Raw genomic sequence first — 141,721 nt, 5'->3', positions numbered from 1 at the left:
CTTAAGGACATCTTTATTTGGGTTAGGTAGGAAAATATAGATTCAGAGCACTAAGTGCTTGAAAAGCAAAAAAAAGTGGTTTTGGGCCATATTGCCCAAAGACAAGGGTATTCTACTGCATTTTTCCATATTTCAACTGGATCTTTCTTAGCATCAAAGAATGACTTTAAAATGTCCTCTACTAAGAGCTCAATTAATTCCACCTGTAGTTCTTTAGGTGACTTGGTGATATCAACTAGGTGAGGTTGAAATGCTAATGTGAGGGTGATGGCATGATTCTCAAAGTTAGTGAACCTTTCATTTTATTCTCAATAAATAGGTCTATAACAGTTTCCTATTCTTGAAATGATTTGCATATATCATCCCGCTCATCAATGACCTTTCTTAATGGGGTTAAATGTTCATCTGAAATTTCCTTTTGAAGAAGAAGTGTTTTGAAAAAAGATATATTTTTTTCAAAATCCTTGGATTTTTTTTTTTTTTTGCCACATATCACATGTAGACTTAGTTTTACCTTTCAAAGAAATTTTCAAGTCATTTTGATTTGACATGATATCATACAGAAATGTAACATTTCTACGGAAATCTTCTTTCAATAATTCACATTGCTGATTTTGTTCTTCATAAAATTTAACAAAATGCAAATCAAAACAACTCTGAGATACCACATTATGTCTATTAGATTGGCTACTATGACAAAACAGGAAGATGATTAATGTTGGAGAAGCTGTGGGAGAATTGGGACACTAATTCATTGTTGGTGGAGTTATGAGCTCATCCAACCATTCTGAAGAGCATGGAACTATGCCCAAAGGGCTACACAAATGGGCATACTCTGTGACCCAGCAATATTGCTTCTAGGGCTATATCCCAAAGAGATAAAAAAAAATAGGAAAAGGTCCTATGTGTACAAAAATACTTATAGCACCTCTTTTTGTGGTGGCTAAGAACTGGGATTTGAGGGAATGCCCATCAATTGGGGAATGGCTGAACAAGTTTTGGTATATGAATATAATGGAATACTATTGTACTTTAAGAAATGATGAACAGAAAGACTTCAGAGAGGCCTGGAAGGACTTATATGAACTGATATTGAGTGAATGAGCAGAACCAGGAGAACATTATACACAGTAGCAACCACAGTGTGCAAGGACTGTTTCTGATAGACTAAGCCCTTCACAGTAATGCAAGGACCTAAAACATCCCCAAAGTACTCTTGAGGCAAAAAGCCATCCACATCCAGAGAAAGAACTATGGAATTGGAATGCAAAATGAAGCAGATTATTTTCTCTTGTGGTATGTTTTGCTTCGTTTTTTCTCATTGTTTTTCCCATTCATTATAATTCTTCTTTGCAACATGATGAATGTGAAAATGTGTTTAAAAGAATGTATGTGTAGAACCCATGTAAGACTGCAAGCCATCTTGAGGAGAAAGTGGAGAGAGAGGGGGAGAAAATTTAAGACATGGAATGACTGTTGAAAACTGAAAACAAATAAATTAATTAAATTTAAAAAAAGAATTGTGGAATTGATTTTGTGAGATGGGAAACACTGGCACAGGATACTTCAGCATGGTGTGTTCACAACAGAAGAAGGGCCTGTGCTCCATGAGCAAAGTAGAATTGAAACAGCTCAAAGGAAATGCAGGATGTACGTAATTCGAGTATCCACCCCAAATGTTCACATGGACTATTTGTGGTTGACCTGTGGTAGAGTATTCTGAGCTTGTATTGGTCTGATCCTCCACAGTCAGACACACTGAAACTTGACTGTGTCATAGTAATGTCATTTTGGTCCTCTTTGAGAATGAGGGATAACAACCAATCCTACTCTCCCATTGATTAACCTTTCTATTTATTAGTCAGTACCAGGTAGTTTTGATAATTATTGTCTTCTATTAGAGTTTAAGATCTGGCACTGCTAAGTCTCTTTCCTTTATATTTTTAAAAATAATTCCTTTTATATTCCTGCCCTTTTGTTCTTTCCAGTAAATTTCATAATAATTTTTTCTAGCTAAGCAAAATAATTTTTTGATAATTTAATTGGGCTGCAATTAGTACAGGTAAATTGTCATTTTTATTATATTGGCCCTCTCTGCCCCTGAACAGTTAATATTTTTCCACTTATTTCAACCTGATTTTATTTCTTCAAAAAGTTTGTAATTGTGTTCACATAGTGCCTGGGTTTGTTTGGTAGGTAGACTCCCAAATGTTTTACACTGACTACAGTTACTTTAAATCTACCTTTTGATAAATACAAAGACTCCAGCTTCTGGAAGAAGAACTCACTATTTGACAAAAACTGCTAGGAAAACTGCAAAGTACTGTGGCAGAAACTAGGCATAGACCAATATCTTACACTGTGTACCAAGGTAACGTCATAATGGATACATGATTTAGACATAAAGGCTGATACTATAAACAAATTAGGAGAGAAAGGAATAGTCAGCCTATCAGATATATGGAGAAAGGAAGCATTTATGATCCAACAAGAGATAGAGAACACTCTGAAATGCAAAGTGGTTAATTTTGATGACAGTAAATTAAAAGGGTTTTGCACAAACAAAGCCAATGCAACCAATGGAAGCAGAAAGTTGGGAAATGATTTTTACAGCCATTGTCTCTGATAAAGGCCTCATTTCCAAAACATATAGAGAAGTGAATGCAATTTATGTGAATACAAGTCATTCCCAAACTGATAAGTGGTCAAAGGATATGAACAGGCAATTTTCAGATGAAGAAATTAAGACTATATGTGGTCATGTGAAAAAATACTTAAAATGTTAAGATATATAAACCAAAACAATTAACACAGAAAAAGAGGATATGATCCTCACCCAGAAACAGCATGTTCTGGACATTCTCCAGCATGACCTCTTTTACAGTTCTTTCTGGGAATAGTCCAAGATGTATCCACCATTCCTCTTCAGAGAAATCCACAACTACATCCTTGAATGTCACCATTTCCTAAACCATCAAAAGTCACTTGATTTAGAGCTGAAAGAGACTCCAGAATTCCTCTAGTGCAACCCTCATCAACTTAGAAGAAACTGAAGGACAGAAAAGAGATTTGCGTACAGCTCAAATAACCTTTATGAGTGACAGAGCCAACACTAGAAACCTGTCCTTAAGAGCCCAATGGAATATTGCGAAAAGCTTTTTACATTTGAAGGGAGAATCATATTGGAATAATAAAAGCTGGAAAAATGTCTTACTATACAATGCTTCTCCCAGCTGAATTAGGGAGAAGGTATGCATTCTATGGAATCTCTGGGGGAGAAAGACAGAAGGTGATGTAACATTTCTCCCCACCATAAGCATTTAAGTGATATATTCATAAAATTCTATGAAACTCCAATCAATATTAGTTCATTATGATTTCATATGGGGTAATGATTGTTAGAAATTATTTTACTATAGTCAATTATTTGTTCATATTTTGTATAAGTTTCATGATATATAGATTCTAATAGGAAAGCCCTAAAACAGGTCTCAAGCTTTAATATAATGGATAGTGTTTGTTTACCAATTAGGGAGCTTCCTTTCACAGGGGAAAGACCACAGGACTGCTGATATGGACATTTTTCATCCTGCTTTGCCCAAATGCCATGACTCAAACAAATGTGTGTTTCAACATGATATGGAAAGTCCCTCAGTCTTCCCCCCAAAATGTCTTTTGAAGCCCACACCACCTGCTCATGCCAAGCTTCAGAAGCAGCTCTTCTCTCTTAGACCACCTAGTCAGTGGAAGTATTTCCTGACTGACCCAATCCGTGACTCTGCTGATATATTGTTTTGCTTATCTTAGTCTATGTATCATAGGCCACCCTCTGTATCATGTGCCAACCAATAGAATTATACTGTATTTGGTATTGCTGTCTAAATGTTACCCTATGAAAATAGGGTCTTGGAAGAAGGGTACATCTTAGATTGTGAGGAAGACCTGAGGTCCACTTCACTAGAGGGAACCATGGACCCTTTGATAAAGTGCCATTAGCTCAGAGTTTTGCCTTAGTCTCTTTTGTTGTAGGCTGGAAAATGTTATCACCACAGTATTCTGGGAAAGAAAACATCAACATTGTTCACTGAGGAGAGAACCAATTATCCAGTAAATTTTCTAAAGTCCTGAAATAAAATCAGAAGTAGATAAAAACATGAAAAGAATTCTAAAATGATGCTATTCACAATCTGGCCTCAACTGAGTAGTATGAGACTGTTTCCAGCCAAGTGAAGAAGAGTTCTCTGTTCTTACCCTGAGGGGTTGAGATGACCCTGGGTATGATGTCTCTTGGTCAGAAACCTCTGCTGTCATTACTTTCAATTGTTAATTTGTTCTGAGTTAGATGTTTATTTGGACATCTATTTTTACGGATTCCTATTATATGCCAATCAGTATTAATCAATTTGATATGATTCCAGAGGTGTGGCAATGACAAATTTGGTATATTAGACCCCAGAGATGTGAACTGCAGATTGTGAGTTCACTTGCTTAATCATAGGAAACTAACTGCAGGACCTCCACCCCAGTTTTTACTTGTTATAGTGACCAAGGCCAGTGTGGCAGAGGCAATTCATTCACCTGAAAAGTCCCCCAGCTATTTTTGTTGCCTCTCTGTCCCTTCTTATCCCTCTATTGCCCAACTTGGGGAGGTGACCAGGAGCACTTGGCCAGTGAGTGATCCTGGTGGCTGCCCTGTGGCCTGTCTTCCTACCAGCCCATGGATATACTCCTCAATCAAGACTTCCTGAGAGGTCAAGAGAGGTCTGTCAAGGTCTGCTCATTGGCTCATTTGTCCACCAATGGGATTCTGTATTTTGTACAGACCCTCCTGGAGGGTCAAGGGCAAGGTCTATCCATCAATATAAGATTCTGCTTTATTATCTGGGTATCAACTACTATAAAACTGAGGCTCTGGAGGGAGGAGACCATCTCAGATGCTGAGGGAGATCTAAAGTTTACTTCACTAGAAAGGCCATGGAGACTTTAATAAAGTGTCATTTACATAGATCTCTGTCTCAGTTTCTTTTAGGTTGAGCAATTTTGAATATCCACTCATTTTAATATTAGAGAAATGAGTACCTATGTGAGTAAAGGAGGGTCATTCATTGACCTAATGCACAACAAATACATACACTGACAGGTTATTTATGAAATGTAAATGATTTAAATGTGCTCCTAGAACTCTAGTAGATTGGGATCAGGAATCAAGAGAGTGAGTCAAGAGGCAGACTGATAGATAAGATAGAAGAGAGTAGCTACTTCTGCAAATCCTTTGATGCTTGGGAAGGAGCATCTGCTTTTCATACCTATTACATGGAGAACGAATATTTGACCAAAGTACTTACCATGTGATGATCTTCCATTTCTAGCAGAAAGATTTGATTCACTTTTTCCGAAGTTGTATTATTTTGGAACAATGTCCGTTCTTGTCCGTAAAAGTCTCTTTTCACTTCCTTGTCATTTTGATTCTCATTAAAAACATCTGATTTATGTTTTATTTATAATCTATATTTCCCTTTTAGCTTCCTTTATTTCTCTTACTGAACTCCTGAGTAATTAAAGAATTCGTTAGTCTTTTCCTAATTCCCAAGAATTTTAAAAAAAATATGTGCTTTACACAGAGTTCACTTAGTCATTATTTATTGCACTACCTTTATCCTTAGTGTGAACAACCAACTATATGCAGGCCATTCTTTTATGGATCTGTAATTGTAGTTCCCCCTTCCACATCACAGGGTCCAGGGGAGTGGCACCTGCTTCATCTGGAAAATCTCAGTAAAACTTTTTGGCCTTTCTTTGATACTAGAGAAGAAGTCTGAATTTGTTCACTTTCCTTTAGGGGATGTTTACAGTATTTGATTGTAAAATCTGGATTAAGTATTTGGTGATGGCTACTTGTCATGGGCTGACCTTTGTGTATTATTTATAGTTTCCACAAAACACCCTCCAAATTCCCATTTAAATTCTTATGCCAACCTGTTATATATTGAAACTGTGATGGAGAAAGTCATGATGTGCAACGAATTGCTGCGATCTATTGCATCCCTATCTTGTTCTTAACAGATGCTTTTCCACATCTCTTTCCTTCCCCATCTTCCACATTCTCTCTTCTCCATCATGGAGGGAGCTCAGGTACTTCCAACCCTCCACATAAGGAGAAGGTCAGCTCACACATCACCTTTGCACCTGGCTGTGCTACTTTGGAACTTTTCACAGACTCTGCCACCCTCTTCCAGTATCTGGTGTCTTTTGCCCAAAATCTCTTTCTTTTGTGTGTTCTCTTCCCCTTCAAAGTGTAAACTCCATGGGGAGTCTTTTTTATTCAGTCTTCAGGCCTTAAAAAGGTGCATGGCACATAGAACATGCTTAATAAATGATTATTGACTAATGACTTCCCAAACATTCTCATCTGAGAATCTTGTATTTTATTTTGCTTTAGAAGTCTATCAGGAATTCGAGATCACTTACTTTTCAATCTTACACCTTCCTTTCTACAATCTACCCTTTCATCTGATGACTCTGATCTCCTTGTTACGCCAGGAAGGAGACTCTCCATCTCTAGGTTCAGCACATTTTCTCTGGCTCTCCAGAATGGCTGGAATTCTCTGCCTCCTCATTTAGGCCTCTTGACTTCCCACAAGGCTTAATTAAATCCACACTTGCCATAGTATAGAAAGTCTTTCTTTATTCTAATGCCTGTGTCCTTTTAATTACATCCCATGTACCAGGCTATACCTTCTGTGTATGTATCTGTATACTTACTGTCATCCCCATCCTCCTTGGAGCTGAGATAACTGTCTCCCAGAAATCCAATGCTGGACATGCAGGTCCCAGTTAAGTCTGAGCCAAGAGACAGGAGCCATAGGTCTGAGAACAAGAAGTCGTCTTCCTTGGTGCCATCATGTTATGATTCCTGCTTCACTCAACCCTCTAGTGGTGACTCTTGATTGAGGAGATTGTTTACCCTGCCCAACCCTTATTCCCTGACTGCTGCTTCCTGGTTATATGTATGCCACCCCCTTAGAGACACTGGCTGTAAAGATTGTTTCCCAGCTTACTGCTTTCGATGAAAGGCATATCTTTAGCAAATGGAATTTAGAGCTAGAGTTAGAAATGACTGTTACAAAGGTGATTATCATAGCTACTGGCAGCAGTCCAAAGAAAACAGTAACTTTGATTAGGCAGGTAATTAGTCAACATTTGCTAAGTCCTCACTTAACTCTAGGAAACCCACCTGTGGCACTCAGATACTCCAAATCTGATCAATGAGTCTTTGATATAGCAGGTGGATAATGGTTTCCCAAAGTGAATTCTTGAGAAAACATGACTGACTTCATTTGGTGGTTACAACAACATCCAGGATGTTCCCCCTTCAGTACCTCCCTTCTCTCAATCTCTTTGAGAAAACTCATAGGACTCACTTCCTGACCTGTTATTCTGTCCAAGGTAGGAAGGGCTTAGCAAATGTTGATTAATTACCTGCCTAATCAAAGTTACTGTTTTCTTTGGACTGCTGTCAGTAGCTATGATAATCACCTTTGTAACAGTCATTTCTAACTCTAGCTCTAAATTCCATTTGCTAAAGATACGCCTTTCATTGAAAGCAGTAAGCTGGGAAACAATCTTTACAGCCAGTGTCTCTAAAAAAGGCCTCATTTCTTAAATATATAGAGAAGGGAGTAAAATTTCCAATACAAGTCATTCCTTTATTATTAATGATAAAAGGATATGAGCAGGCACTTTTCAGGTGAAGAGATCAAAGGCATCTATAGGCACATGAAGAAGTGCTCTAAATCACTTCTTACTAGAGAAATTAAAATTAAAACATCTCTGTGAAACCAGTTCACACCTATCAGATTGGCTGATATAACAAAAAAGGAAAATGATAAATGTTGGGGATGTGGGAAAATTGGGATTCTTCTACATTTGTTAGTGGAGTTGTGAACAGATCCAACCATTCTGGAAAGCAATTTGGGGATATTCCCAAAAAGGCTATAAAACTTTTCAAACCCTTTGATCCAGCAATGCCACTACTAGGTCTGTGTCCCAAAGAGATCATAAAAAAGGGAAAATGACCCACAAGTGCAAAAATCTTTATAGCAGCTTTCTTCATGGTGGCACAATACTGCCAACAGAAATGTCCATCAGTTGAGGAATGGCTTATTGTGGAATAAGAAATGATGACCAGTCCGTTTTCATCAAAACCTGGAAAGATCAGTATGAACTGATGCAAAGAGAAATGAGACAACCAGGAAAACACAGTTCGCAGTATCAGCCACATTGTGTGATTAGTTATGAACGACTCAGCTCTTCTCAGCAATGCAAGGATCCAAGACAAGAGCAAAGGACCCAAGAAGGAAAATCCTATATCCATATCCAGATAAAGAACTAACTGGTAGACTCTAAATGAAGATCCAAGCTTATTTGTTTCACTTACTTTATGCTTTTTAGGGTTTTCTCCCCCCCTTATGATCTTTCTTCTTTCAAAAGTGTGATTAATATGGACATTTATTTTCCATGATACCATGTATATAATGTATAGATGGCAGGAAGGTAGGGAGAAAAATTAGGAATTCAAAAACTTACAAAATTGAATGTTGAACATTCTTGACATGTAATTGTCAATTAATATTAAAAATCATAATAAAAAATTTAAAAAGGAACCTATTCCTATCTCTGTGGCCTAACCTGATCTTACCTAAAACTTCTTTTTAAGCCTGTCTACAAGACCTCACAGCTCTTAACCCAAAGGCTGGGTCATGTAGTTCAGGAACACAAAAGGTCTCCGTGTCCTGTGGAACTGTGAGACACACATGTCCATCACCCACTTCTTGAGTGTGTCACACTCTTGAGTGGATAAATGAACCCCAGTTCACTGTCTGTCTATGACCTGTACTCCCTTATTCCTTGTTTCAAATCAGCAAAATCCAGTAGAAGAGCTTGGGTTTCACTCAGAGAGCAAAGCAAACCATGCCTGTTATGCCAGAGCATGCAAAGCCTTATAGTAAATTAAGTTCAGAATTGGCCAAAATGTCTTACTCCTGAATGACCAATCCTGGTATTAGGCCTTTCATAAATGAGGAGGGTACAAGCTGGTATGGAGTGGGAAGGAAAGCTGGTTTGCAATGTCTAGTTTTTTTCTTATGATCATCAATAACTGACATTTCTTCCCTTGAAAATTTGACTTTTCATAGCTTTGGACCATGTCTATGGCATTCTTTCTTTGTATGCTTCTATAGACCCCAGCATCTGTTCTTTATAGAGGTTGCATATGAGGCCTTTGTGAAGTAACTCTGCTGCCAAAGTGTTTCCCAGGTAATTGCTTCCTTTTAAATTTTAGATGCATTTGTGGGGTTTTTATGGGGTGGAAATTGCCCCCCTAATTTTTTGTGATCTTTTCTAGCCCTTTTGTGGAGATCAGCTTTTCCATTGCACATTCAGGTATATTCCTCAAGCTTCCAGTAATTTCTTTTTATAAAGTATTAATTTCTTTTTTTATAAGCCATGTATTCATCAAAAGTTAATCTTGGTCTACAGTAGGATTCATATCTATTTTCTGCCAGACTACTTCGCACTGTTTACTACAGTTTGTAGTGCTTAGTAAGTATTGGCAGCATAATAGAAGTCTTTGGATTAATTGAAGACAAGGTTATCCTGTTTTATATATTACATACCTGCTCTCTTCTTTTTTTCATGATCTTTATTTCTAAGTAGCCCAGTACAGTTGCAGATTTGGTCCTACTAGAGCTCCTTCCTGTAATATAGGAAGAGGCTGTGGGAAAGAGATGTAAATATACTTTTGATGAAAAGATATTTAGAGTTGGAAGGGACCATCCATCAAAGCCCCTGACTCCAACCTCTCATTTTAGAGATGAGCAAAGTGAGGCACAGAGAGGTTTTTCTTTGCCCAGATTTATAGAGCTGGGGAGCATCTGAGTCAGGATTGGAATTCAATTTTTGCAGATTCTATACCCTATGTCCTAACCATTAGAAGTAATGACTTACTTTACTCTGTTATGAATATCAATGTGAATTTTTCTTTTAAAAAATGTGACTAAACAGTCCATATGTTTTAGCCAACTGACCTGAGTGTGTGTTTGTCCTTCGTTGCCAAAGATCATACCATCAGGGAAATAACGACATGACATGCACTTGACTTTGTTTTTTTGAGTGAGGGAGGGCTGTGCAGGTCACCAGCCTCACTTCTCCTCCAGAGCCATCTGAATCCAGTGACCAGATATTCATCAGGATGACTGGAGATGACTCAGGATGAGGCAACTGGGGTTAAGTGACTTGCCCAAGGTCACACAGTTAGTGAGTGTCAAGTATCTGAGGTGAGATTTGAATGCAGGTGCTCCTAACTCCTGCGCTGGTGCTCTATCCACTGCACCACCTAGTTGCCAAACCCAACTAACTTAAATATGAGATCAATGATCCAAGAAATAACCAAAAAATAGCCAGTATTTCCACATTGATTTAATCTTTGCAAAGCATTTTACAAATATTGTTCAACTTAATCCTCACCTCAACCCTGGGAGGTACATGTCCTCATTATCCCCATTCTACAGATGGGCACTTCAGGCAGGATTAGGTTACATGACTTGCTCAGGAACATACAGCTATTAAGTGCAAGAGACTGAACTGGAATTCAGGCCTTGTATTTCCAAGTGCAACACTTCATCCACTGTGTCATAAAGCTGCTTAAAAAGTCATAAAGGTCCAACAGTAACCAAAACATTAAAGCAAGGAGTTTTTGTGACTGTAATCAACAGGAAACAAAGTAAGCATGATCTCTCTAAAGTATAGTCACATGTGAGCTCTTGGGAAAGCTCTTCCATTGCCTTTTTCCACCTTCATTCCATTAAGAAGAAGGAAGTCTACTGATCACCCTCCTCCAAAGAAAAGCACAGCCCCCATGAGCACATTTGTAAGGTATCTCTCCACAATGAAGCCTGAGAGAAAGTAAGAGATGATCTCTAGCTGAGAGCCTTCACACATGAGATTTGCTCCTCAGAATGACTTCTCTAATCCTGAAGGATCTCTGACCTCCATCTGAATGTCTTTCCTTCTTCATGACAATGATTATATTTGTGTCTCATATGAATTCTGAAATAGGAAATAAAAGGTGAGTATGCTAAGAGTAGTAAATAAAAGTTCTGCCATATTAATGCCACTCATGAGGTTTATCTTCAAGTGTGGCTTCTCTGGTGTTTAGCAAAATTGGGCTCAGTGTGAATCATTCTATATTGATTATATTCATAAAGTTTCTCTTCATTGTGGTAGTTTTGATGTCCACATTGATTACATCCATAGACTTTCCCTCCAGTGTGGATTTTCTGATGTGCTACAAGATTGTCCCTCTGTGTGAAAGCCTTTCCACATAGATTACATCCATAAGACTTCTCTCCAGTGTGGATTCTCTGATGGGCAGCAAGGTAAGAACTTTGTATGAAAGTCTTTCCACAATGATTACATTCAAAAAGTTTCTCCCCCTTGTGCATTTTCTTATGTAAAGCAAGACTGGAGCTGTCTCTGAAAGTCTTTCCACCCTGATTACATTCATAAGGCTTCTCTCTAGTTTGGATTCTCTGATGTTCAGCAAGATTGTAGGTGAATATAAATGACTTTCCACATTGGCTACATCCATGAGGCTTCTCTCCAATGTGAATTCTCTGATGTGTAGCAAGATTGGAGCTCTATGTGAAATCTTTCTACACTGATTACATTCATATGGCTTCTCTCCAGTATGAATTTTCTGATGTGCAGCAAGACTTTGCCTCCTTGTGAAAGCCTTTTCACACTGATTACATTCAAAAGATTTCTCTGATGGACAATAAAGAATGATCTGTAGTAGAAAACCTTTTCATATTCATCACATTTATAAAACTTCTTCCTAGTGAGACTCTTTTGAGATCTATCAAGATCTGAATTCCAACCAAAGGCCTGAGCAGATGCATAGCTTTTCACTCCAGGGTGAAATCTAGGTTGGTAAGGCATGAGGTTGTTTCAGAGTTATTATATTCACCAAGCTCCTTTGTAATGGGAATTTGCTGATGAGTGATGAACTTAAAGTTCCAACTCAAGGCCTTTCCACCTTTATTACTTACAGAAAGCATTTCTCCAGTATCACTTTTCTGATGTCTAATGATGCCTGAATTCCAGCTCAAGGCCATTTCCCATTGATTACCTGGATACGTTGGCATTTCTGGAGGCTTCTCATGGGACTGAAAAAGCTCTCCCTCTCCAGTAAAACACTTGCTATATTCACTGTACTGAAGACAGTCATTCCCTGAGGCCATTTTCATAGAGTGATTTAGGATAGAAGGTTGTCTGAATCTCTTTTCATTTACATCAAATTCATAATCTCTCTTTGGAGTCTTGTCTACCTTCATACAGTCACGGATTTTTCTGAACTTGAAATCCCAGGGACCATCTTTCACGAATCTTTCCAGGTCATATTTTTTAAGAAAAATACCCAGCTTTCTAGTAATCTGATTTACTTCAAACCAGATCTCCACATCTGAAAATAAAGAAAACCCATATAATCAAACATGTATACTGAAAAAGATATATGCACATAAATAAATGCAATGGCAATGGTTCCTTAAGGTTTATGCAGCTCATGGAGTTCTCAGGACCAACCTAATAAAATTTCATAGATGTACTCTTTTTTTTTACTTAATAGCATTTAATTTTTTCCAATGACATGTAAAAATAATTTTCAACATTTATTTTTATAAGATGTTGAGCCCAAATTCCCCCTGCCACTCTTCCCACCCCATCCACAAGGGAGCAAGCAATTTGATATAGGTTATAGCTATACAATCATATTCAAAATAATTCCATATTAGTCATGTTGTGAAAGAATCAGAACAAAAGCAAAAAACCATGAGAAAGAAAAAAATGAAAATAGCACACTTCCATTTGCATTGAGACTCCATACTTTTTTCTCTAGATTTGGTTATTTTCCATTATGAGACTTTTGAAACGTTCTATAGAAGGTGATTATCACACAATGTTATTGTTACTGTATGTAATGTTCTACTTCTGTTCATTTCACTCAGCATCAGTTCATGTAAGTCTTTCCAGGTTTTTCTGAAATCTGCCTGTTCATCATTTCTTATGGAACAATAACATTCCATTACATTCATATACCGAAATTTCTTCAGCCATTCCACAATTGATGAGCATCTCCTCAATTTCTAATTCTTGGTCACCACAGAAAGAGTTGCTATATTTTTATACATATGGATTCTTTCCCGATTTTTATAATCTTTTTGGCATGCAGACCTAGAAGTGGTATTGCTAGGTGAAAGGGTATGCACAGTTTTATAGCCCTTTGGGCATAGCTCCAAATTGTTGTCCAGAATGATTGGATCAATTCACAACTCTAACAACAGTGCATTAATATTCCAATTTTCTCACATTTTCTGCAACATTTATCACTTGTCTTTTCTGTCATAATAGTCAATCTGATAGGTGGGATGTAGTATCTCAGAGCTGTTTTAGTTTACATTTCTCTAATTGATAGTGATTTAGAGCCTTTTTTCATATGAGTATAGATAGCTTTAATTTCTTCATTTGAAAATTGCCCATTTATATCCTTTGACCATTTATCAGTTGTGGAATGACTTCTATTCTTGTAAATCTGGCAGATTTACACTCCATATATTTAAGAAATGAGGTCTTAATCAAAAACCATGCTGTCAAATCATTTTCCAGCTTTCTGATTTCCTTCTAATCTTGGCTGCATTGGTTTTATTTGTGCAAAAACTTTCAGATTAATGTGATCAAAGCTATCCATTTTGCATTTCAAAATGTTCTCTATCTCTTGTTTCATCGTATATTCTTCTCTTCTTCATAGATCTGACAGGGAAATTATTCCTTGTTCTCTTTATTTACTTATGCCTAAACCATGTACTCATTTCTACCTTATCTTGATATAGGGTGTGAGATGTTGATCTATGCCTAATTCCTGTCATACTAATTTCCAGTTTTACCAGCAATTTTTGTCATACAGTGAGTTCTTGTACCAGAAGCTGGAATCTTTGGATTTATCAAATAGAAGATTACTCCAGTCCTTTACTACTGTGTTTTGTGTATCTAATCGATTCCACTGATCCACCATTGTTTCTTAGACAGTACCAAATAGTTTTGATGATTGTTGCTTTATTATACAGTTTAGGATCTGGTACAGTTAGACCAGCTTCTTTTGCATTTTTTTCCATTAATTTCATTAAAGTTCTTAATCTTTTGTTCTTCCAGATGAATTTTATTTTTTCTAGCTTTGTAAAATGTTTTTTTGGTACTTTGATTGGTATGGCATTGAATAACTAAATTAATTTAAGTAGAATTGTTATTTGTATTATAGTGACATAGCCCAGCCACAAGCAACTGATATTTTCCCTAATTGTTTAGATTTGTGTGAAAAATATTTTGTAATTTTGTTCATATATTTCCAGGGTTTGCCTTTGCAGGTAGACTTCATAATATTTTCTATTATCTATAATTATTTCAGACGAAGTTTATCTGTCTCTTGCTATTAGGTTTTCTTGGCAATATATGGAAATGCTGATGATTTATGTGGGCTTATTTTATATTCAGCAACTTTGCTAAAGTTGTTCATTGTTTCAAGTATGTTTTTATTTGATTTTCTAGTATTGTCTAAGTATTCTATCATATTGTCTGCAAAGAATGATTGTTTTGATTCTTCATTTTCTATTATATTCTAATTCCTTCATTTTCTTTTCCTTATCTTATTGCTAAAGCTAACATTTCTAGTAAAATATTGAATAATAATGGTAATAATAGACATCCCTGTTTCACTTCTGAACTTACTGGGAAATGCTTCTAGCTTATTCTCATGACATATGATGCTAGTTGATGGTTTTAGATCATGGAAGTACTCTAGCAGCAAATGCAGTCATTAAATAAACTGTCATTGTAAGAAGAGACAGACCATGAGAGTGACAAAGGAGATGTGCAACACAAAGTGCAGGACCCATCAGAGACTTATTCACTCCAAGTTAAATGTTCATATTAAACAAAAACAGTGGCCCCAAGGCAAGACAACAGGTTGGAGTGACTCTCCATGGGAGAACAGTGTGTGGCTAACTTGGAGGGAAAGCTGAGCTCACACAGAGTTTGTAACATTTGAGCATAAAAGAATTGGTCAGCTTTCAGAGATTTGCTCTACAGCACCACATTTATTAATCTGGGCCAGAACATTTGTCTGTTTCCAAATTGGTTTGATGAAAGTGAAGGGGAAATTCAGAAGGTGCTAAATACAAAATGAACTCTACAGGATTTAGAGATAGGTCACTTCAACCATTTCTAAGAAGCCAGTGTTGAATTCCACCAAAAGTTAAGTGTAAGCAAAGAGATTCAGGATTTGGGGCTCAATAAGAAAGCAAGGTGAAACTGAGTTTCCTGCTGATCTATAATGCTGATGGAGCCACATTGATTAGTGCTAAGGACATGATCCTGCCAAGATGGGTGGAACACCTCCATAGCATTCTTCCTGTGGTCATCAACCATTTACCTCACATTGTACTCAATCTTTTTCAAGCCATTTCCAATTGATGAGCATTCCTGCAGTTAACAATTCTTTGTTACAGAAGAGAGCTGTTATAAATATTTTAAAACATATAAGTTCTTTCCCTTTTTCCTTTATCATCTTGGGAAACTGACCTAATGGTAGGATTGATGGGTGAAAGGGTACATGCAGTTTTATACCTCTTTGAGCCTAATTCCAGATTGTTCTTGAAAATGGTTGGATCAACTCACAGTTCCACCAATAGTGAATTAGTGTCCCAAAAATGATATCTGAAGGTTGTTTTAATTTACACTTCTTATTAATAGTGATTTGGAGCATTTTTTCATACAACTACAAATTATTTGGACTTCTTCATTTGAAAATTTCCTGTTCCTATCCTTTGACCATTTATCAACTTGTGAATGACTTGTATTCTTAAAATTTTGATGAACTTATTTACACATTTGAGATATGAGATTTTTATCTGTGAAACTATCTTTAAGAATTCACAAATCACAATTTTCAGCTTTCCTTCTGATCTTGACTACATTTTTTTTGTACAAAACCTTTTCAACTTCATATGTTTGAAATTACTCATTTCCCACCTCACCCTGCTCTCTTGTTTATTCATAAATCTTTTACCTATCATTAAATGTCATAGGTAATATGTTCCATGTTCTTTGTAGGATTCCTTTTACCTAGGAACTCCTTGGGTAGAGGGTCTTGACCAGCAAGACCCTCTGTTCTCAGAAGCAATGAATGAGGCAGGAGGCAGGATGTAAGGCAACTCCGTTTATTCAACTGAGGGTCAGGGTATTTAAAGGCTGTAACGACAATCATGTGAAAGCTGAGCTCATCCCATTACTTCACCATCTAATGACATTACTTCACCATCCCAAGACTTACCCACGTCTTTGTACCTGAAGCAAGTAACGAAGCTCATCTTGCTCCTGAAGCTAGTTCCTGAGTTCCCAGACCCAGTTGCAACTTTTCTGCAAAGAACATCAGTATCTGCAGGAACATCAGGTTCCAGGGTCATGGACAGCTTTTGCCAGGGTTTGTGTAAGCACAAGTCCCACAGGAACAGGCTTTGCCTCAGCTATGGCCTTGATCACGGGACTCGCACTCCCCTTAGCCCTCTACAATTCTTTTAATTTCTTATAAATTATTGGTCATGTATCCATTTTGACTTTATTTTAGTAAATGATGTAAGATATTGGTATATGCTGATCTTCTGTGACTGCCTTGTAGGTTTCCCCACAATTTTGCTCCCAAATAATGTATTTTTATTACAATAACTTATTTTTACATTTTTCAAAAACAATTATTAGATTAATAATTTGCTACAATGTATTATATGGTTACTCTGTTCAATTGATCTACCTTTCTATCTCTTAGTCAATATAAAATAGATTTTTTTAATGATCAGTTTATTGTGTTTCAAATTTTATTTTTATTGTAATCAATGGAATAAAACAAACATTTCCATAACTATGATTTTTTAAAAAGATGATTTCACATGAAAACACAAATTAATTATGTAACCTACATATTCCTTTTAAATATATAATAGAGATATTAGGTAAATTTCTTTATCTTTTCCTTTTTTTTCCTTCCCTATTCCCCTGCCCAAGAGATGCCTATCAGTAGATACATGTATGTTGCTCTTAAAACAATATATTACTGTCAACAACATTCTCTTGGTTCTTCTCATTTCACTCCTCATTAATTCAACCAAGTTTTCTCATTTGAGTTCCATTGCAATCATATACCACAGAATGGTCAGCCATTCTGTAATTAATGGCCATCTCTGCAATTTTCAGTTCTTTGCCACGGGAATGAGGAGAGATGATGTCTGTTCAGCATAACTGGGCTTGGGGTCCACAGCAAAGGGTCCTTCAATCTTTCTCCTTATCTGTCTAGCCCTCACAAACTGTCCCTGAGGTAAAAGCTCTTGAGGCAGAGGCCACTGAACAACCCAGCTGCTCCCAAGGCTTGCTGTTTCTTGGTTCAGCAGAGTCTGATTGGAAGCCTTTGCACATCAGTTGGACCAAGGAAATCAGGTCCTTGCCATAATTCTGTGAAGTTGTCATTGCAGGACAATCCAACAGTAACCAAAACATTAAAGCAAGGTGTTTTTGTGACTGTAAACAACAGGAAACAAAGTAAGCATGATTTCTCTAAAGTATAGTCAAGTATGAGCACTTCCATTGCCTTTTTTCCACCTTCATTCCGTTAGGAAGAAGGATGTCTATTGATGACCCTCCTCCAAAGAAAAGCACAGCCCTTGCGAGCACATTTGTAAGGTTTCTCTCCACAATGAAGCCTGAGAGAAAGTAAGAGATGATCTCTAGCTGAGAGCCTTCACACATGAGATTTGCTCCTCAGAATGACTTCTCTAATCCTGAAGGATCTCTGACCTCCATCTGAATGTCTTTCTTTCTTCATGACAATGATCATATTTGTATCTCATATGAATTCTGAAATAGGAAGTAAAAGATGACTGTTGCCTGAAGGCATCACCAACTTGATTATATTCATAAAGTTTTTCTCAACTGTGGAAACCTTCCAGTTAAATATGCTAAGTAGTAAATAAAAGCTCTGCCATATTAATGCCACTCATGAGGTTTATCTTCAAGTGTGGCTTCTCTGGTGTTTAGCAAAATTGGGCTCAGTGTGAATCATTCTATATTGATTATATTCATAAGGTTTCTCTTCATTGTGGTACTTTTGATGTCCAGCAATAATGGACCTCTGTCTGAAAGCCTTTCAACATTGACTACGTTCCTACAGTTTCTCTCCAGTGTCAATTCTCTGATGTAAAGCAAGACTGGAGCTGTCTCTGAAAGGCTTTCCACATTGATTGAATCCATAGGCCTTCTCTCCAGTGTGGATTTTCTGATGTGAAACAAGACTGTCCCTCTGTGTGAAAGCCTTTCCACATAAATTACATCCATAAGGCTTCTCTCCAGTGTGTATTCTCTGATGGGCAGCAAGATTAGAACTTTGTGTGAAAGTCTTTTCACAATGATTACATTCAAAAGGTTTCTCCCCATTGTTCATTTTCTTATGTAAAGCAAGACTGGAGCTGTCTCTGAAAGTCTTTCCACCTTGATTACATTCATAAGGCTTCTCTCTAGTCTGAATTCTCTGATGGGCAACAAGATTGTAACTTTGTGGGAAAGTCTTTCCACATTGACTACATTCAGAAGGTTTCTCTCCAGTGGGAATTCAATAATGTTTAGTAAGCATAGAGCTGAATTTAACTGTTTCGACATTGATTAAATTTATAAGATTTCTCTCCAATGTGAATTCTCTGATGTGCAGCAAGTTTGCAGCTCTGTGTGAAAGTCTTTCCACATTGATTACATTCATATGGCTACTGTCCAGTGTGGATTCCCTGATGATAAGCCTTTCCACACTAAATACATTCAAAAGGATTTTCTCCAGTGTGAATCCTCTGATGTTTACTAAGACTGGAATTTTGTGTGAAAGCCTTTCCACACTGATTACATCCATAAGGATTCTTTCCAGTGCAGATTCTCTGATGTGCAAGATGGGAGGTCTCTGTGACAGTCTTTCCACAATGATTTCATTTATAAGGTTTCAGTCCAGTGTGGGTTTTCTGATGTGTAGAAAGATTGCATCTTTGTTTGAAAGTCTTTCCACATTGATTACATTCAAAACGTTTCTCTCCAGTGTGGGTTTTCTGATGTGCAGCAAGATTGCATCTTTGTTTGAAAGTCTTTCCACACTGATTACATTCAAAAGGTTTCTCTCCAGTGTGAATTTTCTGATGTGCAGCAAGACGGGTGCTCTGTGTGAAAGCTTTTTTACAGTGATAACATTCAAAAGGTTTCTCTCCACTGTGGATTCTCTGATGTGTGGAAAGATGCCCTCCCTGTGTGAAAGCCATTCCACATTGATAACATACATAAGGTTTCTCTCCAGTGTGGATTCTCTGATGTGCAATAAGCAGGGAGTTCTTTGTGAAAGCCTTTCCACATTGTTTGCATTGATAAGGATTCTCTCCACTGTGGATTCTCTGATGTGCAATAAGCAAGTAGTTTTGTGTGAAAGCATTTCCACATTGATTACATACATAAGGTTTCTCTCCAGTGTGAATTCTCCGATGTGTAGCAAGACTGGAGCTCTGTGTGAAAGTTTTTCCACATTGATTACATCTGTAAGGTTTTTCTCCAGTGTGGATTCTCTTATGTACATCAAGACTGAAACTCTGTCTGAAAGCCTTTCCACATTGATTACATTCATAAGGTTTCTCTCCAGTGTGTATTCTCTCATGGCTAATAAGGAGTGATTTGTAGCAGAAAGTCTTCTCACATTCATGACATTTATAAACCTTCTCTTCAGTATGAATCTTCTGAGATCTATCAAAATCTGAGTTCCAACCAAAGGCCTTCCCAAACTGAGGACAGGCATAGCTTTTCATTACAGAGTGAAACCCGGGCTGGCAAGGAAGAAATGAGTGATGGGCTGAGGTTGTTTCACATTCATTATATTCATCAGGTTCCTTTATCAAGGGAATTTGCTGATAAGTAATGAACTTAGAGTTCTGACTCAAGGCCTTCCCACCTTTCTTACTTACAGAAAGCATTTCTCCACTCTCACTCTTCTGATGTCTCATGAGGTCTGAACTCCTGCTCAAGGCCATTTCCAGTTGATTATCTGGATACATTGGCATTTCAGGAGCCTTCTCAAGGGACGGAAAAAGCTCTACCTCTTCAGTAAAGCATGTACTATATTCACTATCCTGAAGACAGTCTTTCCCTGAGGTCATTTCCTTACAGCAACTTAGGAGAGAAGACTGTTTGAATCTCCTTACAATTTCATCAAATTCATATTCACTCTTTGGATGTTTAACTACCTCGATATTAGAGTCATGGATTTCTCTGAGATTGAAGTCAAAAGGAGCATCATTCATGAATCTTTGCAGGCCACATTCTTCTACAAATATTCTCAGCTTTCTAGGCATTTGATTTACTTCAAACTTCGTCTCTAAAACTGAAGCAAATGGACAAACACACACATATAAATACACAAAAGATATACACAAATAAATATATGCAACTGTTACTGAAGACTTTGTGGCTTATGAACCTCTCAACACCATACCAAATGTAATAAAACCTTCTGGATGTACTCTTGGAGCAGCGATTGGCATTAAACAGACTGTATCATTGTAAGGGGAAGAGACAGACAAGCTGTGTGAGTGATAAAGGACACATGCACCTCAGAGCAGGTTGGACCCATCAGAGACTAAACATGCAGGGTCTTGTTGGTGATTTTTAGGATGCTAATGATTTTTTGTGAATTTACATTATGTCCTGCTACTTTGCTAAAATTATTTATTGTTCCAACTAACTTTTTCGCTGAATCATTAGGATTTTCCATGGGGATCATTCTATTGTTTGAAAAAAGAAATATGTTTATTACCTCCTTCCTTAGTCTGATTCCTTCTATTTCTTTCCTTCTCATATAACTATTCTAGGATTTCCAATACAATATTGAACAATATTGGTGACGATGGCCATCCTAGTTCAACATTGGATCATACTGGGGAGGTGTCTAGCTAATCCCCATTACAAGTAACGCTAGTTGACAGTTTCGCTGCATTTGCTACTTTTATATTTAGGTAAGTGCTTTTTATCAATTTAAGATAAAATTGATTTTGACTATACTTCAAGTGTTTCTAATAGAAATGAGTTTCTATTTTATCAAAAGTTTATTCTTCAATTATTGACATATTCAAGATTTTTGTTATTGATATAATAAATCATGTGAATAATTTTCCCTAGGTGAAATCATCCCTGGTTAAGCCATTCCTGTTATAATTCTTGATTGGTCCCAATGTAGAATTTTTATAATGTATTGTTGTAATTGCCTGGCTCATATTTTATTTAGGATTTTGGCATCCATAGACATTAAACAAATAAGTTTATAATTTTTTTCTTTTTTATTCTTCTTGATTTGAATATCAATGCCATATTTGTTTCATAAAAGGAATTTGGTAGTTCCCTTTCTTTGCCTATTTTTCCAAATCATTTATTTAATATTGGAATTAGCTGACCTTTAACTGTTAAGTAAAATTCCCTTGCAAATCTATCTCATCTGGATGTCTTATTCTTAGGAAGTTCATTTGTTGTAAGTTCAATTTCCTTCTCTAAAATAAGATTTAGATATTCCATTTTTTCTGTTAATCCCATAAGAATTAGGTTCCAGCACTACCACCCTTCTACTCCCATCTGCTTCTTCTGTCTTAACATCTTCCTTTCAGGACTTCTTTGTATGTAATAACTGCTCCATTTTACCTCTACCCACCCAATTTTATTTTTTAGAATCAATTCATCATACTCAACTCAGGTCAAGCTTTTCTTTTGAAATTCCCAAGTAATGACAACATTCTTAAGGGTACTAATAACCTTTTCAAAAACAAAAAGTAAATAGTTGGATTTTATTGAATCTCTGATTAGGGCTTTAATGTTCCCATATATTTCTCCTCGATCTTCTATGCCCAATTTTCCATCAAATTCTCCTCTTTTTCTCATAAATACTTGAATGTCTTTCAGTTCATTCAATGTCCTTTTTGTCATTCAGGATTATACTAAGCTTTGCTGAGTGAGTTATTTTGGTCACAAATGCAGCACCCTTCCCTATAAAACATAACGTCCCAAGACCTATGTCTTTTAATGTGGAAGCTGTTAGGTCTTGTGTTACCTTGATTGTAGCTCCACAGTATTCACATGTTTAAATATTTTTTTTTACTTGTACTATTTTCTCCTTAACCTGACTATAATGGTCTTGGAATGTTTTATCTTGGGATCTCTTTCAGGGGATGAATGATGAATGTTTTTCTATTTCTATTTTACCACTTGTTTTAGAACTTTAGGGAAATTTTCCTTACCGTATTGAAATATTGTACCTAGACTGGCTTTTTGGGATGATACCTTTCAGGTAGAGCAATGATTCTTATATTTTGTCTCTTTCGTATCGTTTGTTTTCTAGTAAGATGTTTCCCATTCTCTTCTATATTTTCATTCTTTTGGTTTTCAGTATTTCTTGATGGTTTCTAATGTCATTAATGTTCTCTTAACCAATTCTTGTTTTAAATTAGTTACTTTCTCTCCTTTTTCTTTTAAATTTTCTTTCTTCTGGCTTTGATTGTTTTTTCTAATTTCTTGATTTCCAGGACTGTGCTCATGCCCCCTCCCCCCCAATTTTGCCCCAATTCCTCCTTTGATTTTTGAACTCCTCTCTAAGTTCTTCTAGGAACTCTGATGATTTGAAATTTCTCTTCGAAGTAGAAATGAGTTTTTTAAAATTTTACTTTCTTCCTCTGAGAATGAACCTAAATCTTTATCTCTAGCTGCCTAACTGATGATAAATTATTGAACTTGAAAAGGCTACAAGCCAAGATGAAAATGGATGGAGAATTGGTGAACACAGATGACTGTACATTCAGTGAAGCTTCTGAGGCTGAGATGCAGCAGAATAGGAATCCATTCTCACCCACTTTTGCTAATTTTGGCCTGATAATTAACACCAAAAAGAGGAAATGGTCCTTACCCAGGGACAGCAGGTTCTGTACATTCTCCAGCATGACCTCCTTGTACAGCTTTTTCTGTGAAAGGTTCAAGAGGCCCCACTCCTCCTTAGTGAAGTCCACAACCACATCCTTGAATGTCATCACCAACTCCTAAAAAGACTTGAGAGTTCTAGTCCAAACCTCATCAGTTTAGAAGAGGAAACAGAAGTACAGAAGCAATTTGCATAAAACTTATTTAACCTTTGTGAATATCAAACCCAACACTTGAAACCCATCATTGTGAATCACATTGGAATAATAAAAGCTGGGGACAATGTCTTACTACACAATACTTCTCCTGGTGGAATTAGGGAGAAAGTATGTATGTATGCTCTCAGTGAGGTATAAAAGTCTGTGGAGGAGAAAGAGAGAAGGGAACATCTGAAATGCCTCCCTATGAGAAGTATCCTAAGTGACATATTAAGAAAATTCTATAACGAATTTGTGCTTGTAGCTTAATTGTACATATTTGTGTGCTCATTGTCTCTGCCATTAGACTGTGAGCTCCTTCAGAGTAGACACCTCTATTGGCCTCTTTTTGCATGACCCCTACTGAGCACAGTGTCTGGCACATGGTAAGCACTTGATAAATCTTGAGTGAATGACTGCTTATATTCCCTCCTCAGAACCTCTTCAGGTGATCTTACAATGCATTCTTGACTCATTCTCTAAGAACAAGGTTGGCAAAGGCCAACTATGTGGAGTGCCACTTGATCCCACCCCATCCTATCCTCCCCACCACTTAGCACACTCATTCATTTTCCACATTCAGGTCCCTCACATTGTTAACCTTTCTCTGCCAGATGATCCCTTTCCTAGTCATTTCAAACATACCCATCTCCCCCATCTTTAAGGAAACCTTCTCTAAACCCTCACACCACCTTCTGAACAATCAATCTGTCTCATCTCCTTTTCTCAAACAAACTCCTTGTAACATCTGGCTGAACTTTCTACTTTCCTCTCTCACTCACTCCTTAGTTGTTATTCAGTTGTTTCAGTTGTGTCTGACTCTTGTAAACCTCATTTGAGGTGTTCTGAGCAAAGATATGGGAGTCGTTGGCTATTCCTGCTCAAGCTCATTTAGAGATGATAAACTGAGGCAAACAGAGTTAAGTGACTTACATGACTCAGGATCACACACCTAGTAAATGTCTGAGGCCAGATTTGAACTCATGAAGACAAGTGTTCCTGATTCCAAGCTGCCCTCTGCTCACTCCTTAACCCTTTACACAACTTAACTTGCATCCTTCCTTTCCTAAACATGCTCTCTCCACACTTAGAAGTGATGCTTTAATTGACAAATCTGAAAAACCTGTTCTGTAAAATTTGGATTCAGTCAAAAGATTACACTTAAATATCCAGAAGGCCCATGACCAGCCTCCAAACCTTTTCTACTCTTCTTACACCTTGGTCCTCTTCTCTACTCTGACCCAGTGCCATTGGCCTCCTGGCTGATCCTTGACCAAGACCTTCCATCCCCTGGCCCGTGCCTTCCTAATGGCTGTCTCTCATGCTTGGAATGTCTTCTCTCCTCACTTGGGCCTCCTGGCTTCCATCACATCTCAGCTAAAATCTCACCTTCCCAAAACAAGCTTTTTCTGGTTCCTGAAACTGGTAGACACTTCCTTCTTGGGAAATCTCCCATCCCTACCATAGAGAGCTTGTTTGGACACAGATAATGAGCTGTCCTCTCTCCATTAAAATGGGAGTTCCTTGAAGGCAGGAACTGTCTTTTGGTGTTTTATGTCCCCTACCTTTATAGCCTCAGTAGGTTAGCACAATGCTTGGCAAAGAGGAGCCACTTTCTAAATGCTTATTGACTTGACCTAAGAAATGGGAAATGGGAGGAATTCAGAGACCTGGGAAGATTTGTGTGACCTGAGGCAGGAGGACAATTTCTGCTCTGCTGACAGCAGTGCAAAGGACAACCTCCAATTAACAGGATAAAGCTTCCTTGGCTGTCTTGTATTCCAGGATTTCTGGTGCTGGTCAGGTCTGTGGATGGACTGCACTCACCTGGGATGACATTCTCTGTCCGTCAGGGGCCATTATTTCTGGTTCTAGGCTCTCTCCTAGGAAAAGGCTTTGGTCATCTGCAGGTTCACCTGAGGAGGGAGAAAAATCTTAACAAGGGGAAGTCTTCCTAGGGTGGATGATGATCAGCCAGGAATTTCAGAGGGTGAGCTCCCAGAATGCTCTGCCCTCAGGGGAGAGAGTCTACCTCAGGAGTAGGGCAGCAGAGAGGGTGAATCTCAGAACTGAGCTTGGTCTGAGCAGGAAGTAGACTTGCCACCCTGTCTAACTCCTTCCCTTTGACCTCATACCTCACCCCCATCCTCATGCAGAGACCCAGGAGGGAGAAGGGGCTTGGCATCCCAGAGGAGATGAGATCAGGCAGAGCCTCAATGACTCTAGACCCAGAGCTCTGCCTTCATTGGATACTGTGGGTGAAATATGTATGTCAGGTCACTATGACCCAGTTGCAAAATGGGATGGCAGTGTAGGACCTTTGGGATGTGACAGAGAACCTGGACAAGTAGAAGAGCAACACCTGGAGCCAGAACTTTGAAGGCAGCCTGCTTTGGCAAGCCTGCAGGACAGTCACCTGGAGGTCAGAGAGGGAAGAGGAGGTCCAATGGAAAAGGAAGTCATCAGAAGTGGAATGCATGGAGTTGTCCTCATTCAGACCTACCTGGAACCCGCATGTGCAGAGCTGGCTCCCAGAAATATTTCTCTACTCCAAAAGAAGGCAGAGCTCCTGGTGCTTCTGCTTCCAGTCAACCTGCTCTAGGTAGGTCCTCCTAATCCCAAGAGACCAGCTCTGCCCTAAACTTAAACTTCTAAATTGACCTCTTTTTTTACTCTGCCCTCCTCCCAGGTTCCCACACTTTACTACTGGGCTCTTATTCTACCAGGCCACCACCCACCAAATGCCTTCAATGAGGATAAAGGAGGCATTAAGGTCAGCTTCTATACTGATGGTAAATTCTTCAACTTGAAAAAGTACAGGCCAAGAATAAAGTGCAGGGAGTGTTGGTGCATGATTTTCTGTTTGCAGATGATTGTGCACTCAATGAAGTCTCTGAAGCTGAGATGCAACAAACTCTACTCTGGGCTCCTTGTGCTAATTTTGGCTAACAATTAACGTCAATAAAACACAGGTGCTCCATCAGCCACCATCACACCATCCATACATGGATCCACTGGATCCAGCAAATACAGAAGTTTTGAATCCTGTGGATAAGTTCACTTACTTTGGTAGTGTAATTTCCAGGGATGTACATATTGAGATTGAGATTGAGGTACCTACCCATTGCCAGAGTTAGTTCTGTGTTTGGGGGGTTCCAAAGGAAAGTGTGGGAGAGAAGAGGTATTAGCCTGCCTACCAAACTGGATGTCTACAGAGCTACTGTGCTGACCTCATTGTTGTATGCCTGTGAAACATGGAGAATCTGAGCCCCATGCCAGGAAACTGAATCACCACCATGTGAACTGTCTTAGGAAGTTTCTGAAGATCACCTGGCAGATTAACATAGCAGACACTAATGTCCTTTCTCAAACTAAACTGCCAATCATTGGAACTGTGTTTCAGAGAGTGCAACTCTGATAGGCTGGCCACGTTGTGTGAATGCCATAGCTGGACACACAGAAACCTGCCTCCAGCACAGTGCTATCATTTTCATCCTGTTCAAGAATGAAGGACAACAAGCAACCAACCATGTCTGAGAGCTCCCCTCCCCCCATGGCTGGACCACCTCTCCCTCCCTTCCTTTACCCTGCTCTGAGATTCTGGCTCTTCACAGCACAATCTCCTGGTCTTCCAGCTCTCCCCCTGCTACACTCTTTTATTACCCACAAAGACATCCCCAGTCTACATCCCTCCAGGTTCTCCTAGCCATTCCCTTTCCCTGATTTCCCTCCCCCCTCAGGTACCCCTTTCTTCTCTAGAGTCTGAGCCCAGACCTGCCCACTCCCACCCAACTCTCCTCCAAACTAAAAATTTACCTCCTGGATCCATCTCCATTCTACACTTTCCCTACCCCAATCTTAACACTGAGGAGATATTTCCCTCTGTCTAGATTTTATTTCCTTGTTCTTATTTTCTATGAGATGTTCTCTCACTGGAAGACAGCTGGATCCTAATGAGGAGCTGAGGCCAGGACATCAGGACACCTGCCTGGTCCCAGGGCATAAGTTACAGCTCATGTTATAAACTTTATCTACCCACTTATATTATCTTCACATCTCTCTGTACATCTCGGGGTTTGGCTGTTACCTGATTAAGCAAATGAAGTCCATCCATTGGGAGGTCCCACAATTTTTCTGTTCAGCCCTCAAAATCCAAGTTCTAATGGGAAAAGAAGACAAGCAGGAAGCAGGAAATGTTGGTCTTTGAGCACCAGGATGGCAGGAAATTAGGAAGGAGGCCAGAAAAGGACTGATGTGGAATTGCTGTGGGGGGAGCTCAATATTCCAGCAGAAACAGAATTCTCAAAGATCCTTTTGGCATTTTTTTATACAAAAGAAAGACAGTCCCCACCATTCGGGACCTTATCTGGCAAAAGTGAGTTGTGGGCAGGGAAGGGTTCAATCACTGAAAGTATTACTGGGTTGAGGAGCTGGGCATTAGGGCATAGATTGACACAAATCAACTGGGTCCTGGAGTAGAGTACATATTGATCTGGCTGGGTGTTAGCTGAATTGGAAAGGAGAAGGAAAGTTTGGGGTTTAAGCCAAAACAGAGGTTCTCAAACTTATTTGTCCTACTGGCTCCTTTAGAAAAAATTACTCATTGCTCCTCCCCCCAAGCTACTTTCTTTAACCCTTTAATGATTTCTTGAAATTTGCATCATCTAAAAATTTTTGAAAAAAAGGTTACATCTTAAATTTAATATAAATTTGTGGGTTTTTCCTGCATTGAAATTAGGGTGCAGCAATATTGCAAGATATGGTACAGTAAACAAATCATTATATGCACATATTCCTGCCTTGCAAGCAGGGCTTACTGATAATGTGCTCCACTCCCACAAATCTCCCAATATTCTTAAATGAAGTGTCAATCCCTAGTTATTCCATTAGAGGGTAAACTTCAAGGGCACGGACTGTTTCTATTTCTCTCTCTCCCGGAATTAATTGGCAGAGACTGGAACTTTAAATGAGATGTGGAATGAGGAACAGATCAATGGGGCTATTGCCCAGACAAAAAAGCAAAAACTTGGGGCTGGAGGGGACAGGGGAGACTTGGGCAGGACAGGTTCTGGGGAGAACCATTAGCATTTCATGGTCCCTGAAGATCTCCAACCAAGATCAGAAGGCAAAAGGGAGGCATCATTTGAATTTGACCAAGGAAAACAGAAACCTGAGGAGATCTGCACTTTATAGACCTGGAAGAACTAGAGGGTTAATTTTGGGGGGAGGCAAAGGAATATTTGGGCAGGGTGGAGTCTCAAGAGCCAGGTAGAGGCCCAAGTCCCTCCAGGTCAATCCAATCCAGAAATGGGGAGAAGAGAAACTGATAGGGTAGAGGGTACAGGAAGGAAGGTCCCGAAAAATGAGGGAGGGGAAAGGGGAATTGGAGAATCTAGAAGTGGGGAGGGGAGAAAGAAGCAATAACAAAGGCTAATCCAAGTGAATAAGGAAGGGTCAGAAGTGGGAGAAGGGGTGGTAGCCCAACCCCCACACTCCCATTCCCTTTGCAGTCTGGGCTCAGCCATCAAAGACTTGGATTTGCAGGAAAGGGTTTCCATAGGCCTGCACCTGTAGTTAGGTGGGCTAATAGGGACAGATCTGGGCTCTGGTCCTAGAATCTATAGCACTTACTGCAAACCCTGGCATGGATTAATGAGGAGCTGAAGAAATGACCATTCATTGGGAGAGAAAAGAGAAATGGAGAACCAAGTTCCAGGTCCACAGTCATTTAAGAGGTAGCCAAAAATTCCCTGACTCTGAGGATCCCAGTCCCTGCCCACTGGGCACTTTGAAGTAAAGCTGAGCTGTGGCTGAAAGGGGTCACAGCACCAAGGATCCTAGATTCTGATAATATTTAATATAAATTTTGGACTTTAATAAGGGCCAGAGCTTGAATTAAGAAGACCAAATGAGGCTGACTTAGTAACTTCCTTAGGAGACCCTTTCTCCTGGCATTTTAGTGATAAGAAAAAAACCCAGATGTCTTGGGTTGTAATTTCAGTTGAAATTTTGTTTACCCTTTCCTGTGTCAGCTATTTCAAGTACCTGCTTAGGACAGGAAGCCTGCCACTAGTGGTGGGATTTCCTTTCTTGTGCTATGTCACTGACACATATGTTTACACAGCCTGGAATTGCAAGGCCCAACAGACACTACTTTTTTAATTGTCTTGTCTTACTAAATTTATGATTTGTACAACTAAGAGAGTTTCTTTCTCATGGCAGAATGTATGTAAGACAGAAGATTTCTGTACCAGCCAGCCAGATTTGATCCTGGCTCTGTAGTGCTATGTAACCATTATCTTTGTGGGGATCAGTTTAATTAATTAAATCATAAAATGTATGCAGTTAGCCTGTACCTTTTCTTTAACCAAGTTTTAAGGTCAACAATTCTTAGATGAAGAAGGATCCTAGGAGGTAATTCACTTCCATGCTCCCCTCAGTCAATAAGGCTGAGCAGGTCAAACAATCAATAAGCATCAATTAAGCACCTATTAGGTGGTACACTGGACAGAGTGCCTGGTCAGGAGTCACACTTAAGTTCATATTCCAACCTCAGACTAGCTGTGTGGCCCTGGGGAAGTCACTTAACCCTATTTGCCTCAATTTCCTCACCTGTAAAAGAAACTGGAGGAAATGGCAAATCACTAAAGTATTTTTACTAAGAAGACCCCAAAATGAGTCCCAAAGAGTCACACATTACTGAAAACCCTAAAACTGCAACTAAAAAGCATCTTGTATGTGCCAAGCACTGTGCTAAGGCCAACGAGTTTCCTTGGAGGAATTTTCAAACATAGCCCAGGGCTATGGAGGAGGGAAGGAGGGTATTTTATGTTTGTTCATGGAAAGATGAGATGAAAGAATGACTAGGAGGCCAGAGCCTGTTTGTGAGAGAAGGGCAGACACAGAGGTGTGGAGAATAAAAAGACCCACGGGAATCTAATTAGCCTGGGAAGATTGCAGCAGGATTCATTCAGGTCCCCAAAGTGTGTTTGCAGGATTCTCCCAATTAAGCCTGGGCCCAGGTGCTGTCCAAGGTAAGAAAGGAGCAGGGAACCATGATACTGAGCAGGGACAGAGAAGGTTTCACAGGCTGGAATCCACTTTTCAAGTGGCCAGCTCAGAAAAGACCATGGGCTACAGCCAGGAGGGGCCTCAGAGCTCCAGGTCCTCTTCTTGCCTGAAGGAACAAGACTCAGATCTGTCAATGACTGGCCCAGGGTCACAGGGGCATTAAGGAACAGCCTGGGCCAATAGAGAATTCCAAAATCATTTTCTGATATCCTTCCAACTCTAAATATCCCTGAGGTTTTTTTTTTTTCCTGAGCTGATCTCCAGATCGCAGGAATGAATCTATATGTGAAACCTCAAAGGGGCTTAGTTTGAGGTCACCAAGTCCAGCCCCCTCATTTTACAAAGAGAACACTGAGGTTCAGTGAGTTACCAGTCAAGGCTAAGTGGGTAGTGACCTAGGCCTGGAGTCAGTTTCACCCTAGTTAAGAATCCTCCCTCCGACACATCCTAGCTAAGACTCTGGGAAAGTCACTGCACCTCTCAAACTCAATTTTCTCATCCAGGAAATGGGAATAATAGCCCCTACCAGGCAGAGTTGTGAGGATCAAATGAGATCACATGTGTAAAGTACAGTATGACTACTAGGGTCTGGTATTGGGACCTGGGGGAGCTGGATTCAAACCCAGGACCTGATTCCAAATGCAGCATTCTTTTCCCTCTGCCACACAGGCTCTCATCATGGGGGCAGGCCATTGGAGAATTCTCTCTGGAGGTAAGGAAAGGGATTATTGAGGGAGCAGGATAGGAGACTAAAAGAATTCTGAAAAAGGCTTCCCTTCCTGGTCCCGAGGTGGTCTATCTTCCAAAGGAGGTGGGGGGGGCGAGAACAGATACCTGCGGGAGACGGGGTTTGGGGAAGGCAGGGACCTGGCCCCCAGACTTACTTTCTCTGGTCCTTTGATGTCTTCTAAGTCTGCCTGCAGAGTTGAATGAAGACAGAGTGACTGCTCCCGGGAATCTGTTCTCCATCCTTCCACCTCGACACAAAATTTTCTCTCTCCTCCCTCCACCCCTTTGCCTTCCCAGCCAGGCTAGGTTAAACTTGGCTCCTCCTTGCCCCCGCCTCCTCCCAGCCCAGGTGTGGGGGAGGTGAGGGGAGGGTCACACATTCTAGGCTCCCTTCATCTGGCCTGGGTTAATGGGGTTTTCTGGGGTTAGGGCTCCCACCCCCTTCCTTGGAGCTGAGGGATCTGATCCGAGACCCGCCCCTGCCCCAGACTGAATCAGATTTAGGACTCCACAGAGACTTTTAGGTATTCTTCTATGTCTGAGGGGAGGGGACAAAGACCTTTATCCTGCCTCAAGTTTCTCCCCATTCTGGTCCAGCCCCAGTCATTTTCCTAAAGTGCTGGTCTGTCCATGCCACTTCCCTCCCCCACTCAATCAACTCCAGTGGCTCCCTATTGCTTCCAGGAACAAATAGAAAATGCTCTGCTTGGCATGCAAAGCCTGGTATAGCTTGGCCCTCTCCCACCTTCCCTGTCTTCTTAACACTTTTCTCCCCCACATTCCTTCTCCATACAGTGACACTGGTCTCCTTGAGGTTTCACTCACAAGACCCTAGAGCTCTCAGGTCAAAGTCTTTTCTCTGGCTATCCCAGAAAGCCTGGGACACTCTCTGTCCTCTACTCTGACTACCAACCTCCCTGGCTTCCTTTAAGTCCCAGCTAAAATGCCCGCTTCTACACAAAGCCTTCTCCAACCCCTAGTCATTGCAGTGTTAGTCATTTCCTATTTATCCACTAAATATTTCAACAATGTAAGCATTTTCCTGTAGTTTATTCATGGGATTGTGAGCTGCCTGGGGGCAGGGACTATTTTTTGCCTCTTTTTGTACTCCTAGTGCTTAGTGCTGTGCCTATCGTATGGGACAGAGACCACTGACTCAAATGAAAATCAGAGACCTCTCAAGGTAGAAGCAAAGCAGCAAGATTTTATTAGGATCTCCAAAGAAAGGGCATCTCCTCTCTGATAAGTAATCAGGAGAGTGAGGCACTTGTAGAAGGCAAGAACAAGGTTATATAGTCCTATAGTGGAAATCCCCCTCCCTCCCTCCTGGCTGTACTCCCATTGGCTGGGAGGCGGGCTCACAATCTAAAGACAGCAATTTACCTTAAAACTACCTATGTAAAGCTAACACAACACAACCTTATTTGGCGTGCAGTATGCTGAGGGGGCACTCCAATGGGGGGGGGGGGTTAAGTTTCAAGTTTCTTCAAGGTCACATAATTTCTGGGAGATGGAAACTTAGGCCTAACTACCTACTAGAAGCCTATTGTCAAGTACTGAGAAGTCTTCACTGACTCTTTTTCACTGGATCCCTTCTCTTTGTTTTATCCTTCTGAAGACTTCTCACACCACTGTGGGTATATATCCTCTGCTATTTTATCTTTACCATCTACTCCATCAGGACTGGGCCTTTCTTGATCTATTGGCACCCTGCCCTGCTTCTTAAGTACCATTAGTCATACCGATCCTCAGTTTTCTCTTCTAATCTGATCATTTTGGACAGGGGATCCTGGGCCACTCTAGTCATTAACGTATCATACAAGGGAGGCAGACAGGGAGTAGGATGACTCCACTGATTGTTATTAGCAGGAAACAAAGTATTTGCTTCCACCAACTCCCTTTCTTTCCCGCCATGTCCACACCTAAATCCAATCAATAAACACCTGCTCACATTCTTTCCCCTTTGAGTTCTTTCCTTCATCTGTCCCCCTTTATATAAACATGGGAAGGGAGCAAAGTTGATTAATGCATTGGCAAATTACAAGGGGGCAGTCCCCTTGTTATAAGTACAGATACAGAGATTCAAAATACAAAGGTAGATCAATGAATTATCCATTCAGAGGTCCCATCCCATATAGCAGTCTGGGGAGGAATATCATCTTATGCAGTTTTCTGGTCTGGATGCTCCTTTGGGCCATCTTCAGCACAGCATCTCTGCATCTTCTTCCCTTTATCTTCTTGTAGAAATCCAGATGTCCACTCTCCTACAAAATTGATCTTAATACCATTTTAGATGATGATTCGTAAGCTTTATACACTTATCACTCCTACAAAATCAAAATTGGAACTTTGGCCAATTGTCATGTTTAAGAAATTTATGTTAGAACCCAGTTTTTACATTTTACATTCTCCCATCAGGAAGGTGAGATTTCACTAATGAGTCAATACTAGGCTCCAGTACTTACATAAACACAATAAATAATCATTTTTCACACAGTACATATCACATCATAAAACAATTACAGCTTCTGGTCATGTGATGCATTTACAATATAGATCACAAACCATTTTTCTTTTGACATTAACCAACTGAGACAAAAATAATAACTATGCATGCTAACCTCACAAGCCTCACTAACCTGATGGTCTCCATACTATTACTAAGAATTAAAGGACCCTAACATTGTTGTTGGTCTAAAGTCCTAAGCCCAATAGCTTAATTTTGGACTCAACCTCAGATGTTCCCCTACCAGCAATCTATAATTTAATAGATCTGGTATTGGGCTTACAAACCTTTTGACTATAGGAAATTGCCACTCAGAGTAGGGACATTGCAGGGAAACCATATCTCCCCAACTTCATGTCAGTTCCAGGCAGGAGCAGATTGTCAACTGGCATTCAGACAGGCTTAAAGTCTTGCAGGTGTTAGTGGGGAAATTGGGTCAGGAGAATCCTACCTCAGCCCAGGCTGAACAGCCATTCTCCCAACCTTCCCATGAGATCTTCTTTTTGCAGTTCTTACCAGCATCTCACAGGCTTACTGGCATCATGGATCAGTGGCTCAGACCTCCTTTCTTGCTATCCATACCTGGAGTTAGACTTGGAAGAACAGTCAGTTAATAGTCCCATAAAATCTTAAAATAGCAAGCTCCAATGATCAGTTTCAGACATGACTAATTTCACATTGGCCAAGGAACATCTTTTGAAGTAAGTCTCAAGTAGCTTACATGCCTTTCTATACATGTTCTAGTTCCTGATTAAATAACAATCATAAGTTATTGCTCTAATAGATTTATATCTGTTTCCCAAACTACTCTGTCACTTTCTAACCCTGCTCAATCTAAAAGAATGAGTTACACATATGATAAGTTTAACCACTAACTTCAACTTATGTTCATGAAATAAATTCCAATCAAAACAAACGTTTAACTTTTCCATCAATGCCAAATACTACCAGAGGTTACCTGCCTCTAAGAAACTTAGACTGAAATTCTTTTCCCCAAACTAAAGATGTCTCTGATTTAGTCTCAGTAATTAATTCAGTCAATTGTTTTAATGCCAATGGCTTTTATATCATTTTGTAACATGTAAAGACCTCATTGAAGTTGGGACCTTTGTCCATTACTCCCAAAGAGTTTTAGTCTCATTTGTTTAAAAGAGCCCTGGAAAACTTCACCTTGTCCCATATGAACTATCAACCCAATTCTCTAGGTTACTGGCCACTCCCATCAGGACCATGCCTGGAATTCCTAGACCACCTGGGGCTATCCCAGACTCCTTCCTCAGTCCCTTTGTAGATAAGATACAATTCCAGTTAACTTTTATACTTTGGTTTCATCTCCACCTTACAGCCAGACTTAGAAATAGCCAAATGGGAAACTTTAAAAGAAGTGTTCCTTTTCAAAGGAACACAGTGGAGGGAAACTGAGTCAGAAGACCCCATCCCAGGCTGAGGACACAATTGTCCCCTGAGGCTTGTACATTAGATAGTAGGTTTCACTAATCAAAAATTTTACCAGGACTCACATCTTAAATTTTAAATTTGTCCTAAGAACCAATCACTAGAGATTATTTATCACCTAAACAAATTCCTGGTTTAGGAACTTCATATACAATTTACACTTTACATAGAGATTATACCTTTAACAAAGTGAAGGGTCACACCACTTGGGTGATTGTTTTAGACTCTTCAGATCTTAAGGGCCTCTGGGTAGGGCTGGGGCCACTCCTTTCCTTCATAATAGGAAATAGTTAACATATCTCCTCTGAGTATCTGCAGTTCAGACAGAAACTTAAGAAGTCCTTCTGTAATGACTGGACTTTCAAAGGAAAGGGGGTTGGGGCCCGGAGGCTTTCTTAAAATTTACCACAGAGCTATCTGGAGCCATAAAATTCTTGGTCTCCCTTATCTTATCCCTTATCTTCCAACCCCCAATAAAACCTGAAGTTATTATAACAAATTAGCTTACAAATATAAATTTGGAAGGTAGACCTTTCACAAATCATACAAAAGATTTTATAAAGCATTTCTTAATACAACAAATATTTTCCTTTCTTAAAAACAGTTTACAATTTATCACAACCCTGTTGACCCTAATTGGCAAAAGTTACAAGATCTAAAACCAAGGCCTTTTCACATTTGGCTGTAAGCTTCCTTTTATATACTTTTGTAAATATGCTTGATTCATAGCAAAAACCAATTTTAGTTAAAACTTCCTTCTTAACAGCAGGAATAAACTTTTACTATACTTAATATATCCTTAGATGGAACAAGCTTGAAAATCACATCCATATATAAAAAAAAATATATGTATTTCTTTTCCCCCGAGGATTCTCATTTTCTCAATAGAAATTCTACAACATAGAAACTCTTACACAGAATTCATAACAGGTTTTTTTAACCAACTCACCATTAATTTAACCATGCAATTTCTTATATAACATCACTTAGATTTACTTAAAAATTTACAACTATTTAGGTCTACTTAAAACTTTAAATAAGCCATTACCCATTCAGCTGAATGCATCTCCACATCACGTGCCACCATGTTGGCACACTATCACCTATCAGATAGAGTCAGCTCAAATTTGATTGAGCTATTAATCATATTAAATCAAGTTAAGTGATTTTTCTTTCTCTCTTCTTAAAATACTTTCTTACACCCTCACTACTTACTGAAACCATCTGAAACTGACCCATCCAGAACTATTCAAACTTTCTTATCTGCCTTTCATATTTGCAATCAAAACCCTTATTCATCCTTCCAAGTCTCTCAGTCCCATTACTCAGATTATCCAGTTCCTCCCCATCTTAACTATAACTGTCTGCAATAGATTCTCATTCTAGCTTCAACAAAGCAACAGTTAACTCTACCATTACATAGCAAACATCAGCATTTTCATTGCTTATTTATAACCAAATATAAGTTTCAAATTATCAAATTCCTATCACAACCTTTTTAAAACTCCTATCTATCTATCTATCTATCTATCTATCTATCTATCTATCTATCTATCATCTATCTCTCTCTCTATCTATGTAAAATGATCTCCAAATTTAAAAATTGTGTAGCAATTGCATTAATGTTGTATCTAACATATACCCATACTTATACCCTTTACAATCATAAATGCCAAATAACAATATCTTTTTCTGCTTAATCCTGATAGGAAGAGCATTTTCAGATGCTGCTTGTTATTCCTTCAAGACAGATTTTAACTTGAAATCATGTCAAACCTGGATTTGTAATCACTAATGATAAACATTTTAGCCCTCATCTTTTATTTTTTTTGCTCTACTTCCTCAAAGAGTTGAAAAGCCATCTTTCAGTGCTCCTCCCCTAATCACATGGTCTAGGCATGCACTTGGATACTGATTTCTCATCCATATCCTTCTGCCTTTGGAATTTCAGCCTCTAGAAAGAGTTGAAATTCCACCTGCTCTCCTTAGGTTAGCACAAAATTCAGGCAGGTACCTGAGGAACCTCCATACTCACCCTCCTTGTCTTCATCCTTCAGAATCTGGAGAAAGTTGATGCCTCCAAGAGAAATCACTGAAATTCCAAAGTGAACTTGCAATTTTTTTTTTATCAGTTATTTGTTGTTTATTCAGTATTTAGGGTTAGTATGACACTTGAGGAATTGGTTGTGTTGTTGTACACATGCAGATCTTTTTATATAATATGGAAATTTACAGCTATTGAGATATATATATATATATATATATATATATATATATATATATATATATATATATATATATATATATATAGGCAGACAAAATCAGGTCCTCTGGAAAGGTGATACATGGGGGCCATGCTGTAGTGCCCTAATGGAGGGGAGGCACAAAGGTAATCAATACATCAATAAAGAATTACTACTGTATGGTGTTTTGTATCCAGGAGTGTTGTCTTCTGGACCTAAGGGAACTTGTAGCACCTACGTACAAAGCAGGTAGTTTATATACCTGTGGGCCACTGGCTCTGCTTGACACCAACCACTGAGACTATACAGGTCATATTCAGCATCATATGCAAACTACAACAGGGTTCTATTCCCCATTTCTAACTTTAGGAAGAAACTAGAGTGTGTTCACAGGTTTCACACTTCTGGTGTTTAGTCACTAATCAGAGGAAGGATTTGGTCTATCTGAGAAGCAGATCATACATAACCCCTCAACCCCTGTCCTGTTCTCTTTATGGCAGCACATTCAAAGGCTTTAAAATTGCAGCTCCTTCTGGATTCCCCAAAGAGTATCTGCACTCTTCTTTAAACGGCTCTCCTCCTCCGGATTCAGGTTGACCTTCACCACATCTGAAATGCCATTCTGCCTCAAGACACATGGGACACTAAGGAAGACGTCCTCTTTAATGCCATATAGGCCCTTAATCATGGTGGAAATTGGATGCACTCTTCTAAGATTCTTCATAATGCTTTCTGCCAGATCTGCCACAGACAAACCAATGGCCCAGGAAGTGTAGCCCTTCAGTTTGATTACCTCATAAGCACTTTCAAGCACTTTTTTTATTCTGCTGGGCCCACATGTACCCAGAGTTTTTAGGTGCCCAGCCATCTTACAAAGCTAACTGTCTGAAGGAGAAGCATTAAGAAGGACCACAGCTGGTTCTCCAAGAGTTTACGTTTGGATTCATTTTCATATCAGGTAATGCCATAAGCAAATTAGAACATGGAAAATCTTACCTATTGTATCTGTGCATAAGAAGAGAATTTATGACCAACTAAGAAATAGTGGAACATGGATAGTAAAATGGATCATTTTGATTATACAAAATTGCAAAAACAAAACAAATGAAGCCAAGTTTAGAAAAAAAAAGCAGGAAAATAGGGGAAAATTTTACAACTTTCTTTGATAAAGTACTCGGTTCTAAAAGATGTAGGGAACTGTGTCAAAGTTAAAAATATATGAGTCATTCTTCAATTGATAAGTGGTCAAAAGGTGTGAACAGGTGGCCTTCAGAAGAATGTATAGCCATCTGTAGAAATATCAAAAAAGTTTTCAATCACTACTGATTGGAGAAATGCAAATGAAATAAGTCTGACCTACATCATAAACCTACTAAAATGGGTAAAATGAAAGAAAGGAAAATGAGAAATGTTGGAGAGAATGTAGAAAAACTGGGATATTAATGCATTGTTGGTGGAGAACTGGCTGTGAATTAGTATACCATTCTGGAGAACAATTTGGAGTTATACTCAAAGGGCAATAAAATTATACACAGCCTTTGACTCAGCAACACTACCACTCGACTAGTATTCCAAAGAGATCAAAGAAAAAGGAAATATGTACAATATTTATTTTCTTGTTTTTATATATTATATTATATAAGTATAATAAGTATGTTATTATATTTGTATTATATGTACAATATTTATTTATAGCTGCTCTATTTTTGGTGGCAATGAATTAGAAGTTGAGGGGATGCCCATCAAGTGGGGAATAACTGAGCAAGTCATGGTACATGACAGTAATGAAATACTATTGTTCTAAAAGATATGAAGAGTAGGATGGTTTCAGGAAAACCTTGAAAGACTTATCTGAACTGATGAAAACTAATGTGAGTAGAACCAGGAGAACCACTATACACACCAAGAGCAACATTGTACGATGATCAAATGAATGAATTGATTCTAATCAATACAGGTCACACTCTTCCACAAAATTTCCCAACTTTCTAGTTATTTCATTTACTTTAAAATTGGTCTCTGCATTTGAGGAAAACAATGAACATATATATGCAAAAATATATGCACTCATAAGTATATGCAATAGCAATGGTTTTTCAAGACTTCTGTAACTTAAGACCTCCTCATCACCAACGCAAATGCAACAAAACTTTAAGGATGTATTGTTGCAGCAAACATTGACATTGAACAGACTGTGCTATTGTAAGGGAAAGAGACAGACAGGGTATGAGAGTGACAAAGGACGTATATACCACAGAGTGCTGGACCAATCAGAGACTTAGTCACTCTAAGCTAAATATTCACATTCAGCAAAACAGCAGCCACAAGGCAAGATGGTTACCAAACTTCATGTCAACAGATTAGAATGACTCTCCATGGGAGAACATTTTGTGGCTAACTTGGAGGGAAAGCTGAGCCCACACATGATTTGTAATATTTGAGCAGAAAAGGAGTGGGCAGCTTTCAGAAACTTGTACAGCATTGACTCATCTGGGCCAGAACAATTGTCTTATTCTAAATCGGTTTGATAAACATGATGGGGAAATTCAGAAGGTAAAAAAAAAAAAATGAGAACTCTACAGGCCCACCAATAGCTTACTTTATCCATCTCTAAGAAGGCAGCACTTAATTCCATTGAAAATGAAAGCAAAGCTTAGAGACATTCAAGATCCTTGGCTCAGTAAAAAGACAGATGGAATTCAGTTTTATGCCACAGTAACAATCCAAAGTGTTTTTATGATGCCCTGAAGGCTATTTATGGGCCAAAGACCTATGGTTCATCTCAAGTACTTAGTGTTGATGGAGCCACATTGATTAATGATAAGAACATGATCTTGGAGAGTTGGGCTGAACACTTCCAAAGCATTCTCAAGAGACCATCCTCAATCACTGCTGAAGATACGAACCATTTACCTTGGATTGTACTCAATCCCTGTCTAATCATTTCCCATTGATGGACATCCCTGCAATTTCCAGTTCTTTGTCACAAAAAATGAAGCTGTTATAAATATCTTAAAACGTATCATTTCTTCCCCGCCCCCCCCCCCCCCATCACCTTTGGAAATACACCTGGTAGTTTTATTGCTGGGTCAAAGGGTATAGGAAGTTTTAATAACTCTATGGGCATAAATTCAGATTGCTCTCCAAAATCCTTGGATAAATTCAGAATCCCAGCAACAATAATTAGGGTCCCATTTTTTTCCACATTCCCTTCAACAGTTGTCATCTTACCCTAAGTCATTTCAGGCAATTGACTAGGTGTAATATGATATCTCTGGCTTTACTCAGCCACCTTGGCTCTGTCCCATAAAATGATATTTAAAGATTGTTTTAAACCTTTTTTTTTCACTCAGAATTATACTCATCTTTGTTGGGTAAATTATTTTAGGTCACAATCCCAGCTCCCTTACTCTATGGAATATAATGTTCCAAGATGAATGCTCTTTTAATGTAGAAGCTGCTAGGTCTTTTGTTATCTTGATTGTAGTTACACAATATCTAAATGTTTTTTTTCTTGTCACTTCTAATATTTTCTCCTTAACCTGGGAGCTTTGAAATTTGTCTACAATATACCTGTAAGTATCTCTTAGGATTTCTTCTATGGGGTGAACAGTGGATTTTTTTTCTATCTCTACTTTACTCTTTTGTTCTCGAGGAATTTTCTTAAGAAGAATTTTCCATAAGTTTTTGAAATATTGTACTTAGCCTCTTTTTTTGGATCACAACTTTCAGGTTCCAGTAATCTTTGTATTGTTTCTCCCTAATCTGTTCTCCACGTCCTTTGTATTTCTAAGGAGATGTTTCACATTTGCTTCTATTTTTTCATTCTTTGGTTTTTAGTATTTCTTGATCTCTTAGAATGTCTTCAGTTTTCTCTTGTCCACTTCTCACTGTTAAGAAGTTATTTTCTTCCTTAAGTGTTTGTATCTCTTTGTCTAATTGGCTGAATTTCTTTTCATAATTTTCTTGATTTTCTCGAATTGCTCTTATTTTTTCTCCCTAATTTTTCTTCAGTCTATCTGTTTGATTTTTGAAGTCCTTTTAAACTCCTTCAAGAACTCTTTTTGGGTTTGTGATCATTTGACATTTCTCTTTAAGGTGGGAGTAGCTTTTTAAGCTTCACTTTCTTTCTCTGAGAATGAAGCCATACCATCTCTATTCTTGTAGTAGTTATCTATGATCAGGAACTTCCTTCTTTACTAATTCATTTTTATTTTATTTTAAATCACTTATTATGCTCAGATTCTTGGCCTGAGGTGTGGGGGATGATGCTATAGGCATCAGATCCTTCTTACTGTCTAGGGGACAACCTTGGGCATTCCTTTCTTCCCCTGACTCAAGGACAGGGTCACCAGCCACACTCACAACAAATGTTCCTACTTCCCATGTTCTGCAGCCACAAGCCTCAGCTGACTCCTCTGCTCAGAAAATGAAACCAAGGACTCTACTATCCTGTAAATACCTAAAGCCCCTTTACTACAGCATTCACCATATGTGGGCTTGCTTCTTCTTGACCATAGCCATGGAATGGGACCCTGTCTGGTCAGCACTCTTGGGTCTGGTGTCCAGCTACAGCCAAGGGTCCTTCAATGCTTCCCCTCAGTTGTCTGATCCCACCCTACCCACACTGCCACTGAGGTGAAACTTCCTGAACCTGAGGCAAACCCAGCTGTTTCCAGGGCTTGTTGTTTGTTGTTTCAGCAGAATCTGCCAAGAGGTGTTTGTGTGCTTCAACTGGGCCCAACCTCCACCCAGGGGGGTCAGGTCCTTCCTATGGTCCTGTCAAATTATCTTAGGAGGATAACTTCTGGACTTCCAACCACTTCTACTGCTTAAAATTCACTTTTAGGAATTTTTTTTTTCTTGTTCTATGGAGATGTTTTGCAGAGTCTTCCCAGAATCCCCTCTCATTCTTTTTAGCATAATGTCTTCAGTGACTGTCAGACACCAAAATCCAAGATTAACATGGCAGCAAGGTCAGCAGGTAGCTGTCAGGTAGACTGATGGCAAATTAGCTTGAAAAGGTGGAGAGCTGGTGTACACTGATGATGATGCAGTCAGTGAAGCTTCTGAGGTTAAGGTGCACCAGAATATGGATCCATTTTCTGCCACTTGTGCTGAATTTGGTCTGATAATTAACCCCAAGAAGAGAGGAAATGGCCCTGACCAGGGACAGCAGGTTCTGGACATTCTCCAGCATGAGCTCCTTGTGCAGCTCTTTCTGAGAGTGGTCTAAAGAGCCCCAGTCTTCCTTAGTGAAGTCCATGACCACATTCTTAAATGTCAACCACTCCTAAATCATAAAAAATTACATGATTTAAAGCTGAAAGAGAGACTTCAGGATTCATCCAGTAAAACTCTCATCAACTAAGAGGAGGAAACTGAAGCCCAGTGAAGGGATTTGCCTACCACTCACATAACCCTTATGAGTGTCAGAGTCAACAGTTGAAATCAGTCATTAAAATCTCAATGGAATATTGAGAATAGTTTTTTTCTATTTGAAATGAGAATCACATTGGAATAATAAAAGCTAGAAAAATGTCTTACATCCCAAAGAGATCATAGAAATGGGAAAGTGTCCCCCATGCACAAAAATATTTATAGCAGTTCTCTTTGTGGTGGCTAAGAACTGGAAAACAAGGGGATCCTCATCAACTGGGGAATGGCTGAGCAAATTGTGGTACATGAATGCAATGGAATACTGTTATACTATAAGAAATGATGGACAGGAAGACATCACAGAGGCCTGTGAAGATTTATATGAACTGATGGTGAGTGAAAGGAGCAGAACCAAGAGAATGTTGTACACAGCAACAACTGCAGTGTGTGAGGAATTTTTCTGGTAGACTTAGTTCTTCATTGCAATGCAAGGACTTAAAAAATTCTCAATGGACTCTTGAGGCAAAATGCCTTCCACATCCAGAGAAAGAATGTTGGGATTGGATCGCTGAATGAAGCAGACCATTTTCTCTTGTGTTATGTTTTGTTTGTTTTGTTTTATGATTTCTCCTATTCACTTTAATTATTCTATGCACCATACCTAAGGTGAAAATGTATTTAACAGGAATGTACATGTAAAACCTATATAAGAGTGTAAGCCGTCTCAGGGAGGGAGTGGGGAGGGAAGGGGGAAGGAGGGGGAAAGGGGAGAAAAATCTAAGATGTATGGAAGTGATTGTAGATGGCTGAAAACAAATACAATAATTTAATAATAATAAAAAACAGAAAAATGTCTTACTATACAATGCTTCTCCCAAAGGAATTAGGGAGAAAGTATATAGGTTCTACAGAATCTATGGAACAAAAAAGAGAGAGGATGATGTGAAATTCCTCCCCACCAGAAGGGTCATAAATGATAGGTTAAGAAAATTCTATGAAGAATTTGTGAATCTGATAGTTACTGTGTATTCTGGGGGGAAAAAACCTTAACAGTGATCACTGAGGAAAAAACAAAGAAATTACCTAGTAAATTTTCTTAAAGTCTGCAATAAAGTCTTAACTAGAAGAAAGCATAAAAGAATTCTAAAGAGACATTACTCACAATCTGGCCACAACTGAGTGGTGAGGAAGTTAATTCATTGAGGACTCCCTACTCTATTCCAATCAGTATCAATCAATTTGATACAATTATAAGTTCTGTATATTTGGTCTCAGAACTGAGAGAAACAGATCATTTGTGTAATCATGGGAAGCTGGATGGAGCACCTCTACCCTTGTTTTTACTTGTCATGGTGACCAAATTCAGCATGGTGGAGTTGACTCAACTACATGGAAACCCAGCCCCTCTCCCCTGCCCAAATTATTTTTGTACCTCTGGACCAAGATGAGAAGGTGCTCATCTTGTGACATCTTATGACCACATAGTCAGTGGAAATATTTCTTGCTTTGCCCAACTTGTGACCCTGCTGATACGTTGTTCTGCTTTCTTTAGCCTACATGTCATGTCAACCAATAGAATTATTCTGTATCTAGTATAGCTACTCTTGAATGTTTATACATCAAATTCTATAAAAATAGGGGCTATGAAAGACGGGGGCATCTCAGACCATGAGGAAGATCTGAGGTCCACTTCATTAAAGGGGACCATGGACCTTTAATAAAGAGCAATTGGCTCAGAACTCTGTCTTGGTTTGTTTTATTGTAGGTTAGATAATTTTTATCACCACAATGATATCAGATTGTTTCCAGTCAAGTGAAGAAGAGTTCTTTGTTCTTACACTGAAGGCTTTAGGTATGATATATCAGTCAAAATATCTTATGTCTATGCTTTGTGATTGATTATAGCTGTCCATGGAATATTTTCATTCATTTTAATATTTAGTTGTAGAAAAATAAGAGTAACTATGTGGGAAAAGGAAGATTCCTTCCTTTATTAAAGATATAATATTTTATCAGCTGGGGTTGGAGATTTAGCTGATGCATAGCTCGTTGATAGTTTATTTCTGAAAACGAAATTATTTGAACATACTGGTAGAACTCTAGAACACTGGGGGTCAGGAATGAAAAGAAGAAGTCGAGGCAGACTGATGGATAACATATAAGAGATCTTTAAATACTTGGGAGGGGTCAACTATTTTTTCAACCTGCTACAACCAGAACACACATTTAGGCAATGTACTGGGTATTTCATGCTCTTCCATTTCATTTTCTTCCATTTCTAGCTGAATGATATAACTTACTTTTTCAGAAGTTCTATTATTTTGGAGAAATTCTCTCTCTTGCAGTAGAAAATCTTGCACTATTTTGTCATTTTGACTTTTTTGGAAGATCTGATTTATGTTCCATTTGTAATTTATATCTCACTTTTAGCTTTCTTTATTTTTATTATTGAAATTGCAAGCAATTGAAGATTCTACTAGGTTTTTCCTAACTTTTTAGAATCTCAAGAATTTACAAAGTTTTCCTTTTCAATGGGTGTTCCAAGTCATGACACTTAATTTCATTGTTTTCTTTCAAAATGTGAAAAAAAATCCCCATATGGGAAACCCATCCTATTATTGATGAATAATTCATCTCTTAAATCCTTAACTTGTTATCAGAATCACTTCCACTTCTCTTTCCTTCTCCCTTCTCCACATTCTCTCTTCCCCACCATTGGTTGAGGTCATGTACTTTCAAACCTCCCCATAAGGAGAGCAGCTCCCACATCTGCACATTTTCACCTGGCTGCCCTACTTTGACCTTCTCACTGACTGTGCCTCCACATCCCAGGGTCTGGTGTCTTTAGCCCCAAATCCCTTCTGTTTGAATCCCCAGGTCTTAACACAGTCTTTGCCAGCTCCTCTTCATTCTGTTGCCTTCCTTTTTTTCTTTATATCCTATTGACATGCCTATAGCTTTTCTATGCATATCTGTGTACTTGTTGTCTCCTTCCTAGAATGTGAGCTCCCTGAGGACAGACACTGCTATATGCCTCTTTTTGCATGATTCCCACTAAGTCCAGTGTCCAACACATAGGTGGCACTTAATAAACATGTATTGAATACCTACTTGTATTCTCTCCTCAGAACTTTTTCATGTGATCTTAGAATGGCTTCTTTCCTTCATTCTCTAAGAAAATTGGAGCCTTTGTCTTTGCAAAGGCCAACCATGTACCTGGCCATTTGATCCTACCTCACCCAGTCTTCCCCAACAGTTTGCATACTAAATCATTCCATCCTGCCCAATTTCCTCACATTTTTAAGCTTTCTCAATCAGCTGGTCCTTTCCTGACTCCAAACACACCCTTCTCCCCAATCCTTAAGGAAACCTTCATTAACCCCTCACAATTCCTTGAGCTACTTTTCTATCTCATCTTCTTTTCTCAGCCAAACTCCTTGAAAAATCTGCCTCAGAGAAATGAACATTAATAGCTAATTAATAATATCACCATCCAGGGTTTTTTATCTTTTTACTTCCTCATTTAGTGACTAGTCCCTGTATATATCTGAAGAATAGGGATGATGAGGAGATTGGCCTAACCCTCCAGGAACATTCTTTTCAATCCTGGGCAGGAGTCCACCCAAATTAGTTCTGATTAAAGAGTAAAGAAAATCTAATCTAGGTGAATTCTGGCCCTAAAAAACCTTAGGCTGCTGCCCTTAACTCTGCCACCACTCTCCAGCTCCCCCTTGTGCAACTTAACTGGTCTGAGGGAGATAGATTCTTTGGTCCAGAAAGCTGGACCAAAGATCAAACCACATTCTCAGCAGGAAGAGCCAAAGACTTTTGGGCCACCTCCTCATTAATCCCACAACCCTCTCACCCACTGTTCAAAAATCAGGACTGACCTCTACCTGTCAGGGGACAGTTTTCAAAATTTAAGCATTTGCTGGCCTCCATGGTGTCCCATACTGGGAAAGAACACTGACCTTTGATTTAATGATTTGCATGCTGAATTAATAAGTTGATTATTAATTACCCAGAAACTCTGTCTCTAGGACTTTTCATTCCTCACTGTCTGAACATTCAACTTTACTCTCTCACTCTTTAGTTGGCATTCAGTTATTTCAGTAGTATTTGGCTCTTCCCATAAAAAAAACCCATTTGGAGTTTTCTTGGCAAAGACACAGTAGTGGTTTGCCAATTGCTTCTCCAGCCATTGAACAGGTGAGGAAATGGAGGCCAACAAGGTTAAATGACTTGCTGAGGAACACACAGGTGTTAAAGTCTCAGGCCAGATTTGAACTCATGAAGTCTTCCTGATTCCAAACCCAGTGTTCTCTCCACTGGGCTACCTTCCTGCCCCTACTTACTGGTTAATCCCTTACAAATTAGCTTTCCTTCTTACTGTACTGAAAATGCTCTGTCCAAATTTACTGAATTCTTTAATTGCCAAATCTGGTGGTCTTTCCTCAGTCCTCATCCTAAATGACCTCTCTGTTTCATTCAACACTATTGATGACCCATCTTCTACAAGAAACTTTTCTTGGTCCACTTTGTCCCTTTGATTTCCTAAAATTTACCTTATGTATAGTTTGTATATAGGAAGCAAGGAAACAGCTGCTTTCTAAATGCCTACCATGTTCCAGGCACAAGAGCTTTAAAAATATTACCTCATTTGGTCCTAACAATAATTGTTATGTAGACCCTACTGCTGCCATCTTACTGTTGGTGGGTTGGTTAGTTGTCATCCTTCATTCTCAAAGAGGACCAAAATGACATCACTATGATAGGGTGAAGTTTCAGTGTGTCCAACTGTGGCCGATCAGACTATGAGCTGGGAATGCTCTGCCACAGGTCTTTGCAGATGTTTTTGTATATTTTGTACACTTTTTTTGTTTTGACCGCAGGTTGAGATTCCCCACCTGCCGTGGTGATCAGTTTACCCTCTTCAACCAAGTGTTGGGTAAGCAGACAATGTTTAGGGCACCTTTTTTGGCCCCCTTCCTCACACCAGGAGGTGAACTGTGCGATCCTTAAACGGCTGCTCAGATGCCCAGGGGGCTGCAGAGTCCCATGGCTGCTTCCAGTGTGAAATGACCCTTTGGGCTGGGCCACCTGTGTGCAGAGTTGTGACTACAGCTCCCAGTGTATCCATACTTGTTGCACAGGACTTTGAGGTATAATAGTAAAATAGCATGGGTGACTTGTGTGTAAATTGGATTTAAGTAAGACAGAGTTGTATTAAGTCATGAGCTTCACTCTCTCTTCCAGAGTCATCATAGTCCAGGGGCAGGACAGAGTCAACATGCGTGGTGATGGCTCAGCATAAAGTGGATGACTTTGGTGTCTTTGGTGTTTAACCAAGCTCTACTTGTTCCACATCTCCTGTTGCAGCTGCCTTCATGGTCGTTGGAACAAATTGTTCTCATCCACCCATTCTACCAGAGCAAATCTTCACATGCTTGGGGTTGACACCCCTCTAACTCACCAATGGGATTGAGACCCCTTGGTTATCCTAAACTTGGTTTGGCCCATCTGCCAAAACTGTTTACTGGGGTGTGGCCCCTGTGCATGCTGAAGCTTCTTGGAGCCACAGGTGAGAGTTGGGTGGAACAGGTGGACACCAAAGGTGGAAAGAGCCCTGAAAAGGACTCAGCAGCTATCACACCAAAGGTACTGCTCCTCCATGAACACACAAACAGAGACTACCTCTCTAGGGACTCTCTGCATCCAGACCTGGAACTCTATCCACTGTACCTCCTAGCTTCTGACTATGTATACATGTATGTATATATGTATGGATGTGTGGATGTTTTGTAGTTATTATGTATGCATCTATGTGTGTGTTTGTAATTATTTCCAAGTTGTGTCCTATTTTCTTTTTCCACTCTTGGAATCCCAAGAGCCTATGAGTTGCTTGGACCATACTAGATGCTTAAGAAAAGCTCATTGATTTGTTGACTTGAATAAACCCACTGGAAAATGATCTCTTTGAAGGAAGGGCCTGTCTCACTTTGCTTTGTACCCTCAGCACTTAGCATGGTGCCTGACACGTAATCAGTGCTTGTTGAATCACCATGAATGAGTTGCCAGATCATAGGGATTGGAGTCATTCTCTTACTTTCTGCATTCCAAGATCTGAATTATCAATTATATTAAAGAAAAGAGTACCATTTTCAATCAAGACTGGGATCTGTTGAGACTCAGGTGGCTCAAATGTATAACTTCCATACATGATATTCCAGGTAGAATTTTATAATTTCCTTCATTGCTTTCTTTAGGCAACTTCTTTCCACAACTGATAAGATTTTATGGTCTTGTCCAAAAGAAAGCCCCAAGGTCCCTACCTGAGTCCCCAAGAACTTCCCAGATAAGGAGAATTTACAGGCTCCTTTGTACTTTTCCTGAAGAGAAAGTTATTATTATTAATTTTAAACCAAAATATACATAATTGCATTCATGACAATTTTGAAACAATACAACCGCGTATTCTAACAGCTTAATTCATCATTTCACAGCATCTAGATCAAAAGAGCAGGTAATTTCCAAAGGGCACAATTGGATCAGCCTGTAGGAAATTATTTTTCAACTTACCAAACTATCACAATAAAAGAAACATTAAAATCATAATATAAACAATATAAAATTATTTCTTAATAAAATCAATTTAGTTGAATGAATTTCGGAATTATTTTACATGGAAAATCATTTTATCTATTTCTTGATTTTAAAGTCTAGACTGATTGCATTCAGATACCAAAATACAGTCATTTTGATCCAATGACGCTCTTAATTCTTACCTTTATAATTCCTAAACATATAACCTCAATGCCAAATTTCAAGAGTATTTGTCATTAAGGTATGATTCACCTATAGAGAGTCAAACATCAAAATTATCCTAATAGGAAAAAACATGTGACTTCAAATAATACCACATTATAATTGAGTTTAAGATAAATTCAGTTCCATCAAAACTGCATTTACAGTTAGAAATGGTATTATCATACAGATAATATTATTATTTATATTATGTTATTATAATATAATATATTATGTAATATTAATTATATAATTTATATTATATTAATTATAATTATTTATACAATGATTAGTTATATAATATTACTATATTGTATAATATATAATTATAATAATATAATATAATAATATTATTATCTGTATTATCATACAGCCATTTGCTGCCAGGACCTCAAAATACAGACCCCACTACTTTGGGTTAGTCTACTGCTAAAAGTTTTTTGTGGTAGTCTTTCTATTCAGAAGGAGAAGGGTCTGAGTCTCACAGTAGGATGAAAGAGGGAAAGTGGGAGGGGAGATGAACAAAGGAGGGAGGAGGAGCTTTCAGGACAAGCAGTCTTTTGCATTTTGGCCCAGGTTGAATTTGAACCTAGGGGTGGAAGTTGGTGGACTAGGAGAAAGTCAAGGCAGAAGAAGGTTTATTCCCAGGGCCATGACATTATAGCTGATGGAGACCAGGAAGAGGAGCAGAGAGGAAGGCAGGGGTCTGAGTTTCTGGCACTGAGTGTTGAAGGGAGGAAGAGGATGATTCTGGGGCCTGAGGACCCAGGCAGAGAGGATCTCTTGGATCACCACCCCACAAAGGACTTGATCCACTGAGGCCCATGGGGCCTCTTCGGCTTTGCACATGGCCTACCTTTCCAGGCAAGCTCTGCCTTGAACTCCTCCTCCTGCTAGTCTCCCTTGTTAGAGGAACCAATGCTTTGAGTTGAGATCACTGTCTCCTAGAAATCCAGGGCTGGGCTTGCAGGTGCTAGTTAGGTCTGAGTGAGGAGGTCAGATGGCCTACCATCTAACTGGCTTTCGAAGAACAAGAAGTGGTCGTTGATGGCACCTTCAGAGGCCCTGCTGTCCTTATTGGGAAGACCTCTCAATTGGCTCAATCCTTATTTTCCTACTGCTACTCTATGGCCATCTTTAAGTCACCCCTCCCAATCTCTTGCCTCCTTTAACTCTGGGAAGCACAATCACACTCATATCCCCCAACTCAGACCACTGAGGCTTTCAAAGAGCAAGTGGGTTATGGTATTCAAAAGAGAATTTTTGAGAAAACATAATTAACTCCATTTGATGCTACACTAGGTGTTCTTAGGTGAATGTCTTCAGTGTCCCCTTCAATACGTTCCTGTAATGGCAAGTAAAATAGAATCTTTTGCTCTTTTTGTTTTACTAAAAGTGACTCTGAATAATGTGATTAAAGAGGATCTTCCCCATCCATTGATCTGCTTGGGAAGATTTGTAGGAAGGCCCACACCTTTTGTTAACGAGGCACTGGTTCTCAAGGGATGTGATGCCCTCTAGCTGCAAAAAGTGTATAAAGACTCTAAGGTATGGTTTTACTTTGAGGCTTAGTTTTTGGAACAAGGTTTGTGTTCCAGATGAGACTATAAGAAGCCATTAAGCAGCGCCCCTGGCCTTGAAAATCCAGATATCTGTGCTTCCCTCTCTGGTAACTATGATCAGGTAGTTGGACCTGTCTGTTGAATTGTGATGTATCTATTGCTTACTGTTAGACAGTTTGGAAGCACTGTCTGCTGGTTTAGATTTCTCTGCATTTTCTCTGAAGTTCAGGGTGCTAACTTTTCCCCTTGAACTAACTAAATGATACATGTACTTGATTAAAGTGATTGTTGACCCGTTGAAAGTTGCCTTTCCTTTCATAAATGCAGATCTAAGAACCTGTGATGGCAGGCCCCCCTGTGTATTTTAGGGTACTTACTGTTACACTTCCCCCCATCCCTTTGAGAAAACTCAGACTGTGCAGTTATTTTGTCTAAGAAGGCACAAAGGACTTAGTAAGTGTTAATTAACTACCTGCCTAGTCAAGTAGCTACTATTTTCTTTGGACTAGTGTAAGTAGCTATGCTAAAGACCTCTGTACCAGACCTTTCTAATTCTTAAATTCTCATTTTTTTCCTTTTATTAAAAACATACCATTCCCTATCTCTGTCACTAACTTGATTGTACCCCAAATTTCTTAGTAAGTTTGCCTACAAGACTTCGGGGATCCTACCCAAAGGATGGGACATGTACCTCAGGAAGAGAGACTGTTGAGGTTTGGGATTCTGGACCCCGAAATATGACATGCCAGGTCCTGCTCCAATGAATTCGACACAAACCTTCTTAAAGCCAAAGAAAACAAAATTTATTAAAGATTCGCCTTATTGAGTTGACTCTTAAAGAGCCTAAGCATTTGTAATGCTTGTATTAATAAGCAGGCTAGATACAATCTCAGCTAGACAGTCAGAGCTGGATTAAATCTGAGCACCTTCATGGAGGCGAGATGGAACTTAAATACAGAAAAACACTGTAGGAGGGATCTGGGGGTGGTCTGGTAGTCTAGGGCGATGGGAGGAGGAATTTAGGGAGGGTCTTGAGGAGAAGTCCAAGGAGGACCTCTATGGAACTGGGGTGATTGATCAAGAGTTGGAAACAGCTGGAGGCAATCAGGAGATATCAGACAATGGAGGGCTTGGGTGGTAAGCAGGTGGGGCAATCCAGAGGTTACAGACAATGGAAGGCTAGCTTTGGCCAAGGGCAACAGATTTGAGTATGAAAGGCCAGGTTAAATGGGGAGATTCAAGGGGAGTTCAGGGACGTTCTCAGAATCTGAACTCCATCAAGACTATCTCTGTGTCATCTGTGGAATTGTGAGACACACCTGTCAATCATGAACTTGGGGACTGGGTCACACTCTTGAGTGAATAAATGAACCATAGTTTACTGTCTGTGTATAACCTGTGCTCTCTTATTCTGGCTGTCCCTAGCAAGGACCCTGACAATTCTCACAAGAGGATCAAAGGAAATAATATTTCTGTGGTTCCTGGCACATAGCAGACACCATAGAACCAGCCTCTTAACCCTTTCTAGTCTATTCCTTGGTCCTCTTCTCCTCTCTGACTCAGGGCCATTGGCCTCCTGGCTGATCCTTGACCAAGACCCTCGATCCTCTGACCCTGAGCCTTCTCAATGACTGTCTGTCATGGCAATGTGCTCCCTGGGCTTCCTAGCTTCCTTCACATTTCAGCTAAAAATCTCACCTTCTGAAAACAAGCTTTTCTTGGTCCCTGAAACTGTCAGAGTCTTCCCTCTCAGGGTGCCCCCCCATTCATACTGTAGAGAGATTGTTTGAACACAGTTGACATCTTCTCTCCCCATTGGGCTGTGGCTCATGGAGGGCAGGCACTGTCAGTTCTTCAACCTTCCTTTGTATCCCCAGGAGGTTGGCACAGTGCTTGGCACAGAGGAGCCACTTTCTAAATGCTTGTTGATTTCAACTAAGAAATGGTCATTGGGAAGGATTCAAAGAGACCTGGGAAGGCTTGTGTGGCCCGAGGCAGGACGACATGAGCAGAACCAGGAGGACAATTTCTGCTCTGCTCACGGCACTAGAAAGGACAACCTACATCAACCAAGATAAAGCTTCCTTGGCTCTCTTGGATTCCAGGTTTGCTAATGCTGGTCAGGTCTGTGGATGGACTGCACTCACCAGGGATGAGTGTCTCTGAGTGCCAGGAACCATTCCCTGTGGTTCTAGGTTCTGTCCTAGGAAAAGGCTTTGGTCTCTGCAAGCTGACCTGGGGAAAGAGAAGAATCTCAGAGCAGGAGAGACATTGTCCTTGCCTTTTCCTAAGGTGGATGCTGATCTGCCAGGAATGACAGAGGGGCAACTCCCAGAATGGTTACAAAGACCCTGCTCTTTCCTCAGGGGAGAGACTCCACCTCAGGAGGAGGGCAGCAGAGAGAGTCAGGCTTGGAAGTGAGCTTGGTCTGAACCATCCTCCTACAGAGATCCAAAAGGCAGTATGTATGTATTCTGTCACTGAGGTATGAGAATCTGTGGAGATAGAGAGTATGGCCAAATTCCTCCTTACGTAAAGTGTCCTAAATGACATATGAACAAAACTCCATGAAGAGTTTGTGAGAAGCTGTTTATAGCTCATTTGTACCTCTTTGTCGTTTGTTGTTGTTGTTGTGTTTTTCCTTCATTCTCAAAGAGGACCATGACATTAAGATGATGACATGACTTGCAGCTGACTTTGATTTGAGTGAGGGAGAGCTGTGCAATCTCACGTTCTTTTCTTGAGCCATCTGGGTCCAGCAGCCTGATATTCATGAGGATGATTGGAGATGGCCCAGGATGCAATGTGAGACTGTGGCCCTTTCAGGTCTTATCACATTCTCACTTTGAGTGAGATACACCCATTCCATCCTGAGCACAGTTACCAGAGAGGGAAGCACTGACATCTGGGTTTTCAAAGTCAGAGGGCTCCTTTAACTGCTTCCCAGAGTCCTCACCTGACAAAAGCAAACACTTCCAGTAAGTAAGCCCCAAAATAATCAACAGACATGGCTTCCTCTGCCTGACCATAATTCAGTAGAAAGATACAACTGTCTGTCTGTAGTTACCAGAGAGGGATGCACTGACATCTGGGTTTTCAAAGCCCAGGAGTTCCTTAAAGTGGCTTCCCAGTGTCCTCCTCTGGCACTCAAACCTTCTTACAAAAACTAAGCCCTAAAGTAAAACCTCAACTCATAGAATTCATACCTTTTTTGGGGCCTTGAGAACCAGTGCCTCATTAACAAAGAGTTTGGGCCTTCCAACAAATCTTCCCTAATCAAACTCCCCTTAATGGGCAGGCCCATTAATGGTTAATGGCTAGGGAAGATTTTTAATCACATTAAAATAATTAATTGAATTTAAAAATTAAAAATTTAATTAAAAATTAAAAATTAAAATTAAAAAATAATTTAATTAATAATTAAAATAATTAACAATACGAATACATATACTGATTCTAGTTAAAGAAACTCTTATTTCTGTACTTTATGTCTTGTAAAGACTATTGATTATTAAAGGCCAGGTTCAATCAGAGGTACTTCTAGTGTTTTAGTGTTTAGCCAAAAACAGCAAAAGGTCTTAATTTGATTGCCATCACCTCCACTTAATTATTCCTTATTACACTGTATTTGTTCATAGAATGAATCAATTTATGACAGCCATCCTACCACATCACGACGGTACAGGGGTGCTGCATCTGCTTCATCTGGAAAATCTAATGAAAACTTTTTGTCCCTCACTTCATACTAGAGAAGAAGCTTGAATTTGTTCATTTTTTTAAATCAGGTGTTCACAGTGCCTTATTGTAAAACTTGGATTAAGTATCTGACTTTGTGTCATCAGCTGGCCTTTGTGAATCATCTGTGGTTTCTATACCATTCCCACAAAATTCCCATTTAAATTTTTATGCCAACCTGCTATATATTGAAACTACAATGGAGAAAGTCATGACGTGGAAGGGATAACCGTAGTCTATAGCATCCCTATCTTGTTCTTAACAGAAGCTCTTCCACATCTCTTTCCTTCCCCATCCTCCTACATTCTCTATTCCCCACCATGGGGTCCTCCAACCCTCCACGGAAGCAGAAGGTCAGCGCACACATCACTTTTGCATCTGGCTGCACCACTTTGGAACTTCTCACTGACTTTGCTACCATGTCCCAGTCTGGTGTCTTTTGCCCCAAATCTCTTCCTGTGGTGTGCTCTCTTCCTCTTGTGTAAACTCAGTAGGGGCCAAACAGTCTTTCTTTTTTTCCATTTGAATCCCCAGCCTTAACACAGTGATAGGCACATAAAAAGTGCTAAAGAAATGCTTATTGACTAGTGATGACCCAAACACTTTCCTCTGAGGATCTTGCTTTTAATTCTCCCTTAACAGCTCACCATGACCTACATATCCTCTACTTTTTCAGTCTTGTAACTGGCTGTTTAATCCAATGACAGTGGCCCCTTTGTAATGTCAGGAAGGAGATACTCCATCTCTAGGCTCAGTGCATTATCTTTGACTCTCCAAAGTGGCTGACATTCTCTGCTTCCTCATTTAGCCCTCCTGGGTTCCTTCCCTGCTATGGTATAGAAAGACTTTCTTATTTCCTCTTCATATTAATGCCTGACATCTTTTAATTATATCCTGTATGATTTACTTATTTAAAGTGACCATTCTCAGCCTCATTTCTTATTAATCACCGAATGGGCATTGCCTCAGTCAAAGTGAGACTTCTTAAAGACCTGAGCTTGAAAAGGTCATCTGCATCCTTGACCATCTCTAGTCCTCCTGATCTGTATCTGGTCACTGGACCCAGATGGCTCAGGAAGACAGAGTGAGGTTTATCCCACCCTCATCACTTAAATTCAATTCCCTTGCATGTCATGGAATCATCTCCCTGATATTCTTCCTCTTTCAGAATGAAGGACAAAGAACAACAGCAGAGGTTTGGTTGTTAACTGATTAAGCAACTGAAATCCATCCCTTGGGAGATCCCAATATTTCCCTCTTCCCCCTCAAAACACAGGTTCTAATGGGAAAGGGAGATGTGTTTCTGGTATATTTCAAAGGATCAGCAAGTTGGACATAATAGATTTGCAGTTTCATGTGTAATTATTTTTATAGCACTTTGTTATGGAAATGCTTCTTTTATTCAATAAGTTAAAAATAAAATTTGAAAAAGACAGAAAAATAAACTGAAAGAAAAAGAAAGAGGAACTACATGTAACCAAATTTGAAGAGGTAAATTGGGACCAAGTTCTGAAAAACTTTTATATAGCAAATAGAACCATGCATAATTGCTCATAGATATTAAGGGAGCCATTAGAATTTACTGAGTGGAAATGATATGGGGAAGACTGAGTTTTAGGCTTATAGAGGTCCATTATCTTCAACATAAACTTACATACATACATTATACATATACCTATATCTATATCATATTCTGTGTGTGTGCGTGTGTGTGTGTGTGTGTGTTTGTGTAACAAAGCCTATTTAGTTCAGTCAATCTAATTACGTTCCTGATCAGGTCCTACATGTGGAGGTGGCTTATAAGGGGGGTTTTTACTTAGTCCCATAAAAGAATTCTCTTTGTAGTCAGTATTCCAATATGGTTCAGGAAAATAGTGGAGGGGACAGCTAAAAACAGTACTTGAAAAAATAAAGGGAAAAATAGACTGTCAAATTGCAATACTTGGAGATAATTTAGCACTTTCAGATTTAGACAAATTAAAAAGATAAGAAAGAAGTTAAGGCCATGAAATATTTTGAGAAGTGTCAGCAGTAATGGAGCTGTTGATTACCAAATCTGGAATAGAAAGGAGTATGCCTATTAGCTGAGCAGGGGTCTGGGGGTGAGGAGGAGCACCGGTGTGGTGGAGCTGGTGCAGGCTCTGGAGAGGGAATCCTGCTCACAGACCAGAGTGAGGAACTGAGAACTTACAGGTCCCTAAAGTATAATGTACACTTGACAAAGAACTCAAAAGTCAAGGAACTGGCTGGGAAAATGTCCCAAAAGGGGAAAGAAATAAGACCACAGAAGGTTACTTTCTTGGTGAACAGGTATTTTCTTCCATCCTTTCGAATGAGGAAGAACAAAGCATACCATCAAAGGAAGATATCAAAGTCAAGGCTTCTACATCCAAAACCTCCTCCCAAAAATATGCAATGGTCTCAGGTGATGGAAGAGCTCAAAAAGGATTTTGAAAATCAAGTAAGAGAAGTAGAGTAAAAATTGGGAAGAGATCCCCAAAGGAAAACTCAGGAATATTGCAACCAAATTGCAGAGTTCCCAGATCAAGAAGAAAATATTACAAGCAGCCAGAAAAGAAACAATTTAAGTATTGTGGAAATAGAATCAGGATAACACAGGATTTAGCAGCTTCTACACTAAGTGATCAGAGGGCTTGGATTATGATATACCAGAGGTCAAAGGAGACAGGACTAAAACCAAGAATCACCTACCCAGTCAAACTGAGTATAATACTGAAGGAGGAAAAATGGAATTTCAATGAAATAGAGGACTTCCAAGCACTCTTGTTGAAAAGGCCAGAGCTGAATTGAAAATTTGTCTTTCAAATACAAGAATCAAGAGAAGCATGAAAAGGTAAACAAGAAAGAGAAGCCTTAAGGAACTCATTAAAGTTGAACTTTTTACATTCTTACATGTAAAGTTGTTATTTGTAACTCATGAGACCTTTCTCAGTATTAGGGTAGTTAGAGGGAATATATATATATGTAAGTGTGTATGGGTATGTATGTATGTGTATATTATATACGTGTTGGCATGTATACATATATGTCCAAGGGTATATGTGTGTGTGTTTATATATATTTGTGTGTGTATATATACATAGACAAAGGGGACAGGGTGAACTGAATATGAAGGGAGAATACCTAAAGAAACAAATGAAGGGCAGGATAGGACAGAGGGAAATGTGGTTAGTCTTTCACAACATAACTATTGTGGAAGTGCTTTGCATTGTTACACATGTATGATATGTATTGAATTGCTTGTTTTCTCAGTGAGGGTAGGTGGGGAGGGAGGGAGACAATATGGACCTCAAAGCATTAAGAATGAATGTTAAAAATTGTTTTAGCATGCAACTGGAAATTAAGCTATACGGAAAATGAAATATAGAAATCTATTTTGCCCTACAGGAAAATAGAGGGAAAGGAGGATGGAAGAAGAATGGGTAACTAGATGAAGGAGTGAATGGGGTGCCTGCTGTCCTGAGGTGGGGATGGGAAAGATAAGGAGAAATTTTTGACCCAAATTCTTGTGGAAGTGAATGTTAAGAACTGAAAAATAAATAAATTATATATTTAAAAAATAAATAAATTACATCCACTTGTCAAAAAAATTTTTTTTATTTTATTTTTTTATTTTAATTATTTTTTAATGTTTAACAATCACTGCCAAACAATTGAGATTTTATCCCCCCCCACACCTATCCCCCACTACCCCCCTCCCTCCCCACGACTGCATACAATATATACTTTCCTATTGAGTACATTTTCACTATAGTCATGCTATGTAGTCGGACTAAAATAAATGGAAGAAATCATAACAAATCAAAACATGATACACAAAAACATACACATACACAAACATGATCTGCTACATTCTGCGAATGACTTCCATATTTCTTTCTCTGAGTGTGGAAGGCATTTTGCCTTAGAGAACCACCATTGGGATTTTATTATTTTTTTTTTTAAGAAGTTCTTGCATAATTACAAAATTCCAAGTCTACCAGAAAAAACTCTCGGACACTGTGGTCGTTGCTGTGCACAAAGTTCTTCTGGTTCTGCTCCTTTCACTCAGCATCAGGTCATATAAGTCCTTCCAGGCCTCTCTGAAGTCTTCTTGTTCATCATTTCTTATGGCACAATAGTACTCCATTACATTCATATATCATAATTTATTCAGCCATTCCCCAATTGATGGACATCCCCTTGACTTCCAGTTTTTGGCAACTACAAAGAGTGCTGCTATAAATATTTTTGTACATGTGGGACCCTTTCCCATTTTTATGATCTCTTGGGGATACAGTCCTAGTAGTGATATTGCTGGGAAAAAATTTTTTTAAAGGGAGTATTTCCTATGTCCCCAAGTGGGCTGATATCAGCCACTGTTGAAAAGGTATTATACCAGGATTAAGTGACCTAGGTCATGCAATTTTAATATAGCCCACCTCCCAGTGTGTTGACTAATCAGAGTTGATTAGCACTCTTGGGAACACCTACACTTTGAAGAGCATATAACTCTGTACCACCAAATCAAACCAGTTCTGGATTATAATTCCCATGCAATACATGTCATACCCACTTGAGAAGAATAAAAATGGCCCCAACTTCATTTAGTTTGTCTTTCTTAGATTAAACTCTGTAGATTTTTTTATTTTGACTACTGTGGCAAACCACTCTGGTGTTTTTGCCTAGAAAATCCAATATTGAATCATAGAGAGTCAGACTCAATTTCAGTGGCTCAACAATTGGAAAACATGTTAGCTAATAGTCTGACACCCAGATTGACCGCTTAATTCACCAAGGATCTTTAGGTCGCAGTGGTTGCTGCTGCTCTGAGCCTGGGGCTGGGGCCAGATCAGGCTCCCTTTTTAAACTGTCTTTGGTGTTTGTGAGTTGAGAAATCTGGGAATGCAGGTGCTACTGGTGATTCTGCACCCTGAAGTCTGCTCCAGTCCTCTCCATGTTGTGCCACCAAGGTTGGGCTGTGCTCAGCTCTGAGCCTGGTGTGATAGACCTTTCTTGTCAGCCTTCTAGGCTGTCTTGGGCTGGAAATATCTTTCACTCTGTCATTTTGTGGCTTCTGTTGCTCTAAAATTTGTTTAGAGTCATTTCTTACAGTATTTTATGCGCTATGGGAGGAGAGCTAGAGCAAGTCTGTCCTTCTGCTCTGCCATCTTGGCTACTGGAAATACTTCTTCTACCAGATCACTCCCAACCTTGGCCTATCTAGGCAGAAGAATCTATCTCCATCCAAGCCTGGTCAGTTTCCAATGCAATCTCATTACTAGGAAATGTCCTTCTTAAGAACTTTTCAGGAGGGGACTAGAGCTCTGAGCTATTCAGCCTAAAATGGCATTCTTTAATATATACTGAACAACTTAGTCATTAGGAATTGCTATAAATCACTGAAATTAAATCAGTGACATCTTCAGTTTGATTTGGGGAATAGAATTTCAGTGCAATCAATTTTCTTGTGTCCTCCCAAGACTTTTGTTATCATTGGAGTCAGTCTCTAGACAAGGATGGAAAACTTCTACCTACAAACTTGTTGCTTCCCAGTAACATCTGATATTCCTAAAGGAACTGGAATTAAGAGTGGAAGCCTGGGGAAGTAACAAGAGTAGATAACCCTGGAAGGCAAATAGAAATGATTCTAATGGAGTTCTTTCTTTCTTTGTTTCCCCCCATTCTGACATTACTTTTAATTCTCCCTATATTCGAGCCCTACATATTGAACCTGTCAGACTTGCTTGTGAGATTTGTATCTTCTAGACTACAGGCCATTCACATACAGTCGGTAGCAAATAGTGACTACCAGCCCATGATACCCTTCTTCCCCTGAGTGAAGCCTGTGCTTGGTTCCAATCAGCCTCCTCCTGTGACTCCTTCAAAGTACTGACAGCTATATGGTCATTCCAGCAGGAAGCAGTTTCAGAAAGCTATGCTACCACCCCCCAAAATTTTGGGTCCCATTTGTTTGAAGAGGGAATGATGGGGTGATGGGACCTGGACCCTGAATTTTCCCAAGCATTTCAGCAACCCAGACCTGGGCATGTCACCCAAGGTATCTGGCCCAATTCAGTCCACCTAGATACTCAATAGGCTTTTCACTGTGGTTCTGACCCACCCAGACCCCTGTTGCACCTGGGCAGTCCCAGGTTATTTACCACCCTTAACCCCATCCTGATTATTTCTTTGTCCCTTTATCCTATATAAATGTCACTTTTTAATCCCCACTGAGGGGCTGCTTAACAGGAATCCAGCCCTCTTCAATCGGCATTCCAGTAACCTTAGACACTTTGAAAGAAGTGCTTAAATTCTTTCCATGCAGACCGCACTGCTCAGTTAGCAACCTTTCATCCATTAAGGCCTGCCCTGAACACCACTCCCCATTGCAATATTAAGTCTAGGAGGCTGAGGATCGCCTTTCCTTTAGAGGGGATGTCCATCAATTGGGGAATGGCTGAACAAGTTCTGGAATATGAATGTCATTGAATACCATTGCTCCCTAAGAAATGGTGAGCAGGCAGATTTCAGAAAAACCTGGAAAGGCTTGCATGAACTAATGCTGAATGAGGTGAACAGAACAAGGAAAACACACAATAAAGGCAGCGTTGTGTGATGACCAACTTTATTACACTTAACTGTTCTCAGAAATACAATGATCCAAGACAATTCCAAAGGAATCATGATACAAAATGCATTTCACATACAGAGAAAGAACTATGAGGTGACAATTACATGTTTGTTGGGCTACTTCAGGGTCAGAATCTCAGACCCCCTAGAGCAGCCTTTCTGACCCATATCCACCACCACACTCTGATGTCTAGGGTGTCCAAGAATGAAAGGGGAAGACAACCCAAGGGGCACTGTCTCCTGCAAAGCCTACGTTGCATGTTCTGAAGCAACTCGACAACGAGGACAGCAATACACCTTGCAGGGTGAACTTTGAAGTGCCAAGTTTAAACCCTTGAGAGAGAGGTGGTATGGCACTTCAGAGGCAGGGAGAGGTAAGAGCAACTAGGTGGAAGACCTCACAGCTCTCAGAAATTCTGTGGGAGAAAAAGCCAGGCATGTAGTAAAGAGTGTAAAAATGAACAATTGCTGCCTCTTTAATTGACTGTACTTGCTCCATATTAAATATAGGATTTTCAATACCATTACATGTGATTACCAAAATGTCAAGGGAGATAGGATGACTGATTTTTCCCTGTAACATCTTTTGAAAATGCAGTCTATTGAACCGTTTTTCTCTTATAATATTTTTTTTTTAAAAAAGCTGGTAAAGTAGGTTACTTTTGATCTGCATGCTGTTAATGAAACAATTATAAATTGTGACAAAATTTTTGAAAAATAATGAGGTATATTTTGTTTAAATGGAGAAACTAATGATAATGATAAATGAGTCACTGTGGGGAGAAAAGCAGAGTAAAATCCTCTAAAGAGGTCTCTGTCTGTGAGGTTCCTTTGGACATCTTCCTTAACCTGTGAAATGATCTCCCCAGGCCTGCTCACAGTGTTCAGAGACTCCGTAAGACTGTGCGGTTTAAGGCACTAGGGCTTGTCCCAACCAAAGTAAGGAAACATGGATTAAACTTAAAATAAGAAGCAAGTTTCATCTGCCATCATTTAGAAAATCATGCAATGGTATCTGTTAATAATTAGCATATAGTAAAGTTACATTTTTGAACCACCTATTTATTCACTAGGTGTATACTAATGCTCACTGTATTCATGTAAAACTCCAAAATATACTATTTGTGCTGATTGTCCACATTATTCAACACTGAACCAGCTTGCTCACCCAACATTTCTGACGTTAATTGTTCCCTTGTACTTACTCAGTGTATTCAAAGTTTGAATTCCCTATTGACAAGCTTGACTCTGAAGCATCCATTTAGTGGCCAGATGTACTCCCCCATTTCTCTAGCTTATCTACAAATCAGACCAAGTGGAGAGGTTTAAAATCCATCAAATACTTATTTGGATATGATTGAAAACACATGTGCATGTGGTGAATTTTTGCCTTCAACAACTATATTGAAAGTATGGAAAAGTTAATGAATATTGCATGAACTTGAACCAACACTGTTAAGGATTATTGTCACATGAACTCAATAACTATATCCTGCACTAACATATGATGAATGAAGCTCCTAGGGTTTCTCCCCTAGTTGGAAATCTCTGATGTAAAGCAAGGCTGGAAGTGAACGTGAAAGTCTTTCCACATTGTTAACATCCTTAAAGCTTCTTCTCTCCACTGTGAATTCTCTGATGTCTAGAAAGATTATAAATCTGTCTGAAAGCCTTTCCACATTGATTACATACATAAGGTTTTTCTCCAGTGTGGATTCCCTGATGTCTAGAAAGATCGGAAATCCTTCTGAAAGATGTTCCACATTGATTACATCCATAGCGTTTCTCTCTACTGTGGATTCTTCTATGTACAGTAAGATTGCCCCTATATGGGAAAGTTTTTCCACATTGATTACATGCAAAAGGTCCTTCTCCAGTGTGAATTCTCCTATGTATAGCAAGATTGCCCCTATATGGGAAAGTTTTTCCACATTGATTACATGCAAAAAGTCCTTCTCCAATGTGAATTCTCTGATGTGTAGCAAGATTCTCTCCAGTGTGGATTCTCTGAAGGCAAATAAGGAAAGATCTGCAGCAGACAGCTTTCCCACATGCATTATATTCATTAAACTTCTCCCCAGTATGAATCTTTTGATATTGATCCACATCTGAGTTCCAACCAAAGTCCTTCCCACACTGAACACATTCATATCTTTTCATTCCAGGGTGAAACATAGGTTGACAAAGAAGAGATGAGTGATTGGATGAGGTTGCTTCCCATTCCTTACATTCATCAGGCTCCTTCTTAATGGGAATTTGCTGACGAGTAAAGGGCTTCCCACCTTGATTATTTACAGAAAGCATTTCTCCAGCATCACTTTTCTGATGTCTAAGGAGGACTGAACTCCAGCTCAAGGCCATTTCCCATTGATTACCTGGATACATTTGCATTTCAGGAGTGTTCTCTGAGTGAAAAATCTCTACCTCTTCAGTTAAGCACTTACTATATTCACTATCCTGAAGACAGGCATTCTGTGAGGTCATTTCCTTACAGTGATTTAGGATGGAAGACTGTCTGAATCTCTTTCCAATTTCATCAAATTCACAGTCACTCTTTGGATTTTTATCTACTTTGATAATAAAGTCAGGAATTTCTCTCAAATTGAAGCCCCAGGGACCATCATTTATGAATCTTTGCTGGTCATGCTCTTCCAAAAAAATTCCCAGCTTTCTAGTTATTTCATTTACTTCGAACCTGGTCTCTACATCTAAAGAAAACAATCAAACATATATACAGAATAAGATATAGACACACAAATAAATGCAATACCAATAGTTACTAAAACTTAGGCAGCTCTTGACCTTATCATCAACTGAAATGCAACAAAACTTCATGGCTGTACTCTTGGTGCAAACATTGGCATTACACAGACTACATCACTGTAAGGGGAACAGACAGACAGGTTATGAGAGTGACTAAGGAGATGTACACCATGCAGTACTACACCCATCACATTCAACCAAAACAGCATCCCCAAGTGAAGGTCACTACCAGAAGACTTAATGGCAACTGCTAAGAGTGACTTTCCATGGGAGAACATTTGCTGCTAACTTGAGAGAGAAGGCTGAGCCCAAACATGTTTTTCAACATTCCAGCAGGAAAGAAGTGGGCACTTTTCAGAGATTTATTGTACAGCAACACATTAACTCATCTGGGCTAGAACACTAGTAAAAATCTAAATAGATTTTGATGAAAATGATGGAGAAATTCAAAAGGTATGAAATAAAAATGAGAACTTGACAGGACTACCAGTGGGTCACTTCATCTATCCCTAAGAAGGTTGTATTGAACTCAAGCAAAAGTTAAATGCAAGCAAAGTTTAGGATTCAGGATTCTTGGCTCAGTATGAAGGCAGATGGAATTCAGTTTTATGCTCATTGTAATAATCCAAAGCACTTTTATGATGCCCTGAAGGCTGTATGAATTGTTCTTCATTCTCAAAGAGGACCATGACATCAGGAAGATGGCACTATGACTTGCATTCGAATTAGTTTTAGGTGAAGGAGAGTTGTGCAAGATCACCAACTTGACTTTCTCCTCCAGAGCCATCTGGGTCTATTGGCCAGATAGAGATCAGGACAACTGGTGATTATCAAGTCCCATGAAGGTTATTTATGGGTCAAAGACCTATCCATCTAAGGTGATCTCAACTACTCAGTGCTGATGCAGACACTTTGATTAGTGATAAGGACATGATCCTGGAGAGTTAGGCTGAACACCTCCATATCATTCTCAAGAGACCATCTTCAAACACTGCTGAAGCTACTGACCATTAACCTCAAGTTTATTCCATCCTTCTCAAGCCATTCCCCAATTGATGGGCATCCCCACAATTTACAATTATTGCTACAAAAAGTATAACCACAAAGAGAATTTTAAAATACACACATACACACACGTTTTCTGTTTTCCTTAACCATCTTGCAAAACAGATCTCAGAGTAGTATTACTGGATCAAGAAGTACACACATTTTAATTCATTGAGCATAATTATAGGTTGTTCTACAAAACCATCCAAAGAAATCAAGATCTTTCTATATTTTGTATTTTTAAGATATGGAATTTACCTCATGTAAAATTTCTCCCCTCCCCAATTTTTTTTTTTTACTGTCCTTCTGATCTTGGTTATATTGTTCTTATTTGTACAAAACCTTTTTAATTTACTGTAATTAAAATTATTCATGTCACACCTCATTTTCTTCCATGTCTCTTATTTATTCAAAAATTGTTCACCTATCCAGTAAGTCTGATAAATAACCATGATTTTCAAATTTTCTTGCAATGTCTCTTTAAATCTAGGTCATGTATACATTGACCTTATCTTGATAAACTGTAAAATATTCAACTATGCAGAATTTCTGCCACACTTCTTTCCAGTTTTCTCAACCATTTTACACAAATAATGAATTCTTATTCCAAAATCTTGTCTTTACATTTCTCAGAAAGATGGTTACTATATTTATTTGCTGCTATCAATTGTACATCTACTCCGTTTTATTGATCTACTTTTCAATTTCTTAGCCAGTACCAGAGTCTTGATAATTACTGCCTTATACCAAAGTTTTGTGAAACTTCTTTCCTTTCCATTATTTTTGTTACTTCCTTTCATGTTCCTGTCCTTTTGTTCTTTCAAATGAATTTTGTTATTTTTTCTAACTCAGTATAAGAAGGTTTTGTTAATTTCATTGGAATGGCATTGAAGGTATAAATTAGTTTAGATAAAAGTGTCATTTTTATTATATTGGGTTCTTACATCTTCATAAACAATTGATATCTCTCCAATTATTTAAATCTGCTTTTATTTCTATAAAATATTTTTTTTCTATTTGTATTCACATAGTTCCTGGGTTTTTCTGGTAGGTCTACCCCCAGTAGTTTTATAATGTCTACAGCAGGGTTGGGGAACCTATGGCCTTCCAGGTACTTGAGTTCTGCCTTTTGACTGAGCCCAAGTTTCACATTACAAATCGTTTTATTAAAGGGATTTCTTTTGTGATGTTTGGATTCAGTGATAGGGCAACAACTTGAGGACCTAGACCTAGGTCCACATGTGACCTCAAACCCACCAATTCCCTACCCCTGATCTACACTTATTTTAAATAGGCTATCTCTTATTATCTCTTCTTGCAGGGTTTTCATGGTGATGTATAGGAATGTTGATGATTTATGCAACTTTACATTGTATCCTGCTACTCTGCTAAAATAATCAGTTGCTTCAAATAACTTTTTAGTTAATAACAATAATATAATAATAATAATAAGTCTTTGAGATTTTCCATAGATATCATCACATCATCTGCAAAGGAGATACTTTTATTACCTCATTCCCTAGTCTGATTTCTTCTATTTCTTTTTCTTCTCTTATTGTTATTCTAGGATTTGCAGTGTAATACTGAATGACGTTGGTAACAATGGCCATCCTTGCTGAACATCTGATCTTATTGGGTACGTTGTTAACTAACTTCTTCCCATTACAACTAAATCTTGCTGACAGTTATAGATAAGTGTTTTTATCAATTTAAGGAAAAATATATTTTCCCTATACTTTCAAGTATTTGTAATAGAAATGAGTATCCTATTTAATCAAAAGCTTACTCTTCAGCTGTTGATGTATTCATATGATTTTTATTGCTGATATAACAGATCATGCGCATAATTTTCCTTAGGTTAAACTAGCCCTGCATTTTTGGTATAAATCCCAATTGGTCATGATGTACTATCTTGGCAATATACTGTTGTGATCTTCTACCTAGTATTTTATTTAGGATTTTTGGCATCCATAAACATTAATGAAATTAGTCTATAATGTTCTCTTTTTTATTCTTTCTGATTTTAATTTATTTTTTTCATAGAAGGAGTTTGGTAATTCCCCATTCTTTGTCTATTTTTCCAAATCATTTTTTTTTTAATTCTGAAATTAGTTGACCTTTATATGTTCAGTAGAATTCCACTGCAAATCCATCTGGTCCTGTTTCTTTACTCTTAGTAAGCACATTTGTGGTCAATTAAATTTCTTTTTCTAAAACAAGATGATTTAGATATTCTAATTTTTCCTGGCAATCCCATGAGAATAAGTTTCTAGCACTAGCACAGCTCCATTCTCATCTGCTTTCTCCATCTCACTTCTTTTCAGGACTCGTTAGTGCATAGCAGCTGCTCCATTTTACCTCTCCCTACCCAATTTTATTTTTGAGAATGAACCTCTCATACTCATCTCAGCTTAAACTTTTTTTTCAAACTACCTAAGTAATGATGGCATTCCTAAGGGTACTGATAACATGTTCACACATAAAAAGTAATCAGTTAGACCTCATTGAGTCTCTGGTCTTCAATGTTTATCTTATATTTCTCTGGAATTTTCCACATCCAATATTCCATTGGGTTCTGCTCTTTTCCTCATAAATATCTGAATGTCTTTTACTTCATTAAATGTCCCCCCACTTTTTTTTCCATTCAGGATTATACTCAGCATTACTGAATGAGTCATCTTTGTTTACAACCCCAGCTCCCTAGCTCTGTGAAATATAATGTCCCGGTCTTATGTCATCTTGAATTTAACTCCACAGTATTTACCTTCTTTTTTTCTTGTTGCTTCTAGTATTTTCTCCTTAATTGAGGAGTTTTGAAACTTGACTATAATGTTCCTGTAAGTTTTTATTTTGGTTTCTCTTTCGTGGGTGAATGGTGAGTTTTTTTCCTGTATCTACTTTACCCCTTGTTCTGGAACTTCAGGGTAATTTTCCTTAATAATGTCTTGAAATATTGTATCTAGATGCTTTTTTGAACATATCTTTCAGTTTGTACAACATTTTTTACATTGTCTCCTTGATCTGTTCTCCATATGATTTTTTTTCCTAAGGAGAGGGTTCTGATTCTTTTCTATTATTTTATTCTTTTGATTTTTAGTATTTCTGGGTATTTTATAATGTCATTAGTCCTCATGCCCAAGTCTAATTTTGAAGAAGGTATTTTCTTCCTTAAGTTTTTGGATCTGTTTTCCTACTGGATGTTCTTTTCATAATTTTCTTGATTTCCTGGACTGCTCTTATTTTTTTTTTCCCTAGTGTTTCCTAAGTCTCTCATCTGGTTTTTGAAGTCCTTTTTAAGTTCTTCCAAATATGCTTTTTGGACTTGCAGTTCTTTCAAGAAGAAGTGTGTTTTTTTTAACTTTACTCCCTTTCTCTGAGAATGAACCCACATCTTTTATGTCCAGCCACCTGACTAATGATAAGCTATTTAACCTGAAACTGTTGAAAGTCAAGTACAAGTGGATGGAGAATTGGTGCACACAGATAATTGTGCACTCAGGGCAGTTTCTGAGGCTGAGATGTAACAGAGTATGGATTCATTCTATGCAACTTGTACTGATTTTGGCCTGACAATTAACACCAAGAAAAGAAAGGAAATGTTTCTTACCCAGGGAAAGCAGATTTTGGATATTCTCCAGCATGACCTCCTTGTACAGCTTTTTCTGTGAATAGTCCATGAGGCACCACTCCTCCTGGGTGAAGTCCACAATCACATCCTTGAATGTCACCAACTCCTATACCATCAAAAGTCACATGAGTAAGAGCTAAAAGAGAAACTTCAGAATTCATTTAGTCCAACCCTCATCAACTTATAAGAGGCAACTGAAGCCTAGAGATGGGATATGCCTGCAACTCATATAACCTTTATGAGTGTCACAGTCAATACTTGAAATCAGGCATTAAGATCCCCATGGAATACTGAAAAAAGTATTTTTCCATTTGAAATGAGGCTCATGATAGAATAATAAAAGCTGGAAAAATATGTTACTCTACAAATGTTTAGCCCAGTAGAATTAGGGAAGAGCCAAGTGCTCCATCATTGAGGTATAAGAATCTGTGAAGCAGGGAGGAGTCAAGATTGTGGACTTAAAGCAGGGATTCACCTGAGTTCTCTCCCCAAACCCTTCCAATACCTTTAAAAAGTGACTTTGAACAAGTTATGGAGAAGGAGAACCCACAAAGAGACATTGTGAGGCAGATTTCCAGTCCAAGACAATCTGGAAGATCAACAGGAAGGGTCTAAGAGAGGAGGGCAGTCTAGCACAGGTCACACAAGCACAGAGTCAGTCCCAGCAAAGCTGGAGGAGGCCTCAGGGGGCTTAATCACTAGCAGCCATGCAAATTTCAGACCTCTCAGCCCACAGATGCCAGAGATTACTTAAAAGTAGTCCACAGCAAGAGGGGGGTCTGTATGAACTGGGTAAGAGTGAAATACAGTCAAATACAGATTGTGCCAATACAGCCCTGGACCCAGCAAAGCAGGAGCAGTCCTTGGGAGTGAATGAATAGGCTGTGGTAGTAGCATCAGCAGCAGCTGCTCCTGGAGCTATCAGCCCAAAGATGGAATGTTTAAAGTTACCTTTTTCAACTTCTGGGAGCCAAGAAGGTGGAGTGAGCAGTAAATTGCTCTCACACTCCATTTTTGACCTTGAAAAACCCAGAGAAATCTGCCCCAGGAAAAATCCTAGAATAGTGGAGTTGGCAGAAAGGCTGGGTGTAATACTCTTTTACCTCCAGAGACTATGGAGATCAACAAGAAAAGTCCCTCTTGCTGCAGTCAAAGGGGAACAGTACAGGAAGTGTCCTAGCTAGCCAGTAGTAAGACACACATGAGTAAACCAGGGTGACATCCTGAGCCCCAGGATTGGTTGGTTGGTTGTTGTCCTTCATCTTTGAAGAGGACCAAAATGACATCACCATTGTAAAGTGAAATTCCAGTGTGTCTGACTGTGGCTGATCAGACTAACATGAGCTCACAATGCTATAACACAGGTTGGGCACAGATAGTCCATATGAATGTTGAGGGTGGATATCCCAAATTTGTGCATCCTGCATTTACTTTGTGCTGTCTCAATTCTACTTTGCTCAAAGAGCACAACACTTTTTCTTATGTGGGCACACCATACTGAGTGGTCCTGTGCCAGTGTCTCCTACGTTGCAGTCAAATCCAAAATTCTTGAGAAAGATCTTGAGAGTGTCCTTGTATCATTTCTTCTGGCCACCATGTGATCACTTGCCCCATGCAAGTTCTCCATAAAATAGTCTTTTTGGCAAGTATACATTTGGCATTTGAACAACGTAGCCAGCCATCAGAGTTGCGCTCTCTGAAGCATACTTTGAATACTTGGTAGTTCAGCTCCAGCAAGGACTTCAGTGTCTGGTACCTTATCCTGCCAGGTGATCCTCAGAATCTTCCTAAGACAGTTCAAATGGAAGCAATTCAGTTTCCTCGCATGACACTGGTAGACTGTCCATGTTTCACAGTCAAACAACAATGAGGTCAGCACAATGGCTCTGTAGATCTTCAATCTAATACCTCTTCTCTCGCAAATCTTTCTTTGGAGTCTCCCAAATATTGAGCTAGCTCTGGCAATGTGTGCATCAATCTCATTGTCAATGTGTACATCCCTGGAAAGTACACTACCAAAGTAAGTGAACTTATCCACAGTATTCAAAACTTTTCCATTTGTTGTAACTCATGGTTCCATGTATGGATGGTGTGGTGGTGGCTGATGGATCACCTGTGCTTTTTTGGTGGTAACTATTAGGCCAAAATTAGCACAGGCAGCAGAAAATTGATACCTACTTTGTTGCATCTCAGCTGCAGAGGCTGAACTCAGTGCACAATCATCTGCAAACAGAAAATCATGCACCAACACTCCTTCCACTTTGGTCTTGGCTTGTAACCTTTTCAAATTGAAGAACTTACCATCAGTACAGTAGTTGACCTTGATGCCGTGTTCATTCTCATTGAAAGCATTTGTCAACATGGCTGAAAACATCATGCTAAAAAGCATGGGAGCAAGCACAGAGCCCCATTTCACTCCATTGGTGACTGGGAAGGCACAAGAGCTTTGTCCATTATCCAGAACCCAGGCAAACATGCCATCATGAAATTGACCTACAATATTGATGAACTTCTCTGGGCAACCAAATTTTGACATAATTTTCCATTTGCCCTCATGACTGACACTGTCAAAGGCCTTGGTCAGATCTACAAACATGTACAGATCTGCTCCTGGCATTTCTCCTGGAGTGGTTGGCAGCAATCGCCGTATCGACTGTTCCTTGGCCCTTTCTGAAGCCACACTGGCTTCTAACTAGAGGATAAAACAGTGAATGAAAGAACCCACCAGTTACCTCCAGAGAGATTCCAAGTTGAAAACACCAAAGAGTTATTATATCCAAATTCTAGAACTACCAGGTCAAGGAGAAAATACTGGAAGCAGCCAGAAATAAACAATGCAAATGTCAGTGAACCATAGTTAGGATTACATAGGTCATTGCAGCTTCTACATTAAAAGATCTGAGGGCTTGGAATATGATATTCCATAAGGCAAAGAGGCTTGGATTACAACCAAGAATCAATTTAACAGAGAAATTGATCATATAATGTAGAATATGATATTCAAATACAAGATTGAAGAGAGGCATAGAAAGGTAAACAGGAAAGGAAAAAAATATTATTCAATAATATTTATATCCCTCGGTGGGAAGATGAATTTTCTAACTCTTGAGAACTGCATCTTTATTACAACATTTAGAAAGGATGTACATAGATAGAGTGTGTAGGTCTAAGTAGAATTTGATGTGATGATAAAAAAAATCCAATTAAATGGTGAAAAGGGATTGTAATGGAAGAAGAAGAAAGAAGGTGTCAGAAAAGGGTAAATTACACCAGATGCAGAGGACTGAATACCTATTACAGTAGAGGGAAAAAAGGGAGGTAGAAGAGCATTGTCTGAACCTTACTCTCATTACATTTCACTAAAGGAGGGAATAACATATTCAAGTATAGAAGTATAACTTGCCCTGTAGGTAGTAGTAGGGGAAATGGGAAAGAAAAGAGAGGGAAGAAAGAAAGGAGGGATGAAGTAGTAAAGGAAAAGGGAAAGAAAGGGGAGTGGTAGGGACAGAAAGGAAGGAAACTTGAGGGAGGTGGTGGTCAAACGTAAAACTCTAGTAAAGAGGGAAAGGAAGAAAGAAGAAAAAAAATGCATAAATGGGGTTGGGGAAATAGAATGGAGAGAAGGACACAGACAGTAATAATAACTGTGAATGTGAATGAGATGAACTCTCCCATAAAATGGAGGCAGATAACAGAATGGATTAAAAATATAATCCTACAATATGCTGTTTAAAAGAAGCACATTTGAAACAGAGGGATAATACACACAGGGTAAAGGTAAAAGGCTGGAGGAAAATACATTATGCTTCAGCTGAAGTAAAAAAAGCAGGGGTAGCAATCTTGATCTCAGGCAAAGTAATAGCAAAAGTAGATCTAATTAAAATATATAAGGAAAGAAACTCCATCCTATTAAAAAAGATACCACAGACAATGAATGAATATCTTTGTTAAATATATATGCACCAAGTGGTATAGCATCCAGATTTTTAATTAAGGGAGAAGTTAAGGGAGTTACAGGAAGAAAAGATAGCAAAACTATACTACTGGGTGACCTCAACATCCCCCTCTCTGAAGCAAATAAATCTAACCACCAAATAAACAAGAAACAAATTAAAGAGGCGAATAGAATTTTAGAAAAGTTAGATATGGTAGAGAAAATTGGATAAGAATACAAAGGAATATACTCTTCCTCAGCAGTACATGGCACCTACATAAAAATCGATCACATACAGGGGCATAAAAACTTCAGAATGCAATGCAGAAAGGCGGAAATATGAAATGCATCCTTTCAATAGAAATTGTATGTAATAAAATAGAAATTATATGTAATAAAAGACCATGGAAAGATTAATTGAAAATGAAGAAAATCAAATCCTAAAGAATGAGTGGTTCAAACATCAAATCATAGAAACAATAACTTCATACAAGAGAATTACAATAATGAGACTACGTAGCAAAACTTACTGAAAGCTGTTCCTAGGAGAAGTTTTATATCGCTAAATGCTTACATGAATAAAATAAAGAGGAGCTCAATGAATGCATATGAAAAAGTTAGAAAAAAACACATTAAAAATCCCCAATTAAATAGTAAATCAGAAATATTGAAAACCAAAGGAGAAATTAATAAAATTGAAACTAAGAAAACTATTGAACTAATCAATCAAATGAAGAGCTGATTTTACCAGAAAAAAAATAGATAGAATTTTGATTATTTTGATTGAAAAAAAAAGTCAAATTAACAATATAATATCAAAAAGGAAAATTCACCACCAATGAAGAGGAAATTAAAACAATAATTAGGAACTATTTTGCCCAACTCTAAGCCAATAAATTTGACAATCTTAGTGAAATGGATGAATATTTACTAAAATACAAATTGCCCAGATTAAGAGAAGAGGAAGTAAAATATTTATATAACCCATTCTCAGAAAAGAAAGTGAACAATCCATCAATGAACTCCCTAGGAAAAATCTCCAGGGTCAGATTGGTTTACAAGCAAATTCTATCAAACACTTAAAGAACAATTCATTCCAATACTATACAGACTATTTGGGAAAATAGATGAAGGAGTCCTACCAAATTTTTTTATGATAGAAATATGGTACTGATACCTAAATCAGAAAGAGTCAAAACAAAGAAAGAATATTATAGAATAATTTCTCTAACAAATACAGATGCAAAAATTTTAAGTAAAATATTAGCAAAAAGATTACAGCCTCAGATCATGAAAAGAATTCACTATGATTATGCAGGATTTATACCAAGAATGCAGCACTGGTTCAATATTAAGAAAACTATCAGCATAATTGACCATATCAATAACAAAACTAACAGAAACCATATGATTATCTCAACAGATGCAGAAAAAGATTTTGACAAAGTACAACACTCATTCCTATTAAAAAACACTAGAGAATTTAGGAATGAATGGAGTCTTCCTTGAAGTGATAAGTAGCACCTATCTAAAACCATCAGCAAGCATTATATGTAATGGAGACAAGCTAGAAGCATTCCCAATAAGATCAGGGGTTAAACAAGGATGTTCACTGTAATGACAATTATTCAATATGGTACTAGAAATGTTAGCTTTAGCAATAAGAAAATAAAAAGAAATTGAAGAAATTAGAATAGGCAAAGAAGAAAGAAAACTATCATTCTTTGGAGATGATATGATAATATACTTAAAGAGAATCAAGTAATGACTTAGAGAATCAAATACAAAACTACTTGGAATAATAAACAATTTTAGTGAACTTGCAAGACAAAAAATAAACCCACATAAATCATTAACATTTCTACATATTACTAACAAAGCCCAGCAGGAAGAGAAAGAGAAATTCCATTTAAAGTTACTGTAGATATTATAAAATATTTTTGAGTTTACCTGCCAAAACAAACACAGGAACTATATGACCACAATTACAAAACACTTTTCACACAAATAAAGTCACATCTAAATAACTGACAAAATATCAGTTGCTCATGAGTACGATGAGCTAATATAATAAAAATAATTCTACCTACATTAATTTATTTATTCAGAGTCATAATGATCAAACTACCAAAATAATTCATCTGGAAGAACAAAAAGTCCAGAATATTAAGCTAATTAATGAAAAGAAATGCTAGGGGAAGTTGGCCTAGCCACATCAGATATTAAGATATTAATACTTCAAGTATTATAAGGCAGCAATCATGAGAACTACTTGGTATTGGCTAAGAAACAGAATGGTTGATCAGTGGAACAGGTTATGTACACAAGACAAAATGGTCAATGACTATAGTATTCTATTGTTGGATAAACCCAATGAGGCTCTGGGATAAGAACTTCATTATTTGAAAAAAACTGCTGGGAAAACTGGAAATGAGGATGATAGAAACTACATTTGAAACAAGGTTTTACACTGTACACCAAGATAAAATCAAAATGGCTACACTATTTAGAAATAAGTGCTGATACTATAAGCAAACTAGGAGGGCAAAGAATAGTTTACCTGTCAGACTTATGACGAATGGAAGAAATTTATGAAGAAACAAGAGGTATAGAACATTATGAAATGCAAAATGGATGATTTTAATTACATTAAATTGAAAAGGGTGGGGTTTTTTTGCACAAAGCCAATGCAACCAAGATTAAAGGGGAATCAGAAAGCTGGGAAACAATTTATACAGTCACTATCTCTGATATAGGTCTCATTTATCAAATATATAGAGAACTCAGTCAAATTTATCAGAGTTCAAGTCAACCCTCAATTCATAAATGGCCAAAGGATATGAACAGGCAGTTTTCAGAGGAAGAAATTAAAGAAATCTATAGTCATATGAAAGAATGCTCTAAATCACTATTGGTTAGAGAGATGCAAATCAAAACAATTCTTAGGTACCATGTCACACCTATTAGATTTTCTAAAGTGACAAAACTAGAAAATTATAAGTGCTGGATAAGATGTGGGAAAATTGGAACAGTAATGCAAGCTTGATGGAGTTGTGAACTGATCTACCCATTCTGGAAAGGAATTTGAAAGTATGCTCAAAGGGCTATAAAAATGTGTGTACCCTTTGACCCAGCAATACCACTTCTAGGACTATATGCCAAAGAGAAGAATGGGGAAACAACTCACATGTACAAAAGTATTTATAGCAGCTCTTCTTGTGGTTGCCAAGAACTGGAAATTGAGGGAATACACATCAACTGGGGAATGACTAAACAAATTGTTGCATATGAATGGAATAGTATTGTGCTACAAGAAATGATGGACAAACAGACTTCAGAAAAACCTGGAAAGACTTATATGATCTGATGTTGAATGAAGTGATCAGAACCAGGACATTGTATACAATAACAGCAGCATTGTATGATGGCCAACTTTGATAGACTTAACTCTTCTCATAAATGCAACAAAGACAATTCCAAAATACTCATGATGGAAAAGACTATCCACATCCAGAGAAAGAACTATGGAATCTGAATGTAGATTGAAGCATACTACTTATATTTTTATTATTTTTTTTCTTCTTTCTCCTGGTTTCTTCCATTCTTTCTAATACTTCTTTACAACAGGACTAATATGGAAATATGTTTAATATGAATGTATATGTAGAGTCTTATATTAGATTGCATGCTGCCTTGGGGAGAGAGTAGGGCAAGGAAGCAGAGAAAACTGACAGGAAAGCTTATGGAAGTATATGTTGAAAATTAAAATTAACAAATTAATTTTTAAAAAGAATCTATGGAGGAAGAGATAAGGTCACCTGAAATTCCTCCCCACAACTGTCCAAAGTGACACACTAAGAAAATTCAATGAAGACTGTGAGAAGGTGATAGGTACTGTGTATTCTTGTGTGTTTGGCAGTGGTGGATGAATAAATATTGATGAGAGCAAAGAAGAAAGAAAAAGGAATGACCAACTAAATTTCTTAAGTTTGAAATAAATTCTAAACTAGATGAAAATATGAAAAGGATTCTAAGGAGAGGTTACTCACAAGCTGGCCTCAGCTGAGTGTTATGAAACTGCTACCAATCAAGTGAAGAAGAGTTCTCTATTCTTAAACTGAAGTGTTCAGATGACACTGGCTATTAAGAGTCAAGGTCAAAAGCATCTTCTGTCATTGCTTTATGATTGCTTGGGTTCAAGGAATACATTCATTCATTGTATTATTTAATTATAGAGAAACAAAAGTAACTATGTGGGGAAGGAGAGTTCTTTAATTCAGCAAAAATGTCATATTTTATGAGCTGGGGTTGGAGATTGAGCTAATGCATAAAAGAGACATTGACAATGAAAAATGAATTATTTCAATAGAACTCAAGAACATTGGCAGTCAGATGTATAATATTCATCAGTCTGCCTCTTGACAAGACAGTGGCAACATTGGTAAAGCTTTTAATACTTGGGAGGGCTCCTCTATTTGTCCAACCTGCTACATGTAGAACACATGGTCAGCCAATGCACTTGGCATTCAATGCTCTTGCACTTCATTTTCTTCCATTTCCAGCAAGAGATGAGTCAATTTTTCAGTTTTTCTATTATTTTACAGCAATTCTCTTTATATTCTATATATCACCTTTAGCTTCCTTTATTTCTATTATTGAACTTTTGAGCAATTAAAGAATTTATTCCTTTTCCTGATTTTTTAGATTCCCAAGAATTAAATTTACAACATTTTCCTTCTCACTTGTTCTAAGTTATGATATCTGATTGCATATATATTCATAGTATGAATAACTACTTTAGGAAGGCCATGCTTTTATTCATTGATAATTCACCTCTTGAATCCCTAACTTGCTATAAACAGAAGCTTTCCCTTATCTCTTTCCTTCTCCATCCTTCCACATTCTCTCTTTCCCACCATGGGATGAGATCATGCACTTCCAAACCTCACCATAAGAAGAGGGTGAGCTTGTACCATATTGGGCACCTGGATGCACTACTTTGTGACTTCTTAATGATTCTGCCATGCTGTCCCAGTGTCTGGTGTCTGTAGCCCAAAATTTCTTCCTTTGGTTTTTGTCTTCCTCTAGAAAATGTAAACTCCATGGAAACAGGAGCTGTTTACATCCCCAGGCCTTAGCATAGTTGATGTTTTATAGAATATACTTAACAAATGTTTGTTGACTACTGACTATCCCAACACTTTCATCTGAATATCTTGTTTTTTATTTTGCGTTAGAAGTCCATAACGACCTAGACATAACTTACTTCTGCAGTCTGCTTCTACCTTACCTCCTGCCACCTTCTCAGATTCAATGACATTGGTCTCCTTTATATACCAGGAAGAAGAAACTCCATGTCTAGTCTCTGAACATTTTCTCTGGCTTTCCAGAATGGCTGCAATTCTCTGCCTCCTCATTTAGGCCTCCTGACGTCCTTCAAATAAACCAAATTCCCATCTTCTATTTTTCCCAGCTCCCCTTCATTCTATTAACTATATCCAATTGACTTGTCTATACCTTTTGGGTATCTATTTGTGTCTTTGTTGTCACCCCCTTATCCTGTAAGATCCTTAAGGGCAGACACTGCTCTAACTTAGCCTCTTTCTGCACAACACCTACTAAGCATGGTGCCAGGCATGTAGTAGGCACTTAATAAATGTAGAGTGAGTAGCATATGCCCCATCTTTAAGGAAGCCTTCCCTAAACGATGTCCACCTTTTGAAAAATCATTCTTTCACCTCCTTTCCTCAGGGAAACTCCTTGAAACATCTGGCTGAACTTTCTACTTTCCTTTCTCACTCACGCCTCAGTGATTATTCAGTTGTTTCAGTTGTGTATGATTCTTCCAGATCTCATTTGAAGTTTTCTGAGCAAAGATACAGCAGTGCTTTCCCATTTCCTGCTTATGGTCATTTTAGAGATGATGAACCGAGGCAAACAGAATTAAGTAACGTAAGTGATTCAGGATCACACAGCTACTAAGTGTCTGAGGCCAGATCTGAACTCATGGAGATGAGTCTTCCTGATTCCAGTGTAGCACTCTACCACTGGGCCATTTTGCTGTCACCCCCCCACTCCTTAACCCTTTACATCTTGGCTCTCACCTTCCCTTTCCCCAAAGTGCTCTCTCCCAAGTTAGTCTTGATGTTAACCACCAAATCTAATGGATTTTTCTCATTCCTTTTCCTAACTGACCTCTGCACTTCATTCAATATTCTTGACCATTCATATTCTATATGAAGCCCTCCTTGGTCCACTTTCTCTCTTTGGTTTTCTAAAATTTAACCTATACAGTGTGCCTACTATGTGTCAGGTACAAGCACTTTACAAGTAAGTATCCTCTCATGTGATCTTCACAGTACCTCTGTCATGTAGGTCCTACTGCCACCATTTTACAGTAGAGAAAACTGAGACCAAGTTAGGAAGTTTCTAAGGTCAAATGTGAACTCAGCTTTTTCTGAATCTAGGCTCAGAAATCTATCCAATGTACCTCCTAGCTTCTAATTGTGGAAGTAGATACGTATGTTTGTAATTATGTCCAGACTGTCTCCTGTTTTCCTTTTCCAGTCTTGGAATCCCAAGAGACCATGAGTTGCTTGGATCATACTAGATGCTTAAAGAAAGCTCATTGACTTGTTGATTTGACTAAAGTGATTGGAAAGTGAGCTCCTTGAGGGAGGGGCTGCCCACCTTGCTTTGTATTCCCAGCACTTAGCAGAGTGCTTGGCATATCATCTCAATGCTTATTGAAATACCATGAGTGAGTTCCCAGATCATGGACACTGGAGTCATTCTCTTATTTTCTGCATTCCAAGATCTCACAATATCAACTGCATTCAAAGAAGGGTCCAATTCTGAATCCTGGTTGGGGTCTGTTTTGACTGATTGTCTCAAACATATAAACATCATGTGATATTCCAAGTGGAATTTTGTAAATTTCCTAAACCTCTTCATTACTTTAGGCAATTTCTTTCCCAGGGTGGGAAGATTTGATGAACTTTACCAAAAAAAGTCCCAAGGCATCTACCTGGTAAGTCCCCAAAGACCTGCCCAAACAGGGAGAATTTACAGGCTCCTTTGTCCATTTGGTATTTTTTTTTTTAATTAACAGAAATCATAACAAAATAAAATTAGATTCATAATAATGTAAATATTATAAACTTATTGTGCGTCAAACAAAATCAATTCACTTGAAACCATTTCTGAATTTTTTACCTAGAAAATCATTTTATCAATTTATTGATTTAACTGTCTAGGCTCGTTGCATTTGGACACCAGGATAGAGTCATTTTGATCCAATGATGCTCTTAATTTTTATCTTTATAAATCCTAAACATACTGCCTTAATACCAGATTTTAAGAGTATTTTTCATTAAGGTACAATCCATGTATAAAGGGTTAAAGGTCACAAGCATCCTAAGAGAACACATGTGACATGAAAGGAGACCACATTACAATTTAGTTTAGGACAAATGCAGTTCCATTTGTGACCAGGATGGCCAGGATTTGTGACAAGGATGTCAAAACAAAGGCCGTCTCCTTTGGGTCAGTCTACTGCCAAACTTTTCTTGTGGCAGTCTATCTACTCAGAAGATATGTCTGAGTCCCAAAGTTGAAAGGAAGGAGAATGAGAGCTGATGGACAGATGTGGGAGAAGGGGCTCTCAAGAGGAATCAGTTTTTGTATTTTGACCCAAGTAGAATTTGAGCCTTAGGATGGAAATTCGTGGATAAGGAGAAGGTCAAAGCAGAAGAGGAGTCATTCCCATGACCATGGCATTGCAGCTGATGGAGACCAGGAACAGGGGCAGAGAGGTAGGCAAGGGCCTGGGTTTCTGGCTCTGAATGTTGAATGGGTTAAGAGGATAATCCTAGGGCCTCAGGACCTAGACAGAGAACATCTGTTGGACCACCACCCCAGAAAGATCTTGACCCATTGAGGTCCATGGGGTTCTTCTGCTTTGTACATGGCCTATCTTTCAGGACAAGATCTGCCTTAAACTCTTGCTAGACTTCCTGACTAGAGGGACTAACCCTTTGAATAGAGATAACTATCACCTTTTCCTAATAATGTACCTTTTCCTCTCTGTATCCCCTAAGCTGATCATACCCAAAACTTCTTTATAAACTTCCCTACAAGACCTCACTGATCCTACCCTAAGGATGTATCAAATAGCTTAGGAAGAGAGTGTCTCTGTGTCCTCTGTGGAAATGTGAGACATACATGTCCATCACCTACTCCTGGGATGTATCATACTCTTTGAGTGGACAAATGAACCCCAATTTATTGTCTATCTGTAACCTGGGCTTCCTTATTCTGACTGTCCCTAGCTGACCCTGACAATTCTTACAAGATTATTTAGTGGTTCCTGGCACATAGCAGATAACGTATGACCACCCTCTTAACCTTTTCCACCCTTCTTACACCTTGGTCCTCTTCTACCCTCTAATCTAGGGAAACTGACCTGTTGGGTGGATCTTTAACCAAGACACTCCATACCCTGACCCTGTGCCTTCCCAATGGCTGTCTCTCATGCTGGGAATGTCTTCCCCTTCATCTGGGCCTCCTGGCTTCCTTTGTATTTCAAGTATTTCTCCTCTGAAAACAAGCTTTTCCTGGTCCCTGATACTGCTAGAACCTTCTCTCTCAGGGTGCCTCTTATCCATCTAGACTTTGATTGGACCAATGTCATGAGATATTTTCTCCCCATTGGACTATAGCCCATGGAGAGCAGGGACCATCATGGTTCACAACCTTCCTTTGTATCCACAGTAGGTTGGCATAATGCTTGGCACAGAGGAACCACTCTATAAATGCTCATTGACTTGACTTCATAAGTGGGGAATGAGAAGATTCAGAGAGACCTGGGGAGGCTTGTGTGGCCTGAGGCAGGAAGACATGAGCAGAACAAGGACAATTTTTGCTTTGCTGACAGCACGGCAAAGGACAGCCTCCATCTAGCAGGATAAAGATTCCTTGGCTCTCTTGGATTCCAGGTTTACTGATGCTGGTCAGGTCTGTGGAAGGACTGCACTCACCTGGGATGAAGGTCTCGGGGTGCCAGGGGCCATTCTCTCTGGTTCTAGACTCTCTCCTAGGAAAAGGCTCTGGTCTCTGCAAGCTGACCTGCGGAGGGAGAAGAATGTCAGAGTGGAGGAGACATTGTTTTTTCCTTCTCTTCCTAGAGTGGATGCTGACCTGACGGAAATGACACAGGGTGAGCTCTCAGAGCAGTTACAAAGACCCTGCTCTGCCTTCAGGGGAGAGATTCCACCCCAGGAGGAGGGCAACAGGGAGGGTCAGGCTTGGATAGGAGCTCCGTCTGCTTAGGAAGAGGACTTGCCATCCTCTCTAACTCCTCCACTTTGACCTTATGCCCCTCCCCCATTCTCCTGAAGAGACTGGAAGGCAAAAGGGGCTTGAGATCCCAGATGGGATGAGATTAGGCAGATCCTTAATGACCAGAACAAGAGCTCTGCCTCCAAGTGATAATATAGGTGAAATATGTGGGTCAGGCAACTGTGACCCAATGGTAAAACTGTGGGTGGCACCCTAGGACCTTTGGGATGTGACAGGGAACCTGGACAAGTAGCAGGACCAACCCAACTGAGCTAGGACTTGCAGGGAGCTCTGCTCCAGGCAAACCTGGAGGACAGTCACCAAGAGGCCAGAAGGGGAAGATGAGGCCCAATGGGAAGGACAGCCAGCAGAATTGGGGTACAAGGAGGGGCCCTCCTTAGACATACGTGGCACCTGCATATACAGAGCTGGTTCCCAGAAGGCACAGAGATCTGAGCTCCAAGGGAGAAGGAAAGATCTCTGATCCTAGGGCTTTTGCTTAAACCTATTCTGGGTGGGCCCTCCCAATCCTAGGAGTCCTGCCCTGCCTTCCCCTGAGTCTGAAGGAATGAACCCTCTTTTCCCCTCCTCTCCCAGGTTTCCAAACTTCATCCCAGGGAGAGAATTTCACCAGGGCCATCACCTACCAGGTTGGTCATCTCTGAGCTCCCCTAACCCATCCCTCCACCCTCTTTCTCCTTCCCTCTTTTAGTATGCTCTGTGACTCCAACTCTTCTCAGCAGAATCTCTTGGTCTTCCAGCTCACCCCCTGCTACCCTCATCTTCTGCCCTACAAGGATATGCCCACTCTACATCCCTCCTGCTTCTCGCAGTCATCCCCCTCTCCTGATCCAATCCCCCTCAGGCCTCCCTTTCTTCTCTGCAGACTGGGCACAGACCTGCCCACCCCCATTGAACTCTCCTCCAAACTAGAGACATTCACCATCTTGGCCCATCTCCATTCTTGACCTTCCAGACCCCACTCCTGACAGTGAGGTGGTGTTTTCCTCTTTCTAGATTTTATTTCCTTCTTTTTATTTTCTATGAGATGAAATCCCTCTGGAAGACAGCTGGATCATAACGAGGAGCTGAGCCCAGGATATCAGGGTACCTGGTCCCAGGGCATATGTTACAGCTCATGCTGTAAACTTTCTTTACCCATTTATATAAACCTTCACACCTCCCTGTACTTCTAAGGATTTGACTGTTACCTGATTAAGCAACTTAAATCCATACCCTGAGAAGACCCACTGTTTCCCTTTTCATGCCTCCAAACCCAGAAACCCATGTTCTAATGGGAAAGAGAGAGCTGCAGAAAGCAGGAAGTGTTCTTGTTAGGAAACAAAGATGTTGGGAAATTAGGAAGGAGGCCAGAGAAGGTCTGATGTGGGATTGCTGATAGGGTGGGGGAGCTCAGTACTCCAGCTCAGAATCCTTAATGATACTTCTGGCATTTTCTTTTTTTACAAAGGTAAAGAAAGTTCCCACCCTCCAGGACCTTCTCTTACTGTGGGGAGTGCTGGGCAGGGAGGGCTCTATGGATCCCCTGAGGAATGGGGCCTCACTCAGGGCATAGATTGACCCTCAAAAACCAGGTATTGAAGCAGAGTAGGTATAGATCTTGGTATGCGTTAACTGAATTGGAAAGAAGAGGGAAAGTTTGGGGATGCAAATGAAGCCAAAAGAAGGAAAATAGTGAAATATATATAGATATATACATATATATAGATATAGATATATATATGTATATATATATATACACATCCATCCATAAACACAGATACATACACACACACATACACATTCTTGGATTGGTGGTAAAATTTACTGTCCCATTGAGAATTAAGAGCTTTTTTAGAGCTTTTCAAAGTCATTCCGGGATTCTAAGAGAGGGATGGCATTTCAACCATGTCAACAGCCAGCATAAATGCAAAGCCTGGGGATGGAGCATCCCAAAGGAGCAGAAGCCAAAAAGCCAGTTTGGATGCTCGGTGCTGTGTGAAGAGAAGCTGTGTGTAACCAGCTTGGAGACATAACTGGGCTATTTTCTGAAAAGCTTTTAAATAGCAAACAAAGGCATCTATAATTGCTCCCAGATATTATGGGAGTCACTGGAAATTACTGAATGGAAGTGATATATTAAGGACTGAACTTTAGGCCTGTAGAGGTTCTTTACCTTTTTTTTTTTCAGATGCTATTAAGTCAGTTAAGTTAATCCAGTTAAGTTACTTGATAGGTCCCATGAGTGGAGGTGGCTCATATAGGTAATTTTGTTCCCTTGGCCACATAAAATAAAATTCTTTCTGCAGCTGGTATTCCAATGTGGATCAGGAAAATAGTGGAGGGGAGAGGGTACACATAGTACTTGGAAGAAAAAAATGAAAAACAAAAATAGACAGTAAAACTGTAATACTAGGGAGATAATGATATACCCTTTCCAAACTTAGACAAATTAAAAGGATAAACAAGAAAGAATTTAAAGACACACAAATAATTTGAGAAACATCAGCAGTAACAGACCTGTTGATTACTGAATTGGAAAAGGAAGGAGTATACCTATCAGCTAACAAGTTTCCTGATTATTGTGTTCATTCCCTGGAATCTGACTCTCCATGATCTAATTTGGAGTTTTCTTGGCAAAGATAGTAGAATGCTTTGCCACAGTGCTCATATAAACTCTATTCTGAAATGTTTTTTTTTTTTTAATTTCCAAACTTTGGACTTTTTTCTTTCCAAGCTGGAAGAAATGTGGAGAGGTACACCAGGCAGTTAGTTTTTAAAACCAGGTAAGTATTCAGAACTTTACCCTTGGCATCTTGGGAGGCAAAGTCTTGTAACTGGCTTCAGATCTGTGAGATTAAGATGTATGGTGTGAGTGTGGTTGAATGTACTTGTATCAAAAACACTCAGGCACACTTCCAACACAACCAAGAAGTACCCTTTGAATGGGCTGCCCTTCAGTCACAAATTTAGTCCCTAACTGGTTGGCACTGTCACAAATCCGTCCTCCCTTCTCTATTGGTTTCTTTCTTTGTGTACCCAACTTGGCCAGAATTAGGAACACAAGAAGGACACCATACCCTCTGAAGCTTTGACACTTTGCACACAAACTTTTCCACTCCTTTGACTCCCTGCTTCCTTTGGCTAATCAAATCATACATCGGAAAAAAATCAGTGGCTAGAACACAAAATATAGACAATAACCTTAGACAAAACAAACCAACACAGGCAATAAGTCTCAGGACCCACAATCTTTTCCCACTGTCTGAACTCCTTTGTCAAAGGCCATTACAGTCAGTTGATCAAGGCTGGGGTAAAGACCTTTGGTAGATGCACAGACATCCTGATGAACATGATGGCTTCATCACAGCCAAAGGTGGAGGGTCCTCAAGCCTGTGCTTCAGTGGTAGAGAAACTCTTTCTGTCCTTTGAGACCTATGGGTGCTGACTCAGGCATCCCCTTGGTTTGGTCTCCTACCCTTTCTCAGTCATTGGCCACTATTCATACACTGCAGGTGAATAAATTTTCTTGTTGTTCTTTAGTCATTTTAGTCATGTCAGATTCTTTATGACCCCATTTATGGTTTTCCTGGAAGATACAATCAAGGGGTTTGCCTTCTTCTTCTCCAGCTAAGGAAACTCTACCTAAACAGGATGAAGTGACTTGTTCAGGGTCACACAGCTAGTTGGTGTCTGAGGTCAGATTTGACTCAGGCCAGATGCTCTATCCACTGTACCATGTAATTGCCCACCATTTATTGGTGAATCAATGCATGTACCCAAAGGGTGAATTTCATAATGGCCATTGGTGCAAGTTATATGTTTATGGCCCTGGTTGATGGTCCCTATCTCCTCTCCAGGGAAAGGACCATAATATCAGAAGGTTCTGAAGGAGATCTACTGGGTAACCAGACTCAGCTTCTAAGGGGCCTATATTTCATACCTATAGTCCCCCACCCCAACCATGGTTGTGTGCGCGTGTGTGTGTGTGTGTGTGTGTGTGTGTGTGTGTGTGTGTGTGTGTGTGCTGGGACAGGACCAGTGATAAGAGGTGAGGTTTTCTGTCCCTCACTGGATTTTAATCTCATTCTGGCTGGACACCTTCAGTTGGTAAGCAGTGCCATGTAGCAAGGACTGGTCCACACACTTACATGGCATCCTTCCTCACAGCCAGTGTTGCCTTGACTTGCTGGGGGCTTTTTGGTGGGCCTGGGACAACACATTCCTGTTTGACCTTTCCCTTAAACTCTGCCATAGGTTGGTTTCAGGGCTGGGTTGGCCATAAGCTTATTGAATTGTAACTTTGGTGGCAATGTGAGCAGGTCTTCCTGACAATGAGAACAGTCAAATGGTCACCCCTGGTACCTTGTGCCTTCCCTCAGAAGGCACCATGACACCTAGTACCTGGGCTGCAATCTGAGCAGTGCCTGTGTTAAGTCATCCTCTCTCAGACCAGGTGCCCTCCAGTAAATTAAAAGTTTCCTACAAGGAGGATGTCTCCCCCTTTCAGAACCCTGCCTGGTGACCCCCTCGTCTTCTGCTCATCATCCCCCCTCAACAAATGGCCTCTCCTTAATAATGGAAGAAGCAGGTGCCTGCAGTCATGGTGAGCCTACCCCAACTCTCTGCATTCCCAAAACTGTTCACTCCTAACTTCCACCAGCCACTATTATGGCCCCTGGGTTTGGCCTCCCTCAAGCTTCTCTTCCCATCAGAATCCTCTTCATGAACTGTGTTCTACTGAGTGTGAGCCTGGCCTAGAGCACAACAGAAGAAGGCTTCCCTAGCACCTGGGCACAGTGGGTCAGAAGGCCCAGTCTGGGCCTGGTTTGTGGCTCAAGAATGTCGGGGCAGAATGGAGGGAGGGCTCCCTGTGGCTGAGGCCTGGGGTTCAGGCCCTGGCCCTTGCTCTCTTCAGTGATGGCAGGGAGTCCTGCCCACTAAGGGATGGCTTCCAGAAGACCTACTCACAACCTTGGTCATTACTCATGGATCTAAAAGGGAGTTCCGTATTTCTGAGGCATGGTCCGAGCCCCTCTCTCAGAGTTCGAGTCTTGAATCAGTGCCAGTCCTATGCCCAGTATAAATTGGATGGTATGTCATCTAATCCAAGACTCCAATTTCACTATTTGGAAAATGAGGCCCTTGAGAAGGGATACAAGTGAGCTGCAGACCTCCCCATCCATCTTTTATTATTCCCCCTTCCAAGTTGGCCTTTCTACCCCTTCCCCACCCTCAGACAAACAGAAAACTATCCCCAAGTTCTGGTCCCTGTTCCCTCCTCCACTCAGCCTTAGTATCCTTCAAGATGGAGCTCAAATCCTCCCTTCTGCAGGCTTGCCCTGGTTTTCTTCCTCCATCTCCAGTTGTTAGTGCCTTCCTCTCAGAGATTACCCTCCATGTGTATTGTCCTCTACAAGCTTGATCAAGGGAATTCTTTACTTGTTATAAATAGGGAGCCATAATCAAAGTCAGAAAGGCCTGGATCCAAGCCTTGCCTCACATCAGGCGGATAGAGACACCTTGAGCAAGTCACTGAGAAGAGATTAATGATCTGGAATAGTTCCAAGATCCAGGCCAGCTCTGATATTCAGAGATATGGGATCTTCTCCCAGAAGACAGGGCACTCCACCTCCCAAATTTCCAAATATCGCTGCAACCCCTCCACCCAAACTATTGGAGGGCTTGTTTTTGTTTCTCTATCTCCAGGAGTTAATTGGCAGAGACCGGAACTTGGTAAGAGACTGGAATGAGGAACAGATCAATGGGGCTATTGACCAAACAAGAAAGGAAAAACTCAGGGCTGGGGGTGGGTGGAAGGGACTCAGAGAGAGATGGACAAATTCTGGGGAGAGTCATCAGCATTTCATTGTCCCAGCAGATCCCCAAAGAGGGCCAGACGGCAAAAGGGAAGTCTCATTTGCATTTTACAAATGAAAACATACAGACCTGAGGGGATCTGGGCTTTCTAGACTAGGAAGAACTAGGGCAAATCTTGCAAAGAGCAGAAGGAAAACCAGGGGGGTCCCAAAGGCCAGCAGAAATCCCCTTCCCCACCCCCTAAGCAAGATTAAAAGAAGGGCGAGGAGAGAGAAGAGAAGAGGGATGGGTGTGAGGGTGCAGGAAAGATGCCAAAAAAAAAAAAATGAGAGAAGGCAAAGGGGAATTCCAGAATCTGGGGTGGGGTGGGGGTGGGAAGGAGGTGATAAAAGAAACAATAATAAATGCTAATCCAAGAATGAAGGAAGGGTCAGTGTTGAGAGAAGGGGTGATAGTCCAACCCCCACACTCCCATACCATCTGCAATCAAAAAGACTTGGATTTCAGAAGAGGGTTTCCAGAGACCTTCGCCTAATCAGGTGGGTCAATGGGGGCAGATCTGGGATCTGGTCCAAGAGTCTACACTGCTTACTGTAAATCCTGTCATGGTTTAATGAAGAGCTGAATAAATGACCATTCATTTATTCATTCATTCACTGGGAAAGGCAAGAGGAATTGAGAACCAGGTTCCAGGTCCCCAATCATTAAAGACATAGCCACAAATTCCCTGGTTCTGAAGACCCCAGTCGCTTTCCACTGGGCACTTAGAAGTAAAGCTGAGCTGGGGCAGAAAGGGGTCACAGTGACGAGGTTGAGGGGTGATGGGGGACCCCAAAATACCTACAATCCGGGTCGTGCTTGATAATGTTTAATATAAATTTTAGACTTTAATAAGGGCCAAGTTTGAATTAAGAAGAGTCTGGACCTAATAGTCTCCTTTGTTTAGAGGATGCCTACACCTTGGGTTGTGAATAAACAATTTCAAAGGCCTGTTTAGGACAGGATGTCTGCCATCTGGGTGATGGGACTTTTCCTTACCTTGAATCACAAAGGCATGCTAAGGAAGGAAGATGCCCGTAGCCTGGGATCACAAAATCCAATTACAATGTGTTTACAATGTGAGAACTCCTTTCTCATGGCAAAATGTACTTAAGACAGTCAATTTCTGTACTAAGTCAGCCAGTTCTGATCCTGGCTCCATAGCGCTATGTAACTGTTTTCTTTATGGGGAATTGATTAATGAATTAAATCATAAAATGTATGCATTTAGCCTGTTGCCTTTTCTTTAACCAAGTTTTCAGGTCAACAGTATGTACCTGTATATCAGCAGAAGTTTCTTCTATCCTCCAGAGCTCAAACGTCCAACTCCCCTCACTATCCCAGGAATGAAAGTTCCTGTGGCTGGGGCCAAGACAACCTCTCAAACCTACTACTCCCAGGGCTTGCTACTGGTTGTTTAAGTGGCTTGTTGTTAAACCAAAATCTAGCCTGGAGGTGTTTACTTTTCACAGGGACCCAACCTAGTCCTGAGTCCCATCATTCAAGATAGCGTCTTAGGTTAAAGGAATGCTAAGTCAGCCTTGGCTGGCTTTGTTGACATAGGAAGAGGCACCCTCTGAGTTTGCTTCAGAGAGAACAAAGAGATTATTCTAAAATTTTATATTAAACATTATCAATATACACAAAGATATATATACACACACACACACACACATAAAAGAGTCTGTTCTTATGAGTCCCTTATAATCAGTTATTGGTATTGTTAATATTTAATATAAATTTTAGACTTTAATAAGGGACAAAGTTTGAATTAAGAAGAGTCTGGACCTAATAGTCTCCTTTGTTTAGAGGATGCCTACACCTTGGGTTGTGAATAAACAATTTCAAAGGCCTGTTTAGGACAGGATGTCTGCAGTCTGGGTGATGGGACTTTTCCTTGCCTTGAATCACAAAGGCATGCTAAGGAAGGAAGATGCCCGTAGCCTGGGATCACAAAACCCAATTACAATGTGTTTACAGTGTGAGAACTCCTTTCTCATGGCAAAATGTACTTAAGACAGTCAATCTCTGTACTAAGGCAGCCAGTTCTGATCCTGGCTCCATAGCGCTATGTAACTGTTTCCTTTATGGGGAATTGCTTAATTAATTAAATCATAAAATGTATGCATTTAGCCTGTTGCCTTTTCTCTAACCAAGTTTTCAGGTCAACATGCTCGAATGAATTCAACTCAAGCCTTCTTAAAGCCAAAGAAAACAAAGTTTATTAAAGATTCGCCAAATTGGGTTGGCTCTTAAGGAGCCTAAGCATCTGTAATGTTTGTATTCACAAGCGAGCCAGATAGAATCTCAGATAGACAGAGTCTGAGCAGGATTGAATCTGAGTGCCTTCATGGAGGAGAGGTGGGACTTAAATACAGAAAAGAGTATAGGAGGGATCTGGGGGGTGGTCTGGTAGTCCAGGGTGATGGGAGGAGGGGTTTAGGAAGGGTCTTGAGGAGAAATCCAAGGAGGGAATCCAAGGAGGATCAAAGGCTGGAAACAGCTGGAGGCTATTAGGACATATCAGACGTCGGAGGGTTTGGGTGGGAAGCAGGTGGGGCAACCAAGAGGTAACAGACAATAGCCACAGATTTGAGTATGAAAAGCCAGATTCTGTGGGGAGATACAAGGAGAGCTCAATTTGACTATGAAAAGCCAGGTTAAGTGAGGAAATTCCAGGGGAGCTCAAGGAAGTTCCCAGAGTGTGAACCCCATCCACAGCACCAAGGCTCCTAGGTTCTTAGATGAAGAAGAAACCTCTTAGATCACCAACTTCCATGCCCCCTCAGCCAATAAGGCTGAACAGGCCAATCAATCAATAAACATCAATTAAGCAGTGGACAGAGTTCCTGGTCTGAAGCCAGGAAGATCTAAGTTCAAATTCAACCTCAGACACTAGCTGTGTAACCCTGGGGAAGTCACTTAACCCTATTTGCCTCAGTTTTCCTCCTTTGTGATAGAGATGGGGGAAATGACAAATCACTCTACTATTTTTTCTAAGACAACCCAAAATGAGTCCCAAAGAGTCAGGACTGAAAACCTCTAAAACAACCAAAAAAAAAGCCCAACAAACCCCACATTTTCTATGTGCTAGGCACTGTGCTCAGGTCAACAAAGATTCTTGGAACAATTTCTGAAAATGGACCAGTGCTGGGGGGAGGGGATGAGGGTATTTTTTGGTTCATTTGAAGATGAGAGAATGGTTAGGAGATCGGAAACTGTCCCTGAGAGAAGGGCAGAGGCACAGAGGAGTAGACCCCACAGGATTCTAATTAGCTTAGGAAAATTGGAGTAGAGGAGAAAGCCAATGGTTGGAGTAGGATTCATTCAGGTCCCCAAAATACGTTTGAAAGATTCTCCAAACTGAGCCTGGGCCCCAGCAGGGCTAGGGTGCTGTCCATGGTAGGAAAGTAGCAGGGTCCCAGGAAACTGAGAGGGTACAGAGATGGTTTAACAAGCTGGAGTCAACTTTTCAAGTGGCCAGCTCTCAAAGGACCATGGGCTAGAGCCAGAGGAACTTCAGAGCTCCAGGCCCTCATTTTGAATGGAGGAACAAGGCTCAGAGCTGTCAATGACTGGCCCAGGGTCACAGAGCATTAAGGAATAGCCAGAATTCCAGTCTGGGTCTTAGATTTACACCAGTAGAGAATTCCAACTGATTTTTCTGATTGTCCTTCCAATTCTGAACATCTGTGATTTTTTTTTTCTAAGCTGATCTCCAGAACACAGGGATGCCCTTATATCTGAAACCTGAAAGGGGCTTTGTTTTGGGTCACCAAGTCCAGCCCCCTCATTTTACAAAGGAGAATACAGGTTCAGTGACTTACCAGTCAAGGCTAAGGGGAGAAAGCCTGGAGTCAGTTAGACCCGAGAGAATCCTCCCTCTGACATGTACTGGCTAAGACTCTGGGAAAGTCACTGCACCTCTCAATCTCAGTTTCCTCATCTGTGAAATGGGGAGAACAGTCCCTATCTGAAAGGGCTGTTGTGAGAATCAAAAGAGATTGCACATGTGAAGCATTGTCTAGAGTTCAGTAGTAGAATCTAGGAAGCTGGATTCAAGCCCAGGTCTTGATTCCAATGTAGAGCTCTTCCCCTCATCTACCAGGCAGCCTCCCATCCTGGGGTTAGAAAGCAGAGCCCTGAAGAGTTCTCTCTTCAAAGGAGGATTATTGGGGAGGGGGGACATGGAACTAAAAGGATTCTGAAAAATGCTTCATTTCCTGATCCCAAGGTGGTCTATCTACGAAAGGAGGTTGAGAGAGGGCAAATAGCTCTGAGAGGGTTTGGGAAGGTTTGGGGGTGGGGGGCATCTGAGATGCAGACTTACTTTCTCTGGCCAAAGATTCCGGGTTCTTTGATATCTTCTCCATCTGACCAGAGAGGTGAATGAAGACAGAGACTGACTGCTCTCCAGAATCTATCCTCAAACCTTCCTTAGATCTGATAATGTTTAATATAAAATTTTGGAATAATCTCTTTGTTCTCTCTGAAGCAAACTCAGAGAGTGCCTCTTCCTATGTCAGCAAAAGCCAGCCAAGGCTGACTCTACATTCCTTAAGGAGACCTTTAACCTAAGACACTATCTTGAATAATGGGACGTTTTCCATATCTTAATATTTGTAGACCTACACTATGTTATGGCATGTTAATGGTAAAGAAAACACAGACATCTTAGGTCGTAATTTCTATTGAACTTTGTTTACCCTTTCCTATGTCAGTTATCTGTTTAGGGCAGGAAGCCTACCACTTACTAGTGGTGGGATTTCCGAGACATATGTTTACCCAGCTTGGAATCCCAAGGCCTGACCAACATTACTTTGTTAATTGTCTTGTCTTACTAAATTTATGATTTGTTCAACTAGGAGAGTTCCTTTCTCACGGCAAAATGTATATAAGCCAGAAGATTTCTGCACTGGGTAGCCAGAACATTTCTGGCTCCGTAATGCATTATGTTACTGTTTTCTTTAATAGGGAATTGATTAATTAATTAAATCATAAAATGTATGCATTTAGCCATGTTGCCTTTTCTTGGTAAGTTTTCAGGTCAACAGATCCCAAAATTTATATCTCCTCTCCCTCCACCCCTTTGCCTTCCTAGGCAGGCAAGGTTAAACTTGGCTCCACCCTGCCCTGCCTCCTCCCAGTTCAGGTGTGTGTGGGGATGACGTGGGAGGATAATCCAAAGTCCGATGCTCCCTTTACCCAGGCTGGGTTAGTTAGGTGGCCTGGGTTCAGTGCTGCCACCGCTGCCCTGATAATGCACAGATGTCTCCAAGCAAAGACCCATCCATCCTTTGAGGTGGGGGATCTGATCTCAGACGCCCTCCCCCAGACTGAGTCAGATTTACGACTCCCCAGAGATTGTAGTTATTCTATGTCTGAGAGGAGACAAAGACCTGTAGTGTGCCTCAAGTCTCTCCCTATTCCAGTACAGCCCCAAAATCATTTTCCTAAAGTGCAGGTCTGTCCATGTCACCCCCAACCCCACTCAAACTCCTGCATCTCCATGTTCCTTCCAGAAGCAAACAGAACATTGCTTGGCATCCAAAGTTCTGCACAAGTTGGCCCTCTGCTACTTTTCCAGTCTTCTTACACCTTTCTCCCTCATCTGGCCACTGGACCCAGATGGATCTGGAAGAGAAAGTGAGCCTAGTGACCTTGCATAGCCCTCCCTCCCTCACATCAAAGTCAATGTAAATCATGTCATCATCTCCCTGGTGTTGGGGTCCTCTTCCAGAATGAAGGACAAACACAAGACAGCAGCAAGCTGAGGTGGCAGGTGTTCCACCCTGCTCTAGAGTATCAAATTGGGAAATGGATAAAGTGATTTTTTATGTAAGGTAATTCAGAAATGCATTCAACTGAATTGATGTCATTTGACTGGCAAGAAGTTTACATTTTTACAATTCTAATGTTTCTTTCACTGTGATATTTTTGTTAATTTGGAAAATAATTCCTAGAGGCTGATACGAATTTACCCTTAGGAAATTACTCTTGTTTTGAATTAGATGCTGCAAAATGATGAATTACATTGTTAATGTTTGAAAACTTATATATGCAATTTGGTATGTTTTGGTTTAAAATTAATGATTATAACTTTCTCTTTGGGAAAAGTGCAAAGGAGACTGTAAGTTCTCCTTATCTGGGAAGGTCATTGGAGACTCAGCAGGTAGGTCTCTGGGGACTTTCTTTAAGGCAAGGTCATAATATCAACGATGTATGAACAAACAAAAGATGGTGAGTGTGATGAGTTAGAAAATGAATATTTTACACCAAATTAAAAAGTAAAGTATAAGTAAAACCAATGTAGCAGAAATGGGGGGGGGGGGAATTTTATATGTAATTTATCTGTGCCTAACCTGTGGTAGAGCATTCCAAGCTCATAATGGTTTGATCAGCCACAAACACACTGAAATTTCACTTTACAATGGTAATGTCATTTTGGTCCTCGTCGAAGACAAAGAACAACCAACTCTTGAGCTAAAAAGCTATCAGAGTTTGGGGATGGCAAATAGCTCAGAATTTTCCTGTTAACCCCTCCCATCCCAGATAAAATTAAGAGAAGAGAGTTTTGGAGAATGGTAGGAAATTTAGGTCACCTTCAAATTCACCCTCCCTGACCTGGGCAAAGGAAGGAGGGGAAAGGGGTGGCAGCTACATATGGGACCTCACTGGAAACATTCCTGTCCCTAGACACCCTGTAGCTCACCCAGAATATGTTAGTATCACCCAGTTTCAGTACATCCTGATCACCACCACCATCCTCCCAGCAGCTGTGAGAGAGGAAAGTTAAATGGGTCAGATCAGTACAAGATAAACAGCCAAAAATCCTTGACACTTGGTAAACCCACTCTTTTAAAGTTGCAGTTTTAACACGTTAATGATGACATGCCGATTCTCTGACTAAAGGAATCTGGAAACGCACTCAACAAAATTGAAGTTGTCTGATTGATCTGTTTCAAGTTTCAAATTGGTAGATTTTTGTATCAGTTATGTCAAACAACTTTTCATAACTTGGATGCTATTAGAACATGAAATGAGAGAAACTCAAGACAGCAGAAAATGGTTTCCCTGCTAACCCTGTTTTATGATGTTTTATAACTGCCATTTAGAAAACTGTGTATTTTCACCTTAGCCTTTAGTTAAGAGGAAGGTTTAAGCTAAAAGTATTTGGTTCTAAGCTATGACAACTGTAAAATTGTTAACTAAATGCTGAAACCTAAAACTGGTAATTGATTACTGTGTGTGCGTGGAAAGAAAGGGATGGATCAGGTGAAAGTCTTATCCAGATTGGTTCTGCCCATTCACAGCAGTCCTCAGGGCTAGTCAAAGGACAGCCCACAGCAGTTCTAAGGGCAGATGGGGGCAGAGGGGATAAGAAGCCCCTTCTCTGGGGTCCCTGTCAACCTCTATTATTTTGTAAACTTGCCAAAGAGCTTGCTTGAGTTATGGAGTTCCTAAATAATCAACCTGACTTTTGGAGAATTTGCAAGTACATAGAAATAATCTCTAAAGACTGGCTTTTATAGCAGGACACTTAAATTTGAGATGAAAATCCCGGTCAATTTTCCCTCAAGCTGTGATTAGTTAAACTTGTTGTTTGAGATAGAAGCTCATGGGACCATAACTGATTTGATCATAAATCATCCATAATAAATAGTCAATAATCTACCATCAGAAAGAAATGCCACAAGTTAATCAGAGAGAATGTAATACAGGTGGAGGTGTGCATCTGAAAAAAGCTGAGAGGACAATTTTAGCTTCAGTCTAAGATGGGATCCTCCTGGCTCAGTTTCCCCATTGTTTTCCTTTGAAAAGGAATGTTACTTACCTGCCTATTCCTCAGTCTGAAGGAGGTGGGAATGATACAGCATTGTTGGCATACTTGGCATAATCTTGTTCCTCATTTATGCTTTTATAGCAGATTTCTATAATCACAGCAAATGCTCAGTAAAAGATGTGAGCACAAAGTAAATATGTGAGATCTTGCTGTTTTGACCTGAATATGTAGGCACTACATATCCCAAACAACTGGCTCCATTAGTACAGGTCATCTGCCTTTTGGCATAGTTATGTGAATTATTATCCCACAGAGTAGGGTTGGGATGATAAAATGTGCATTTAAAATCTGAGCTAGACAATCTAAAATTATATTTTTCTTTACATTTTAAACAACTTAGTAATTGGGTATTGTTATTAATTGTTAAATTAAATCAGAAACATCTTCAGTTTGGTTTGGGGAACAGAATTTCATTGCAATAACTTTTCTGAGACGGAGATGATCTACAGAAAAATGGATATTTAGCCTAGTCATTATTTAAGTATCCTCCCAAGTCTTTGGTTAGAACTCAAGTAAAAGTCAATCTCTGGCTTGTTTTTCATTTGTGTAACTATTGAACCCAGAGGGGAAATACCTGCAGAAGTGTTGTTACTTCCCTATTGCATCTGATCCTCCTAAAGGAATTGGAGTCATAGTGGAAAGTTTTGAGAAACTAACAAGATCAGATAATCCGTCATGTCAAATGGGGATGATTCTAATAGGGGCTCTTGCTTTCCTTCTTTCTTTTCCTCCATTCTCATGTCACTTTTAATTCTCCCTACATCTGGATGCCACATATCAAACTTGTCTGTCAGATTTTTATCTTCCAGAATATATCTCATTTACCTATAGTGGGTAGCAAAGAGGAAATGAACAGTGATTAAGCAAACAGTAAATGTTCTCCATCTTCCCCTGGATGCATCCTGTGCTTGATTCCAGTCAATTCCCTCCTTGGACCCCTCAAGACAAGGACAGCCCTTTGCCAAGTCAAGATCTTCTCCTCTTACTCCAAAACATTTTGGGTCCCATTTGTTTGAGGGTGGAATGATGGGGCAATGGGACCTGGAACCTAAATTTCCCCATACATTTCAGCAGCCCAGTCCCTGAATTTTCCCACACAGTCCCTGGCATTTCACCTGAGGCATGTAGCCCAGCCCAGCCCACCTCAACAGTCCTTTCACTGTGGCCCTCCAACCTACCCCAGACCACTTAACTCCAGATCACTGTCATACTTGGGCTACCCCAGGCTATTTACCACTCCTTAATCTCATCCAGATATTTTGACTGTTCCTTTTTTTTTTTTGGCATTCCAATAAATCTTGAAAGTTTGAGTAAAGTGCTTGAATTCTTTCCAGGTAGTCTCACCCTGTACCCTGACAAATCATGGTTCTCAGCAACTCCAAACCTGTGTGTGTGTGTGTGTGTGTGTGTGTGTGTGTGTGTGTGTGTGTGTGTGTGTGTGTGTTTTCTTACTTCTGGTTTCATTTTTATCCCAAACTTTCCCGCTCCTCCAATTCAGGTAACAAGAAACAAGATCAATACTTAGTCTGCTCCACTACCTGGTTAATGAGTGTCAATCTACGTCCTAAAGTCACACTCCCTAATCCAGTAACTGTTTCAACCATTGAGCCCTTCCCTTCTCACCACTTCCCATTGCCAGATAAGGTCCAGGAAGGTTAAGATTGCCTTCACTTTGAGGGGATGTCCATCGGTTGGGGAACGACTGATTAAGTTGTGGTATATTAGTGTAATGGAGTGCTTCCATAAGAAATAATGAGCAAGCAGACTTCAGAAAAACATGGAAAGGCTTGCATGAACTAATGCTGAATGAAGTGAACAGAACCAGGTACACAGTGAAAGCAACATTGAGCAATGACCAACTTTATTACACTTCGCTGTTCTCAGCAATGGAATGATCCAAGACAATTCAAAAAGACATGATGGGAAATGCTGTCCACATCCAGAGAAAGAACTAAGGAGTGACAATTCCACATTTAATAGGGTATTTCAGGGTCAGAATATCTCTTGCTCTGGGCCTTATTCCCCATAGAGCTGTCTTTCTGACCCATACCCACCATCACACCTTGATGTCTGGGGTCCACAACAATCAAAGGGAAGGCAATCCGAGGGGCCCTGTCTCCTGCAAAGCCAGCTTTGCACATTCTGGAGCAGTTGTCAGCAATGAAGGCAGCAATATCATCTACCAGGGTGAACTCTGATGTGGCAAGTTTAAACCCTGGAGAGACAGGAGGTGGTATGGCACCTAGAGGCAAGGGAAGTCAAGTGCAGACTGGGTGGAAGATCTCACAGCTCAATAAAATTCATTAGGAAAAAAGCCAGGCATGTGGTAAAAACTGTAGAAATAAACTATTGCTACTTCTTTAATTGACTGTACTTACTCCATACTAAATAATGGTTTTTTGGTGCCATTAGATATGATTACTAAAATATCAAGGGAGACAGAATGACTAATTTTCCCTCTAACATCTTTTGACAATGCATTCTAAGGATCTGTTTTTCTCTTGTCTTATAACTTAAAAAAAGAGTTGGTAATGTTACTTTTGCACTGTACACTATTAGATCTTAAATGAATCTTTTATGGAATGTAACAAAATATTTGCAAAATGACTATCTATTGGGAGAAAAGAATAGCAAAATCCTCTTAAGAGATCTTAGTCTGTGTATAAAGATCTCCCCAGCCTTGCTCACAGTGTTCACAGATGCTGTAAAGCTGCATTTTAAGGCACCAGGACCTCTGCCAGCAAAAGTAAAGAAACTGATGCATTAAACTTTAAATAGTAAGTGAGTTTCATCTGTGATCATTTAGGATATCATGAGATTATATCTTTTAATAATTAGTATATAGTAAAGTTATATTTTCGAACCACCTATTTATTCACTGGGTGTAAATGAGTGCTCACTGTCTTCATGTAAGACTCCAAAACATATTATTTGTGCTGATTGTCCTCCTTATCCAACATTTGACCAGCTTGCCTTGATCAACATTTTCTATAGTAGTTGCTCCCTTCTACTGACACAGTGGATTAAAGATTTTTAATTCCTATTGGCAAACTGTTCTCTGAAGCCCACCAAATGTACTCCACCTTCCCCTGGCCTACCTATAGAACAGTCCAAGTGGGGAATTTTTAAACCTATCAAATACTTATTAAGATATAATTTAGAATATATCTGCCTGTGGTGACTTTTGTCTCCAAAAATTATATTGTTTGTATGAAAATGTTAATGAATACTGCATGAATTTGAACCAACATTGCTATATTGTCACATGAACACAATAACTGTATCCAGCCCTAACATATGATGAATGAAGTTCCTAGAGTTTCTCCCCAGTGTGAATTCTCTGATGTAATGCAAGACTACAAGTGAATCTGAAAGCCTTTCCACATGGTTAACATCCATAAAGCTTCTCTCGACTGTGGAGTTTCTGATGTTTAGCAAGACTGTAGCTCTGTGCGAAAGCCTTTCCACACTGATTACATCCATGAGATTTAGATTCTGGACATTTTCCAGCAAAACTTCCTTATACAACTCTTTTTGAGATGGTCTAAGAGGCACCCCTCCTCCTCAGTGAAGTCCACAACCATATGCTAGAATGTCACCAAATGCTAAACCATCAACAATCACATGATTCAGAGCCAAAAGACACTCCAGAATTCATCTAGTCCAACCTTCATCCATTGAGAAGAGGAAACTGAAGGCCAGAGTAGGGATCTGCCTAAAAGTCATGTAACCTTTATGAATGTCAGAGCCAACACATGAAATCACTCTTTAAGAGCCCAATGGACTACTGAGAAAAGCAAAATGTTTTCTATTTGAAGTGAGAATTATGATGGAATAAAAAACACCTGGGGAAAATGCCTTACTATACAATGCTTTTTCCAATGGAATTAGGTTGCAGGTATATATTTGTAGTGCCAGTGCAATATTCACAGCACCTACATTGGCTATGAATATGCTGGTGCAATTCTGAATCACTTAATACAACAGACTCACGATGTGGAAGACAGAACTGAAATATTTAATCAAACACTAGAAAGCCAAATCCATCGTAATAACCAAGAAGTCAATACACATTATCACTGCAGGTGACATGGACATTCCCAAGCCTCCTCCCAACCCTGCCCTGTTGGGGCCTTCCCACAAACACTCCAAAGCCTAGCTGTCTGCTTGCCTGTGTCCTCTCCTCCCTCCATTCTAACTTCTCTCACCAACTTCTTCCCAGTTCTGCTCCATCCTGACTGTTCCACCCATTCAGTAAGCTCCTTCCACCACCCACGACTTAGACTTCCATGTAATTTAAGCAGGTCATGTGGGCCTATTAATGAATGGGAAAGATCTTCCCATTTAAATTACCATTGCATTCTGCCCCAAGATCTTTCATATTCATTACATAGGTCAGTGGGGCAACTAGTATTGACAGAATTTTAACAGGGATAACTGAAAATAAGCATATAAAACAATACCTCAGGCAACTGATGTCAACAGAACTTTGCAACAATATGACAGGGATCACACAAAATAGGCACATAAAACAATATCTTAGGGTGGAACTTGAGCACAAGCACCCCATCATTTCCCCCTTGAATGAATGGTGCCCAAAATCCTGAGGGGAACAGGCAAAGGTCTCTTCTTCCATAGCTACTTCCTGCTGAAATTGGACGTAAAGCTGACCTCCCCCAAGAGGTGCCATTCGAGGGGTCAGTTTTTTAGCTAGCATCTAGAACTAGTCCAAGATGCTTGCATAACATCCTTCCACACAGCCAGTGTTGCCTCTACTTGCTGGGGGCTTTTTGGTGGGACTGGAACAACATATTCTTGTTTGACCTTTCCCGTAAACTCCACTATAGGTCTGGTTCAGGATTGGGTTGGTAAAAAGCTTATTGGAGTGTAACTCTGATGGTAATGTGGGAAGGCATGCTTAACAGTGAGGACAATCAAAAATGGTTGCCCCTAATACCATGAGCCTTTCCTCAGAGGGCACCATGATCCTCAGACCTAGCACCTGGGCTGCAACCATGGTGGGTTGTCCTCCTTCATGTAAAGTGCCCTCCAATAAATTATAACTTTTTGCAAGGAGGATGTCTCCTCCTTCTGAAACCCAACTTGGTGCTCCCCCCTTTCTGACCACTTCTATCCTTGTCTTTTTCTCATCATCCACACTCAACAGGTAGCCCCTACTTGCCAACAGATGAAGCAGATATCTGCATTTACGATGAGTCTACACCAACTATCTCTAGAAGGGTCTTCTAAATTCAGGAAGAAATGAAAGGCTAAGGGGATAGGTAGCGGGGAGAGGATAAGGGAGGGAGTTTTAGAGGGAACCCTACTCACATCAGATCTAGGGTAAAGAGAACAAAGTCTTCTAAATTTATAAATAAATTGAGAGGGTGGAGCCACAGGAGGAGGGCATATTGAAAGGTGTCTAGATTAACAAAAATGTGATAAAGGAATAACATATATATGGAAGACTATAAAAGTCTTCTAAATTGAGAAATAAAAAACAGTAAGGGGAAAGGGTGGGAGAGAACATAAGGGAGATATCATTGAAAGGGGAGGAAATGTATGTGTATAATTACATATATATTTTTTGGATAGATATATGTATGCATATATTTGTGTGTATACACAAATTTGTGTGCGTGTGTGAATCCAGTTTACACTGCAGTCTTTTTGGAGCAAGGGACCAGGAAGGAGGGAAAAAAGAACAAAGGAAAAAGTGCACAGCAGAGATCCAAAGAAAACTTCCATGGAAGCAAAGAAAAGATCGACAGCTCAGAAATGTATATAGTACATAGTATAGGCTTTCTTGAAATGGAAATGCATTGCTGGTATATTTTGAATCCTCTCTTACATTGTGCAGCGCACATGACAGTGTTTTCCTATTTTATATTTAAGTTTTAGTATTGATATTCATAATATATTCCTTTTCCTTTTCTTGTGTATTTGTTTTAGTCTTTTAAGTTAAAAAAAAAAAACCTAAGGTAAAAAATATTAGGGGCATTAATGAAAAAAAAAATACAAAGGCCTTCCTGGCTTAACTATACCAGATCTAAAGGGGTAGCTAGGTGGTGCAGTGGATAGAGCACCAGTGCAGGAGTCAGGAGGACCTGAGTTCAAATCTCACCTCAGACACTTGACACTTAATAGCTGTGTGACCTTGGGCAAGTCACTTAACCCCAATTGCCTCATCCTGGGTCATTTCCAGTCATCCTGATGAATCTGGTCACTGGACTCAGATGGCTCTGGAGGAGAAGTGAGGCTGGTGACCTGCACAGCCCTCCCTCACTCAAAACAAAAGTCAAGTGCAAGTCATGTCATTATTTCTGATGGCATGGTCTTTTTTGGCAATGAAGGACTAACACACAAAAAATTACTTCTTGGTTGTGTTGCAAGTGTGCCTTAGTGTTTTTGATATAAGTATATTCAAGCACACTCACACCATAATTATATATTAATCCATCAAATCTGAGGTTAGGTTCAAGGCTTTGCCTCCCATGATGCCAAGGGTAAAGTTTTGAAGCCCTACCTACTTTTGAGAACTGACTGGGTGCATCTCTGTACACATTTCTTCCAGCTTGGAAAGAAAAAAGCCCCAAGTTTGGAAATCAGAAAATCCTCATTTTCGAAGAGTTTACTTGATCACTGTGGCAAAGCATTCTAGTATCTTTGCCAAGAAAACCTCAAATTAGATCATGAAGAGTCAGATTCCAGGGAAAGTATTCAATAATCAGGAAACATGTTAGCTGGTAGGTGTAATCCTTTCTTTTCCAATTCAGTAATCAACAAGTCTCTTATTGCTGATGTTTCTCAAATTATTTGCATGTTTTAAAGTTCTTTCTTGTTTGTCCTTTTAATTTATCTAAGTCTGAAAGTGACACATTGTTATCCCTAAGTATCACAATTTTGCTATTTTTCCCTTTGATTTTTTTGCTTTCAGGTACTATCTGTACCCTTCACCTCCAAAATTTTTGGCATCCACATTGGAATACTGGCTGCAGAATTTTCTTTTAAGGGGCCAAGTATACAAAATTACCCATATGAGCCACCTTCACTCATGGGACCTATCTAGGAACTTAACTGGATTAACTTGACTAACTTTATAGGATTTGCAAAAAATAAAAAATAAAATAAAATCTAAGCTGAACATGATAGACCTCTACAGGTCTAAAGTTCAGTTGTTCCCATATCACTTTCACTTTGTAAATTCCAGTGCCTCCCATAATATGTAGAAGCAATTACAGATGCCTCTGTTTTTGACTTAAAAGCTATTCAAAATCTGGGACAGTTACCTTTCCAAGTTGGTTACTCACAGTTCCTCTTCCCTCAGCATTGAGGCTTCTCCTCCTTTGTGATGCTCCACCCCTGGACTTTTTCTTTATCCTGGCTGTTACCATAGCTAGAATGCCATCCCTCTCTTACAATCCCTGAGTTCACTTAAAAAACCCTAAAAAAGCTCTTAATTCTCAACTAAGCAGTAAGCTTTACCACAAAGACAAGAAAATGTGTGTCTGCATCTCTATACTTTTCTCTGTCTTTCTTCTTTTGGCCTCATTTTCATCCCCAAACTTTCCCTCCTCTTTCTAATTCAGCAAACACATACCAAGATCAATCCTTACTCTGCTGCAGTACCTGGACTTTGAAGGTCAATCTATTCCCTGAGGCCCCATTCCCTAGCACAGCCATAGATCCCCTCCTTGCCCATGACTCCAGAAGGCAAGCAAACGTCCAGGAGGGTGGAAACTGTCTTTACTTTTGTATAAAAAAAAAAATGCCAGAAGGGTCATTAAAGATTCTGTGCTGGGGTACTGTCCTCCCATGCCCCAGTCCAATCCCAGGTCAGTCCTTCTCTGGCCTCCTTCCTAATTTCCTGCCATCCTTCTTTCCCAGAACCAACAGTTCCTGTTTTCTACACCTCTCCCCTTCCCATTAAAACCTGGGTTTTAAGGGGTGAGAAGGGAAATAGTGGGACCTCCCAAGGGATAGATTTAAGTTGCTTAATCAGGTAACAATCAATCCCTTAGATGTACAGGGAGATATACAGGTTCATATAAGTGGGTAAAGAAAGTTTATAGAATCAGCTGTTAACATATGCCCCAGGACCTGGAGGTGTCCTGATGTCCTGGTCTCAGCTCCTCGTTAGGATCCAGCTGTCTTCCAGTGAGAGAACATCTCTTAGGAAATAAGAACAAGTAAATAAAATCTAGACAGACGGAAACATCTCCTTAGTGTTAGGACTGGGGTATAGAAAGTCAAGAATGGAGATGGGTCAAGGTGCAAACATCTTCAGTTTGGAGTTCAGTGGGAATAAGCAAGTCTGGGCCCAGGCTGCAGAGAAGCGGGGTGGCTGAGGGAGGAGGGACTAAGGGGAGGGGAATAGCCGAGAGAACCAGGAGGGATGTAGGCTGGTCATATCCTTGTGAGGAAGAGGATGGGTGTAGCTGTAGCAAGAGGAGAGATGGAAGATCTGGAGATTCTGCTGAGGTGAGTTGGAGTCTCGGAGCTGGCTGGGGGAGGGAAGGGGTGGAGCAGTGGGGGAGGGGAGCTAAGAGAAGACCAACCCAGGTGGGTGATGGCCCTGTGAGCGAAGTTTGGAAGGTTAGCGGGAGGGAGGGGGTCATTGCACCAGATTGAGGGGAAGGCAGGGCAGGACTCCTGGGGTTAGGAGGGCCTAGCCAGAATAGGAATTGCAGGAAGGAAAAGCCCCAGGATCAGAGATATCTCTGCCTTCTGGGAGTCAGCTCTGCACATGCAGGTGCTAGGTAGGTTCTGAAAGAGGGCCGCTCCCTGCACCCTGCTTTTGCTTACTGCCTATCTTCCCCCTCTAACTTGTTGACGATTCTCCAGTCTTGCCAAAAGCAGGCCTCCCTCCAAGTGCTGGCTCTAGGGGGTTACCTCTGCAGGATCCCTATTATATCCCAAAGGTCCTAGGGTGCCATACCCAGTTTTACTATTGGGTCACTGGGATCTGATTTACATATCTCACCTATAGTAGCACTTAGAGTAGAATTCTGGGTCTGGGAGTCACTGATGCTTTGAATGGTCTAAACTCATCTGGGATTCCAAGTCCCTTCTGTCTTGGGTCTCTGCAGGAGGATGGGGGAGGGGCACAAGGTCAAAAGGAAGGAGTTAGAGAGGGTGGCAAGTCCTCTTACTGCTCAGACCAAGCTCACTTTCAAGCCTGACCCTCCCTGCTGCCCTCCTCCCTCCGATGGCAGAACAGGGCCTTTATAACTAACTACTCAGAGACCTCACCCTCTATCATTCTTGGCAAGTCAGCATCTACCCTAGGAAGAGAAGGCAAAGACAATGTCTCCTCCACTCTGAGATCCTTCTCCTTCCTCAGGTCAGTTTGCAGAGACCAAAGCCTTTTCCTAGGAGAGAGCCCGGAATCAGAGAAAATGGCCTCTGGCACCCAGAGATCCTCATCCCAGGTGAGTGCAGTCCATCCACAGACTTCAGCAGCATCAGCAAACCTGGAATTCAAGAGAGCCAAGGAAGCTTTATCCTGTTAGATGTAGGTTGTCCCTGGCAGTGCTGTCAGCAGAGCAGAAACTGTCCTTCTAGTTCTGTTCATGTCCTCCTGCCTCAGGCCACACAAGTCCTTGCAGATCTCTCTGAATCCTTTTCATAGCCCATTTCTTAGATCAAGTCAATAAGCATTTAGAAAGTGGCTCCTCTGTGCCAAGCACTGTGCCAACATACTGAGGATGCAAAGGAAGGTTTACAAAACAACAGTCCCTGCCCTCAAGGAGCTCACAGTCCAATGGGGAGAGAACATTACATGAGCTGCCTCCAAACAAGTTCTCTGCAGTATGGGCCCAGACAAAGCTTGTTTTCAGGTGAGATGTTACCCGAGATAGGAAAGAAGCCAGGAGGCCCAGGTGAGGGGAAGGACATTCTCAGCACTAGAGACAGTCATTGGGAAGGCACAAGGTCAGGATCGAGGGTCTTGGTCAAGGGTCAACTAGGAGGTCAGTGTTCCTGGGTCAGACAGAAGAGGACCAAGGGGAAAGAGGACTGGAACGAGTTAAGAGCCTGGTCATATGGTGTCTGCTACGTGTCAGGAACCACATAAATATTATTTCATTTAATCCTGTTGTAAGAATTGTCAGTCAGCTAGAGACAGCCAGAATAAGGGAGCCTAGGTTACAGACAGACAATAAACTGGGGTTCATTTGTCCACTCAAGAGTGTTACACACTCCAGGAGTGAATGATGGACCTGTGCCTCACAGTTCCACAGAGGACACAGAGAGATTCTCCTTCTGAGCTACAGGACCCATCCTTTGGGTAGGATCCCTGAGGTCTTCTATGCAAGCTTACAAAGAAGTTTTGTGTAAGATCAGGTTAGGGGACACAGAGGAAAAGGTATCTTTTTAGAAAAAGGAGATAATTATCTTTAATTGCTCAACAGTCCAATAACAGAAGCAAAAGAAGCTAAAAGTAAAATATAGATTATAAATTGAAAATAAATGTCTTCAACAAAATCAAAATATCAAAAGTGAAAAGAGATATTTACCCAATGAAAGATAATTGGCCTAAAATAATAGAAAAACTGAAAAAGTGACTCATCCTTCTGCTGGAAATGGAAGAAAATGAAATGGAAGAGTGTCTAATGCCAAGTGCATTGGCTGAACATGTGTTCTACATGTAGCATGTTGGACAAATAGATAAGCCCTCCCTACTATCAAAAGCTTTACAGATGTCACCACTGTCTTGTGTGATATCCATCAGTCTACCTCTTGATTCCTGATTGCCAATGTTCTTGAGTACTAGTGGCTCATTGAAACAATTCATTTTTCATTAATAGTGTCAATGTCTCTCTTATGCACAAGCTCAATCTCCAACCCCAGCTCATAAAATATTACATTTTTATTCAATCAATTAATCCTCCTTCCCCACTTGGTTACTTTTGTTTCTCTATAATTAAACAATGTATGAATATATTCCTTGAACAATTGAAAGCAATGACAAAGCAATGACAGCAGATGCTTTTGACCAGGACATATCATAGCCAGTGTCCTCTCAACCCCTCAGCATAAGGATAGAGAACTCTTCTTCACTTGACTATAAGCAATCTCACTCCACAAAGTTGAGGCCATCTTGTGAAAAATCTCTCTTTAGAATCCTTTTCATACTTTCATCTAGTTAAGAATTTCAGACTTTTAGGAAATTTACTAGATCATTCCTTTTTATTTGTTTTTTCCTCAGTAATTACTGTTCATTTCACACACTCTTTCCCCCCCATACACACACACACAAGAATACACAGTACTTACCAGTTTCTCAGAAACTCCATTGAATTTTCTTAATATATTACTCTGGACACTTGTGGGGAGGAATTTCAGATGACCTTATCTCTTCCTCCACAGATTCTTTTTTTAAATTTATTTTTAGTATTGAACATTCACTTCTATAAGCTTATGAGTCAGTTTTCTATGCCTCCTTTCCCAGATGGTGTGCAATCTGATATGGGTTCTATATATACATTCCTACTAAACACTTTCACATTAGTCATATTGAAAAGAAGTATTAGAATGAATGGGAGGAACCAGGAGAAAGAAGAAACAAAACAACAAAAGAAAAAAAAGCAAATCATACACTTCCATCTGCATTCAGACCACATAGCTCTTTCAGTGGATATGGATAGCATTTTCCATCATGAGTCTTTTGGAATTGTCTTGGTTCTTTGCATTGGTAAGAAGAGCTGAGTCTCTCAAAGTTGGCTATCATACAATGTTGGTGTTGCTTTTTCCAATGTTCTCCTGGTTCTGTTCATATCACTCAGCATCAGTTTATATAAGTCTTTCCAGGTTCTTCTGACATCTGCTTGCTCATCATTTCTTACAGTACAACAGTATTCCATTACATTCATATACTGCAACTTGTTCAATCATTCCCCAACTGATGGACATCCCCTCAATTTCCAGTTTTTGGCAACCACAAAAACAGCTGCTATAAATATTTTTGTACATGCTGGTCCTTTTCCCATTTGTCTGATATCTTTGGGATGCAGCCCTAGAAGTGGAAGTGCTGGGTCAAAGGATAAGCATACTTGTATCTCCAGAATGGTTCGATCAGTTCACAATTCCACCAACAATGAATTAGTGTTCCAATTTTCCAACTTCTTCTCCAGCATTTACAATTTTGTCATTTTAGCAACTTAATGGGTGTGATGTGGTATCTAAGAGTTGTTTTAATTTGTATTTCTCTAATCAACAGTGATTTAGAGTGTTTTTTCATATGACTACAGATAGATCTAATTTCTTCCTCTGAAAACTGTCTATTCATATCCTTTGGCCAATTATCAATTGGGGAATGACTTGTCTTAAAAATTTGACTCACTTTTCCATATATTTTAGAAATGAGGCATTTATCAGAAATGTTACTGTAAAAATTGTTTCCCATCTTTCTGCTTTCCTCCTACTTTTGATTGTGTTTCTTGTGTTTGTGCAAAGATTTTAATATAATTAGAATTATCCATTTTGCATTTCATAATGTTCTCTATCTCTTGGTCAAAAATTCCTCCATTCTCCATAAATCTGACAGGTAAACTATTCTTTGCTCTCCTAATTTGCTTATAGTATCAGCTTTTATATCTAAATCACGTACCCCATTTGAACTTTACGTTGGCCTATGCCCAGTTTCTGCCATACTCTGTTCCAGTTTTCCCAGCAGATTTGTCTAATAGTGAGTTCTTACCACTGAAACCTTTGGGTTTATCAAATAGTACATTACAACAATCACTGACTATATTATCTTGTGTACCTAACCTATTCACTTATCTACTACTCTGGTTCTTAGCCAATACCAAGTAGTTTGGATGATTAATGCTTCATAATGTATGGCTTGATCACCTTTCCTGGCATTTCTTTTCATTAATTCCCTTGATATTTTGGACTTTTAGTTCTTCCAGAGGAATTTTGGTATTTTTTTATAGCACTAAATACTTTTTGGAAGTCTGAATGGTATGGCACTGAATAAATTATGTACAATTGTCATTGTCATAATATTGGCTCAGCCTACCAATGAACAATTGATATTTTCCCAATTATTTAAAACTGACTTTTTTGTGTGAAAAGTGTTTTGTAATTGTGTTCATATAATTCTGGGCTTGTTTTGGCAGGAAGACTCCCAAATATTTCATGTCTACAGTAACATTAAATGGAATTTCTCTATCTCTTGCTGTTGGGCTTTGTAAGTAATATGTAGAAATGCTGATAATTTATGTGGGTTTCTTTTATATCCTACAACTTTGTTAAAGTTGTTTATTATTTCAAGAAGATTTTTTTATTTGATTCTCTAAGCATACCATGATATCTGCAAAGAGTGATAGCTTTGTTTCTTCCTTGCCTATTCCAATTCCTTCAATTTCTTATCTTATTGCTAAAGCTAACTTTTTTAGTACTGGCATACATTTGGACAAAATAGTTCCCAATTATTGTTTTAACTTCCTATTCATTGTTGGTGAATTCACCCTCTTCATATTTATTACTGGCAATTTGGTTTTCTTCTTTTTAAAACCAAATTAGCCAAAGGTTCATCTATTGTATTGGTTTTTCCATTAAACCAGCTCTTAAGTTTTATTTAGTAGTTCAACAGTTTCCTTAATTTTAAATTTTTTTAATCTGTCTTTTAGTTTTAAATATTTCTAAGTTGGTATTTAATTGGGGATTTTTAATGTGTTCTTTTTCTAGTTTTAGGTATATACTCAATTCAGTGACTTCTCTTTCTATTTTATTTATGTAAGCATTTAGATGTATAAAATTTCTCATAAGAATTACTTTTACTGTATCTCTTAAATTTTCCTATGTTGTCTCATTATTATTCTCTTGTATAAAGTTATTATTTCTATTCTTTGCTGACTGACTCATTCTTTAGGATTAGATTATTTAGTTTCCAATTAACATTTAGTCTCTTTCCATGGCCTTTTGTTACATAGTTACATTTTTATTCCATCATGACCTGAGAAGGATGCATTTCATATTTCTGCCTTTTCTGCATTGGATTGTGAGGTTCTTACGCTCCAGTACATAGTCAAGTACATTATGTACTGCTCAGGAAATGTATATTCCCTTATATCCCCATTCAATTTTCTCCACAGGTTTCAATTTTCTCCATATCCAACGTTTCTAAAATTCTATTCACTTCCTTAATTCACTTCCTTAATTCACTTCTTTATTTTTTGGTAGCAGCACTTTCATTTATTTATTTTTTTCTTTTCAGGGAATATATACATATTATGGTATCTGTAAACATATCAATATGTTTACACTGATTTGTGAGCTGGGTGCATTTTGAAATGTTGGAATATTTATCAGACCCAAAGCAATATGCAACAATAGCAAAAAAGGGAGGAATGCATTAGATTAGGATATTTTATCGTTACAAATACTCCTAACAGCAACTTTTGAAAGATGACTTCATTAAATCAGGTCATTACACTTGGTCATTTTATTGCTACAGCAAAACAAGGCCATTTTATTTTATTGTTAACACCTTTCATTTCTAATTTTAACTGTTTGTTTTATTCTGCTCATCCATTGTAAATCTCTAGGTGGACAGAATGTTTAAAAACAATTTGAAGCACATTTCTTTGTGCCATGATCATGGTGAGGAATATAGAAAATAAATTTATATGACATCAGGTCTACTTTTCTATTTGAATCAACAGAGAAATCCTAACACTTCTAAATAAAAAAAGTTACAGACACAACAAATATTTTTAAATTTGGGAGTGTTCATTTTTGATTGCTTCAGGAAGGTAAGTGAATACTGAATCCAGTATTACATTTCAAAAATTGTGGCATACCTGTGTATATAGTATATTCTCAAATCATTCAGCATTATAATAGCTACTACAGATATCACACAGTTGACTCAAAGCTTTGTGCTTATGGGCACATTTTAAAAGAATCATTGTATGAAAACAGAGCTGTCTTTCTGACCCATACCCACCATCACCTCATGATGTCTGGGGTGCCCAAAAGGAAGGGAAGACAACCCAAGGGGCACTGTCTCTTGCAAAACCAATTCTGGAGCAATTGTCCACAATGAGGGCAGCAATATCACCATCCAGGATGAACTCTGAAGTAGCAGGTTTAAATCCTGGGGATAGAAGAGGTAATATGGCCCCTAGAGGCAGGGGGAAGCAAGTGTATCAAATACTTATTTGGATATAATTAAGAACATATGTGCATGTGGTGAATTTTTTCTCCAACAACTATACTGTATGTATGAAAAGGTTAATGAATACCACATGAATGTGAACCAACACTGTTAAGGATTATTGTCACACAAACACAATGACTATATCCTATGCTAACATATGATGAAGTTCCTAGGGCTTTTCCCCAGTGTGAATTCTTTGATATAAAACAAGGCTGGAGGTGAATTTGAATGCCTTTCCACATTGATTACATCTGTAAGGCTTCTCTCCAGTGTGGATTCTGTGATGTGCAGTAAGTCTTGACCTCCATGTAAAAGCCTTTTCACATTGATTACATTCAAAAGGTTTCTCTCCAGCATGGATTCTCTGATGGCTACTGAGATAGGAGCTACATGGGAAAGCCATTCCACATTGATTACATACATAAAGTTTCTCTCCAGTGTAGATTTTCTTATGTGCAACAAGATTACATGTGTGTGAAAGCTTTTCCACATTGATTAAATCTATAAGGTTTCTCTCCAGTGTGGAGCTTCTGATGTGTAGCAAGATTGCCTTTCTGTGTAAAAGTCTTTCCACATTGATTACATTCATAAGGTTTCTCTCCAGTGTGGATTTTTTGATGTGTAACAAGATGGACCTTCTGTGTGAAAGTCTTTCCACATTGATTACATTCATAAGGCTTCTCTCCAGTATGGATTCTCTGATGTGCAGCAAGACTTGAACTCCGTGTGAATGCCTTTCCACACTGATTACACTCCAAAGGTTTCTTTCCAGCATGGATTCTCTGATGTCTACTGAGATCTGAATTACATGGTAAAGTCATTCCACATTGATTACATACATAAAGTTTCTCTCCAGTATGGATCTTCTTATGTGTAGCAAGATTAAAGCAGTGTGTGAAAGCTTTTCCACAGTGGTTATATCTATAAGGCTTCTCCCCAGGGTGAACTTTTTGATGTGTAGCAAGATGGCCCTTTTGTGTGAAAGTCTTTCCACACTGATTACATTCATAAGGCTTCTCTCCAGTATGGATTCTCTGATGTACAATAAGCCTGGATTTCTGTGTGAAAGTCTTTCCACATTGATTACAATCAAAAGGTTTCTCTGCAGCATGGATTCTCTGATGTCTATTGAGATAGGAGTTACATGGAAAAGCCATTCCACATTGATTACATACATAAGGTTTCTCTCCAGTATGGATTTTCTTATGTGCAGCAAGATTAAAGCTCTTCATGAAAGCCTTTTCACACTGATTACATCTATAAGGTTTCTCTCCAGTGTGGATTCTCTGATGTTGGACAAGACTGTAGCTCTGTGTAAAAGCCTTTCCACACTGATTACATCTATAAGGTTTCTCTCCTGAGTGGACTTTTTGATGTGTAGCAAGATGGCCCTTCTGTGTGAAAGTCTTTCCACATTGATTACATTCATAAGGCTTCTCTCCAGTGTGGATTCTCTGATGTGCAATAAGCCTGGAGCTCTGTGTGAAAGTCTTTCCACACTGATTACATTCAAAAGGTTTCTCTCCAGTGTGGATTCTCTGATGTCTACTGAGATAGGAGCAACATGGGAAAGTCATTCCACATAGATTACATACATAAGGTTTCTCTCCAGTATGGATTTTCTTATGTGCAGCAAGATTAAAGCTCTGAGAGAAAGCCTTTCCACATTGATTACATCTATAAGGTTTCTCTCCAGTGTGGATTCTCTGATGTTTGGCAAGAATGAAACTCTGTGTGAAAGTCTTTCGACAGTGATTACATTCAAAAGGTTTCTCTCCAGTGTGTATTCTCTGATGTTTACTGAGATAGGAGCTCTGTGTGAAAGCCTTTCCACACTGATTACATCTATAAGGCTTCTCTAAAGTGTGAATTCTCTGATGTGCAGCAAGATGGCTCTTCTGTGTGAAAGCCTTGCCACACTGATTACATCTATAAGGTTTCTCTCCAGTGTGGATTCTCTGATGTGTAGCAAGATGGCCATTCTGTGTGAAAGTCTTTCCACATTGATTACATTCATAAGGCTTCTCTCCAGTGTGGATTCTCTGATGTGCAATAAGCTTGGAGCTCCCTGTGAAAGTCTTTCCACACTGATCACATTCAAAAGGTTTCTCCCTAGTCTGGATTCTCTGATGTGGAATAAGCCTGGAGCTCCCTGCGAAAGTCTTTCCACAATGATTGAATCTATAAGGTTTCTCCCCAGTGCAGATTCCTTGGTGTGCTTCCCATTTATTACATGCATCAGGCTCCTTTTTAATGTGAATTTGCCGATGATTAAAAGCTTTCCCACCTTTATTACTTACAGAAAGCATTTCTCCAGTATCACTTGCCTGATATTTAATGAGGGCTGAACTCCAATTTAAGGCCATTTCCCACTGATTACCAAGATACATTTGCATTTCAGGAAGCTTCCTACAGGACTGAAAAAGCTTTACCTCTTCAGTAAAGCCTTTGCTATATTCACTATCTGGAACACAGTCATTCCCTGAGGTCATTTTCTTACAGTGATTTAGGACAGAAGACTGTCTGAATCTGTTTCCAATTTCATCAAATTCACAGTCACTCTTTGGATTTTTGTCTACTTTGAGAATAAAGTCGTGAATTTCTCTAAAGTCGAAGTCCCAGGGACCATCAATCATGAATCTTTGCAGGTCACATTTTTCCAAAAATATTCCCAGCTTTTTAGTTGCTTCATTTACCTCAAACTTGATCTCTACATCTGAAGAAAACAATCAAACACATATACAGAAAAAGATATACACACATAAATAAATGTAAGAAGAAACAATTACTATTTACTCTGAGACATCATCCACCACCCCACCCCCCCAAAAAAAACACTGAGTGGTTTTGGGGCAGGGACCTATTGTTGGCCCATAAATGAGAGTCAGAGTGAATTGGGTTTAAGATTGTGTGGTTGTAGTTTGTCCCTTGTTCTGGAAGAAGACCAGGACATCAGGAAGGTGATGCCATGACTTGTAGTTGAACTGGATTTAAGAGATAGATGACTGTGATATATCACCAGCCTAACTTTCCCCTCCAGAGCCATCTGACTCCAGTAGCCATATCAAAATCTGAACGACTGGAGAAGGCCAAGTCCCCTGAAGGCTATTTATATGGGCCAAAGACCTATCTACCTATGGTGCACCTCAACTACTCATGGCTGATGGAGTCACATGGATTAGCAATAAGGACAGGATCCTAGAAGAGTTGGGCTGAACACCTCCATAGGATTCTCAAGAGACCATCTTCAAACACTGCTGAAACTACTGACCATCTACCTCAGATTGTACTCCATCCTTCTCAAACCATTCTCCAACTAATGGGCAGCTCCACAATTTACAGGTCTTGCTACAAAAGAAAGCTAGTATAAGTATTTTAAAACTTTTTTTCTGTTTTCCTTAATCATCTTGCAAAATAGATCTAAGAATAGTATTACTGGATCAAAGGGTGGACACAATTTAATAACTCTTTAGGCATAATTACAGGTTGTTCTGCTAACCTGATGGATCAGTTCACATTAACATCAACAGTGAATTAGCATCCTAGAATTTCCATATCCCCTCCAACAACATTTGTCCTTTCCCCTTCTATTACTGTAGCCTAACAGGTATAAGATGATATCTCAAAGTTGTTTTTAATTAGCATTTCTGTAATGATTTTGAGCATTTTCTCACGACTGTATATAATTTTGATTTCTTCAGCCGAAACTGCCTTTCCTAGCCTTTGACCATTTAGAGTTGGAGAATGACTCATATTCTTTTAGATTTGACTAAGTTCTTTATATATTTGAAATATAAAACCTTTATCTGGGAAACTGTCCATAAATTTTCTTCTAATTTTCTACTTTCTTCTGATCTTGGCTACATTGACTTTATTGCACAAAACCTTTGTAATTTAATGTAATTTTGCACCTCATCAAGCTATCTCTTGTATATCCTCAAACTGCTCACTTCTCCCTAAGTTTATTACTATCGTTAGTTGTTTTATTTTTTTCAAATTTCTCTATTTTGTTTTTAACTCATGAAATAAAATAAGCATCTCCATAACAGGATACATTCTTTTTCATTAATGCCTTTCACATTCTTGACCTTTTGTTCTTCCAAAAGAATTTTGTTATTATTTCTTCTAACTCAATAAAATAAGGTTTTGGTAATTTCATTGGAATTGCATTGAAGGTATAAGTTAGTTTAGGTAAAATTGTCATTTTTATTATATGGGTCTTGCATACCTATGAACAATTGACCTCTCTCCAACTATTTAAATCTGCTTTTCTTCGTATGAGATTTTTTTTTCCCCTTTGTGTTCATGTAGTTCCCAGGTTTGTTCTGGAGGTGTACCTCCAGGAATTTTACACTGTCTGGAGCAGAGGTGGGGAACCTGTGGCCTCTAGGTCACATGTGTCCTTCTAGGTCTTTGGGTGGTACCTTTTGACTGAGTCCAAGTGTTACATTATAAATTCTTTTATTAAGGGGATTTGTCCCGTTAAGTTGGATTCAGTGAAAGAGTCACACTAGAGGACCTAGATCTAGGAATATGTGTGGCCTCAAGGCACAGATTCCCTACCACTGGTCTTGACTTATTTTAAATAGGTTATCTCTTATTATCTTTTCTTGCAGGGTTTTCTTAGTGATGTATAGGAATGTAGATGATTTATGTGTTAACATTGCATCCTGTTACTTTGCTAAAATACTTGTTTCAAATAACTTTTTTAGTTGAGTCTTTGGGATTTTCCAAAAATATATCATCTGCAAAAGATCTATTTTTATTATCTCATTCCCTAGTCTGATTTCTTCTATTTCTTTTTCTTCTCTTACTGCTATTCTAGGATGCTTAATATAATACTGAATTATATTGGTGGCAATGGCTATCCTTGTCGACCACTGAATTTTACTGGGAATGTTGCTAATTTCTTCCCATTATAAGTAACTTGTGGACAGTTTTAGGTTATTGCTTTTTTATCAATTTAAGGAAAAGTCCATTTTTCCCTATACTTTCTCTTTGATCAAAAGTTTATTCTTCACCTATTTATATGTTCCTATGATTTTTGTTATTTTTGTTAATGGTATGATAGATCATATCATTAACCTGCCTTCCTGGTATAAATCCCATCTGGTCACAATGTACAATCTTTGCAACATATTGTTGTAATCTTCTAGCTAGAATTTTATTTAGGATTTTGGCATCCATAGACATTAATGATATTAGTCTATAATTTTCTTTTTTATTCTTCCTGATTTGAATATCAATATCACATTTGATTCATGAAAGGAGTTGGTAGTTCCCCTTCTTTGCCTATTTTTCCAAATCATTTAATACTGGAATTACCTGACCTTTACGTTTTTTGTAGAATTCCCTTGCAAATCTATCTGGGGCTGTTACTTTACTCTTAGGAAGTTCATTTGTGCCCAGTTCAATTTCTTTTTCTAAAACAAGATGATTTAGATATTTTGTTTTTTCTGTTAATAAGATTCTAGCACTACCAGTCCTCCACTCCCATCTGCTTTGTCTCACTTTTTCCTTTCTGGACTTGTTACGATGTAATAACTTCTCCATTTTACTTCTCTCTATCAAATTTTAATTTTTAGAATCAATCCATTATACTCAACGCAGATGAAACTTTTCTTTCAAACTACCCAAGTAATGATGGCATTCTTAAGGGTTCTATTTTTTCATTCTTTTGGTTTTTACTATTTTCTGGGTATCTTATAAACGTCATTAGCTTTTAAGTTATTTTGCTTACTTTTTGGATCTGTTTTTCTAATTAGTTGACTTATTTTTCATAATTTTCTTGATTTCCTGAACTACTCTTAGTTTGTTTTCCCCTTAATTTTTCTATAGTCCCTTTTGATGTTTGAAGTCCTTTCCAAGTTCTTCCAGGAACTCTTTTTGGGCTTGTGACCATTTGAAATTTGCCTCTTAAGTAGGAGTGTTTTATTTTTTTTTAAATTTCACTTCCTTCCTCTGAGAATGAACCTAGATCTTCTCCAGCTACCAGACTGACAGTGTTATTAAATTTTTTTTTTTTGAGAGGGGAAGTGAGGCAATTGGGGATAAGACACTTGTGCAAGATCATACAGCTACTTAAGTGTCAAGTGTCTGAGGCTGGATTTAAACTCAGGACCTCCAGACTCCAGGGCCGGTGCTCTATTCACTGGGCCACCTGGCTGTCCCTGATGGTAAGCTAGTTAACTTGGAAATGCTTAAAGTCAAGTACAAAGTGGATGGAGAATTGGTCTACAAAGATGACTGTGCACTCACTGCAGTTTTAGAGGCTAAGATGCAACAGAGTATGGATCCATTCTCTGCCACTTGTACTCATTTTGTCATGACAACACCAAGTAAAGGAAGGAAATGGTCCTCACCCATGGACAGCAGATTCTGGATATTCTCCAGCATGACTTCCTTGTACAGTTCTTTCTGAGAATAGTCCAAGAGGCACCATTCCTCCTCAGTGAAGTCCACAACCACATCCTTGAATGTCACCAACTCCTAAACCATCAAAATAACATGATTTAGAGCTGAGAGATGCAGAATTCACCTAATCCAACCCTCATCAATTCCCAAGAGGAAACTGAAGCCCAGAGAAGGGATCTGCCTACAACTCATGTAACCTTTACGAGTGTCAGAGCCAATACTTGAACCAGTCATTAAGACCCCAACTGAATATTAACAAAAGCATTTTCTATTTGAAATGAGAATCATGGTGAAATAATAAAAGCTTGAAAAAATGTCTTACTATATAATGCTTAGCCCAATGGAATTAGGGAAAAGGCAAGTGCTGCATCAGTGAGGTATAAGAACATGTGCCAAGCGAAGCCAAGGTGGATGGAGTAAAAGCAGGGATTTGCCTGATCTTTCCCCCCAAACCCTTCAAATACCTCTAAAAGGTGACTCTGAACAAATTCTAGAGCAGCAGAACCCACAACGAGACAGACTGAGGTAGATTTGTAGCCTAAGAGAGGCTGGAAGATCAACAGGAAGGGTCTGTTGTACCAAGCTGAGAGAGGAGAGCAGTCTAGCCCAGGTCACACCAGCACTCCTGGCCCCAGCAAAGCTGTAATAGGCCTTGGGACACTGAATTACTGGCAGCAATGGCTATCTCCAGACTTCTCAGTCCATAGATGCCAGAGGTTACTTAGGTCAGCAGGAGGGGTCTGAATGAACTGGGTAAGAGAGAAGCTCAGTACAGTTCAGGTTATGCCAATACAACCACAGCCCAAGCAAAGGAGAAGCAGGCCTTGGGAGTGACTGAACTGGCTATGGCAGCAGCAACATCCACAGCAGTGGTTATTCCTGGAGCTATCACTCACAGATGGAAGGCTTGAAAGTCACCTTTTTCAACTTCTGGGAGGCAATATGGTAGAGTAAGCAATTGTTCAAGGAATACATTCATTCATTCCATTATTTAAGTATAGAGAAAGAAAAGATGGATTATTCCAATATGCCACTAGAACTCAAGAACATTGGCAATCAGGAGTCAAGAGGCAGACTGATGGAGATCATTGATACAAGATAGTGGTGACATCTGTAAAGCTTCTGATACTTGGGAGGGCTCATCTATTTATCCAATCTGCTAGATGTAGAACACGTGTTCAGCCAATGCACTTGGCATTCAATGCTCTTCCATTTTATTTTCCTCCATTTCCAGCAGAAGGATGAGTCTCTTCTTCAGTGTTCCTATAATTTTTAGATCATTTATCTTTCATGTGGGTAAAAATCGCTTTTCACTTTTATCAGTATGATTTTATGAAAATATCTTATTTATCTGTAGGGTATGTTCAGGGAGGACCTGTACCTTAGTGTGATGGCTGCCAAGCCCTTTTTGGGGTTCTTTCCACCTTTGGTGTTCACCTGTTCCACCCAACTTCCACCTGTGGCTCCAAAAAACTGCAGCATGTGCAGCAGCCACAGCCCGGCAAACTGTTTAAGGTAGACAGGTCAAACCAGGCTGAGGGTAACCAAGGGTTCTCAAACCCACTAGTGAGTTAGGGGGGTGTCTACCCCCAAGCATGTGAAGACTTCCTCTGGTGGAATGGGTGATGAGAACAATTTGTTCCAACAGCCATGAAGGCAGCTGAAGCAGACGATGTGAAGCACTTAGAGCTTGATAAGACACTGAAAACGCCAAGATCATCCATGGCAGCCTGAGCCATCACCAGCCGTATTGACTCTGTCCTGCCACTGGACTACAATGGCTCTGGAGGAGAGAGGCTGATGACTTTATGCAACTCTGCCTCATTTAAATCCAATTTATACCCAAATCAAAAGACATTACCCATACCATTTTACTATTATGACTCAAAATCCTGTGGTGACAGACAAGTGATGAAGCACCAGGTGTGGATGGATACAATGGGAGCTGTAGTCACAACCCTGCACACAGGCGACCCAGGCCATAGGGTCTTTTCTCACTGGAAGCAGCAGTGGGACTTGGTAGCCCTCTGGGTGTCTGAGCAGCCTTTTAAGGATCATACTGCTCACTTCCTGGTGTGAGGAAGGGGCTAGAAAAGGTTCCCTAAACATTGTCTGCTTACCCAACCTTGGCCAGATTACCATGGCAGGCGAGGAATCCTACTATGTGGTAGAAACATAAAAAAATGTATAAAAACATCTGCAAAGATGATTCCACTTACCATCGGCACATGGAACATATGCACACTTACATACAACACAAAATTCAGTAGACCTGAAAGACATACTGCTCTTGTTGCAAGAAAACTCAACAGATATCACATCCAAATAGAGGCCCTGAGTGAAATAAAGTTGGTGAATGAAGGCCAGGTTACTGAAATTAGAGCTGGATATACATTTTTCTGGACTGGGAGCAGTGAAGGGGAGAGCTGTGAAGCAGGTTTGGGTTTTGCAATTAAAACTAATCTAGTCAGCAAGCTGGCATGCCTGCCACAAGGAGTGAATGACAGGCTCATGACAGTGTGATTGGCACTTGCAAGAAAACGCCATGCCAGCATCATCAGTGCCTATGCTCCCACCATGAGAAATCCTGATAAAGTCAAAGAAAAATTTTATGAAGACCTAGAGACCCTTATCATCAGTGTGGCAAAAGACAACAAGCTTATAATTCTGTGTGACTTTAATGCTAGAGTAGGCTCAGACTACCAGACCTGGCAGGGAGTCCTAGGGAGGAATGGAGTTGGAAAGAGCAACAGCAATGGTCATTTACTGCTGAAGACTTGTTCACTGTATGACCTTCTCATCACCAACACTGTTTTCCATTTACCTAAACACAATAAAACTTCATGGATGCACCCTTGCAGCAAACATTGGCATCTAATAGACTATGTGAGTGTAAGGAGAAGAGACAGATAAGATGTGAGAGTGACAAAGGCAATGTGTAGTGCAGAGTGCTGAACTGATCACAGACTTATCCTTTCCAAGCTACATATTCTCATTCATCAAAAGTGCTGCCCTAAGGCAAAATGACTGCCAGAAGAATCAATGTCAACAAATTAGAGCATGAACAGTTTGTTGCTAACTTGGAGGGAAAGTTGAGCCAATACATAGTTGGCAATAGTGGAGCAGAAAAGGAGTGGGCAGCTTTCAGAGATTTGGTGTACAGCACTGCATTTTCTTATCTGGGTCAGAACACTCACAAACACCAAGACTGGTTTGATGAAAATGATGGGGAAATTTAGAAGCTGCTAAATGAAAAACGAGAACTCCACAGGATATACCAGAAGGATAGTTCATCCACCTCTAAGAAGGCAGCATTTAATTCCATCAAAAGCAAAATAGAAGCAAAGCTTAGGGAGATGCAGGATTCCTGGCTCAGTGAGAAGGCAGATGAATTTTAGTGGAGTTCTCGTTTTTTTGGATTTGACTGTGCAACATGGGAGACACTGGTACAGCATCACTCAGCATGGCGTGCCCACATCAGAAAGGGTGCTGTGCTTTATGAGCAAAGCAGAATTGAGACAGCACAAAGTTAATGTAGGATGTACAAATTTGGAGTATCCACCCCAAATATTCACATGGACTATCTGTGCCCAACCTGTAGTAGAGCATTCCAAGCTCATATTGGTCTCTGATTAGCCACAGTCGGACACACTGAAACTTCACTTTATCATGGGGATGTCATTTTGGTCCTCTTCAAAAACAAAGGACAACAAATTAACAAAAATCACAACAAGAAACCAAAATTAGATTCATAATTATATATTTGTGGATCAAATCAATTCAGTTGAAAACATTTCTGAATTTTCTTATGTAGAAAATCACTTAATCCATTTATAGATTTGACAGTCTAGACTGATGGTATTCAGATACCAGGATGGAGTCATTTTGATCCAATACTGCTCTTAATTCTTATCTTTACAATTTCTAAAGGACCTGCCTCAATGCCACATTTGAAGAATGTTTTTCATTAAGATATAATCAACCTAAAAAGGATTAAAGCATCCTGAGAAGATAACATATGTGACATTAAAGAAGACCATATTATAATTTAGTTTAGGACAAATGTAGTTCCATTTGTGCCCAGGATGTCAGAATATAGTGCGCACTCTTTTGGGTCAGTAGGAGAAGGGTCTGAGTCCCAAAGTTGAAATGAGGGAGAATGAGTTGGTGGACAGATGAGGGAGGAGGGGCTCTCAAGGGGAACCAGACTTTGTATTTTGGCCCAGGAAGAATTTGAGTCTCACAGTGAAAGGTGGTGGACTAGGGGAAGGTCAAGGCAGAAGAGGGGTCATTCTCCTGGTCATGGTATTGCAGCTGATAGAGACAAAGAATAGGGGCAGAGAAGAAAGCAGGGACGTGAGTTTCTGGGCCCAAGTGAAGAGAGGAAAAGGATGATCCTGGGGCCTCAGAACCCAGGCAAAGAGGATCTTTTGCACCACCCTCCCCCACCCACAAAGGGGTTGGCTCATTGAGGCCCATAGGGCCTCTTTTGCTTTCCACATGGCCTACCTTCATGGGCAAGCTCTGCCTTGTACTCTTCCCACCTGCTAGTACCCCTGGTTAGAGGAACCAACCCTGTCAGTAAAGATAACTGTCTCCTTTTCCTAAAAATGTACCTTTCCCTCTCTGTATCCTCTAAGTGGATCTTACCCACAACTTCTTTGTAAGCCTGCCCACAAGACCTCATAGATTCTACCTAAAAGATGGATCCTAAAGCTCAGCAGGAGAGTGTCTGTGTGTTCTCTGTGGAACTATGAGACACACATGTCCGTCACCCACTCCTGGAGTATGTCACAATCTTGAGTGGATAAATGAACCACAGTTTACTATCTGGCTATATCCTGTGCTACCTTACTCTGGCCGTCCCTAGCTGACCCTGACAATTTGTACAACAGGATTCAATAAAACGATATTTATGAGATTTCTGGCACATAGCAGACACCATATGACCAGTCTCTTACCCCTTTCCATTCTTCTTCTTGCACCTTGGTCCCTTTCTTCCCTCTGACCCAAGACACCAGCCTCCTGGCTGATCCATGACCTAGACCCTCCATCACCCCCTGACCCTGTGCTTTCCAAATGGTTGTCTCTCCTACTAGGTACACCCTCTCCCTCTCTGGGGCTCTTGGCTTCCTCTGTATATCAGGCAACATATCCCCTGAAAACAAGCTTTATCTGACCCCAGAGACTGCTAGAACCTTCCCTCTCAGGGTGCTGCCCATTAATACTATACAGAGCTTGTTTGGACCTACCTCATGAGATGTTTTCTCCCCCCATTGGATTGTGTGCCCCTTTGTCATTTCTTCAAACTTCCTTGGCATCCCCAGGAGTTTAGCACAGTGCTAGGCACACAGGAACCCTTTCTAAATGCTTTCTGACTTGACCAAAGAAATGACAAATGGGAGGAATTCAGAAAGACCTGAGAAGGTTTGTGTGGTCTGAGGCAAGAGGACATCAGCAGAACCAGGAGGACAATTTCTGCTCTGCTGACAGCACTGCCAAGGACAACCTATGTCTAACAAAATAAAGATTCCTTTGCTCTTTGCTTTCTTGCCTCTCTTGGATTCCAGGTTTACTGATGCTAGTCAAATCTGTAGATGGACTGTACTCACCTGGGATGAGGATCTCTGGGTGCCAGAGGCCATTCCCTCTGGTTCAAGGTTCTCTCCCAGGCAAAGGGTTTTGCCTCTGCAAGCTGACCTGGGGAGGGAGAAGAATCTGAGTGTGGAAGAGACATGGTCTTTGCCTTCTCTTCCCTGGGTGGATGCTGACCCACCAGGAATGGCAGAAGTTGAGCTTTTAGAGCAATTACAAAGGCCCTGCTCTGCCCTCATGGGAGAGACTCCACCTCAGGAGGAGGGCAGCAGGGAGGGTCAGGCTTGGAAGGGAGTTTGGTCTGAACAGGAAGAGGACTTGCCACCCTCTCTTACTCCTTCGTTTCATTTCATGCCCCTTCCTCACCCTCCTTCAGAGACCCAGGAGGCAGAAAGGGCTTGGGATCCCAGATAGGATGAATCTAGTCAGAGCCTCAATGACCTCAGACCCAAAACTCTACCTCTACCTGATACTCTGGGTGAGCTATGTAAATCAGGTCCCTGTGACCCAATGGTAAAACTGGGGAAGGCAACCTAGGACCTTTGGGATGTGGCAGAGAGCCTGGACAAGTAGCAGGGGCAACACCCGGCACCAGAACTTGGAGGGAGGTCTGCTCCTGGCTAAGCTGGATCAGAAGATGTTAGACGGCAAAGATGAGGCCCAATGGAAAGGTCAGCCAGCAGAAGTGGGGTGCAGGTAGGGGCCCCTTGTTCAGACTGAGCTGAATCCCAGAAGGTAGAGAGATCTCTGATCCCAGGGTTTTTGCTTCTAGTAAGCCTATTCTGGGTGGGCCCTCTCCTGCTTCCTTGGCTAATCAAATCATACATCAGAAAAGTCAGTGGCTAGTAAATTAACACAGGCAATAAGTCTCAGGACACACAATCTTTTCCCAGTAATCAGAAATCTCTTCTCACAGGACATTACAGTAAGTTGATCAAGGCTGGAAAAGGACCTTTGGTAGATGCACAGATATGCTGATGAGGATTCAGGTCATAGTCTGAGGGTCTTCAAGCCTGTGCTTCAGTGACAGAGAAACTCCTTCTGTCTTTTGAGACCCATGAGTGTGGACCAAGGCTGCCCCTTGGTTGGGGCTCCTACACTTTCTCAATCACTGGCCACTATTCATACCCTGCTGATGAATAAATTTTCTTCTTATTCTTACGTTGTTTTAATCATGACAGAGTCGTCATTGCACCATTTACAGTTTTCCTAGAAGAGATACTAGAGGGCTTTGCCCTTTTCTTCTGCAGCTCCTTCCCCAGCTGAGGAAACTGTACCTAAACAGGGTGAAGTTTAGGTACTTGCCCAGGGTCACATAGCTAGTAGGTGTCTGAGGCCAGATTTGAATTCAGGAAGATGAATCTGAATGCTGCACCTGCCTGGGATTTGAGGGGGTCTTTATAGTTACTCTGGGGTTGACGGGGTGCTTGGGAACATGGCCTTGGACCCCCAGTATCCAAGATCACATTTCTCCACAGCCTCAAAACACCAACCCTGACAGTTTTCTCCCCTGCCCAATGGCACTATGCCTAGCAATAACTCATGAGTGGGCCCCGGTAACACAAATTATCTTTCCCCAACACAAGTACAAGCAGACCTATGAAGAAATTCTCTTTTAAAAACAAGACTCTTCTAACCACAGAATTATCATGTATTGACTTCCAACATCGTCATATTCAATTCAGAGGTCAAGCTACAGACATGAAATCTCAAAGCTATTTTGCTGCAGAGATAACAGAACAAAAACACACCTGTGAGAAATCCCTTCACCTGATTTCCAGCAATGAATGACACCTGTGACCAAGGTTGTAAGTTATCATGTAATTAGCACAACTGCCAGATAATCCACTACTTTTCCTATATAATCTTTACCATCACCCTGTTAAGCTGCAAGTTCCTAAAGGAATCCAAGTTCCTTAAAGAACTCTGCTCACAAAATTGGTAATAACCCAACCCCTACAATACCAGTCTGATAAGGGTGGAAGGGGGGGCAGATCTGCCCTCTGGCCTTAGAGTCTATTGAACTTATGGCAAATCCTGGCATGGATTAATGAAGAGCTGAATAAGTGACCATTCATTCACTCAGTCATTCACTGGGAGAGGTAAGAGGAACTGAGAACCAACTTCCAGGTCCCCAGTCATTTACAAGGCCACACATTCCCTGGCTGTGAGCATCCCAGTCCCTGCCATACTGGGCACTTGGAAAAGCTGAGCAGGGGCAGAAAGGGGTCAGAGCACCAAGGTTCCTTGGTTCTTGGGTGAAGAAAGAACCTTGGAAATCATTCACTTCCATGCCCCTCTCAGTCAATACGGAAATCGGTCAATAAACATCAGTTAAGCACCTATTAGGTGGTGCACTAGACAGAATGCCTGGTGGGGAGACAGACTTAAGTTCATATCCAATCTCAGACACTAGTTTTGTGACCCTGGGTAAGTCAATTAACCCTATTTCTCTGTTTCCTCATCTCTAAAAAGGAGATGGAGGAGATGGCAAATCACTCTAGTATTTTCTTTCCTACAAGTCCCAAAGAGACAAACACGACTGACAACCTCTAAAACTGCAACAAAAGTCACTGCTATGGAGCAGGCACTGTGCTCAGGCCAACAAGCTTTCTTGGAAGAATCTTTGAAAACGGGCCAGTGACGGGAGGAGAGGAGGAAGGTACTTTCTGTTTCTTCATTTAAAGGCCCTGTGAGAGAATGACTAAGAGGCCAGAGAGGTCCGTGAGAGAAGGGCAGGGCACGGAGCAGTGGAGAACAAAAAGGCCCTACAAGGATTTAATTAGCCTGGGAAAATCAGAGCAATGGATAAAGTTGGTGGTTGGATTAGGATTCATTCAGGTCCCCAAAATGTGTTTGAAGTATTCCCCATTGAGCCTTGGCCTAGCAGGGCTGGGGTGCTGTCCAAGGTAGGAGAGTAGTAAGGAAACAGGAAACTGAGCAGGGACAGAGATGGTTTCACAGGCTGGAGTCCACTTTTCACGAGCCAGCACTCAAAGGACCCTGGGCTAGAGCCAGGAGGGGACTCAGAGCTCCAGGCCCTCTTTTTGCCTGGAGGAACAAGGCTCAGAGCTGTCAGAGACTGGCCCAGGGTCACAGGGGCAGGAACAGCCAGGATTCCACCCTGGGTCATAGATTTACAGACAATGGGGAATTACAAGGTCATTTTCTGACATCCTTCCACCTCTAAACATCCATGATTTTTTTTTTGGACCTGATCTCCAGATCACAGGAAAACACCTACATCTGAAACCTGCAAAGTGCTTGGTCTGAGGTCACCACGTCCAGCCCTTTCATTTCACTGGGAACAACCGAGGTTCGGCGCCTTAGCAGCCCAGGCTAAGTGGAGAGAGCGTGGAGTCCATCAGACCCGAGAGAATCTTCCCTCCACCATATTCTAGCTAAGACCCTGGGAAAGTCACTGCACCTCCCAGCCTCGGGGAGCCCCTGTCAGGGTCGTGGTGACGATCGAAAGGATCACAAGCACTGCCCAGTACTGGGACCTGGGAAGCTGGATTCGAACCCAGGTCCTGATCCCTGCGCTGAGCTCTTCCCCACCTCGGCCAGGCAGACTCCCATCCGGGGGCTGGGGGCAGGCTGCCGGACGGTTCTCTCTAGGGAGAAGGGGAGGATGTCTTGGGGAGGCGGGGCCTGAAACTAAACGCTTCAGTTCTGGTCCCGAGGGAGTCTATCTACCAAAGGGGGTGAGAGGGGGTGTAGCGCCCACGCGATGCCCACGGCAGCCGCTATGGACTCGCGGGAGCGTTTCCGGGGGAAATCCCCGAAATGTAAACACAAAACCAAAACCTTTATTTGGAAAGCAGAAAGGCAGCTCCACCGCGGTAACAGGAAGTTCCTCCCCATTACGATACGGGGAGCGCGGCCATCGCCACCCTTCCCCCTCAGGGCTCCCTACAAAAAGCCGCACTGCGCAGAAGGCGCCCCTTCTCACTCACCTCAGACCGCTTTGTCGCTGCTCGGCCTCTCGCACTTCCGGCTTCACTCTCACTTCCGGCTGGCTTCACTCACTTCCGGCTCCCCTCGCCCGCACTTCCGGTTTCGCGGGCTCCACAAGCTCCTCCCACCATGCCACGTGACTCAGGCTGTGGGCTGGGCCAGAGCTCAAAGTAGATCACATGAGGCTGTCAAGGGGCTGGGAATATCCTCAAATTCCCTTACCATGGCGGGGGGGCGGGTCACGTGAGACCCAGGCTTCCTTTCTGTGCCCAAACCCTCCGGCTCTTTGGCGCCTCCCGGACGGGCTAGAGAGGTGAAGAGACAGACCGCGGCTGCTCTCTGGAATCTGACCTCCGACCTCCCATGACCCCCGAGGTTTATTTCTCTCCTCCCTTCCCCCCAGGCCAGGTAGAACTCGGGTCCGCCCTGCCCCGCCTCCTCCCATGGCGGGGGGCGGAGCCTACGCTAGGGGCGTGGCCAGGGGGGGTCAGCGCTGCCGCCCCACCTCCTTCCATGACGGGGGGCGGAGCCTGCGCTAGGGGCGTGGCCCGGGGTCAGCGCTGCCGCCCCGCCCCTAGACCTCCTGGTGCTTCTCCGCTGGAGGAGACCAAGCCCTGGAGCCGGCCTCCAGCCCCGAAGTCACGGTCCTCCAGGGCAGGTCTCCCCGTGCCACCCCTCCCCCGCTCCATAGACCCCAGGGAGCGAGCACCACCCGGACCCTCCCCCCCTTTCCGGGCTTCTCCTCCTCCTCCGTCCGGTGACGCTGGTCTCCTGGACGTTTCCCCACGAGCCCCTCGGGCTCCCCGCTCCCGGCATTCTCTCTGACTGTCCCCCAAAGCCTGGGTCACCTCCTGTTTCTCCTCTGAGCAGCTCCCGCTGCCAGCCTGGGCACGTGCTCGCAGGGCAGGGGCTGTCTGTGGCCTCTGGTATCCCCGGGGCTTGGCACTGTTCCTGGCGCTTTGTTCTTGGTCAGTCCTGTTTGACTCGCCCTAAGCTGGGGACCACAGCACCCCAATATCGTCGAGGGGGTTTCTTGGCAACCCTTCTGGGCTGCTTCGCCATTTCCCTCCCCAGTGAATTCAGGCCAACCGAGTGAAGTGACCTGCCCAGGGTCACACAGCTAGTAAGGATGGGGAAGGAAAGAGATGGGCGAGAGCTTCTGAGACCTTAGGGATTCAAGGAATGGCCTTCCTCTGTGACTCATCCTTTGAATAAATACAGTGCAGTCAAGAGTTATGAGTCAGAACACCTAGTGAATAATCGTGTAAATTCTTGGGAATCTAAAAAAGCAGGAAAAGTTAATAAATTCTCAAGTTTAATAAATTGCTCAAATGCTCAATATCAGAAAAAAGAAAGCTAAAATAAAATACAAATTATAAACAGAAAATAAAACATAGGTCTTGAGTGGGATAGGTTTAGTGAAGACTTCTCAGATTGTAATTCTTCTCCCAGAGGTGAGGTAAGACCGAGAGGCTCAAGGTTACAATATTTTTAGAATAGAATAGTTCCATATAAGGATGTAAAACTGTGTAGCATATTAGGGTCTCAATGATTGGATAAAACTTACATAATTCCTCGATGTCTTCATTTCAAAAGGGATTGGTTAGATTTTGTGTCTAGAATGTAAGATCATACTCTCAGCTAATGAGGATAATGGTCAGTGGGGGGGGGGGGGAGGGACTTGTGTTAGGGTCTATATAAATCACTGCCTTTTCTTTGTCTTTGTCTTTCCTACTCCAGGTGAACTGCTGTAGGATTATCCTGATTCTCAAGAATCTAGTAAATCAACTTTCTGTCATCACTTTGAGAGGCCTCTGAGTAATTGATTTAAGTAGGGACCTGAGCCATCCCACACAGTCTTAAATCAAAATGACAAAAAAAAAAGATTTTTATCTACATGAAAGAGAATTACTTTAAAATAACAGAACTTTTTAAAAAAGTGAATCAAATTGTGAGAAATAAGCCTAACTAAAAAGCCCTCAACTGTGAGAAACATGCTCACCTTAAACAAAGAACAACACCTATTGTGAAATCAGGAAAGCATTTATTAACCCTGAATGGATGGGTAGCCTCCCCAATAAGGTTATAGGAAGACTACAGTATGTTCAGAAAAATGGAAGCTTACTATACTGTTCTGAATTTTGAACTCAGTGACCCACCATACCCTGGCCACATGATTACATGTTCTCCTTTCTGATAGGCTTTCCTTCAAACAGCTCATCAAGCCTGCTCACAAGTTTCTGGCCTCTAACCGGACTGGGCTAGGTCATGATAATCATCTGCTATAAATTTCAGGCTTTAATAAGGGCCCAAGCCTGAACTAATCAATCAGACTGCTTTGCTTTGCTCTAAAAATTCCCTTTCCTGTGTAAACAATTTCAAAGACCTGTTTGACAGGATGCCTGCAGCCAAAGTGGTGGGATTTTTTCTTATCTTGTGTCACGGAGACATATGCCATATACAGGAAATTCAGAAATCCTGAAATCATAAATTCCAACTGACACTGCTTTGTTAATTGTCTTGTCTCAATGAATTTACAACTTATTCAACTAAGAAAGTTCTTTTCTCACAGTAAAGTGTATTTCAGCCTGATCATTCTTCTATCAGGGAGTCAGAAGTTTCTTCTGGCTCCGTAATCATGTGACCACTAGCTTTAAGGGAATAAACTGTATGCATTTAGCCTGTTGCCTTTTTTTAACCAAACTTTCAGGTCGGAGTCACTGATCACCCAAAGCTGTGGAAACAGAATTCTTACTTATTTCCCACAATACCATTCTGCTCAAAGTAGAAGTACACTGAATGCCAAGTGCATTGTCTGAACATCTATTCTTCATATATCAGGTTGAACAAATAGATGAGCCCTCCTAGGTATCAAAATATTTAGAGATGTCCTCACTCTGTTGTATGATATCCAGTCTGCCTCCTGATCTCAAGTGTTCTCAAGTTCTACCAGCATGTTGAAATAATTTATTTTTCATTAATAACATCAGTGTCTTTCTTATGGACTAGCTGAATCTCCAACCCCAGCTCATAAAATATTTCATTTTTTGCTGAACAAAGATCCCTCCTTTCCCTACAGTTACTTCTGTTTCTGTATCATTAAAAAATACAATGAATGAATATAATCCTTGAACAACTGCAAGCAATCATAAAGCAATGGCAGCAGCTGTTTTAACCATAACACACATAAAGGTTAGATGAGTTGCACACAAATCCCTTCTTTGGGCTTCAATTTCCTCTTCTAAGTTGATGAGGGTTGGACTAGATGAATTCTGGAGTCTTTCAGCTCTAAATCATGTGACTTTTGATGGTATAGGAGTTGGTGACCTTCAGTGATGTGGTCATGGACCTCATTTGGAAAAACAGGCAAAGAAGGGGTACTACTGAACTCCTTTTGTGAAATAAAATATGGTTTTGATATTCAAATCAATCAGAAGAAAAAATAGATGGAAAATTATAGACCAAATTTATTATTATATATAGATGCCAAAATCCTAAATAAAATACTAGCTAGGAGATTACAAAAAAATATACAAAGATTCTACATTCTGACCAACTGTAATTTACACCAGGAATGCAGGGATGGGTTCACCTAGGCAAAATTATTCATGGGACTTACAGCAAGAATGAAAAAAAATCCTATGAATATATCAGTTGCTAAAGAATAAGCTTCTGCTTTACTTTTAAGATGACTTTTAATTGTTCATGGAACATTCATTCATTTTAATATTTAATAATAGAGAAATAAGAGTAAGTATATGGGGAAAGGAGGGTTCCTTTCTTCATTAAAAATGCAAAATTTTATCAATTAGAGTTAGAGATTGAACTAATGTATAAGAAAGATGTTGACAGTTTATGAAAAATAAATTATTTCAACATGCTGCTACAACTCTATACCTTTGGGCTTAGGTTTAAGGAGTCCAAAGAATGAGTCAAGAGGCAGACTGATGGAGATTGTACAAGAAAGTGACTGCTTCTTGAAATCCTTTGATGCTTGGGAAGGCTCATCTATTTTTCCAATTTGCTACATGCAAAATGCACTTGGCATTTGATGTTTTTCATTTCTAGCAGAATGACATGATTCACTGTTTAAGACGTTGTATTATTGTGGAGCAATTCTTTTTCTTGTAGGTTAAAATCTCTTCACCTTTTTATTATTTTGATTTCATTTGAGACATCTCATTAATCTTGTATTTGTATATTTCACTTATAACTTCCTTTATTTCCATTGTTGAACTTCTGAGCAATTAAACAATTTTTTTAGTCTTTTCCTGATTTTTTCAGATTCTCCAAAATATACACTTCTTTTCTTTTCAGTAGGTGTTCTGAGTCATGACTCTTCATTGCATTCTATCCATTCATAATGTGAACAATCACTAGAGGAAGGACATGCTTTTGATAATTCATCTCTGGAATCCTTAACTTGTTCTTATCAGAAGCTCTTCCATATCTCTTTCCTTTCCCATTCTTCCATATTCTCTCTTCCCCATGGGGTGAGCTCATGTACTCCAAACACCTAGATAAGAAGAGGGTCAGCTCACACATCTCCACATTTGCCCATTGGCACCTTGGTGACTTACTTTGGAACTTTTCACTGACTTTGCCACCATGTCTCAGTGTCTTTTCCCAAAATCTCTTCCTTTGATGTGTTGTCTTTCCATTGAAAGTGTAATCTCTGTGAGGATAGGACAATCTTTCTCCTTTTCTGTAATGAGTTCCAGGCCTTAACACAGTGCATGGCATTATTCACTTGTTTCAGTTTTGTCTGAGATTTCTAGACCACATTTGAGACTTTCTGAGCAAAGATACAGGAGGTTTGCCATTTTCTGCTCATGATCATTTTAAAAATGATGAATTGAGGCAAACAGAGTTAAGTGACTTGGGATGACAGACATAGTAAGTGTCTGCAGCTAGATTTCAATTTATAACCACATAGCTTCTTTCCTATGTGTTTTCTGATGCTCAGCAAGAGACATGCTTGGGTTCAATGCTATGTCACATTTACTACATTTATGCTGCTTCTCACCAGCAGGGATTCTTTGATGACACCTAAGGTTCATGTGCTGACTGAAAGATTTTCCACACTCATTACACAGATATGGTTTCTCTGCATTATGAGTTCTCTGATGTTGAGTAAGATTCATACTATGAGTCAAGGTTTTTCCAAATTCGTTACATTTATAGGGCCTCTCTCTAGTGTGAATTCTGATGTTTAGTAAGTCTTCCCTGCTAATACACGCTTGTCCATGTTCATGGCATATGCAGAGTTTCTCTTCAGTATGAATTTTCTGATGATGAATAAGGCTTGTACTCTGGCTGAAGGTTTTTTCACACTCATTACTTTTATAAGGTTTCTCTCCAGTGTGAATTCTCTGATGCTGAATAGGAGTTGTATACTGGCTAAAGGTATTACATTAATATGATTGTCTCCAGTATGAATCCTATAATGTAGATTAAGTGTGGAGTTATTGCTGAAGGCTTTACCACATTCATTGCATTTATGAATTTTCTCTTGGGGTGGAGGGTGTGTTGGGGTGGGGAGTGGAGTGTCTACCCCAAATATGTGAAGATTTCCCCTGGTGGAACGAGCAGATAAGAAAAATTGGTTCCACTAGCCATGAAGGTGGCTGAAGTAGGCACTGCCAAGCACTTAAGAGTTTCTTTAGATGTGAAAGACTCCAAAGTCATCCAGTGCATCTCTAGGCATCACCAGTTCAGTGATAAAACACTGGATCTCTGAACAGAATAGGTCACCAAAAAATGATAAAGACCCATATACAAAACACAAAAAGACAGTATCTTGTTTGTTGTTGTTGCAAAAATCTGGCATCAAAGATGGTGCCCACATGTTGTGAAATGACTGAAGAAATGATAGTCTGAAAACGTAATGAAAGGTTATTGAGCCATAAGAAGTAGCAACAGGCAGTGTCAGAGAAGCTTGGGAAAAACTGATTGAAATGATAGAGAGAGAAGTGAGCAGAACCAGGAGAATAGTTTAGAGTCTGTAGCAATATGGTTCCCCAAATATTTTATTCTTACAAGAAAAACAACAAAAAGTTGTTGCAAAACTCTGCAACTTTTTAATCAGCTACTCATAAGAATCTTTAAATTTATGCATTAAACACTTATAATAATGACCTAAATAAGCTGTGCCCTCCTAAACTCCATGTTAATCATTTCACTCCTCTGTGGAATTATGAAATATGAATTTTTATTCCACCTTAAATTATGAAAACCTTTTGTGGGGTATTTTGTAGGGTTTTTTTTCTAATCTAACAAGACCTCCTGCCTAATATTATCAACTTCAACTGAATTCTCTAAGCCTCCCATTTCCCCCCTAAAATGGTGAACAACCTGATATACCACTTTTCTGTCTAACAAGCTAGTGAATTAAAATCATTCACATTTATATTCCATCTTAAAGTTTCTCAATCACCTTTCAACAAAACAACCATCACCTCACACCTGGACTATTACCATAAATGCTTCGGGTGGGTCTGCCTGCCTCAAGTCTCCCATTCTAGTCTAGCCCCAAAATCATTTTCCTAAAGTACACGTCTGACCATGTAACCTTCTTCCTCTTTCCAGGAGCAAATACAAATTCTCTGCTTGGCATTCAGAGCCCTGCATAACCTGGCCCCCTCTCACCTTTCCAACCTTCTTACACCTTTCCTTCCCACATTTTCTCTTTCATCCAGTGACACTGGTCCCCTGGAGGTTTCACTCACAAGACCCTCCAGCTCTCAGCTCCCATCATTTTCTTTGGCTGTGCCCCAGTCTTGGAATACTCACCACCCTCTGCTCTGACCATTGACCTGCCTTGCTTCCTTATTTAAGTCCCAGCTAAAATCCTGCATTTAATAGCAAGTCTTCTCCAACCTCTCTTAATTCCAGTGTCTTAACTCTGCTAATTATGTCCTATTTATCCTGTGTATAGCTTACTTTATACAGATTTATAGATTGTAAGCTCCCTCAGCACAGGGACTGCGTTTTGCCACTTTTTGTATCTCTAGGGTTTAGCACAGTGCCTGGCACATTAGGGTTGCTCTGGCATTCACTCCTGGCTGACACTTCCAAGGAACATTCACCAGAGGCTTCATTTGGCATCTTGTTTGAGGACCTTGCTGATGTCCCCTGGGATATGAAAACATCTGATTAACTAGGGCCACCCTTTGCAGTAACAGGCCTGTACTAGTTACATTCATATGATAATCATTTGTCTTTGATCCTTTCCCCATTTCCTTTTTTAAAAAGGCCCACTAGCTTAAAACAATATCAAGAGATCTCAAATAAGAGTATGCTTTACAACACACAATGCAATTGGCTGAAGAAAATTGGTTTACTCTGTGGTATTAAGAAATGTAAGCAAATTTCCCTTGGGAAAGATCTGGGACTTGTCACTCTGACTGTGTCTCTTTCTCCTTCTGTCTCCCTCTCTTTCTCAGTTGAGCTATCCATGTTTTAGCCAACTGACTTTGCTAGGAGACTAATGATCCAAAGAAAGATAGTCATAAAAATAGCCAATATTTCAGTTGAGGCTAGGGGTACTTGGGACCCCAAAATACTGACATACTGGGTCCTGCCAAATGAATTTGCTCCAAGTCTTCTTTCAGTCAAAGAAAAACAAAGTTTATTAAAGATTCACCATACTGGGTAAATTTTTAATAAGTCTAAGCATTTGTGATAATTGTGTTAGCAATCAGGCCAGACTGAATCTGAGCATTTTGATGGAGGAAAAATGGCTCTTATGTACAGAAAGACTGTGGAAGGAATAAAGAAAGGGTGGCCAAGTACTCTAGAGTAACAAGAGCAGGGGTTTAGGGAGGGTCTTGAAGGGAACTGACAGGGGAGGACTAGACTAGTTTAAGGGTAACAGATTTGGGCACAAATGTTTTGATAAGATCAAGAATGGGAAATAGCCAGGGGCAAGTGGACAAGGCTATAATGAAAAGTTTATGGCCTCGGGGGAATGCCAGATCAAGTGGGAAGATTCAAGGAGAGTTCTAAGGGGTTCCCAGAGCCTGTATCCCATCATTTCCCTAGGGATTTAATGCTCACAAAGCATTTAACAAGTATTATTTAATTAAATCCTCACCTCAACTATGGGAGGTAGATGCCCTTATTATCCCCATTCTACAGATGGAGAAACTGAGGCACGATTAGATGACATGACTTGACCAAGGACATACAACTAGGAAATACCAGAGGCTGAACTGGAATTCAGGTCTTGGGGTTCCAGGGACAGCACTTCATTCACCATGTTACCTAAGGGGAGCATTACAGAAATCAATGTCCGACAGGTACCAAAACATTTAAAGAAGGAATTTTTCAGTCATAAAACAACAGGAAACAAAGTGAGTACTGATAATGTTTAATATAAAATTTTGGAATAATCTTTGTTCTCTCTGAAGCAAACTCAGAGAATGCCTCTTCCTATGTCAGCAAAAGCCAGCCAAAGCTGACTCTGCATTCCTTGGAGACCTTTAACCTATGACATATCTTGAATAATGGGTCTTTCCTTTGTATCTTATTATCTATAGACACATACTATGTTATGACATATCTTGAATAATGGTAAAGAAAATATAGACATCTTAGGTCATAATTTCTATTGAACATTGTTTGCCCTTTCCTGCATCAGTTATCGTTTGGGGCAGGAAGCCTGCCACTTACTAGTGGTGGGATTTCCTTACCACCTGGGACATATGTTTACCCAGCTTGGAATCTCAAGACTTGACTGACATTGCTTTGTTAATTGTCCTGTCTTACTGAATTTATGATTTGTTCAACTAGGAGAGTTCCTTTCTCACGGCAAAATGTATATAAGCCAGAAGATTTCTGCACTGGGTAGCCAGAACATTTCTGGCTCCATAATGCATTATGTAACTGTTTTCTTTAATAGGGAATTGACCAATTAATTAATTAAATCATAAAATGTATGCAATTAGCCTGTTGCCTTTCTTAACCAAGTTTTTAGGTCAACAGTACCAATTGATGGAGGACTGGCTGAAGAAATGAAGTCTTTGAACTTCATGAAATATTGAGGACTGATGACAAACATTAGAATTTCAGAGAAAAAATATTACATGTATAGGGTTTTAAGTACAGGATGGAATTTGGGAATGTTTAATGAGGTCTCTTTTGTTGGAAGGTCTAATGCAGTCTGCCCTGCAGCAGGAGGCCTTCCCTTAGTAATTCCATCTGAGTGAGATGAGGAGATTGTGAAGACTTTTCATAATAAAAATATGGGGAATATTGAATTTTCTAAATAAAATTTCTCTTCCATAAGGCCTCTCTCCCTGGATACCTAAGTTTCAGGTATCCAGAGCTTGTGGATGGTCAGTTGGTCCCCTCCCCCCTTACCAGCTACCAGCTTTCTTTGTGAAAGTGCTGTGGGCTGTAGCCAAAACTTGGAAGTTACTCAACACTACCAGCTCTCCCTTCTCCCCCTCCCCTCTTTTCTAAAGCCACATCAGCAGTTAAGTTAGGTATTAGATGAGGTAATTGTGTTGGGATAGGTGATTTCCCAGGGTTTGCCTAGTTTTTCAAGCTTACATTGTGAGCCCGCCTCCCAGCCAATGGAGAGGTGGGATAGTGGGGAGGTGGGATTCTCTGTGTTAGGGTATAAAAATTGTGCTTCAATTTCTGTAAGTGGCTCCTTCCACCAGATTCCCCAACCTGGTGGAAGGACGTCTCTTTCTCAAGAATTGTAACAAATCTTTTTTCTTTCTGTTCTTATTGAGAAGCCTCTTCATTTATTTAAAATTTTGAGTAAGGGTCTTTTTATCCCACACACATCCCTAACTTTTACCTCCAGCAGAATTTCTCCAAAGCACAATCAAGTAGGAGCTCTAAGGTAAGCCCTTCCCACATTCATTGCCTTTATCCACCTTCATTCCAGTAGGAGTAAGGGTGTCTACTGAACACTCTGCTCCAGAGAAAAGCATGGTGCCTATGAGCACATTTGTGAGGCTTCTCTTCACAGTGAATCCTCTGATAAAAAGAGATGATCTCTAGCTGAAAGCTTTCCCACACTGAGACTGTTGACATTTAGGGGTGCTGGGACCCCAAAATAATGACATGCCAGGTCCTACATGAATGAATTCTACCTGATGAAGAGAGAGATGGGAGAGCTGGTTCAAATTTGAAAGAACTCACTTAGACCTTCTCTGTAGGCAAAGGGAGCTTTATTGACACAAAAGCAGCAGACTAGCCATGGAAGGACTAGCAATTTACTGAGGGAAAGGGGCTTGTTTTTATAAGGACAGGATAAGGGAAAGAAGGGAATCTTATGACCCAGGATGAGGGAGGAGAGACAAAGAATTCCATGGTCCAGGATAAGGGGGAGATTTCATGGTATTCCAAGATAAGGGGAGACTTTAAGACCCCAGGGAAAAAGCAACTCAACCCTTAGGGTGCCTTTGTATCAGAAGACTTTAGGGCACCTTTAGAGGATGAACCAGGGAAAGGGCAGCTCAACCTTTATGGCACCTTTGTATCCACATCACCCCTAAGCCTTTTGTCAGCCAAAGTAAAACAAAGTTTATTAAAGATCTGCCTTATTGGGTAGACTCTTAAGAAATCTGAGCATTCCTATAACTAATGCCAGCTGGCCAGATTGAACCTGAGCCTTTGTAATGCTAATGTAAGCAGATTGGATAGAATCTGAGAACTTCCATGGAAACAAGATGTCCCTTCTATACAAAAAGACTGAGGAGATAATCCAGGGATGCCCAGGTAGTGTGGGAGGTCCAGCGATAGTGTTGATGGGAGGGGTCAGTAGCCTGGGGTGCCTAGAGGTCAAATCTTGGGAAGATCTTCACGGGAATGACAGGTATGCTGGGTTGACTAGGAATTGAATCTAGGGAGGATCTTGATGGGAGTTGCCAGTATGCTGGAGAATGGGATTTTGATAGGATCCAGGGTGGAAAGTAGCTAAGGCAATTGGGAGGTAACAGAGACTTGGGCAAAGGCTTAAGGGAATGCCGGATCAAGTGGGGAAATCTGAGATTTCAAGGTGGGGGTTTTCTAGGGCCCTTCGACAAATGAGATCTAAACTCTTTTGGGGTAAGGGACAAAGGTCTCAGATTGGGCCTGTACCCCCTCTAGACCATAAGAAACTGCTCCTCAGAATGATTTCTCTAATCCTGATGAAGCTCTGAACTTTATCTGAATGCCTTTCCTTATTCATAACAATGATCAGATTTCTATCTCATATGAGTTCTGAGATGGAAAATGAGATGACTGTTGCCCGAAGGCATCACCACCTTGATTATATTAATAAGGTTTCTTCCAAGTGTGGAAGCTCTTCCTACTTATGTTAAATGTGGTAACTAAAAGCTCTATCACAAGAATGACACCCATGAAGTTGTCTCTAGTGTGAATAATCTGATGTGTAGCAAAATCTGAGCTCAGTGAGAAATCATTCCACATTGCTTACATTAACAAGACATCTCTTCAGTATCAATATTTTTGGCATCTGTCAATACTGGAACTCTGTGTGAAAGATTTTCCACATTAATTACATTCTTGAGTTTCTCCCCAGTGTGAATTGTCTGATATAAAGCAAGAAGGTAGCTCTGTGTGAAAGACTTTCCACATTGATTATATTCAAAAGGTCTCCCTCCAGTGTGGATTTTCTGGTGAGTAGCAAGATTGGAGGTGTATCTAAAAGTCTATCCACATTGATTACATCCATAAGGCTTCTCGCAGGATAGATTCTCTGATATTCAGCAAGAATACATCTCTGTGTGAAATCCTTTCCACACTGATTACATTCAAAAGGCTTCTTTCCAGTGTAGATTATGTGAGTGTAGCAAGAAACTGCCTCATTAGGAAAGCCTTTCCACAGTGATTACATTCAAAAGATTTCTTTCCACTGTGGATTCTCTGATGTGTACATAGGAAGACTGCCTCATTGTGAAACCCTTTCCAAATTGATTATATTTGTAAGGCTTCTCCCCAGTGTGGATTCTCTGATGTGAAGCAAGACTGCCCCTGAAGGAGAATGCCTTTCCACAGTGATTACTGCAAAAGGTTTATCTCCAGTGTGGATTCTCTGATGGGCATCAAGACTGGAGCTGCAACTTTAAGCCTTTCCACATTGATTAGCTTTACAAAGTTTCTCTCCAATGTGAACTCTCTGATGGGTAGCAAGATGGGAGCTCTTTCTGAAAGTCTTTCTACAAAGATTATATTCAAAAGGTTTCTGTCCAGTGTGGATTCTCTGATGGGCTACAAACCTGGACTTCTGTTTGAATGCCTTTCCACATGGATTACATTCACAAGCTTGCTCTCCACCATGGATTCTCTGATGAACAGCAAGAATGTGCTTCCTTGTGAAAGCCTTTCCACACTGAATACATTCATAAGGCTTCTCTCCAGTATGGACTCTCTGATGTGCAACAAGACTGCCCCTTTCTCTAAAAGCCTTTCCACATTGATTACATTCATAAGGTTTCTCTCTACTGTGGATTCTCTGATGGACAAGTATCTTCCTCATTGTGAAAGCCTTTCCACACTGATTACATTCAAAAGGTTTCTCTCCAGGGTGGATTCTCTGATTGATAGCCAATAAGGAGAGATCTGTAGCAGACAGCCTTCTCACATTCATGACATTCATAAAACTTCTCCCCAGTATGAATCCTTCAACTCTATCAAGATCTAAGTTCCAACCAAAGGCCTTCCCGTACTAAGAACATGCATAACTTTTCATTTGTGGATGAAATCTAGGCTGGCAAGGAAGACATGTGTGATAGGATGCAGTTGCTTGCCGGTCATTATATTTATCAGGTTGCTTTCTAATGGGAATTTTCCAATGAGTAATGAGCTTAGAGTTCTGAATCAAGGCTTTCCCATTTTTATTACTTACACAAACCATTTCTGCAGTATCAATTTTCTGATGTCTAATGAGCTCTGAACTGCAGTTCCATGGCATTTCCCATTAATTGCCTGGATACACTGGCATTTCAGGTGCTTTCTCTTGGGACTGAAAAAGCTCTACATGTTCAATAAAGCATTTGCTACATTCACTATCCTGAACACAGTTATTCCCTGAGGTCATTTTCTTACAGTGATTTAGGATAGAAGGCTGTCTGAATCTCTTTCCATTTTCATCAAATTCACTATCTCTCTTTGGATTTTTTTCTAACTTGATATTAAAGTCATAGATTTTTCTCAACTTGAAGTCCCAGGGACCATCACTCAGGAATATGTGCAAGTCACATTTTTCCAGAAAAATTCCAAGATTTCTGGTCACCTCATTTACTTTGACCCTGGTCTCTAAAGCTGAAGAAAACAAACATATATATGTGTATATGTGTGTGTGTGTGTGTGTGTGTGTGTGTGTATAAGAAAAGATATACACACATATGTATATGCAATAACAATGTTCACTTGAGACTTATGGGGCTCATGACCTCATCACCAACCTAAATGCAACAAAACTTTGGGTACTCTTGGAACAAATACTACATCAAATAGACTGTATCATTGTAAGGAGAGACAGGGGACAGGCTCTGAGAGTGACACAGAAAGTATACACCACAGAGAGCTAGACCCATCACAGACTCATTCACTCCAAGCTAAATATTCACATTCAACAAGCGCAGAAACCACAAGGTAAGATCCTTACCTGACTTAATAACAACAGATTAGAGTGATTCTCCATGGGAGAACGGTTTCTTACCAACTTGCAGAGAAAAGTGAGCCAACAGAGAGTTTGCAGAATTCCAGCAGAAAAGAAGTGACAAACTTTCAGAGATTTGTTGAACAGCACCACATTTACTCATCTGGGTCAGAACACTTTGTAAATATCCAAACTGGTTTGATGAAAATGATGGGAAAAGGCAAAACCTAATAAATAAATAATGAAAACTCTACATGATCTACCATTCTGTAGGTTTGTTTTCCAGCTGTACTCCCTGGAATTTTTTACTATCTAGAGTTATTTTAAATGGGGTATCTCTTACTATCTCATCTTTCATGGCTTTGTTGGTGATATATAGGGATGCTGATGATTTATATGGGTTTAAATTATACTCTGATACTTGGCTAAAATTATGAACTGCCTTAATAAAATTTTTTATTGAGTCTTTCAGATTTTCCAAATATATCATCATACCATACACCCAATAAAGTGAGTTTTATGATCTCATTCCCTATTCTGATTACTTCTATTTCTTCTCCTATTGTTATTGTTTTTCCAATACAACATTGAATAGTACAGGTGAAAGTGGACCTTCTTGTTCCTCCCCTGGTCTTACTGGGAAGGCTTCTAGCTTATCTCCATTACAAATAATGCTTGCTGATATGTTTGGATAAATGCATTTTTTATCAATTTAAGAAAAAAATCTATAAATACCTACACATTCAAGGATTTTTAACAGAAATGAATGGTATATTCAATCAAAAGATTATTCTTCCAGATACTGATATGACCATATGATTTGTGTTACTGTTGATATAACCGATTATGTGAATAACTGTCTGTAAGCTCAGGCATCCATTTTCTGTATGAATCCAAACTGGGCTCAATGTACAATTTTTGAAATATATTGTGGTTATTGCCTAGCTAGCATTTTATTTAGGATTTTGGCATCCGTATTCATTCATGAAATTGTTCTATTATTTTCCTTCTCTTTATTATTCTTCCTGATGTCAGTATCAAAACCATATCTGTTTCAGAAAAAGTTTGTAGTACTCCTTCTTTGCCTATTTTTCCAAATCAC

General features: G+C 40.0%; 3 protein-coding genes across 3 annotated transcripts; all 3 read right to left on the bottom strand.

Annotated features, from left to right (window-relative positions):
- Positions 1-18,126: 18,126 nt before the first annotated feature.
- LOC140503587 (uncharacterized) lies at positions 18,127-25,187 on the bottom strand. Its single transcript, XM_072607719.1, is given in 5 exon segments — positions 18,127-18,592; positions 18,843-18,916; positions 18,977-20,557; positions 23,120-23,249; positions 25,155-25,187. Coding segments are annotated over 5 exon segments (2,088 nt in total). The 3' UTR covers positions 18,127-18,322.
- Positions 25,188-61,422: 36,235 nt separating this feature from the next.
- LOC140508331 (zinc finger protein 10-like) lies at positions 61,423-127,682 on the bottom strand. Its single transcript, XM_072616161.1, has 4 exons — positions 126,992-127,682; positions 81,855-81,942; positions 68,862-68,988; positions 61,423-64,152 (listed from the first exon to the last, which is right to left on the bottom strand). Exons 2-4 carry the CDS (start codon positions 81,885-81,887, stop codon positions 63,050-63,052), a joined length of 1,263 nt encoding a protein of 420 aa, XP_072472262.1. The 5' UTR covers positions 81,888-81,942; positions 126,992-127,682; the 3' UTR covers positions 61,423-63,049.
- Positions 107,029-126,910, bottom strand: LOC140508330 (uncharacterized). Its single transcript, XM_072616160.1, is given in 5 exon segments — positions 107,029-111,499; positions 111,501-113,742; positions 117,389-117,515; positions 123,053-123,126; positions 123,129-126,910. Coding segments are annotated over 5 exon segments (2,796 nt in total). The 5' UTR covers positions 123,178-126,910; the 3' UTR covers positions 107,029-111,195.
- Positions 127,683-141,721: the final 14,039 nt, after the last annotated feature.

The sequence above is a fragment of the Notamacropus eugenii genome, chromosome 5 (assembly GCF_028372415.1).
Source record: "Notamacropus eugenii isolate mMacEug1 chromosome 5, mMacEug1.pri_v2, whole genome shotgun sequence".
In the NCBI taxonomy this organism is placed as follows: domain Eukaryota; kingdom Metazoa; phylum Chordata; class Mammalia; order Diprotodontia; family Macropodidae; genus Notamacropus; species Notamacropus eugenii.
The sequence above is the reverse complement of the archived record's forward strand: the minus strand, read 5'-3'. Positions and strand labels throughout refer to the sequence as shown.

Coding starts and splice junctions, on each gene's coding strand:
- LOC140508331 (XM_072616161.1), bottom strand. CDS start 81,887: ATGGCCCCTGGCACCCCGAGACCTTCATCCCAG. Junction 68,989..81,854: donor CCCCGAGACCTTCATCCCAG/GTGAGTGCAGTC, acceptor TTGATGGTATAG/GAGTTGGTGACATTCAAGGA. Junction 64,153..68,861: donor CCAAAATCTGCTTTCCCTGG/GTAAGAAACATT, acceptor TGTTTTCTTTAG/ATGTAGAGACCAGGTTCGAA.